Genomic DNA, 119,335 nt, shown 5'->3' with positions numbered 1-119,335 from the left:
TAATGAACAATCTGTAGCCATAGATTATTTTCAGTCTTTCTGATTCTAATAAAACAAATACCTTATTCAGTCTCAGCCTTACAAGGGCTATTTGTCTACGGTTGCTGTTCTTCTGTGGGGTGTATTTTTCTATAAATCTATTGCCCACACTCTCTGCACTTGGTCAGGAGTTTTTATCATTTCCTATGTATGCAGTGTACATCAATTTTAAATTTGTCTTAGTGATTTTAACACCACTCATAGTCTTGGGAGGGAATCTGTGATGGAACTGAAGTGGCTCGATGATGGATTTGCATTTGAAAGTGGAAGGACCCAAATGAGCAAAATTGGGCTCTCAGATATTTTATATTTCATAGAGACTGAAGAATGCAGTAGAACTTTCCCACAGGGCAGAAATAGTTTCTGTTTAGTTGGAACACACCTAGATCATTAAAGATTCCTTCAAAATATTAGTAATAGTACTGAAGAAACACACGTATTCCAGTTAATTTCTTAATGAATATGCCAATTAGCTATAAAAAAGATTACATAATTTTTTTTTTTTTTGAGACAATCTCACTCACCGAGGCTGTAGTGCAGGGGCACCATCTCGGCTCACTGCATCCTCCGCCTCGCAGGTTCAAGCAGTTCTCCCTGCCTCAGCCTCCCCAGTAGCAGGGATTAAAGGTGCCCACCACCACGCCCGGCTAATTTTGTATTTTTAGTAGAGACCGGGTTTCACCATGTTGACCAAGCTGGTTTCGGACTCCTGACCTCAGGTGATCTTCCGACCTCCACCTCCCAAAGTGCTGGGATTACAGGCGTGAGCCACCGCACCCAGCAGAGATTATGTAATTCTTAAAAGGTAAAGATTGTAGGTTGAATGCTAGGATGTTTCCTAATAGCATTAAAAATAAGATAACCTATTTTAAATGTCACAAAAATAAAGTTTTTATTAATGAAAAAAGCCATTGTTTCACACTATAAAACAGTCTTACATAATCGTTAGGCTAACTTCATTTCATTTATATAATTTTGAAAGTCAAGTTTTTGAGGCAGAGTCTGATTTCATTTCAGAATTTGGTGCAGCTTCATAATGAAGTGTCATCAATGAACTCGGGAAATGAGCTGTCATTGTGTATCCATTTTTGTCATACAGTAAAATCTATGGATTAAGTTAGAAATCCCGTAAATTTTGTGGTCACGTGGCTTCAAGTGTACATTAAACAGCCAGCACAAGACCAGCCTGGCCAACATGCTGAATCCCCGTCTCTACAAAAAAAAAAAAAAAAAAAAAAAAAAAAAAATTAGCTGGGCGTGGTGGCACCTGTCTGTAGTCCCAACTACTGGGTTGGCTGAGGTGGAAGGATAGTTTGGGAGGATTGCTTGAGTCCAGGAGGTCGAGGCTACAGTGAGCTGAGACTCTGCCACTGCACTCCAGCCTGAGCGACAGAGTGAGATACTATCTCAAAAACAACAACAACAAAAAACCAGCACATCAGCCTGTCCTGATGGTGTGCCGCTGTAGTCCCTTGCTACTTGGGAGGCTGAAGCAGGAGGATCGTTTGACAGTCGGAATTTGAGGCTGCAGTGAGCCCTGATTGCGCACTTGAGCCTGGGCAACTTCCTTCCCACGGCAATGTGATTTTGCAATTACTACAAGGAAAGAGGAGAGATGCTAATTTCTCATTTTGTACCTCCCTGGATCCCGTGTCCATGCCGGCAGAACGCCACCATAAAGCTAGACCCTTTTTTTTTTTTTTTAAGAGATGCGACTGAGAAATATGCCAGATTAGAGTGAAGCTCCAATGCTTTCTGTTTCTCTGGAAGAAGGAGCAAAGGGAAGACTCCTGCTGCACTGAGAAACTAGAGCTAACGTTAAAATGTTGCCTGTGTTTCAGGAGCTTCATTTACTTCAGTCCTGTGGTCCTTATACTCCTAGAGTATTATCACCCCGTCAGTGCTCTGTAAGCCACCAAGCCAACAGTTCAGTAATTAGGTTCTTAGCACTACACGCTCCTACCCTAAAAGTTCAATTTAATGTTGCTACCATTTGAGAGAGTGTGGCTTGATAAGACAGGATAAAAACTCGTAGTATTCGGCTAACATTACGGGCCACTGAGTTAACCTGCACCGGCTCTCCCAGTTCTATCGAGAGTGGAGGTCTTCCTCGAGGAGGTGGAGTCCGGCCCTCAGGCACGCCCTTTTGCCCCGCCCTTCCGGGCTTTGCTTCCGGGGCGGTAAGGGCAGCCACGTCATCCCCCGGCTCCGCTCGCCAGCCGGGCAGTGGCTCGTGGGAGCCAAGATGGCGTCGGCGGCGGCAGCGACAGCAGCAGCAGCCAGTATTCGGGAAAGGCAGACAGGTACTGACTTACTCTCTTCTTGAAGCTTCGTGACTGCCCCGACGACATTCTTCTCCTGTGCTTGTCGCCCTCACTCGGTCGTGGTGCGTGCAGCTCAGAGAGCGATCTCCGGGAGTTTAATCCAGTCCCTAGAACATCAAGAGCCCCTCCCCTTTGAGTTTTTGGGGAGAAGATGCCATTAGCTTGACTCGGTTCCTCCTGTGGTGCAGGAGAAGGAGCTTTAGCGGTGGGCAGATTGCTACGGCCTTGCTCTTGTCTCCTTCCTAGTGGGCATCAGAAGGCCATCACAACAAGATCTAGCAGCAGATAGCTTCTTATCTATGTTGCCACCTATGAGGTCTCCGAGTTTGTTTCTGTGCGTGGTTCAGTTCTGGTTTTGATTTTTGAGAGAACTCCCATTTTCTGGCACTTCCACCACAATTACAGAATTTAGGTATTTTCACAGCGGCCTGCTTTGCGCCACTTCTCTACTTCGGACCAGCCTTTTGGGGGTACCTGCAGAAAAATGCCTGGTGATAAAAGATTTTCTCCTTCACCTTGCTGGAAGGCATTGAAGAATTGAATTAATAGCTTTCTCATTTTAATTGTTTGACAGATTATTGTTTTAAAATAATATTTTATCTTCAATAGAGCATGTTTATATAGCTTGTATTTATGCAGAGAAATGTAAGAAGCTACATATTCTTGAGTTTTGGGGTTTTTTCCCTCTTAGAAATTAGTTTTGCCTTATTTGAAAACTTACGACAACTTGGTTTATACCTGTGAGCTACAAACTAAAGGTTGAACTAGTTGTCTTAAAAGTTTTCAAGCCATTTATTCTGAGGAGCTAATAGAAATAAGGCATCAAGCATGTGCATACTTGGAATTCTGTTTGCTGAAATTATGCCCTGTTGGATATAAATATGAATAGAAAAATGAATTTATAATTCATATGACCTACAGAAGGAATTTGGGCTGTACTTGATTCCTTTCTTTGGCATTTAAAGAAATTAAAGAAAAATGTTAGACTTCAATCTAGTAATGACACACAAAAGATGCTGAGTTGCGTTCTGCTTTTCCCAGTAAATAATTTAGTGTAACCTATCAGGTGAAGTCAGGCATAATCAAATATAGGGAAGTTCAAATAAGATTTGGGGCATACCTGCCATTCATTGTATCTGTTTAAGTAAATAGAAGCTCCATTTGTTTTAATGCTGTGTTTCTGATCACTATACTACATATTAAAATAACGTGTCAGTGAAACTACCAATACAAGAGAGCTTTTTGAAAAATAAATTTGCATGGCAGTAAACTTGTATGCAGAAACTTTGTAGATCATTAAAATCTAATCGTTTGTATTTCTGCAGAAATAAACATAGTTGAGATTTTACAGAATTACTAGATAGATTGTGCTAGATCTATTCTTTATCATATTTTTACTGTCATTGAATTCTGCCTCATTTTCAGAGGAAGGTAAATCCTTGTGTATATATTGTAATACAGAATTAGCTATTTCCCTCATGCCTATTGAGAATGTTTTGGGAAATAACTCACAATCCTCAAATATTCTCGATACTGAAATATTTGGGTGGATGAGATAATTGTTAGCATTTATTGAGCATTTACTATGGTTAGGCATTGCTTTAGGTGATTATGTATTATTATCTCCATTTTACAGGTGAGGAAAGTAAGATAGAGGTAAACTAACATGCCTGTTTCTTGCTTTGCCTGCCTGAAAAATCTTTATTGGTCTTTTGAATGTCATCCCACAAGCTCACAAGCTATCTCCTTTCTTCCAGGTTTACTGTCCTCTCTATCCATACCTTCAGTTCAACAGGTAGAATCAGTTGCCTCCTGCTTTGTGTTACTGTTGTTCTTCATTGAATGCGTCTTCGTTACAAGTTCTTGCACATCTTCCCTGCTTCTCAACGTTGCTGGGTCCCATTAGTGTTAGCATCTAGCAACTTAGCTTTCAGTATTGTCTCTATGTTGATGATTCCCAGGTTTATATCCCTAGTCTGGCCCTCCCATCTGAACTCAGTCTGCTCCATATCAGTTAATGGCAGTTCCATCCTTTTAGTTGCAGGTCAAAAACCTTGAAGTTTTCTTGACTTGTCTCTTTCATGTCTCATGTAAGATCTTTCAGTAAATCTTGTCAGTTCTACTCTGAAAATACATCCAGGATCTGACTGTTGTCATTGCTATTTCCAGATCCTATCCACTATGAATTTCTGCAATAACCTATTTGGTCTCCTTGCTTTTACAATCCTGTTCTCCTTCGTTATTTTTCACACAGTACCCAAACTGATCATGCCATATGTTTGCTCAAAATCTTCCAGCTTCTTCCCATTTCAACCATGATAAAAGCCAAAGTGATCTTACAGTGTTCTACAAGGCCTTACTTATATGATCTGGTTCCCATGTAGCTTTTGGACCTCATTCCCTATTTCTCTTCCCTCTCCTTGAACCCACCAGGAATGCTCCCACCTTCGAGCCTTTGTATTTGTTTCTTCTTTGTGGAATACTGTTTCAGAGAGAATCTCCATGGCTCACTCCCTCATTTCCTTTAGGTCTTTACTCAAATGTTACCTTCTCAGGAGTCCTTCCCCAATTACTCTGTTTAAAATTACAGCCCAACTCCATCTTCCCCTTTCCCAATCTTACCTTTCTTCGTAGCACTTACCATGATCTACATTCCATGTGTTTTACTTATTATTATTATTTTTTTTATTTTCCCTATCCCCCAATTAGAATGAAAGCTACTTGAGGACAGACGATTTTATTCACTGTTTTCTTCAGTTGCTAGGTCCCCAATGACTACAGTGCCTGTGGTGAGCACTCATTAAACATGTTGAATGAATGAATAGTAAGTATAGTTGACAGCATTTGTTCAGTGCATGTGTGAAGAAAACATTCCAGGTAAACGTGAAATGACATTAACCAAGTCTAGGAATATGGATACAAGTTGAGTGTCCCTTATCCAAAATGCTCGGGACCAGGAGTGTTTTGGATTTTGGAATATTTGCATTATTACTGGTTGAGCATCCCAAATTTGAAAATTTGAGCACCGGCTTAAAACATTTTGATTTTGGAGCATTTCAGGTTTCAGATATTAAGAGTTGGGATGCTCAACATGTAGTATGTTTAGAGCCAGTAAGGAAAATGGTTTGTCATTTCAGTTAAAAGTCATGGTTTAAGCCTTGGGTAAACTCTGATAAAAGTAAAATTACGTTCTTGTAAACTCTGAACATAGGCCGTGTACTCCATTAACAAATCCACTGTATCAAAATACCTTTTAATAAGTTAGCCAAGGTTCAGAGTTGGAGAAAATCTCAGATTGGGCTGAGAAGGCAAGTGTAGGATTATCTTATTTGCTGCTACTGGCCTCTTTCAGTTAGCTAAGGCCTAACTCTGCAGCATACTAAACACCTGAGGCTTGCATGGCAGCCCAGGCTTTCGTTCTTCCAAATTACCAGGCTTCAAGAGTGTGAACAGCTGTTCCAAGAAACAGGGTTTCCTCCCTCGTGGGCCTGAGTGCCAGGGTGATGGTGTCTTTATTGCCTGGAGGTGGAGGAAGAGCTCTGCAAATGCGCAGTGGGAGAGTTAATCCTGGAACCTCTTCCATGCCTACTGTGTTATTTCAGTTTTAAGTGTTAAGCTGTTTTTTTGTTTACATTATATTAAATATATTTAATATATTATTATAATAAATACATTAAATGAAATACATTTTATTTAATATAACACCTGTGGGCCTCTGAAGTAGGTATTAATTATTGGTAATGTGTATTATTGGCTGGACATTAGGTAATAACATTTGACCAAAAATTATGTCTGTAGGTGTATGGTAAATATGCCTGATAGCAATAACTTAAGCATGCCCTGAGAATGACCCTGTGTTGCAGACACACCTGGATATGTGTTCCAAGCTAGGAAATCAGAAAATGGCCCACCTGGAGATTCATTCCTTGGCTACGAGAAACATCTGAGCCTCCAACCCATCCGGTGAAACATAGGCTATGCAGTGGATCAAGGCCCCGAGTTTTGGGTTGAATGAAGGTTGCCAGGTGGAAGTTGTTAGGGAAATGTTAAGTGAAAATGCTGTATAAACCACATTCTTGCTATATAAACCGCTTTTTGTGTGCGGTTATGGTTCTCCTGCCCAGCGCATCGCCACTGAGTTCTTACAGTTCTCCTATCCAGCCCACTGTCACTGGACTCCCCTCTGTGTGTTGCCCCCAGTAAAACCCCATGTCTCATTTCCTGGCTCCAGGTCTCTTCTTAGGCCTCTCAAACATGGTATCATCCCCATTGGAGGCAATAAGGGTTCAGCACAACAGTATGTACACACACATAAGTATGCAAATGTATCACTGAAGTCCAGTCTCTTCAGTGATAGCAGTTTTAACAGCATTATACCTACCTCAGCAAACAAGCATTTAATAGAAGTTTTTTCTTGTGAGTGAATGAATATGCTGTAAATTGATATTCAGGTGATTTTAGTATTATATAGGTCTCTCGTAGGACTTTGGAGTATAGGTTATTCTGTATTACTTAAAGCCTGATGCAAATGTTTTTAACAATCAACCAAGTGGATATTAAGGTTGTCAGTTTTATAAAAATTAAATCAAGATATTATAACTAGTATACTCTCTTGAATATTTGGCCATCTCAGTTTCACAAAGAAGTATATTAAGGGATTTTCATTTGCTGTAACACTGTTACAGATGAGTGATAAATAGCACAAAATACTGTAACAGACATAACTGATTTTTGATGTTGTATATTTGCTCAGCTGGAATTATCAGTTACCTACTATATGGGAAAGTCTGTTTTCCCTAGGGACATAGAATTTTAAGCAACTTTTTAGTGAATCTGACAGGATAAATTGGTTGTAAGATATACTCTTACATAACTGTAGAGAGATCTGCTGTATGAAGGTTTTGTATATGAACCAATTGAATATGCCATGGATAATTTTGTTTTGAGAGACTGATCCAGGCCGGGCACGGTGGCTCACACCTATAATCCCAGCACTTTGGGAGGCTAAGGCAGGCAGATCACCTAAGGTCGGGAGTTCTAGACCAGCATGACCAACATGGAGAAACCTCATCTCTACTAAAAATACAAAATTAGCCAGGCCTGGCAGCGCATGCCTGTAATCCCAACTGCTCAGGAGGCTGAAGCAGGAGAACTGCTTAAACCGGGGAGGCAGAAGTTGCAGTGAGCCGAGATTGCGCCATTGCAATCCAGCCTGAGCGACAGGAGCGAAACTCTGTCTCAGAAGAAAAAAAGAAAAGAAAGAAAGGACTGATCCTTCTCACTAGACCACTCAGACTAAAAAAAAGGACTTATCTTAATCTATGCTTTCAGCCAGACAATACACAGGCAACAGCATCAGTGTATTGAGGCCATTGCAAGTTCTTCCTGAACATTTCCCACGATTTCATCTGGGGACAGATGCTTATTGTATTTTGGGAAATATCCTAAAATGCCAATTAGCTGTCGATGGAATAGTCTTATAAGATCTGACCCCTAGTTCTACACATATAGTCATTTGGTTAATCAGTTTTGCTAGATTTGATTAGTATATTTTGTTTTGGGCTAGTAAATAATAAATGATGGAGGAAAAATAAAATCCTAAAAAACAATGACAATATTTGATAAAACTTTTTATTTTCAGTGGCTTTGAAGCGTATGTTGAATTTCAATGTGCCTCATATTAAAAACAGCACAGGAGAACCAGTATGGAAGGTAAGAGTTTATCTTGATGGGAACTGATTTCTGTTTTTCTCAGCCCTTATTGGTGGTAATTGGAGGGAATTTATTATAATATGGAAGAAGTAACACATATTAGTTATCATGAATGTTTTATCCTTATTTAACATGATCTCTTAATATGAATCTTTTTGACAGACATTCTATGGAGTGAGACAGGTGATAAAATAGGAATTTTCATCTAGTGAGTCCATTTGATCTCTTTGGTAGGATGTCACTGATAGGTCTTTACCCTGGTTGATATTTTGTTCCTTAGCTTTTCAAGTCCAGACTTCAGATTTTATAAGTTTGCTTGGGGTTAGTCACATTCAGAGGGCCTGGATTATTTTAACAAACTCATGAGAAAATGATCTGTAAACTGTAATACCAGTTTATTAATTTATGAGATATGAAACTGTTAATTGAATCAGAAAGCAATCTACAAACTTTTCCTTTGGGAAATAATGGAGAGCCTTTAAAAATTCCCGTTCTTTAGGCTTCTTCATTTTAAACTTCATGCAGACTCTCTTTCTTCAGATGTTATAATACAGTTGATTGGGTTTAAACTTACTGGTTAACAGTCTCTTTATATTTCTCTCTTGCTAAAAATTAAGAACGAATCAACATGTTTAGAATTTAGGGTGTTTTGAAAACTCTTTTGAGTCTTTATAAGTCCTTTGGGTTAACTCTAAAAGTTGTTAAAGTTGTCTGTATTGATTTCATAGCTTAAGCTCCAGAGTATTCCCTAATTTTTCTCCTTCTTGTTCCTTTGTGGGCATCTTCCTGTTGCCTCTTGCATAAACTATACTTGTTTGTTTCTAAGACCAATATTGAGCTTTTGGTTGAAATAGTTTGAGAATTTCTTGGGTACAAATTTTTGTCAGATACTTTTCCTACCCATCACTTTTTATATCATTAAAATTAATAATACACATGTATTGAGATTAAAAGAGGGAAGATTTTTGAAAGATGCAACATGAACCTTTTATAACCAGAGCAGAAAGATTTTTAGTCTCTCTAAAGGAAATTCTGGCATTCAAGAAAACATGTTTTCATAACAACATGTTTCATTCTCTCATTAGCAATTTCTTACTCCATAAATAATTATTGAGGTAGTTGTAGAGAACGATTACCAGTTGAGGATCTCTTTTATTTGCCTTAACCGTGAAACTAATTTTGAGTTAAAAAGCCTAGTTGGAGATCTTACCACTCCTCAAAACTATCTGTTTTAATACTTTGAGAATGTGAGGAAGTGTTTTAGGGACTTAATTGTTTATTTATTTATTTTTTTGAGATGGAGTCTCGCTCTGTCGCCAGGCTGGAGTGCAGTGGCGCAATCTTGGCTCACTGCAACCTCCACCTCCCAGGTTCAAGCAATTCTGCTTCCTCAGCCTCCTGAGTAGCTGGGATTACAGGTGCGTGCCACCACGCCCAGCTAAGTTTTATATTTTTAGTAGGGAAAGGGTTTCACCATGTTGGCCAGGATGGTCTCGATCTCTTCACCTCATGATCTGCCCACCTCGGCCTCCCAAAGTGCTGAGATTACAGGCATGAGCCACTGCGCCACAGCCAGGGACTTAATTTTTTTTAATGAGTATCTTTTTAACCTGAGATGCTTAAAATACTAAATTTTTTATTGTAGTCCTGGAACTCGTTATATATTAGTTTTCAAAGTGGCTAATTTTTACATATCTGTTTTTAGAAAAGATATGTGAACTAGAAAAAAAATAAGGGTATGAACGTGAATTGGCTTTAAGTTCAAAGTTGTTTATTATAGCTTAACGATTTTATAGTCTCTATTTTTTTAAAATCTAGAAAAAAGAATTTTGTAAGAAGAAATTGATATAACTGTTTATTTATTTTAGCCTGAGTAGTAATGCTTTAAGAATGTATTAATCCCTGGATGGACGTTTGGGTAAATAATGATGGAAAATATTAAATTGAGGAAAGGATAATAATTTAGTATCTATGATTTGTTAAAATAAAATTTGCTTCAACATTGTCTTAATATAGGTTCACTATTGGTTGTTCAATGATAATGATGACACATCGTTTTTTTAATAGGTACTCATTTATGACAGATTTGGCCAAGATATAATCTCTCCTCTGCTATCTGTGAAGGAGCTGAGAGACATGGGAATCACTCTGCATCTGTGAGTTTTTACATATTTCTAATAGTGGCATTCATTTTCAAATACATTCTTAAAAATTTCTTTGGCCACCCTGAAATCAAATTATTAAAGAACATTTATAGAGAAAAATAGTGTTAGGTTACAGTATTTATGTAGTGTTGAACATTTTTTCCCCATATCATCTTTTATTCAACCCCTTATTTCTGGGATTTAAAAAAATCCTCAGTCTGAGGCTTTATAATTTCAGAATTTAAATTTTCTCCCTTGTGTCTTTTCCTACCGACTTGGTTTACCCTCTACGTAAAGGAAAAGAACTAATAATCTTAAGGTCTCTTCCAGCTCTAAAAGTGATTTCTTCCTTTAAATACACAGATTCTCCTTGACCTACAATGGGGTTACATACTTATAAACCCATTGTAAGTTAAAAATTTTGTAAGTCAAAAAAATGCATTTAATACACCTAACCTAACACAAACATCATAGCTTAGCCTCTCCTACCTTCAGCATGCTCAGAACACTTACATTAGCCTACAGTTGGGCAAAGTCAGATCCAACACATAGCCTCCTTTATAATAAACTGTCGAGGCTGGGCACTGTGGCTCACGTCTGTAATCCCAGTGCTTTGGGAGGCCAAGGTGGGCGAATCACAAGGTCAGGAGTTCAAGACCAGCCTGGCCATGTGGTGAAACACCATCTTTACTAAAAAAAAAAAAATACAAAAAATTAGCCAGGCATGGTGGCAGGCACCTGTAATCCCAGCTACTCAGGAGGCTGAGGCAGGAGAATCACTTGAACCCGGGAGGCTGAGATTGCAGTGAGCCGAGACTGCCACTGCACTCTAGCCTGGGCAACAGAGCAAGACTCTGTCTCAAAAAAAATAATTAATTAATTAAATAAAATAAACTTGAATATCTCATGTAATTTATTGACTACAGTGCTGAAAGTTGAAAACAGAATGTTTTTATAGGTGCTTAAGGTATGATTTCTACTGAATATGCACCATCATAAAGTCAAAAAATCCTAAGTTGAACCATTGTAAGTCAGGGACTCTCTATACTTTTTTTTTAAAAAGGAATATCTCATTAATCATTAATATGAAAAATTTAAGTGACTATGAAGTAATGACTGTTAATCACCATAGGAGGCTATCTATGTTGTCTTAACTGTTAAGTTTGTGTGATTATATTGCTTCTGATATGTTTAATAAAAATAAAACAAATTGCAGTACTTCATGGACTTGCCTAGTAGAACATTTGGAGAAGGGGCCAGGCGCAGTGGCTCATGCCAGTAATCCCAGCACTTCTGGAGGCCGGGGTGGGCGGATCACTTGAGCTCAGGAGTTCGAGACCAGCCTGGCCAACATGGTGAAACTGTGTCTCTACTAAAAATACAAAAATTAGCTGGATGTGGTGGCATACCCGCCTGTAATCCTAGCTACTTGGGAGGCTGAGGAAGGACAATTGCTTGAACCCAGGAGGCAGAGGTTGTAGTGAACCGAGATCGTGACACAACACTCTGACCTGGGCAGCTGAGCAAGATTCTGTAAAAAAAAAAAAAAAAAAAAAAAAAAAAAAAAAAATTTGGAGAAGGACTGTGTTCATGGATAGATAGTAATACTTTTGTATACTACAAGAGTCCAATTTTATGGTGTTCTAAGCTATTTGCATTTTGTTGTATTTATGATGTTATAACCAGTTTTTATGATATTATATATTGAATTGAAATGTATTATTGGGAATATGGTTTTAGATTTTTGGTAAGTAACTTACCAGAATCTGGTTTGATCAGCTCAAATTCTTTAGTTGTATAATCAGCATTTGTTAAAATTAATAGATTATTATATTTTGTCAAATCCAAATGTCCTTTTTTATATTTCTGAAATTAGGATCTATCTTATCACTGATGATATGTCATAACTGGCAGCATTTTTATTTCTCAGTAGTATATAAAATATATTTTTAAATTGATGTTTTAAAATTGTTACCACCTTGGGTTTCATAAAATACGGTATTTGATGAGTTTTCCTTTCATTTTTATGTCAGACTGAAATAAGCATATTTGCTTTGATAGCGTGTTAATTCTTATGGACTGAAGTAAAGTTTAACTTGATGCTATCCTTGGAAATTGTGGTTTATTAATAAACATTGAGTGCCATTGTCTCTGTACTAAGTGTTTAACTCCTTTATTTACTAATGGAAAGACTAAAGTTTAGAAGGCTTAAGTGATTGTCTCACATTTGTACAACCACTTAATAACAGAGCCATGGCCACATTGCTTGACCACTAATTCTGTGCTGTTTATCTACTGAACTGTAATGGCTTAGTAGCAGTAACTAACAGAAGTGAGGCCTTACTCAGTACTTCGTTCAGGGGTAATAGTATAGTCTACCAGTTTGAGAGTCTGGTAATCTCTGCCTAACTTGCTACTTGCCACCAGAGCATGGAAATATTACACAGCTACCATGGTGAACTCTTTTGTACTTTGCCTCCAACCATTCTCCTCTATTTGCTGGAGAATACTATATCAGTTACTTTATACTCTGCAAACTGGTTTAGGCTGATTTGTAGGAAACAGTAATTACACGTTTCCAGAATATGAAATGGTGGTTTTAGCCCATTAGGCAGTTGGACAAGCAGTGTAAAAAAAAGACAACAACCTATGGCAACTATCACATTATCCTTCTTGATATCAATGGCAACAGTTATTAAACACAGACCAACTGGCAGCATGTGCTTCTTTCCTCTCCTTGATTATAAAAGGATGACTAGAGAGAGGTGAATATTCCTCATATAAGCATAGTTTGATGTTGGGATATTTGCATGGAAATTGTTTCTAAATTGTAAAAGGAGAAAACTGTAAAATGACTCAATCTGTAAGATGCTTACATTCTCTTATGAAACAACAAATAGGCAAAAATAGATTGTCTTTAAGGAGACATTTATATACCTTTCATTTAAAAAATATATTTGATTTCATGTTTGATTAAATTTTTTTATAGCTTCTAAAGAATTGCTTCTAAAAATTTTTTCATTGCATCCCCTAGCTTTCTGATTTTCCCCTCAGAGAGCCACACTTTCCTCACACTCACCATTCCCCTCTGACCACCACCATATTTCTATGAAAAGTGGGAATAAGATTGGTTTTGACTATGTTTTAGTTCTCATTCAAGGAGAGTGTTGGTAGAAAAGAGTGTCTGACCATTGGCAGTACTAAAAGTGTGAGCAGAATAGGACAAATGAGGACTAACAAGAAATTAGGGTCTTCTTAATACTAATAAATAATATCAACACTGACATGGGAGAAAGCTAAGTTAACTCACTGATTAATTGCAACAAGAGCTTTTAGAGCACTGGTTACTGTCCTTGAGCTAGTGAACTCCCATTTTGAGGAATATTGTTTTAAACTATCTTTTTAGATAAGTGACTAAGAAAAAATAAGTTTTAGTTCCTTATGTCTTCTAGGCTTTTGCACTCTGATCGAGATCCTATTCCAGATGTTCCTGCAGTATACTTTGTAATGCCAACTGAAGAAAATATTGACAGAATGTGTCAGGTAATACGGGTTCTTATTTTCTGGACTCCTGAATTTGGAAACAGATTTTTTTTTCAAGAAAAATTCTTAGATGTCCAGGGCGACAAATCAGAAATTCCTATGCCTACTTTCTCACCCTGATTTTTGAGACTATCTTTGAATTCCAAAGAGCCTGAAAGACTTAAAACTTTTGGCTGAAGAAGTATTATACAGTAGTCCTCCCATATCCACAGTTTCACTTTCCACAGTTTCAGTTATCCACAGTTAACCAGGTACTGAATATATTACAGTAGTGAACATATTACAGTATTTTGAGAGAGACCACATTCATATAACTTTCGTTGCAGAATATATTTTATAATTGCTCTATTTTATTTCTGACTATTGTTGCTAATCTGTTACTGTGCCCAATTTATAAACTATAAATTAAGTTTTGTCATAAATATGTATGTATAAGAAAAAACATACAGTTCAGTACTATCTGGTTTCAGGCATCCACTGGAGTCTTGGAAAATAACCCCTGCAAATAAGGGGAACCACTGTACTGGTAAAGTCTGAGTCTGGCTTTAACAAACAGAAAGCCTAAGTATATTGCCTTTCTAACTTATAAAGCATTTTCCTTTTCTAAAATAATGGTGAGATTAGGAAGTCCACGCTGGTGCAGAAGCACTATAAGGTAATCAAAGACCCAGGCTCCTTCTATCACTGATCATCTTTAGTTTGTTGGTTTTCCTTGTCTTGCTTGTTGCTGCTCCCGTAGGCATCAAATCTATGTTCACATCAAGAAGAAGAGGGAAATGGACTGTGCCAGCCCTGACTGTTGATTTTGATCAGGAAAGCTAAGCCTTTCCAGAAACTCTCAGAAGACCTTTATATATTTCTCACTGGGTAGAATCAATTACAAGGGTGACTGCAAAATCAGTATTTAGATGAGTATATTGTCACCCAAAGAAAATCTAGCAAGATTCTTTTAGCAAGGAAAAGGAGAAAAATAGATGTTGGATAGGTAAGTAATAGTGTCTTCCACAGGTCACAGCATCTTTGTTATTGACTGTTGAATCAAATTGCTGTTTAAATTGTTATGAAGTTTGCAAATTTTGTGTTCTGTGTAGCTTTATGATGCCCAGGTTTCTCTTTTACCCTGCGTAAACTCAAGTGTACTATTCATGAGAGAGGTACCACTTACAATCTCTTCTTCCGTTTTTTTAATAACACCTTGATTGAAATTATAATTCACATACCATGCAATTCACCCATTTAAGAAGCACAAGTGTATGATTCATTGGTTTTTAATATAGTCACAGAGTTTTGCAACCATCACCACAGTCAATTTTAGAACATTGTCATTACCTCAAAAAGAAACCTGGTACCATTTATCATATCCTCACGCCTCCCCCATCCCCTTCCATCCCTAAGCTACCTTATGTTTCTGTATATTTGCCTACTCTGACCATTACATATGAATGAACTCCTATATTATGTGGTCTTTTGTACATGGCTGATTTCTCTTAGCATAATGTTTCCAAGGTGCATCCATATTGTAGCATGAATTGGTACCTTATTCCTTTTCATGGCTGAATGTATTTCATTGTGTGGATGTACCAAATTTTGTTCATCCATTTACCACTTGATGAACATTTGGATTGTTTCTACCTTTTGGCTATTAATAATAATGTTGCCATAAATATTCATGTACAGATTTCTTTGTGGACATGTTTTCAATTCTCTTGTGGCCATAAACACATAGGAATAGAATTGCATGGTCAAATGATAACTCTCTGTTTACCTTTTTAGAAACAGACTGTTTTCCAAAGTGTGGTTGCACCATTTTATAGTCCCACCAGTAGTGTATGAAGGTTCTGATTTCTCCAGATCCTTGCTGAACACTTACTATCCGATATTTTTATTGTAGCCATCCTAATAGGTTTGCGTGCCATCGCAGTAGTTTTGATTTGCATTTCTATAATTGATATTAAGCATCTTTTAACATGCTTATTGGCCATTTGTATGTCTTTCGAGAAATATCTATTCAGATCATTCACCCAGTTTTTAATTGGGTTGTCTTTTTATTGTTGAGTTGATAGAATTCTTTTTATATCTTGGATTCTAGACATTCACAAGTTTATGATCTGTAAATATTTTCTCCCAGTCTATGGATTATCTTTTCGTTCTCTTGATAATTTCCTTTGAAGCACAAACATTTTCAATTTTGATAAAGCCCAGTTTATCGTTTTTTTTTTTTTTCTTGAGTTGCTTATGCTTTTGGTGTCATATTTAGGAAACCATTCCAGATTCTTGTGTTTTCTTCTAAGAATTTTATAGTTTCAGCTCATACATATAGGTCTTGATTCCACTTTGCATTATTTTTATATATGGTGGGATGTAGGTGTCCAACTTTATTCTTTTGCATGTGGCTATCCAGTAGTCCCAGCATAATTTATTAAAGAAAGTATTCTTTCCCTAGTGGATGGTCTTGGCAACCTTGTCAAAAATCAGCTGACCATAGATACATTGTTTTATTTCTGAACTGTCGGTTCTATTGCATTGATATCTGTGTCTGTCCTTATGCCTGTACCACACAGTGTTGACATCTTTCACTTGATAGCAAGTTTTCAAATTGAGTAATTGTGTCCTCCAACTTTGTACTTTTTTACAGATTGTTTTAGCTTTTCTTGAATTTCCAAATTAAGATTAGCTTGTCATAAGTTTTGTGCTTTTGTTAAATTTTTTCTTTCATGTGTTTAATGCTTATTATGAATGGAATTCTTACTCCATTTTTAGGATTGTTCATTGCAATTGTATAAAAATTCAATTGATTTTTATATATTTGTCTTGTATCCTGCAACTTTGCTGAACTTATATGTCCTTTTGAAATGTATGCATCATTCTTTGACCACTTCCTTACCTTCTGGCACAATAATATATTCCAATATAGCCTAGGATTTTACTTTCTCTGTCTCAGCCCAGGATTCGGACATTTTTCTCAAGAGCTCTGGTTGCTTTCTGTAAAGAATGGTAGTTAGGAATCAGGATCTAGGCATTAGGTATACTCATTGTGACTACAGTGTCACTGTTCTTAGGTCCTCTCAATGGAAAAAGTTAGGAAATTATGTATTTATACATACACTTTTATATCTATATTTATTTCTACAATTCTCCCTCTCTTCTCCTCACCTATCCAGATTAATAGATAACCTCCAAAAGTGTTTCAGCTTAGCAACACAGGATTCACTCTAGCGTTTCCCTTTTCTCTTTACATATTTGTAACTCCTTTCTCAGAGTGAAAAAACATGGTTCCCAGTATCGTGAACATATTACTTATTTCTCAATCCTCATACATAAATAATCTCTTGACCTTGATTGAACCACTACCCTGATCACCTTCCTCACAAAGGCTCCAACCCCTCAATTTTTCACATTTTCACATCGCTGAAATCAGGTACATCTTAAAATTGATCATGTCACAAAATTTTATTGGCATCATTAATTCTTAGTGTTACTTAAAATGATGGTTCCGGTTACAGTCAGTGACATCTTAGATTTGAGGAAATACAGTTATTTCAGTATCTATTTGCTAAAAGTATAAGAAGATAAGTAAGTTTGACTTAAGAATTTGCATAACTTAAATTGCACTACTTTTGAGCAACTGAGAAGAAATACTTCTAGAATTGGTCATTGGAATTATAACTTGTCTGTGTGCAATGAAGGATTTGTTGTGTCATCACATGTCCAAAACAGTTGAAGATCGTGTCTGCCAAATATAACAAGCATTTGTTATATTATTGAGCCATATTTGGATATTTTAAGAAGAATGCAGATAGGCTATATGAGAGCAGTTTGTACTGTATTGTAATTAATGAGATTTTGTTGATAATATAATTTTATTACTTTATTAAGATACATTTTAGTTACATCTGATAACCAGATAACCAGTACTACTTCAAAGCTTTTTTCTCTTGGGATACTTTTTTGGATTGTCATTTAAATATCTTGTCTTTTAAATACAACTTTGCTCTTATGGTATTTGAAACATGTATTCATGGTCTTCTTTATCATGTAAGAATGAAGTTTTCATTGTATTGATAGGATCTTCGAAATCAACTATATGAATCATATTATTTAAATTTTATATCTGCTATTTCAAGAAGTAAACTGGAAGATATTGCAAATGCAGCATTAGCAGCTAGTGCAGTAACACAGGTAGCCAAGGTAAGAGAGTTTGGTTGGTTGATGACATTTTGTCAATGTAAAATTTAACACTGTTCTGAAACCTGTAGTTGGCGTAGGTATCTATTTGACAGATGACCAGAACGACAGAAATGTTTAGGCTCAATACTTTTAGAAAGAGTTCTAATAATATAAATTATCTTCAAGTTGAACTAGGCAAAATAAGCCAAACTAAAGGAACCTATTATTTAATGAATTTGAAAGACAGAAATAAAAAGCAGAATGAGTTTTGCTTTAGTCTGTCATTTGTATCATCTTTTTAGGTCAACTCAGAAATCATTTGACAGTTGTATTGTCATAAACTGTATTGAAAGTATGTTGACATTGTTTTATCTGTAATCATTATAATCATCATACTATTTCCAGATCTTTTTTTACTTAGGAAAGAGGATCCAAAGTGCCCGTGTTGCATATTGAGATCCAAAGTGCCTCTGTTGCATATTAAGAGAAAAAGAATCCATGACAGGCCAGCAATTCTACATCATAGTGACATTTTAGTCACGTTCAGCTTCAGTTATAAATCAATTTGTAAAATATATTTCAGGTTATAATCCTGTTATGCTCTGTGTTTCTTGAATTTGGACAAGATATGCATTAAAGTTCCAGACAACTATCTAGTGCAAGTAAAAGACTAAACAACCATGCATATACTTTCTATTCTTTTTCTACTGATAGATTTTTCATTCTTAGATTTAAATAGACCACCAATATTTCTGATTAGTTTTTGAGGCTTATGCCTTTAATCTTTGTGCTCAAAATTTATTAACTTCACATAAAATAATGGGAACAACTTTTGTTTTCTTTCTTGTTTTGTTTTGAGACAGTGTCTCACTCGCCCAGGCTGGAATGCAGTGGTGCAATCTCTGCTTGCTGCAACTTTCACCTCCTGGGCTCGTACCACCCCATCCAGCTATTTTTTTTTTTTTTTATGTTGCGTAGGTCGCAAACTTCTGGCCTCAAACAGTCCTCCCACCTCAGCCTGCCAAAGCTCTGGGATTACAGGTCCAAGCCGCCTCACTCAGCCTTAATTTGGTTAACTAAATTCAGTGTATTTCAAATAGTTCTCTTAATTTTTCTTCTACTTTGCACTTCCAAAGAACTGGCATAACTTTTTCCCACTTTATTATAAAAGTTGTTGGTGTAAAACAATTACTGTGATTTTCTTAGGAAAATGTGATGAAAATGATTGTTAAAATTGTATGTTTTCTTCAAAATTAATATCCATTCCCATCACAACCACAATTTAAGTTCTCGTATCTGCTTAAATTTTGTTTTCTCAAAATGTTACTCTCCTCCTCCATATTTATTGCCCAAAGGCTTGTTTTTATTGCCTTAACTTATTCTTTACTCCTCATTCTTGTTCAATTAGGCTATTACACAGTACGATTTCTAGTTATTGAATGTAATTGCAATTTTTTTTTTCATTTCTACCATTGGTAGGTTAGAGCAAACTAAATTTACTTTCAATATGGCTATATTGTAATATTGATTTGTAAACCTTTTCTTTTGTTTCTAGGTTTTTGACCAATATCTCAATTTTATTACTTTGGAAGATGATATGTTTGTGTTATGTAATCAAAATAAGGAGCTTGTTTCATATCGTGGTATGTAAAAATAGAAATGTTGCAATTCTTTGTTAACAAAATGAATGGTACACTGTAAGAAAAAAAGTGAATATGTTTAATGGACTTCAAAACTAGCTCGTTTACAGCAGTACAGCTATAGAAACTTTTTAAAAGCACACAGAGAAAACAAGGCTCAGACTGAATTTTATTACATTTAAACGTTTAATAAACCTGTTTTATAAACTCAAGGAAGTACCAATTCTCTGACCTTTTCTGTACCCCCACAGCAACTTGCATGAATGGTTCACTCATGGCAAGTAAGACAATATTTTAATAGCAGAATTCAAATTTATCATCTAGTACTTTGGTCTTGGACAAGAACAAGTTAGCTTACTTCTCTGTGCTTACAAAACACTGGAACCAGATGGTAAGTTCCCTGAGAGAAGAGAATGAATCTTTTGGTTTCATTGAGCTCTAGAGCATCCGTTCTTGTGGAAATTCCTGAAAGGATACAAGTATTTGCTGAATGTTCATGTGAGAGATTTTTGACAGTGGTTATTATTCACAGAAATCTATTACAGTTGCATTTTAAATGAATTAGCAAGTTATTTAAGTTACATATTTTAAAACCTAGTTTTCCTGAAGCCTTTAAATTGAATATGAATTGTGTTACATTGTTTCTAAATCTGGTAAAGTGAAATGAAGCATCTTTATTTTTGATGGATTAACTCATATTGAACAGACTAAATTTTCCTAATCAGTCCCCTTTAACAAGCTTAATCGGAAAACCTGGTGTGTTGAATTCTCTTAAACATTTTAAATTTTATTAATAAATTCAGAATATTAAGTGGGTTTTTTTTAGGTACTGTACTTCATATACCAGACCAGACAAGTTTATAATTCTAACAAGCAAAATCTGCCCAAGTGTTTAAATAATTATTTAAAAATAATTAAATTTGTAATGAGTGTAAAATTTGTTAAATATTCGTATACTTATAAGTTTAATTACATTTTTTGTACCTGCCAGCTTTTTTAAAAGATCACGTTTGAGGTGAATTGCGAATTTTAAAGTATAATCACATGGCTAATCACCCAGATTCTCAATAATGATAATAGTAATAGCTCACTCTATGCCTATCAGTGTTTTCAGTGTGTTACAATGTAAGCTAATTTAATCCTCAGAATAACTTTATGAAGCAGAAATTATTTCCATTTTCAAGAATGGAAAACAGAGACATAGCTATTAAGTAACTTGATGAGGAAATGGTAGAGCCAGTTTACTAAACACAAGCAGTCTCACTCCAGAGATAACATTCTTTATCATTATGTAATCACATACCTAATTGTCTCAAATGTTACAATGCTTTAAAAATTTTAAACAAATATTCCTAAATATGATTATATTAATATCATGGTATTGATTTGCAAATCTTTTTCATTCTAAACTTTCCATGGATTGGGAGCAAGCAGATTTATTACCTCAGTCAAACTAAGACTACTATCTTAGACAAAGCAAGCCATTACCTCAAGTTGAGGTGAGGTTATTGATTAGCAGTTTATGACTGTTAGGGTTACTTTTCATTCAGAAATGTGGAACTAGGGTGTAGGACTCAAGGGCTGGATGCTTCCATGTAGATTTTTCTAGTGCCAGTAATTAACAAAAATGTACTAGTGATTTAACTAAAAGGTTTGAAGTGTCTACAGATCACTTGTGCCACTGATTAATAAAATGAATTGGGTGTGTTTCCTTGAATTGCTATCCCCTGAATGTACATAATGCAAATTGTATCCTTTATGATATTTATTTCATCTGATTGAAATAGATGGTATTTGCAACACCTGAGTAAGGGCCCATTTCCTTCTTTTAGATTCTGTGTTGCTTGATTGAATTATTTTGTGCGTTGTCTGATTGAATTCTTTTATGTGTTGTCTGGGTGGGCCAGGCTTTCTATAGATAATTGGAGTTATCCAGTTGAAGTCTGCTTTCCTCTTATGGTAACCACAAGTGGTATTAAATTTTATATGTGTTTTCACTTTCAGGATATTGGGACATTAAAAATACTTTGTAAATAATAGTTTAGACAATCTTTCAACATATAGTTATTGATCTACTTCATCAGATGCTGGGCCTTGATATTGTGAGAGGAAGATAAGTCAGTCAAGGTCTTTGTCAAAGACAGTCTACACAGCAATGTTTCTTAAAGCCTAGCCCCAAGGCCTATTTGCATTAGAATTGCCTAAGGTGCTTGTCAACATTATAGGTGGTTCCCCCCACCCCCAAACAGAGTCTTGCTCTGTCGCCTAGGCTGGAGTGCAGTGGTGTGATCTCAGCTCACTGCAACCTCTGTCTCCCAGGTTCGAGTGATCCTCCTGCCTCAGCCTCCCAAGTAGCTGGGATTACAGGCGTGTGCCACCACACCTGGCTAATTTTTGTGTTTTTAGTAGAGACAGTTTCACCATGTTAGTCAGGCTAGTCTCAAACTCCTTACCTTAGATGATCTGCCCACCTCAGCCTCCCAGAGTACTGGGATTACAGGTGTGAGCCACCATGCCCAGCCTCAAAATTACAGGTTTTTTAGAATTATTCATATCCATACAGAATCCCTAAAGGAAAGGGATAAGAATCTTTAATTTTTAAAAACTTCCGGAGAGTTTTTCCCCATATTCCCTGAGTGATTCTTAGTAAAGTTTGGGAACTACTTATGTATACTCTTGTAGATCAGAAGAGAAATTTGTATAACTTAATATAAAGAAAATGATATGCGATGTTGGTTGTGCCATAATTTACTTGCATTTCCTTTTCTGGCTGTAGTTGGGTAACAGAATCAGTAGTTTCTTGAGGCAATCTGGTGTTTATGAATAAAACTATGGAATATGATATTTATTTTCCTGTTTGCTCTGGCAAAAATTTTGTTAGTTTACATCGTGGGGTTGTTTTTCTTATTAGTGGTCTCCTGATCTCTGATATTAAGGTAGTTTGTTGTGGTTATTTATTTTTCTCTTTGAGGTGGTATAATTTTTAACAGATATTTGTTCACTTAAAAGAAGTTTAAAGCAGCAGGGTGTGGTGGCTCATGCCTATAATCCCAGCCCTTTGGGAGGCCAAGGTAGGAGGGTCGCTTGAGCCCAGGAGTTCAAGACCAGCCTGGGCAACATAGGGAGACCCATCTCTACAAAAAAAATTGTTTAATTAGCAGGGCGTGGTGGCATGTGCCTGTGGTCCCAGCTACTCTGAAGGCTGAGATGGGAAGATCACTTGAGCCCAGGAGGCTACAGTAAGCCATGATCATGCCTCTGCACTCCCTCCTGGGTGATAGAGCAAGATCCCGTCTCAAAAAAAAAAAAAAAAAAAAAAAAAAGGTTTAAACCAAAAAGATTTCGCTAACTGAGTTTTATTGTGTATCACTTAAGAGTTTAGTAATAATTTTAGGAGTTTCATAAAGATGAGGCATAAGTTTGGCTCAATGTTTTCTCCTTTTCCTATGTCATTTTAGCCATTAACAGGCCAGATATCACAGACACGGAAATGGAAACTGTTATGGACACTATAGTTGACAGCCTCTTCTGCTTTTTTGTTACTCTGGGTAAGTTTTCCAGTCTTTATGGTTATTTTTCAAAGTAAATTGTTTAACAAGTAATTTTAATGTGTTACACTGTAATGTGATTCTTTCTCACTTACCTGGATCTCTAGAGGTTCTCGAGTGGAGTAAAATATATATTCAATAGTATATAAAAACATACTTCCAATAACTTGATGTGGTTCTCTTAACATTTAGCAGATCTTTTGAGTTGTCATTTTAGATGTCTTTGGTAATTATAATTTTCTGCTATATTTGAATGCCTTGGTGGTGACTTCACCACCTATGTGCCTGTTAATTTTCTTTTAATATTTCATTATTAAAAATTTCAAACACATTTCTAAATAGAGAAATAAATGTTTGTTAACTGTTAAGTTCAGATGCCCAAGGCTCCAGAAAACTTTATGTATATAATACTAATCTACCTACACCTTCAAAATTTATTTTTAATTTTTTTTTCTTATTTTCAACTTTTAGGTTTGGGAGATACATGTGCAAGTTTGTTACAGGGGTAAATTGCATATCACTAGGGTTTGGTGTACAAATGAATTTGTCACCCAGGCTATGGGTATGGTACCTGATAGGGAGTTTTTTGACCCTCATCCTCCCTGCTCAGGTTGACCCCAATATCTGTTATTGTCATCTTTGTGTCTTTTCTTTTTGTTTAGCTCCCACTTACAAGTGAGAACATGGGGTGTTTTGTTTTCTGTTTCTGTTAATTCCCTTAGAATAATGGCCTCTAGTTATATCTATGTTGCTGCTAAGCATATGATTTCACTCTTTTTTATGACTCTGTAGTATTCCATGATGTATATGTATCACAAATTCTTTATCCAGTCCACCCTTGATAGGCATCTAGGTTGATTCCATGTCTTTGCTATTGTGAATATTACTGCAATGAACATATGGGTAGATGTGTCTTTTTCATAGAATGATTTATGTTCTTTTGGCTGTATACCCAGTAATGGGATTGCTGAGTCAAATGGTAGTTCTAAGTTCTTTGAGAAGCCTTCAAATTGCTTTCCTCAGTGGCTCAACTAATTTACATTCCCACCAACAGTGTATAAGTGTTCCCTTTCCTCTGTAACCTCACCAACATCTATTATTTTTTGACTTTTAATAATAGACCTTCTGACTGATGTGAGATGGTAACTCATTGTGGTTTTAATTTTCATTTCTCTAATGATTAGTGATATTGAGCTTTTTTTCATATGCTTGCTGGCCACGTATGTCCTTTTTTTTTTTTTTTTTTCCTTGAGAAGTGTCTGTTCATGTCCTTTGGCCATTTTTTGATGGGGTTGTTTGTTTTTGCTTGTCAATTTGTTTAAGTTCCTTATAAATTCTGTTGGATGCATAGTTCGCAAATATTTTCTCCCATTCTGTAGGTTGTCCATTCACTTTGCTGATAGTTTCTTTTGCTCTGCAGAAGCTCTTTAGTTTAATTAGGTCCAATTTGTCTGTTTTGGTTTTCTGGTTGTTTTTGGAGACTTCAACATGAAGTCTTTGCCAAGGCCTGTGTTCAGAATGGTGTCTAGGTTTTCTTCTAGGATTTTTATAGTTTGAGGTCTTACATTTAAGTCTTTAGTCCATTTTGAGTTTATTTTTGTATATGGTGAAAGGAAGGGGTTCAGTTTTAATCTCCTGCATACAGGTAGCACCACTTACTGAATAGGGAGTTATCCCAGCACCACTTACTGAGTAGGGAGTTCTTTCCCTATTGCTTGTTATTATCAACATTGTCGAAGATCAAATGGTTGTAGGTGTGGGGCTTTATTTCTGGGTTCTTTAACCTGTCCCACTGGTCTGTGTGTGTGTTTTTGTACCATGCTGTTTTGGTTACTACAGTAAAAACCGTGTAGTAGTATACTTTGAAGTCAGGATGTGTAATGCTCCCAGCTTTGTTCTTTTTGCTTAGATTTGCTTTGGCTCTTCAGGCTCTTTTTTGGTTCTGTATGACTTTTAGAAAAATTTTTTCTAATTCTGTGAAAACTGACATTGGTAGTTTGGTAGGAATAGCACTGAATTTGTAAATTGCTTTGGCAGTATGGCCATTTTAATATTGAGTCTTCTTATCCATGAACATGGAATATTTTTCCATTTGTTTGTGTCATCTCTGATTTCTTTTCGTTTTGTAATTCTTGTTGTAGAGCTCTTTCACCTTCCTAATTAGCTGTATTCCTAGGTATTTTATTCTTTTCGTGGCTATTGTGAATGGGATTGCATTTTTGATTTGGCTGTCAGCTTGGATATTGTTGGTGTATAGAAATGCTCCTAGTGTTTGTACATTGACTTTTGCATCCTGAAACTTTACTGAAGCTGCTTATTAGTTGTGGGAGCCTTTGGGCAGAGAATATGGAATTTGTGGGGTATAAGGTAACATAGCCTGCAAAGAGATAGTATGACTTCCTCTCTTTCTATTAGAATGTCTTTTGTTTCTTTCTCTTGCCTGATTGCTTTGGCTACGACTTCCAGTACTATGTTAAATGGGAGTGGGTGTCCTTGTCTTATTCAAGTTCTCAGGGGGAATGCTTACAGCTTTTGCCCATTTATTATGACGTTGGCTGTGTGTTTGTCATAGATTGCTCCTATTATTTTGAGGTATATTTCTTCATTGCCTGATTTGTTGAGGGTGGTTTTTTTGTTTGTTTGTTTGTTTGTTTTAGATGAAGTCTCGCTCTGTTGCTAGGCTGCAATGCAGTGGCACAACCTTGGCTCACTGCAACCTCCGCCTCCTGGGTTCAGTCGGTTCTCCTGCCTCAGCCTCCCGAGTAACTGGGACTACAGGCACACGCCACCACGCCCAGCTAATTTTTGTATTTTTAGTAGAGACGAGCTTTCACCATGTTGGTCAGGATGGTCTCAATCTCTTGACCTCGTGTTCCACCTGCCTCGGCCTCCCCAAGTGCTGGGATTACAGACGTGAGCCACCACGCCCAGCTGGGGGTTTTTTAAATAAAGTGATGGTGAATTTTTTCAAAAGCCTTTTCCGTGTCTATTAAGGTGATCATATGGTTTTTGTTTTTAGTTCTTTTTATGTAGTGAAGCACATTTACTGATTTGCATGTATTGAATCAACCTTGCATCTGGGAATAAAGCCTACTTGATCATGGTGGATTCATTTTTTTTGGATTCAGTTTGCTAATATTCTGTTGAAGGTTGTTGCACCTGGATTCATCAGGGGTATCAGAGTGAAGTTTTATTTTTTTGTTTAGTCTCTGCTAGGTTTTGGTATGAGAATGATACTGGCCTCATTGAATGAGTTAGGGAAGAGTCCCTCCTCCTCGATTTTTTGGAATAATAGTAGTATTGGTACCAGCTCTTCTTTGTATATCTGTTAGAATTTGACTGTGAATCCATCTGGTCCAGGGCTTTTTCTGGTTCGTAGGTTTTTTCTTACTGATTCAGTTTTGGAATTTGTTATTCCAGAACTTCAGTTTCTTCCTTGTTAAATCTTGGCAGGTTGTATGTTTCCAGAAATTTATACATTTCTGTTAGGTTTTCTAGTTTGTGTTCATAGAGGTGTTTGTAATAGTCTCTGAGGGTTTTTTATATTTCTGTGGGGTTGTTGATAATGTTGCCCTTGTCATTTCTCATTGTGTTTATTTGGATTGTCTCTCTTTTTTTCTTTGTTGACCTAACTAGTGGTCTACCTATCTTGTTTATCCTTTCAAAGAAACAACTTCTGGTTTTCTTGATTCAAAATGTAAAGCACTGATGTAGATTGTCTAAAATTACTTGTGTTTAGTATCTAATATATGACTTTGTGCTTTACTATCACTAATGGATCAGTTTAAAAGCCTAATTGCAATTTTAATTTTTTAGACACTTGAAACCCTTTTGTTAAAATGATCCTCTCACTAGATTAATAAAATCTCTATGTCACCAAAAAAAAAAAAAAAAAAACGAGCTACCATGTATATTCTTAAGATTTAGACAATATTTAGACATGTAGAGAATTTATATGCAAATTGTATGACTCCCTCTTCTCAGGGATTTTTTTTTCCCTTAATTTCCAGCCCTGAGCTCCAGTCTTTGATTCTTCAGCTCAGTAATTTTCCTGTTTTCTGCTAGAGTTCTTTCTCCTGTGTGCCGTGTAATGTGTCAAGTACCCTCAGGAGAAAAGCTGGTTAAAAATATATATTACTTTATGTGATTCTCTTCTTTCAAGAGTTAACCCCTCCGGTTTCTGCCTGCTTTGAACTGCCTTCATTGCCCTCACATGGGTTGTTGTTGTTGTTGTTTATATTATATAAAGAAAGCACATGTATACAACTTTTAGTGTTAAACAGACATAATTTTATTTCTATTTTGTCACCCTACAGAGTCTGTAAAATTTTGCCAAATGCTAGGGAGGTTGTACTGCAACCTTCACCCCCCGGGTTCAAGCGATTCCCCTGCCTCAGCCTCCCGAGTAGCTGGGATTATAGGCATGCTTCACCATGCCTGGATAATTTTTGTATTTTTAGCAGAGACGGGGTTTCACCATGTTGGCCAGGCTGGTCTCGAACTCCTGACCTCAGGTGATCTGCCCGCCTCAGCCTCCCAAAGTTCTGGGATTACAGGCATATGCCACCATGCCTAGCCAGTGATTTATTTTTCAAAGGAGAAATTGAAATTATTGCCAATCTGACATAGAAGGATGTCAACACTAAATTGTTACATGGGGAAAAACAAGTTTTAGAACAGTATATATACTATCTTATTTTTGTTTTTTTACATATATACATGCACTTATTAGTCTATATGTAGAAAACAACATGGAGGCATCCATTTCTAATTCTAATGGGGGTTATTTGTGAGGGCTGGAATCAAGAGGGTTAAGTTTATACATTTCTAATGTTATTTAAATTTTTTATTACAAACATAACTTTTGCTGTCAAAAGAAAACACAGTTTTGAAAAATTTGCTATTTTGTGTTTTTACTTTTGCAATTGACTGATATTTCCTATAGAATCTAAAATGGACAATTTCAGCATATAAATATTACAGTGTTCTCAGTTTGTCTTATGAGACTTTCAGTGCAATTGAACTTTATATTTAGGATTTCAACCTATATGAAGAATGTATTTTCTATTATTTAAATTGGTATTTATAAAAAAACTACAGTATTTTATTGTCAATTCGTAAAATAAACAAAAACTAGCAGTCCCCAAATTGCTAAATTAGCTAAGCTCTTTTCATTCTTATCTTTTAAGTCAAATTAATGTGAGTCCTGTGAGTAGAGTAAGCTTATGTGTTGAAACTGCCTAGGCCAGGTGCAGAGGCTCACACCTATTATTCCAGCATTTTAGGTGGTTGAGGTAGCAGGATCACTTAAACTCAGACCAGCCTGGACAGCATAGAGAAAAAAAATTTCTGACATAGAGTCTCACTCTGATGCCCAGGCCGGAGTACAGTGGTGTGATCATGACTCACTGCAGCCTCAGATTTTCCAGGCTCAGGTGATTCTCCCACCTCAACCTTTCCAGTTGCTGGGACCACAGGCACACACCACCATGCCCAGAAAGTTCTTATTAGTGAAATCAGGCCTGACTCACAGTAGAAAAGGCACTGAGCTTTTGCAATTTTTGTAGGGACAGAGTTTTGCCAAAGTAGCCAGGCTTGGTGGCCTGTGCCTGCAGTCCCAACTACTCAGGAGGCTGAGGGGGAGGATGGTTTGAGCCCAGCAGGTCAAGGCTAGCCATGATTGCACCACCACACTCCAGCCTCCTAGCCTGGGTGACAGAGTGACACCCCATCTCAAAAAAAAAAGAAAGAAAAAAGAAAAGAAACGAAACTGCCTGTGGGAGATGAAAATACTGATTTAGTCAATCCATTGGAAAAAATGCAGTCACACTGATGGGTCAGCTCCATGTAGTTTTCTTCTGACTCCCTGTTGTTTTCTTTATTAATGGGAAGGTTCATTTCTGAAACTTGCTTTTACCCTTAAAATTATAAATCTGTTATGTGAGCTTGTAGGGGAAATTATAAATCCTTTTATGTGTGCTTGTTGGGGGGAGGGTTGAAAAATTACCTTTTGAGTACATTGTTCATTATTCGGATGATGGGTGCACTAAAAGCCCAGACTTCACCACTATGCAATATATGCATGTAAGAAACCTGTACTTGTACCCCCTAAATATATTTTTTAATTTTTTTAAATTAAAAAAAAGTGGAAAAATAAATACATAAAATCATGTATATAACGTGAAATTGTATGTATCTATCACATCTGTTATTTTTATATTTTATAAGTATCTATTTTAATTAAGAGCCAAGATCATTTCTAACATTTGTTGTTTAAATAGGTGCTGTTCCTATAATCAGATGTTCAAGAGGAACAGCAGCAGAAATGGTAGCAGTGGTAAGTTCATGCATATATCACGTGGAGATAAATAACATTGTGTGAATTGTTTTTCCACAAGTAACACAAGTGTTTTGTTAATATTTAAATATGTGATTGCTTGGTTGTAAGTACCAATAGCAAATATTTTTATCTTATTACATTGAGATTCCACCAAAGATAAAAAGTAATTGTTTACTTCCACGTGAGAAAGTAAAATTATTTACTCCAGTGTGCTATTCCAGTCCTATTTCTTTTTTTAAACCTAAAATGTATATTCCTCATTTAACCAAGCAGGATTTTACACTTATTTGATCCCCCAGATTATTTAATATTTAACTTCATTTAGCAAATATTTATTACTAATCATAACCATTTTTAAAATGGTGAAGTGCTTTTTGCTATCCCACTGTATTGAAGTAAAATATTAAGTATAAAGTAAGTGTTCATAAATTTGCTTTAAATATTAAGAAATGAGTAAGGGATTAGAGAAATTATAGAATTACTGAAAAAGAGGGAGGTATTTTGGAACTTTATTAGCCCAAGTGAATTACTGACTGGTGGAAGACTGCCTTCTTCCATACGTTCCATTTCTCTTCTGAGGCTTCTTGTACTCACCACTACTTTGTTCACTCCTACCCACCCAAGTCAACATTTTCTCCATATAGACACATTCCTTGATAAAACAGTCATGCTTGGGAAAAGAGTGTGGGTTGTCACTGCAAAGCATTTCCCATAGCCAAAGTAAAATTAGTCAATGTAAAGTTCTTATTAGTGAAATCAGGCCTGACTCACAGTAGAAAAGGCACTGATCTTTGTAAGTCCAAGTTACGATGATATTGAAGTGGTGAGAAGGAGCTAAAATATTTAGATTTTAGATTTGCTGTTTGTAAAGAAATTCCAAGTTTCTTGGTAATCAAACTAAAAACACATTATGAATTAACCTCCATAAAGTTACATGAAACTGTTAAGAGTTAATCTACAATTTTATTTTTCAGAAACTAGACAAGAAACTTCGAGAAAATCTAAGAGATGCAAGAAACAGTCTTTTTACAGGTGATACACTTGGAGCTGGCCAATTCAGGTATTACTGTTATTAAATATACTTATATAAGCTTAAAAATATTTGTAGAGTTTTTTTGTTACTGTTCTTTTATCATCTATAAGAAATTTTTCTGTGTATAAGACTTTGAAGGTCAGAAGCCGTTTTCTTTCAATTATTAAACTGCTTGGTAGTTTTTCACAGAATGAAAAACTTCTGATACTTGTATCTGTTTCTACCTTTATTAATCTAATTTCCATTTTATACTTAAATACTAATAGTCTAAACTTGCAAAACTTTTTATCATTGTTAGCATTTCTAGCATGAGTAAGTAATGCCAATGTTTTTGGCTGCTTATTATTCAATAGAAATGCTAAAAACCTTATACATTATAGTATATTTAACTTTTGATTGTTAATAGTAATGGAGTAAAGAAGTAAAGAAACACACTCAAATGGCTGAGAATTATTTAAAGAAGAGATTAGCCGGGCGTGGTGGCTCAAGCCTGTAATCCCAGCACTTTGGGAGGCTGAGACGGGCGGATCACAAGGTCAGGAGATCGAGACCATCCTGGCTAACACGGTGAAACCCCGTCTCTACTAAAAAATACAAAAAACTAGCCGGGCGAGGTGGCGGGCGCCTGTGGTCCCAGCTACTCCGGAGGCTGAGGCAGGAGAATGGCGTAAACCCGGGAGGCGGAGCTTGCAGTGAGCTGAGATCTGGCCACTGCACTCCAGCCAGGGCGACGGAGCAAGACTCAGTCTCAAAAAAAATAAAATAAAATAAATAAATAAATAAGAGATTATATTCTGGAAAATTAATTCTTAACCCCAGTTTAGATGAATTAATAAATAAAGCCTGTGAGAATAAATAGATGCCCAGAGAAATAACTGCCCACTAGAAATAATAATTTCATAATAACCTTCTGTAGACTTCATTTCAAGTCAGTCTGGTGTCTCCTACAGCTTTACAAACTACTTGTGTAATACAGAGTTCACACTAACACTGTGTTTCAATTGTTTGGTTAACTGTCTCAGTTTCCACGTTATTTTAAATGGTTCTATGATTTCATTGCTGGTTTTAAATATTCTTCAAAATGTTTCTCATTAGGTAGAAGAAAAACACCAATTTCTCATCTGATTTTTTTTTTTTTTAAACAGAACCTACCACTGTGTCATACCTTACTTAATAGTTCCCTTTTTATAGCTCTCTGGTATAGGCCTTAGAAACCAGTATAAAGGCACTGTTTTATTTGGATAATTTTTTAAAATTTATTCACATTATCATAATATGGGCATCTTGTTTCTCAACTTGTTGGATGTATTTCTTAATCATTTTCATTAGTGGTCACAACCTTGCTGGACTATTGTTAAATACATTTGAATCCAACCGTAGGCTGGTGATTTTCAACTAAGAGCAGTTTTTGCCCACCCATAGCCATTTGGTAATGTCTGGAGACATGTTTGGTTGTCATAACTGGTAGGTGTTACTAGAATCTTGTAGTATACATTGTAGGATGCTGCTAAACATCCTATAATGCACACCACAACCCCCTATAACAAGAAATTATCCAGCCCCAAATGTCAGTACTGCTAGGGTTAAGAAACCCTGCGGTAGGCCATCCTCCCTTACCTTCCGTCTAGCTCTGATGTAATAAATCATAGTAGATTGCGAGGGTGCCACTCTGACTTTTTATCCCAGAGTCAATGCAGTTAGGAAAGTCCACTGTCCTATACCCAGAACAGTGTAATGAGTCACTAAAATAATGAGGAGTCTATGGCAAAAGGAAACATGTAAACAGATAGTGATGCCTTTTGAAAAGTGGTGTGCACTCTTGATATGATAGTGCCTCCAAAGCAGATCTCTAAAACTAATGTAGACACATGGTAACCAGATGACTGTGCCTCAGTTTGCTTTTGGTAGTAGTTTATTTCACATCTAAATTGTAATAATGGAGTAACAGTACACGAGGTGTCATATGCCTTCTCTGTTAAGGGGATGATAATATAATTAGGTACCATTATGGCATTATGTTTTCATTTTGTATATTATAGTGGTATAGAGTTTTTTGAGGCTCTACTCCAGGGTCTGCTTTTTTGAGTTTGTGTTTATAGGGAAAAAATTATAATTTATGAAACTGTCAAACATTTGTGTAAATTTATAAGCTCCTACTCTCTTTGTTTTCCCTGAAGCTGACAATAACTATTCCTTACTGCCTTTTTTACAAAAATGTCAAAAACATCTAAATAGAAGCAGCTTATTGTTTTGCTAACTACACAATTTATTCTATAGAAATATTTACATAGAGTTTTTTCCTTAAAGTTTCCTGGCAGGGCATGATAACTCACGCCTGTAATCCTAGTACTTTGGGAGGCCAAGGTGGGAGGATCACTTGAGCCTAGGAGTTCAAGACCAACCTAGTCAATGCGGTTAGGTGCCCCCACCTCTAAAAAAAGATTTTTAAATTAGCCAAGAGTGGTGGTGTACACCTGGAGTCTCAACTAATTGGGAGGCTCAGGTGGGAGGATTACTTGAGCCTGGGAGGTCAAGGCTGCAGTGACCTGTGATTGTGCCACTACAGTTCAACCTGGGTGACAGAGTCTCAAAAAAAAAAATAAAGTTTCCTAAGTAAAATTTGTAATCTGGCATCGTACACAAGCTGTAAGTAGTCCAAAGCATCACTGTAATTGTGTGACAATGTTAAATTTGTTTTTTAAAAGCCAGCCTCCCCCATCTCTATAAAAATGTTTAAAAATAGCCAGGTGTGTGGTGGTGCACGCCTGTAGTCCCAGCTACTCCAGAAGCCGAGGCAGGAGGATTGCTTGAGCCCAGGAGTTCAAGGCTGCAGTTAGCTATGATTGCACCACTGCACTCCAGCCTAGGTGACAGAGCAAGACCCTGTCTCAACAAAAAGCAAAGTATTGTGGTGCTTGCTTCAGCAGCACATATACTAAAAAACAAAGTATTATGAATTGTCAATATTAGCATACTATTATTCATATCAAAATGGCATATACTGGAAAGTAGTAGAATATTTTAAATGTATACACTGGTATCAAGAGTTATGTAATTGTTTTTTTTAATATATATTTACAGCTTCCAAAGGCCCTTATTAGTCCTTGTTGACAGAAACATAGATTTGGCAACTCCTTTACATCATACTTGGACATATCAAGCATTGGTGCATGATGTACTGGTAAGAGACTAAATACAGCACTTATTACTGAAATGTAGTAACATGCAGTATTCCCCTTAATTTAAAATTAACATCATGGCTACAGAAACAAAAATGAGAAGGATGGAACTGAGACCTATGAACAAAACAAGTGATGGGATTTGGTATTACGGGGCATGGATGCTGGAAAATAGTGAACCATTGAAGTTTAAAGTTTCAAATTTATGATCTTTATAGGGTAAAGTAGTGTTTTTGTTGGCCATGGAAAAGAAGGAAAAGAAAACAATTGAAGAAAATGGACTATCATGTTTTATTTTTAATTTTCAAACTGAATAAGTAAATAAATGTGTTCTCCCTTAAGAGAAAAGCTACAATTTCTCCCTTTTCTGTGGCAATCAGTTAAACCTCATTTTATGTTAAAAAAAACAAATAGTATTTTTTATGTTATACCATATGTTTTCTGAAGTAATCCCACGTATCTGATTTTATGTTTATAGCAAAAATTTGTATTTATGCATATGTAAATTTAGCTGGTAAATGTTGTGTTTAGCATGTGACATACACAGGTGAATAAAACACAGCTTCAGTCTTCAAAGGCAATGGAAAGAAAATAGCTACATGAATGATTTCTCTATGAGACACTATGTAATAGGGCCAGAATAGTCTCTATTTGATAGATAGACATTAAAGAATTTGAACTCAAATCATTGGCTTTGTTAAAACTAATACTGTAGTTTACTAACTCCTAGCTCAGGACTCTAGGGATTATACTATATAATCATATCATGATTGTAAAGATTGCCCAAAATGTCATATAAACAGGAAATGAAATACTGAGTGTAGTGGCTCATGCCTATAATCCCAGCACTTTGGGAGGCCAAGGCAGGTGGATCACATGAGACCAGGAGCTAAAGACCAGCCTGGCCAGCGTGGCGAAACCCTGTCTCTATTGAAAATACAAAAATTAGCCAAGCGTGGTGGCACATGTGTGTAATCCCAACTATTTGGGTGGCTGAGGCTTGAGAATTGCTTGAACCGAGGAGGTGGAGGTTGCAATGAGCCAAGATTGTGCCACTGCACTCCTGCCTGGGTGACAGAGCAAGACCTAGTCTTAAAAAAGAAAAAGGAAATGAAAGACATGCAGTAGATGATTTGGTTTATTTCTTTAAAACCTGGCTATTGGCTCAAAAGTGTTTATTTAAATAAATCAGATTTAGGATTACTGATGGAAATTGGCAGTTCTCCTATGCCATGACTCTAGGATGAGTGTCAAAGAAATAGCAGTCAGCTTTAGTTCAGTAGAGAGGGCAGGAAGAATCAAAGGGACTCTTGGATTAAACCCTAAGTAGTAGAACATGGAAGCTGGCTTTAGGAGGTCAAGTAAGAGGTGGGAGAGGAGGAATTCAATTCTACCAATATTTGAGTGCCTACTCTTTAACACACTTTCTAAACCCCGGCTTCAGTAGTAACAAAAACAATAGCTTTTCTGTCTTTCTAGAGCTTACATTCTAGTAGGGGAAACAGGCAATAAATAAAAAAAACTTGCAGCATTTCAGAAGGTGGAAGATACCCTGAAGGACAGTAAAGCAGATAATGGTGAACAGGAGTGAAATTTTAAAACAGGGGAAACCTCACTGATAAAGTGACATTTGAGTAAAGATCTAAAGGAGGTAAGGTAGTGAATTATATAGCTATGTGGGAAAAGAACATAAGCAGAAGGATACCTGATATGTTTGGAAAGTGGCAAGGCAGCCAGATGGCTACAATGAAGTGAGGCAGGGGGAGAAGAGAAGGAGAAAAGGTTGAATAGGACCCAGGAAGCAATATAATACAGAACTCTAGGGATTATAGTATGTAATTGTATCATTATTGTAAAGGCCATTGAAAGGACATTGATTTTAATTTGATGGAAATGGGGAACCACATAGGATTCTGGTATACATTTTAAGACTGTCACTCTAGCTGTTATATTGAAAATGGACTCCTTGGGGGCACAGGAAGAGCAAGGAGATCAGTTAGGAGGCTGTTGCAGTTATCTTAGCTGAGATGATAGTGGCTTATACCATAACAGAAATGGTAAGTGCTGTGATTTTGATACTGACTGTAAAGTATAGGATTTGCTGATGAGTTAGATGTGGGAGGTAGATGTAGAGAGAGAGAGAACTCAAAGATGACTCCAAGGTTTTAGCCTTTGCAAATGGCAAGACATTGTTGTTTAGTGGGATGAAAAAGGCAGTTTCCCCAGGGAAGATCAGATGTTTAGTTTTGGATATGTTAAATATGAGATGCCAGCCAGGCATGGTGGCTCATACCCGTACTCTTAGCACTTTGGGAGGCCAAGGCAGGAGGATCACTTGGGCCCAGGAGTTCAAGACCAGCCTGGCAACATAAGGAAGCACCATCTTTACAAAAAATAAAAATTAATGAGTTGTGGTGGCACACCTACTCAAGAGACTGAGGTGGGAGGATCAGTTGATCCCCAGCAGGTTGAGGCTACTACAGTGAACTGTGATCACACCACTGTGCTTCCGCCTGGGTGACAGAGTAAAGACCCTGTCTCGAAGAGTGAGATGCCCATTAAGATATCAAAATGTAAATGTTGAGTAGGTAGTTACATGAGTCTGGAGTTCAGGAAAAAAGTCTGGTCCTCAGCCTCCCAAAATGCTGAGATTACAAGCATGAGCCACTGCGCCCGGACGGAAATATTTTTAAATGAGGGAAATTACAATATGTTTGTATACTAATGGGAATGATCCAAAGAGCAAAGTTAATGATGCAGGAGATAAGAGTGTCCTGCAGGTGGCATTAGTGAGCAGGGTAGGCCAGGATTTCTCAACCTTGGCATTATTGACATTGTGAACCTGATCATTCTTTGTTGGGGGGCAGGGGGAGCTGTCCTGTGCATAGTAGGATGCTTAGCATCATTCCTGGCCTTGACTCTCTAGGTTCCGGTGGAACTTCCTCAGTTGTGACAACCAAAACGTCTTCACACATCGCCAATTATACCCCAGGTGGCAGAAAGAGGCAAAATTGCCCAATTGAGAGCCATGGTTACAGTAAGCTGATGATACGAGTTTCAGGGCTAGAGTAGTTTTAGGAAAGAGGGCAAGTAAAGAGTCTGGGAGTAGCAAGGAAGACACCTAATTCCAGTCTCAGATCCAGTGGTATGAGCTGTGAGAGGTTAAACAAACAAACAAAAAAATCATGTTCCCATTTGAGAAGGCTGCAGGGGTTAGCCAGTTGGAGTTCAATTAGAGCAAGAAAGAATGGGGAAAGTTTAGAGAGGATGTTCAGAATAGGAGATTTTGCTGATGACTGAGTGTGGGTTCCAGAAGTGATGACAGTATTTCAAGAGTAGGGTAAGAATAGGAGATGGGGTCTCAGTGGGCTTGGGAGTTAAAGAGTTGTACAGGGATTAATGGGCATTAATAGGATAGTATTGGTAGTCTCAAATCATATTTGGTTGGTGGGGCCCTTACTGTTGGGTGGGAGCAAGGGGCAAGCGTCTTAATAAGAGCATAGCATACAGATTCCGGGTACCTCATCACACCTGCCAGTGGTGGTGTTAAGGCAATCTAAAAACACTGAGTTGTCTAGGGATCCTTTCCAATTCCTGAATTTTAAGAGTCCCAGGGCTCCCTCTTCACTCCCCTGGATGGAGGAATTTAGCGTACAGGGTGCTTTGAGTACAGGAGATAAGACACATGTACAAATAATTGCAACATGAAAAGAGTAGACTCAGTCTCCATTGTCAGAAGAGGAAATTGGGAAATAAAACTTAGGGCAGAGACTCCCTAAAACCAAACAAGGATAATACTGGTCCTTGATGAGGTTTTCACTATTTCAGAATGAGATGAGAATAAAAAAGACTATGAAATGTGTTTTTATACTGGCCTTTATACTAATTTTTATTTCCTACTATTTGAAGTGAAAAATATCCTTTTAAAAATGAAAGGTGGTGAAACTAGATGGTAGAGTTGTTTTTGTTTAATCTTCACATAAAAAGTTGGGAATCTTTGAAGAGGTTGGTTATAATTAACTGTACAACTTAACGTGACTTAATTCTGTTCATTAATCCTAATGTAGTTTCTGGATGTGAACAAACTATAACTGAGATGTCATAAATTATAATCACACACATTTTTGTTGATTGTTAAACCTGCTACTTTTGAAGGTCCTCAGAGCTTTTAAAACACTTAATAATTATACCCTTTGCCTCCACAAGATGGAGTAACTAGATAGTAAATGTTAACTTACAATTGCAGTTTACTTTTTGTATTAAATGTCTTTGCCTGAAAATCTGCACCGTTGATAATTGTTTATATGTTAGACCTTAGAAACAACTATGAAAATTCACACAGCTTCCCTCTGTGTCAGAAAGATAAGTTTTCTCATTTTAAACGGGAAGTGCACTCTTCTGGTAAAAAAAAAAAAAAAAAAAAACAAAAAAAACACAAAACAACAACAACAACAAAAAACTTTGCAGTACCCATCTCTTTTTATTGGGATATAAGAAGCAAAATTAGTAATTAGAAGCCCTGATTCTTTTTTATTATATCTTGGTTGCAGGAGGGGTAAATTTGATTGTTCAGCTGGAGAACTGTTGACTTCAGTCAAAGGGATGGACATTATTTTATCTCTGTGTTTTACTTGGCCTTTGTTTTTTCAAATCTTAGATTCTCTTTTTGAACCTTTTACCCTCTGCCACTGACTCTTATTATTTGAAACATTAAATCGGAAGTTATACTAATATACATAGGGACTTTAATTAAAGTTTACCTTTTTTTCCGGTCAAGAATTAAAAAAAAGAAGTGTTTTCCAAATACATATTTTTTTAAAAGATTGTAAGAAAAGCATTTTATTTTTTATTTTATTTATTTTTTTTTTTTTTTGAGATGGAATCTCACCCTGTCACCCTAGCTAGAGTGCAGTGGTACGATCTCGGCTCACTGCAACCTTCGCCTCCCAGGTTCAAGTGATTCTCCTGCCTCAGCCTCCTGAGTAGCTGGGACTACAGGAGTGTGTAACCGTGCCCGGCTAGTTTTCGTATGTTTAATAGAGATGGGGTTTCCCCATGTTAACCAGGCTGCTCTAGAACTCCTGACCTCAGGTGATCCACACGCCTCAGCCTTCCAAAGTGCTGGGATTACAGGCATGAGCTAATGCACCTAGCTAAGGTTATAAGAGAAGCATTTCAGGAACACCTATTTCCTTAAAGATGTATAATTGTGGTGTAACAGATGCCTAGATATAGTTCAAGATTGATGCTTTGAGTCCAGGGTTAACATTCTATTGATCCTCTAATCTTTATTAACACAAAACCTCTTGGTCAGCACTATGTAGCCTAATTTCAAGCATTTGCCTAAAAGTCAAAAGTGTAATGTAAACTTTTACTCATTTAATCCAAGCAAATACATATTTTACTGTACTTGATAGGAAGTATCTACTGAAGGTCTGTAGGCTATGTAAAAGCCCAGAAGATATCCCTGATTTCATTCACTTTTTAAAAATAGCACTGTTTCAGTATATCTCCATATTTGTTGATGTGTCTGAACTTGGACTGAATTTTTATTTAATCTAAGGGAGAAAAAGTATGTACTATTTGCTGATCTAACTTTAGCTGCTATAGTTTTTATTTTTTTGCCTTATATTCTAGTTGCATAACATTTGTGTATATTTATGATGGAACATTTTACAAAGATTTAATACTATATTTTATATAATCAAATATATTCAAAATATTTGCATTTCAGCATAATATAGGATCATATAATCAATTAATAATTATATAATCAATTTAAGATATTAGATGTTTTTTCTTTTTATATTTAAGTCTTATAAATTATATATTTTACATTTACATCGCATCTCAATTCAGACTAACCACATTGAAGGTACTCAGTAGCCACCTGTGACTACTGGCAACTGTATTGGACAGTGCAATTCTAAATCATAAGGCCCAAATTCTTTACTACTTTTAGAGATTGAATGAATTGCTTATGAGCTGAAATTATCACATGAAGACTGGTAGAAATGTTTGCATATTGCCAGCAGTGTATCTGGTGGGTGGAAGGGTTCCAGCTTATGAGTCCTAGGGTTGTAAACAGCTCTGCTTTAATAAAAATGAACAAGCTTCCCAAATATATTGCTGATGCTGTAAAGAATACCTTGGCCTCTGAATTAAGATAGGTTAGGTTGTGCTACTTAGTCTAACCCTCTAACCTCAGTGGCATAAAATAATAAAGATTTTTTTTTCTTGGTCATAGTATTTATTGTTCCTTATCCAGTATGGATGAGCAAAACAATTGTGGGTTGTACTTCATTTTTTTGGTACTGTTATGAATGAAATTTTTAAAACTTTTACTAGGGAATATTTCAAATAACACAAATACAGAGAATACTGTAATGAACTCATATTTACATTGTTCAGCTTCACTGGTATTATATGATCTAAGGATGAATACTTCAGCATGTATCTATTTTTTAAAGTTATAATCTTACCCGACAAAATTAATGATAATTTCCTGGTAAAATACCCGCTCTGTATTCATTGTTTCAAAGATGCTTCTTTACAATTGGCTTGTTCAAATAAGGATCCAGAAATACATCTATACATGGCATTAGTTGATACATCTCTTAAATCTCTCAGTTCCTCCCTCCTCGCTTCTTTTTAATTGCCATTTTTTGATCGAAAGAATTAGGTCCTTTTTCTATAGAATTTTCTACATTTTGGCATTTGGCTGATTATATCCTTTTGTATTCCCAATACTTCCTTTAAACTAATTGATTGTGGAAATTGATTAGATCTCATTCAATTCTTTGTCAAGGCCACTTTACTAGCAGTGTTCTTTAGTTTCTGTTTTATTCTTTAGTTTCTGTTTTATTACATCAGGTGGTACATAATGTCTGTTTGTCCTAATGTTAGTGAACAGATTGATCAGTAGGTTCAGGTATTGTCAGCATGATCCATCCATTAAGGGTTCTCCATAAATCTTTTACCTAAAGGTTTAAATGTCACTGATAATTATTCCCTCTTTGTTTTAATTACTGATGGCAAATGGTGATTTTCTGATACTGTTATTCCTCCTCCATTTTTTTAGCCAACATGCTTATATAAAGAAGTTTTTTTTTTTTTTTATCACCTACTTAGGACAAATGCTTGATTGTCTTCATTTGTCAATTTTCAGAATTAGTGAGTACCCTAGTAATTTGCAGAGGCAATCAATGAAGTCATTTGTTTTAGTATCATTTTATGAACTAACAGATTTTTATATTTGAGATGTTTTTACACTGTTACAGTCATTTATTTTGATGCTTGAATTATCTCATTTTTGGCCTGTCATGTTGGTCTTGATACCTTCTTGACATAACCCCATCAGTCTTTGATAGTTTCTTTGCTTCCTGGTGTGAAAAATATCCTAAGCTAATCATGTTCATTTACTGCCTCAGACCTGGATGCATCCATTTCTCAAAAAGCCTTTGGTTACTTTGAGTGACAAACAGTGGGTACCACAGTCTGGGCTATTAGGGCTGTTTATTTCTACTGGGATACTTTTGCTTCCAGACATTTTCCATGGTGAAATTCTCTGAGGTTAAAGAACCCTTTTTTTAAAATAACAAGTTGTAGTATTGTGAAATTGTAAAATTATATTAGTGACTGTTGACTTTGCACACAATTTGAAAGCATCAGTGGAAGGCTGAGTCTTCCTGTTTCTTCCTAACAAACATGTTTTAATCCTTGCTCTACTTATGTTTCATTTGAGAGACTGATTTATGTGAACCAAAGAAACCAGATGACTGTAAAGCAGAAAATATTTGGATTTAAATTGTTAGATGGATTTAAACCACATATCATCACCATGACTGGGAATTTTGTTTCTTCAGCCACTCAGGAGAGCTGTGCCATTATAAATACACATTTACATCATTTTAGCTACAAGCCCATCTTCATATATATGTATCTGTTGTAGAGGGATGGATGTCAAATAACATCTGATGTGTAACTTGTTCTCTAGAGTAAAGCTTCTGATCTCTTCTCATTGAGTTCCATAGTTATCCATGCTCTTTGAGGGTAGAAAATTGTTAATTGTTGTGTATAATTGATTTCTCTGTAAGAAATAGAATTACAGTCTCTAGGAGCTTCTGTAAATTGTCATTAGAGGCATTATCACCACTTTATCAAATGTTGAACAGAAACTGGTTTTGAAGCATTTAGGAAAAGTAAAAATAAGTTTTAAATTCCCTTTTGCTTAGGTACCTAGTCTTTAACATTTTCTCTTACAGAAATTAGTTTTAGGAATGAGCTTTGAAAAATAAATTTTTCTCATAATGCTTTAATTTTCCCTAAATCCAATTGAAACTATTATAGATATTGAAACCCTGATATATTAGTCTGTTGATCTATCTTATGAAGACAATGATCCTTATTCCTGTCTTAGAATTCTGTCTTCTATTTAATATATTATCATATTTTGTCTTTTACCTGCCTTTGGCAAAAGGTGATGAAACTCATAGCTTTTGTTTTACAATTAAAATCTTAAGTATGAAAGAAATAATTGTGATTTATAGGAGGAATATTTGCCTGCTCTAGAGAAAATACACACAAATGTATTTGTGTGCATTAAACATTTTCTTTATCATTTCTTCTCTCATTGGTGTCAACCCTATTCCCAAACTATTTAACTCCTAAGATGAAGATTTTCTCCAAAGAAAATACTTCTTTTTGGAGATGAGAATCCTCCCTAAGATTGTGTGCAAGGATGAGACAATATAGGTGCTCATCTTCAAATGACTGATGGGACATTGCTTTAATGTGGAGAAAGGATAGTAGCCAAAGCCGTGGAAGATGTTGGTGGAGCCAGTGGGTAGTTTCCTTTCCTCTTCGTCACATCCCTTAGTTCTGTTCAATTCCGTCGTTATCAGGAAGTATTTATATGTGTTCCCAGTTTTAAATAGATTCTCCCTTGTATTTTATTTCTCTTGTTGGTTAATTTGATTGTTGGTTAAATTCTTGCCAAAATAAAAGATATTTTTATTTTGCTTTGCCTGTGAACTACAAGTCGGCATAAATAGGTATTGCCTATATTATCCAGAGATTATTTTGTTAACATTAACTCTCTCTGCTCTACTGATGTGCTCTTAACTTGGGAAAGGAAAACAAGACTGCCCAAGGCTTCTCAATGTTTTTAGCATTTCCTGATGGGATTTATTTATATGTAGTGATTTGGGGCACCTTTGTCCTATCTTCTAAGTTAGCAAAATGTGACTGTCAATGGAAACAGATTAGACTTTACCATGTTAAAACTAATTCTGTTGTCTTTTATTTGTGTATAAATGTTCAGTTGCTTTAACATGATTGAGTACAGCACAGAATGTTTTAATTTCCTAACTTCAAAGATTGAAATTACCTTTATTTGCCTTGCTATTACGCAAACAATGGAAATATCCTTGCTATTAAATTATTTCTCAGAATTCTTAACATCTTTTATTCCTTTATTATTTTGTGTTTTAAGTATTCCATCAATACTTCAGTAATAACATGCTTTCCTACTTTTAAAGCAGGAATTTCGCTAGCAAGTTAACTTTTATTTTGAATGAGCTGTGTCATCACCATGGAAATAGTACTTCACTAGAAATTCTAGTTAATAAAACTTAAGTGTTTAAAGATGTTTCTCTTCAATATCTTTTATTTTGTTAGAGTTTTTTAAATCTAGGCTTCTTCCCAGATGTAGCTGTTATTGTTTAAAATAGTTTTCCACAGTTGTGCTATTTTTACTTTCTTCCTATATAGATGATTTTTGTGCAAAGTGAAGTTTAGATACGAGGATGGGAAACTGAGAGGATGAAGTAAAGTCACTTTCTTGCCCTATTATAATATGAGGGGTCTGTAGGAAAAACAGTAATAGAGTGAAATATACTATACTTTTGTCATTCCAACCATTTATTGTAACTCTCTAGTCTTTAAATTGCCTATTTATCACCTGAGGCTACCCATGTTCTGCACTACAGGGAATTTCAAGTGATAGAATCTAGTTCCACTCACTCTCTTCTCGCTGTGATACAATTAAAACATATTGCTTAAAAGCACTGCCTCTGAAGTCAGACTGCTTAGTTTTAATCTTGGTTCTGCCACATATTTATGTATAACTTTGGACAATTAACTTTTTTATACCTCCATTTTTTCTTCTTGAATGGGAATTTTATTACTGCTTCTACAGGTTATTGTAAGGATCAAATGACTTAATATAAGGTGCTAAGAATAGTGCCTCGCAAATGAAAGATAGCTATGCTTCTGAACAAAAGGCAGCAGAAACTTCTGCAGACTTAAACGTCCCTGTCTGACAGCTCTGAAGAGAGCAGTGGTTCTCCTAGCATGGTGTTTGAGCTCTGAGAACGGACAGACTGCCTCCTCAAGTGGGTCCCTGACCCCCGTGTAGCCTAACTTGGAGACAACTCCCAGTAGGGGCTAACTGACACGTCATACACCCAGGTGCCCCTCTGAGACAAAGCTTCCAGAGGAATGATTAGGCAGCAATATTTGTTGTTCTGCAATATTTGCTGTTCTTTTGCCTCTGCTGGTGATACTCAGGCAAACAGGGTCTGGAGTGGACCTCCAGCAAACTTCAACAGACCTGTTAGACCTGAGGGACCTGTTAGAAGGAAAACTAACGAACAGAAAGGAATAGCATCAACATCAACAAAAAGGACATCCACACCAAAACTACATCTATAGGTCACCATCATCAAAGACTGAAGGTAGATAAAACCACAAAGATGGGGAGAAAACAGAGCAGAAAAGCTGAAAATTCTAAGAACCAGAGCACTCTTTCTCCTCCAAAGGATTGCAGCTCCTGCCAGCAACGGAACAAAGCTGGACAGACAATGACTTTGACGAGTTGACAGAAGTAGGCTTCAGAAAGTCGGTAATAAGAAGCTTCTCCGAGCTAAAGGAGGATGTTTGAACCCGCTGCAAGGAAGCTAAAAGCCTCGAAAAAAGATGAGACGAATGGCTAACTAGAATAAACAGTGTAGAGAAGACCTTAAATGACCTGATGGAGCTGAAAACCATGGCACGAGAACTACGTGATGCATGCACAACCTTCAGTAGCCATTTCGATCAAGTGGAAGAAAGAGTATCAGTGATTAAAGATCAAATGAATGAAATGAAGCGAGAAGAGAAGTTTAGAGAAAAAAGTAAAAAGAAACAAAGAAAGCCTCCAAGAAATATGGGACGATGTGAAAAGACCAAATCTATGTTTGATTGGTGTACCTGAAAGTGATGGGGAGAATGGGAACCAAGTTGGAAAACACTCTTCAGGATATTATCCAGGAGAACTTCCCTAACCTAGCAAGGCAGGCCAACATTCAAATTCAGGAAATACAGAGAACACCACAAAGATACTCCTCGAGAAGAGCAACCCCAAGACACATAATTGTCAGATTCACCAAGGTTGAAATGAAGGAAAAAATCTTAAGGGCAGCCAGAGAGAAAGGTCAGGTTACCCACAAAGGGAAGCCCATCAGACTAACAGTGGATCTCTCAGCAGAAACTCTACAAGCCAGAAGAGAGTGGGGGCCAATATTCAACATTCTTAAAGAACAGAATTTTCAACTCAGTATTTCATATCCAGCCAAACTAAGCTTTGTAAGTGAAGGAGAAATAAAATCCTTTACAGACAAGCAAATGCTGAGAGATTTTGTCATTACCAGACCTGCCTTACAAGAGCTCCTGAAGGAAGCACTAAACATGGAAAGGAACCACTGGTAACAGCCACTGCAAAAGCATGCCAAATTGTAAAGACCATTGATGCTAGGAAGAAACTGCATCAACTAACGGGCAAAATAGCCAGCTAACATCATAATGACAGGATCAAATTCATGCATAACAATATTAACCTTAAAATGTAAATGGGCTAAATGCCCCGATTAAAATACACAGACTGGCAAACTGGATAAAGAGTCAAGACCCATCAGTGTGCTGTATTCAGGAGACCCATCTCATGTGCAGAGACACACATAGGCTCAAAATAAAGGGATGGAGGAAGATCTACCAAGCAAATCGAAAGCAGAAAAAAAAAAAAGCAGGGGTTGCAATCCTAGTATCTGATAAAACAGACTTTAAACCAACAAAGATCAAAAGAGACAAGGCCATTACATAATGCTAAAGGAATCAATTCATCAAGAAGAGCTATCCTGAATATATATGACCCAATACAGGGGCACCCAGATAAATAAAGCAACTCCTTAGAGACTTACAAAGAGACTTAGACTCCCATACAATAATAATGGGAGACTTTAACACCCCACTGTCAACATTGGACAGATCAACGAGACAGAAAGTTAACAAGGATATCCAGGAATTGAACTCAGCTCTGCCCTAAGTGGACCTAACAGACATCTACAGAACTCTCCACCACAAAGCAACAGAATATACATTCTTCAATAGTTCAATAAACTGTTCAGAGGTTTTAGCATGAAGGGCTGTTGAATTTTGTCGAAGGTCTTTTCTGCGTCTGTTGAGGAAATGCACTCACTGGTTATCAGAGAAATGCAAATCAAAACCACAATGAGATACCATCTCACACCAGTTAGAATGGTGATCATTAAAAAGTCAGGAAACAACAAATGCTGGAGAGGATGTGGAGAAATAGGAAGGCTTTTACACTGTTGGTGGGAGTGGAAACTAGTTCAACCATTGTGGAAGACAGTGTGGCAATCCCTCAAGGATCTAGAACTAGAAATACCATTTGACCCAGCAATCCCATTACTGGGTATGTACCCAAAGGATTATAAATCATGCTGCTATAAAGACACATGCACACGTATGTTTATTGGGACACTATTCACAATAGCAAAGACTTGGAACCAATCCAGATGTCCATCAATGATAGACTGGATTAAGAAAATGTGGCACATATACAGCATGGAATACTGTGCAGCCATAAAAAAGGATGAGTTCATGTCCTTTGTAGTGACATGGATGAAGCTGGAAACCATCATTCTGAGCAAACTATCACAAGGACAGAAAACCAAACACCGCATGTTTTCAATCATAGCTGGGAATTGAACAGTGAGAACACTTGGACACAGGGTGGGGAACATCACACACCGGGGCCTGTCGGGGGATGGGGGGCTCGGTGGAGGGATAGCTTTAGGAGAAATACCTAATGTAAATGATGAGTTAATGGATGCGGCAAACCAACACGGCCCATGTATACATATGTCACAAACCTGCACACTGTGCACATGTACCCTAGAACTTAAAGTATAATTAAGAAAAAAAGGATAGCTATGCTTTTTGTGATTTTTCTTTTTGATGGACTCCACATACAAGTAAAAGAAGGCTGCCTCATTGCTTCTGTAACTTACTAGATAGAAAATAGACATGTTAGGCCAGACACAGTGGCTCACGCCTGTAAGCCCAGCACTTTGGGAGGCCAAGGCGGGCAGATCCCAAGGTCAAGAGATCGAGACCATCCTGGCCAACATGGTGAAACCCTGTCTCTACTAAAAATACAAAAAGTAGCTGGGCGTGGTGGCGTGTGCCTGTGGTCCCAACTACTCGAGAGGCTGAGGCAGGAGACTTGCTTGAACCAGGAGGCGGAGGTTGCAGTGAGCCGAGATCACACCACTGCTCTCCAGTCTGGCGACAGAGTGAGACTCCATCTCAAAAAAAAAAAAAAAAAAAAAAAAAAAGAAAATAGACATGTTACTCCACCATGACAATTGGACATCTGTAATTTTTCAAATCCTGTTTTTTATGTCAAAAAGAAAAATGGCAAGGAAATAAACTGTTATAAAACATTTATTTCAGAAAGTTACAAGGTTTATGTTAAGGACCTAGAGTCAGTATTGATAACCTTGTTTTATCTAAAGGAGATTGAATTGCATTCAGTATATTTTATTTGCTAAGACCTAGAATAGTCATTAATTTAAAATATATACAGATACCTTAGAACTAAGATAATTATATTTCAGTCATGCTGGATAATTTCTGCGTACTGTATCTTCCTTCTTAATCATTTACTTGTTGATAACCATGTTTTATTTCTCACTATTCTTTAGTTGGCATTGAACCATAAAATGCTGCTATTTGTGAGGGAACCCATAGATGTAATGCAAGAAGTTGGGGGAAAGATAAAAAAGATACTTACTTTTATTTTACTTTTATATACAAAAAACTAATGGTTTTTTGTGGGTTTGGTTTGGTTGGGTTTGGGGTTTTGGGGTTTTTTTTGTATTTTACAGAAAGGGTACAAAAGCCATGAATAAAATTAGTCCTAGGCAAGAAAGTTTAGCAACTACTGGCCTGACTTAAAGTTTATGTGAAAGAGGTGCATCACTTCTTATTATAGCATCTATTGTAATTTTTAAAATTGCAATTCATCACTCAAGTGACACATCAGAATATTGACTAAGAGTTTAAAAATATTTACGATAACGTTTGTTACTGGAAATGACCAAGCATCAGGAGGCCTGGTTACATAAGTTGATTTAGCCAAACATTGGACTACTATGTAGTTATGATAAAAGTGAAGTAGACCTATGTATACAGATACAGAAAGAGCTGTAAAATGCATTATTAAATGAAAAAAGATATATGTACACTGTAATCCCATTTTAAAAAAGATTAAGAGGATATACATGTGCTATTATATGCATCAGTATTTTTCTAGAAGGATACACAAGCATATTAACATGTTTTTCTGTTTCTTGTTTGAAATTTTAATCATATACATCTAATACTTTCATTAAAATACACAAAATTACATTTGTATGTAACAAAAGATTGGGAGGAGGTCTTTTAAATTTCAGATCTGTATTTTGTCTTTGGAAACATTAGAAAGGGCAACAAGATTCTATTTTGATGAGACTTAGAAAACAGTTATTTAACATAAGATTACTTTTTCCTAGGATTTCCATTTAAACAGGGTTAATTTGGAAGAATCTTCAGGAGTGGAAAACTCTCCAGCTGGTGCTAGACCAAAGAGAAAAAACAAGAAGTCTTATGATTTAACTCCGGTTGATAAATTTTGGCAAAAACATAAAGGAAGGTAAGCAAAATATCAATAAGTAAAAGATCCATTTTTTTAAAGAGAAATTAAGGTGTCATCCACCTTAATGAATTTGAGAAAAAATTCAAAAGGGTCCTGTAGGTTCATTCACCCAATGAGTGGAAGCTATAATTATAATGTCCGTAGACATTTGTCTTTATTTCTCCATTTCTCACTGATTCCTAGGTTGTTTTTTGTTAATTATTGTTTTATAGGGACCACTTCTCCTTTCAATGAGATCATCCCATGTGATTTTGAAGCTATTACAGATAGTCTTTTTCAGTTTTGTTGCTGTCTCCACTGGCACCATTTCTGCCTTTCACTGAAATTGGTTTTTGTGATTTTGGGGATGATTTTTTTCCTTTTTGTTCCATGTTGCCCTCTTGTAAAACTTGTTTTAGATACTTGTGGAGAGAGTATCTAAGCCTGAAGCCTAGAAATGTATTCAAAGTACATTAGAAACAATGAGTGATAAAACTGCATTAATTTGCTGTGTGGTTTACTGTGGGCAGATATACATATCCCATGTGATGCTATGCCCCCTTAAAGTTTAGGGTACTTCATAGGCTCAGTTACTGCTGTAAAAGTTATCTAGTGATCATTATGGCTAGAGCAATCACTCTAAACAAACAAAAATATTATTCCTCAGATAAAAAGAATACTGTTCATCAACAATTATGAAAATACGATTTTTAAAAAATATTTCAAAATGTGTGTGTGTCCTTGATACAGCTGTTCTTTTTGGCCTTATATTTATTGTTTAAAGAGAAGTAGAATATAGACTTGGTTCAACATGCTGGGTTTTCAATGTGTTTTATCTTTTTTTTACTTACAACTTTTTTTAAAGCTGGAAAATCAAATCGCCATAACAAAGATTTGACTTTCTCTGCGGAGAAAAGTCCCTATCTTTCTCTTTCTCACTATGGAAGTTTTAGGTACTATTTTAATTAATTTTAATTATTTTAAATAATACTCTTCCCTTTGGGATTCCATAATCTACATTTCCCTCCAGAATGGTGAAGGACAAGAAATTACTTTTATTAGAGAGGCATTATTTATAGAGAATACAGAATATTTTGAAGTTGGCATTCCCTAATAGAGAAAAGCTTAAGAAAAAAATCTCTTTATTCAAATATGGAAATTTTGAATTTTTTTTTAGAACATATGTTTAAGAACAATCTAAGAGGTCAGTTGAATAGTAAGAATTTTAACCTCATATTCATTAAGTAGGAGTAGTTCTGTTCTTTTGCTCTGCATCTTACTACAGTAGTAACATGGACACAAAGACACTTGGAGATAGCATAAACAAGTGACGTAAACCTCTCTGAGCTTCACTTTCCTCATGAGTAAAATAGGGAGATAATAATTCTACCTATTACCCTATTTCAGAAGGTTTTTAAGAAGATTGAGATAATGAATTTAAAGGAGTAATTTGCCCAAGTCATCCAGCTTTCGTTAGTAAAGCCAAGGATGAAACCCGGGTCTTGCAGACCATAAAGCACCCGGTCTTAACCATGAATGGTTAAGTTATGATAGTTACCTCAACAGATTCATCAGGACTAAATGAGGTTGCAGTGAGCCGAGATCATGACATTGCACTCCAGCCTGGGCTATAAGAGTGAAACTCCGTCTTAAAAAAAAAAAAGAGAAAAGATAAATTCTTAGCATGGTGTTTGATGTACAGTAAAATTGCTCAATAAATGTGAGCAATTATTCTCTATTAACTCTGAGACCTAAAGATATCAGAGATTTTGAGTATTATCCAGTTAAACTCGCACATTTTACAGATAAAGCTAGGGCCCTGAGAGGGTGAGAGCTTGCCTATAAAGGAAGTGTCCATTATAATTGGATGGAACAAGGGTTTCTGACTCCCCAGTGCAATGCTGAGGCCTCAGTGCTATTTTGCCAACATAAACTCAGCTGGAACTGGAGTAAATGCCTGTGGTTGTGAGGTGAAATTGAACTATGTTCCTCAGAATCCTTTCTGAACTCCTGTTTCTGCTAGTCTCCGTTGGATAAAATGTGCTCATTATTAGTGAGGTATTTTCAGATGTCAGAGCTGAGGAAGAGGGGAAAGGTTCTTGTTCCATTGTTAATGAGACATGACCTCTTCTTTCTTAAAGGAGAAAAGGCTTCTGGCCTCCCCCTAGGCTGTAGATGAAAAATATTCATTTTAAGAAACATTTCATGATCAACATGTATTCACCTACAGTTTGTCAAGATTAGTACAGTGTTTTCTACATGAGCTGCTCATGATTGCAGATCACTTCTGCCTAAAGTCTGTGTAAGTTACTGCTAAACCACAGTGTCCTAGAAGAAGACATCAGGTATTAGGCCACCGAAGCTGTGGCCCAAATGCTATTTTCACCAGTAGTGTTCTGGGAGATTATGAGTTCTGACTTACAAGAATTTTTTCACAGTTACTTGCAGGTGATATTTTTAAATGGTATCTTTGTAGTTGTATGGACCCTTTGACATTATGTATTAATTTGGGTAGGAATATTTAATGGATATTTGATATACCATGACTTGTCTTCCATTGATTTTCAGTCATGTAAATATTTTACCTTTTCTTTTAAAAACATATAGGTGAAGAGAATGTATGATGATGTTAATGAAAAATAGAAATGAAATTTAAATTTTAGATGTAAAGTATTATATGCATTTTAAAGAAATAGTATTTATAGATATCAGAAAGATATGTAGTTGTATTTATGCTGAATGTTTTCTGCCTTTGTTATATATAACATTCAAATCCAAATAAGTATATTTAAAATAGTAAATCTTCATTGTGTGTATTTTAGAATTCACACAAAAATCCGTCTTTTAATGTCATACTCATAGTTCTTGTGGAATACTGTTTTAGTCCATTCCCAGAAGTTGCAGAATCAGTTCAGCAAGAACTAGAATCTTACAGAGCACAGGAAGATGAGGTCAAACGACTTAAAAGCATTATGGTAAGAATCTGTTTGCTTTCTAAGAATTGTAGGAAAGAGGAGGGTTATCTGTCTAAAGAGATTTGGGTTTTTTCCTTATAAAAATTCAAGGCCATTTAATGCTTTTATAACAAAAATATTTTCAACTTGCATAAGTGATCAAAAAGAAATCTAAATATTGAGAAGAGAAGAAAATTAAATATTAATATAAATATGATTTGAAAAAATATATAATGTAGCTTCATTTTAGAGATATATATTCCAGTGCTGCTCATTCTACCATACTTCAATGTAACTTCAGATTTCAGCTCTATTATTTATTGCTATGTGACCTGTGGCATGTCTCTGGGCCTCTCTCCTTATCCAAAAAATGCCAGCTGATCACTTAGTCATCTAACCATTAGACTGGCCATTACTAGAACTTTTATGTAACTGTCATAAATATGTATGCTTGCACCTCAGAGGAGGAGAATTGCTATTCTAGGTGACTTTAAAATCTTACTGTATATCAATAATCTTAGGAATGTGTTGATTTTTATGGTTGGGCCTGGGATTTTTGAGTAGCTATTGGGACCTTTTTTCTTTACAAGGGACTAGAAGGTGAAGATGAAGGAGCCATAAGTATGCTTTCTGACAATACTGCTAAGCTAACATCAGCTGTTAGGTAAGTGAACAATATATCCTCTTTGAAGTCTTTCTGTTGATAGGATTTTATTTATTTATTTTATTTAACTAAAATATTGTTAATGTTTTTACCTAGTAGGAAACTGTAGGCAATAGCAAATATAACTTTGAATTTAAAGAACTAAGTTATATTTAACTAAATGTTTAAGCTGATTTTAGTTCCCACTTAGATATAGGAGATCATTCATTCTTTCACCAGTTAGAACTGTGTAATAGGGGTAATTTTATAAGGAAAATACTATTAATGATAAAGTAGGCCAAGTGATTATTAATTTTATTATCGATACTCTTTTCTTCACTAAAAGTTAAGCAGTGTTTTTCTGTACTTTGAATGCCATTAAGGAGGGAGGAGGCTGGGTGCGGTGGCTCATGCCTGTAATCCCAGTACTTTGGGAGGCCAAGGCAGGCAGATCACAAGATCAAGAGATTAAGACCATCCTGGCCAGCATGGTGAAACTCCATCTCTACTAAAAAAAATTTGAAAATTAGCCGGGAATGGTGGCGCATGCCTGTAGTCCCACCTACTCAGGAGGCTAAAGCGAGAGAATCACTTGAACCCAGGAGGCAGAGGTTGCAGTGACTCGAGATCGTGCCATTGCACTCCAGCCCAGGCGACAGATAGAGACTCTGTCTCAAAAAAAAGAAGGAGGGAGGAAATGTGTTTTAGAAATACAGATAAAACATATTTCCATTAATTTGATTTTGTTTATACCGCCAAAATTTGGAATCAGAAAGTAAAATGGTAGAAATAATATTTGGGAGCCAGATTTTTAAAAATAAGAAGCATTTCACTTGTATTAATAAATACTGTAGGTATTCAAGCCTAGAGATTAAATTAGTTGATAGTTTAACTTGTCATCTTGTCACTGTTTCAATGTTCTGCGTTTCCACAGAGTAAACACCAGACATGGGATAAAGTCTGCATCATTTTAGAAAATTTATTGGTTAATATTTAATTTTTTGATACTTGCAGTTCTTTGCCAGAACTCCTTGAGAAAAAAAGACTTATTGATCTCCATACAAATGTTGCCACTGCTGTTTTAGAACATATAAAGGTAAATTTAACTTTTTCTCCCCGCAATATGACTTGGGTTTACATAGGGTTTTATGCTTTGTAAGATGCTTTTATATTCATTATCTTACTGAGCCCCCACTGTAACATGAAGTATAATTATGGAAGACAGCAGTATTGTAGTTTTTTTTTTTTTTTTTTTTTTTTTTTTTTTGCAAATAAGGAAACCTAGGAATCTAGAAAGATAAGTGATTTCCAAGGTCACATGTTTAGTAAATAGAAGTGGGAATCTATGATATTTTCAATATATTGCACTGCCTCAATATCACTGCTGTACGTACTGCTGTATTAATAGTAGACTTGTGTCTCGGCATCAGTAATACAGATTTGGAAATCTCTTACCAGAGTTCTATCTAAAATATCCGTTAATAACATCACTTTTATTTATGTGACTTTGTTCTGAACCTTTTAAATTTAGATAGCATCAAAGCTTAGTTAGCATCAAAGCTTCTTACTGTGTATCATTGAATTGTGATTTTGAAACAAATATGTTGGGAGTTCTATATATTGTTTTAGTTCTTTTTCTCACTACCATGTTATGACTACCCCATTTTCAGCTTAATCAGTCCTCCAGTATTCTGCTGTTACTTATTCTCCACACTTGGAGCTGAATTTCCATGGCAAATTGACCATATGCTAAAACTTGGCTAATATTGACCCCTACTTTCCATTTTATATGATGCATTTGAAACTGCTTAAAAAGCTGAATGTAATTGCTGGCTGTCAGAGATGTTGATAACACCTGGGATTTATTGAGAAGGGACTTAAAGGCATTATTTAAATAATTTTAAAAGCCATAAAAGCATTAGAAAGGCATTAACATAGATAATGGGCATCCTGCAGCATGCAGTTTAAACCTGCATGATTTCTATTATGCCAACAACCTAATTTTTTTCTTTGTTTCACATCTTGGTACTTGATATTTTTCAGGTTCATACAGAAATAGAAGCATAACTGCAGTCTGTAGGTGATTCTGCTGATGTTTTCACTTCTCTATGTAGCGTCTCTGTGAAATGGCAAAAGAGTGTTCACATCTGTTTACCTAAGGTCATTGTCTCTTGTGGAGGTGATACAGATACAGATATAGATATATAGATATATCATCAGGTGAAATACAACAGAGAGCTATATTGAGAATTTCCTTCAGATCGGAGACTAGAGCTTACAGTTTGAGAAAATTTTGGTTAATTTACTTATCCAATCATGTTTATTGAATGGCTCTATGTATATTGTACTAGGCCCTGAAGATACTGTAGTAAACAAGACAGACAAGTTCTCTGTTCTCTTGGAGCTTATATTGTAGTGACAGTAAATGGAGTAAGCAAATTAGAAAACAAGATAACTTCAGGCATTTCAGTGATATGAGAACAACAAAACCTGGGTAGGGTGATGTGAGGCAATGGGATGTGAGAATGGCTGAGAGGTCTACTCTGGAGTAAGTGGTGAGCGAAATCACCTTTGATGAGGTGATGTTTGAGTTGAGACAGGAATCACAGGAAGGAGCCAATTAGTGAAGATCTCAGGGCCAACCATGCCAGGCAGAGGGAATAAGAAGTGCAAAGGCCCTACAACAAACAAATTTGGTGTGTTTGAGAACGTAGAAGACAAATGTGCTTTATTGAGGAGGGAAAGAGTGGTGGGTAGGATATGGGATCAAAAAAAAGTAGAAATGTAAGTATGATAACTCATTAGAGGTTAATGACATGATCTGATTTATGTTTTAAAATAAAGAAGACTGTGGAGGATAAGGGACGATGAGTTCTGGAAATAAAAGTGGAACTGTAAGAAAACTATTATAGATGTCTAGGTGAAAAATGATTTATAAGACATAATTTACTTGTGAAATTTTTTATGATGCTTATTTATAATTTTACACTAATGATTTTAGATGACTTTTTCAGATCAGTTTTTGCTACCAGAGGCCATCTGTCTGAGATAGTTTAATATGCTGCCGTGCCTGACCTAAACAATTCTACTTGAAGACTGCTTGGTCTTATAAAAGAAAGTGTTTCCTTTAGGGTTGCTGGTTCTCTGGCAGAGCATCTTATGCCGAGAAACTAATTTGTCATTCAAGATATTGAGTGCTTTTATGTAAAAGATAGATTTTATTTATTTATTTATTTTCGACAGGATCTCTCCCTGTCACCCAGGCTAGAATACGGTGGCACGATCATAGCTCACTGCAGCCTTAACCTCCTGGGCTCAAGGATCCTCCTGCCTTGCCTCCCTAGTAACTAAGACTATTGGTGCATTCCACCACACCCAGCCAGAAAAATAGATATTATTGAATCATATCTTGCTAAAGATCCTTTTTTTTTTTTTTTTTTTTTTTTTTTTTTTTTTTTGAGACGAAGTCTCGCTCTATCGCCCAAACTGGAGTGTAGTGACCGGATCTCAGCTCACTGCAAGCTCCGCCTCCTGGGTTCACGCCATTCTCCTGCCTCAGCCTCCCGAGTAGCTGGGACTACAGGCACCTGCCACCTCGCCCAGCTAGTTTTTTTTTTTTTGTATTTTTTAGTGGAGATGGGGTTTCACCGGGTTAACCAGGATGGTCTCGATCTCCTGACCTTGTGATCCGCCCGTCTCAGCCTCCCAAAGTGCTGGGATTACAGGCTTGAGCCACCGCGCCCTGTCAAGATCCTTTTCATCACAAGATCTGATTTAAACAAAGTGTGCTATTGAGGGCATTCGCTTTACAGAGGGAAAATATTGTCATCTGTGGAACACACTACTCCTAGTTGGGTCATTCTAAGAAGTCCAATTAAAAATCAGAAGTTTGCCGGGCACGGTGGCTCATGCCTGTAATCCCAGCACTTTGGGAGGCCGAGGCGGGTGGATCACAAGGTCAGGAGATCGAGACCATCCTGGCTAACCCCCATGTTGACATGGTAACTCTGTCACCATGCTGGAGTGCAGTGGCGCGCTCTCAGCTCACTGCAACCTCCAACTCCTGAGATCAAGCAATTCTTCTGCCTCAGCCTCCTGAGTAGCTGGGACTACAGGCATGCGCCACCACGCCCAGCTAATTTTTGTATTTTTAGTTGAGACAGGATTTCACCATGTTGGGCAGGATGGGCTCCATCTCTTGACCCCGTGATCCGCCCGCCTCAGCCCCACAAAGTGCTAGGATTATGGGTGTGAGCCACTGCGCCCGGCTGTAAATATTTTTTATTAGCTAGAAGATTGTGTCATGCAGAGGTCTCATCATTTCTCTTCGTATTTGACTGTATTAGTTTTACATATTTCTTCTTTTGTTAAGAGTATAGCGGCCTCTTACATTTCCTTCAATCGTTTTCTAAGGAAGAAATTAATCTTTTTAGAAGTCCTGGCAGTTACCCTGCAATTGATGTTTGGGTGGAAAATTAGAGCACACCAGTTTGTCATAACTTTAAGAAACATTTTCACTTTATTGATATTCTGAGGATTTTAGTGATTTGGGTAATTTGGGTCTGATAAAGAGTAAATTGTTGAATACTCATTTGTTTTGAGTAATCTGTATTTTTAAACCCTTTCTTTAGTTGTTTTTTCATCCTTAATAGAAATGCAACTTTCCCACTTGCTGGTGGTTAAAGAATGGCTTCTGGGATTACTTACATAATTTGTAGACAGCCTATTTTAATTATTCTTAGCTCACCTATGTAGCTAACCTGAATAAAGTACTCTTTAGCTCCAGATACCTAAAGAAAAGTAACCTACTTGTAAGGCATAGTTGATGAGATGAGAGAGGAAATGGTATCATGTGTTCTTTCCCCCAGTGTTCCCACCTTACAGGAAGAGCACCCACATCTAAATGCTCCAACCAACTGGATATAGCTGGTAAAGAATAAGGTATCAATAAACTTTGTGAGGCAAGGCTTAATTGTTACTGGATCCTCATTTTTGTTTTACTGGTTCTTATAGACAGTCTTATAGGGACTGAATTAGATCTAAGACATCATCTGATTAGGTGATGTCTGTACTCTAAAGAAGGCTTAACCCTTGTTGGCAATGCTAGCTTTTCACTAGTGTTCCTTCTGAGGACTGATTTTTTATTTTTATTTTTTGGTTCAACTGCCTTATATTTTTATGGGGAAGATAAGCTTTCAAAATAAAGTAGAAACTCTCTTAACTGATCTCTACTTAGTCAACACACCAAATTAACTGTTGCCCTCTGTAAACCATAGTGTCCAGTAGCCACATTATTAACATGTTGATAACTCATAACAATTTCCTTATTATCCTGTGCCTTTTTCTGCTCTCATGATTGGATTTTTTTTTTTTTTTTTTTTTTTGCTTACTAATGAGTTATTTGTGTTTTAATGCATTTGTGTCAATTGTATGAGTATGAAAAGAAGATTGTTTCTATAAAACTAAGTTGCATATCTTAGACTCAGTGAACATGAGTCTTTAAATATTGTTTGAATTAGGTGTAGGTAAAAAACCTTCACCATGAAAGATTGGAAAACCTCAGAAAATACTATAGTGTACTGAAATTATTTTGCAATGTCTCTGAAATTTTTTATTCCACTCCAAAAGAAGCAAACCTGGAAATCATAGGTGATTTCCAATAGGTGCGCTTTATGCAAGAAAGAAAAAAAAATGTCAGTCAGTGAATCTCTATACTCAAAGAGGAAATCTTGGACATAGATCAGTGATTGACAGACTGTATATTTTGGGTCTTAAAACATACAGCATAGATCCTGTTTTATTCTTCACATAAACTGACTTTTTTTTTTTTTTTTTTAACATTAACTGACTTTGATTCACTGATCACTATTGCTCCTGATCACATTAGAGGTCTTTTACTATACTAGAAGTCAGAACATTTCTCTGGCTGGATTTTGTGCTGATTTGTTTAAAATGATCTCTTGTCCAGTGTACATATCAAGTGAAAGTTCTTTTTACCTTGGTGTCTTCAAGACAGAGGAAAAATATATTCTGTATCAGAAAGGTCACAGTGGATGAGCTATCACTTGTCTTTTATCTCTTCCCATCTCAAAATAAGATTAATTACTATGAGAATCTGAAGTGTTTTGTTTTTTATTGCAAGTATGACAAAAGATAGCTCTCCAGTGAGTGGAATATCCTTCAACTCCTTACTGTGAATTTCTGGAACTACTTCTACATCTCAAAAAAAAAAAAAAAAAGGAGTATGAAATCAACTTTCTCTTGCTCTTGGCTCTCACTTCCCTAATACCTGCTTTTGTGAGGATGAAGCATTGTCATTTAGCAAGACCCAGTTTAATAGATTCATAAAGATTAAATTCAGAGGAATAAAGACATCTCAAAACTCAATAATGAGAAAGCAAACTACCTGTATAAGCCAAGGTTCCCCAGAGAAACAGAACTAATCCTTGGCTGAAAATACGAACATAAGATGTGGGGTGTTTTTTTTTCTTTTAAAAGGAGAATAAACTTTTTTTTTTTTCACTGTTATGTTAGATATTTAACATAATAGGTATATTCCCACATTATACAGAGGAATTGAATCTCAAAAATACTGAATACTTGGCTTAAGACCATCTACTAAAGCCTGAATTTTAACTTGGGTTTTTAAGTCCCATGTTCTCTCTACCATGCTGTAGTTCCGTAAAACATACCTACTAAAATTCAATGAGAATTGCTTGCTCTTTTGTAATCCCTTTGGAGTAACCATAGGATTAAGAATAATTTAAACTGAAAAAATAACAACCAAGCAAGGTGTGATGGCATGCACCTGTAATCCCAGCCACTCAGGCTGAGGTGGAAGGATCACTTGAGCCCAGGAGTTCAAGTCCAGTTGACCAACATGGCAAGACCCCCATCTCATAAAAGATAAAAATAACAAAAAATAGAGAGTAGTAGGGAACCTCTATAGTCTGTGATTTTTCTCTGTTGATTTCCCTCTGTTGATTTCCTGTTTTTAATTTCACTGGTTCTGCTCTAATTTTTATTACTCATTTTCTTCTGCCTATTTTGGATTTAACTTGCTGTTCTTTTTCTAAGTATATATTTTAAGAGTTCAACATTCAGCTGGGCGCGGTGGCTTACGCCTGTAATCCCAGCACTTTGGGAGGCCAAGGCAGGCAGATCACTTCAGGCCAGGAGTTCGAGACCAGCCTGGCCGACATGGCAAAACTGCATCTCTACTAAAAATACAAAACTTAGCCGAATGTGGTGGCACATGCCTGTAGTCACTCAGGAGGCTGAGGCATGAGAATTACTTGAACCCAGGAGGCAGAGGTTGCAGTGAGCTGAGATGGTGCCACTGCACTCCAGCCTGAATGACAGAGTGAGACTCTGTCTCAAAAAAAAAAAAAAAAAGCGCTCAACATACTGGTTGAATAAATTAAAACGAAATGATTTCTGAGAGCCATAGAAAACAAGACAACACTTTACAAATGTCACAGAAATATCATAAAGCAGTTTTCACTATTTCATGATAATAAGGTCACTTCTGTTTATATTTTTTATACTTGCCATTATAAAGATCACTTTGTGTACATTTTAAATTTTTTATTATATAGATCATTTTAGTCTGAATTTAAATATTTTTAGCACAAGTCAATACATAGGATAAACTTACAGATTAAATATTGTGTTCATATTCTAAAATAGATTTAAGGCAGCTCCCTCAAATAGCACATAGAATGAAAACAATCCAATAAAAGCTCAAAAATAATTCAGTAAAAGCTCAATAGTTATAATGTTAATTCTCAAATTTGGCTTTGAATTTTCTCACAGCCAAGATAAAAAAGAGAGAGATGATTAAGATTTAAAAAAAAAAAAAAAACCTTCTGTCAGAAAGATTTTCTGTTTTTTATTCTAAGCAAACCATTTCTTAGCATCACATTATGAAAGACATTGCTCAGATTGGGCATTATCTAGAATAAATTAAGTGATGTGATGATGTAGTATTCAATATCAGTTACCCTTATAGATTTCATGTGACTGTTTCATATAGCAGCTTTCATGAAAGCCAGGGATATAATATTAAATACAATTCAATGAGAGCAGTTCTATGAGTTACTGACGTAGCAAAGTCTAAGTTTATTGCCCTCTAATGGTTCCTCTGTATACGTCCTGTTGTTAAACTAAGAATAGAATTTTTAGTATCTGGAGTGGAAAGATTGCATATTCTTTGAATAATCTGTAATATCATTTTTTCATTTTGACTTTTGATAGGAGTGAGATAACAAGTTGAGGTTTTTACATTCTGATTTAGGCCTGGAATGCTAGAAATTCGATGCTCTTGGTTGAGAGAAAAAATGCATATATTTGGAAATGAGATAACCAACTAGTAAGATTGATAATCTGTTGTGGAAATTGAAGATATAACCAGGTTTCTCACTTTGATAGTATACTGTCCTATCTGTGCACAGAAGAGAGGTAGAAGTAAAAAGAGGAATTTTATTCAAGATTCCTAAGTCACTATGGCACATGAGCTAAGTTCATTGTAGCTTGGGAACCCAACAAGTAAATATTTTCAGCCACTTGTATCATAGAACACCTTTAAATAAATTTTATGGACCATCTTGGTTTTTTGTAACGTAATTTTTCACATTGACAAACCCATGCATATAGTGGCAAGCCCACCAGTATGAATTGCAGCAAAATGCACACCTGAATAACTGAAAATAAATTAAAAACGGCTATTTTGTTATATTATACAAAGCAACAGATGGTTATAATACAGCATTACTGGTGCTACCCACCTGGATATCCAAATACAGCCCTGAAAGATGGCAGAAATGAAACATGTGAAGAAGTAAGAAAAAAACAGGAATGGCTAGAATATAAACAGTCTTCTACTTAGGTGTAGGTTATATCCTGAAAGTCTGGTTCTAGGTTCATTGTAGCTTGGGATATACTTTTTTTAATGACCAAAATGTATTTATTTAATATACATCACAAGGACTCAGCTGAGGCTTAATTTAAAAGACAAAAACAAAAATAATACCACAGCTGGTGATACAGAGTCTATACAGAAATCACAAAAAAAGACCATCTAAGGAAAAGTTAAAAAGACAACACAAGGACAGGCTGGGCAGCCTGGGTCAGGGCTCCTGACTGGTGACCTGCTTTGAGTAGGTTTCTTGCAGATACTTCTTAAAAGCTGTGGAGTTTTTCCAGAATTTGGCAGCATGCGTGTTTAAGGGGCTATCAATGTTGGGTTCTCCTAGTAGGCTGGAGATGGAGAGTGTTCTAGATGGAGAGCAGAATGGTCCTGATGTCATACAGGGCAGACCACTTATCCTTCAGGATGTCCAGGCATATGCATATGTTACCCTGGGTGTCCACACTGGGGTAGTAGCAGGGCGTGAGGAACTTCACTGTGGAAGCATTGTAAGGGTAGCCACTGGGGAACTCTAGCGAGTGCTTATACCTCAGGTCTTCATAGACTGTGCCAGCTGCTCCATGGATGGCTACCCATGTGAAAAGGTGGTCTGCTTCAGGGAAGGCAGAAATGCCTTTGTCACCACACATCATGAGTCATGAGTTCCTGCTGTTTTGCCCATGGGACCCTGCGTGGCACCCCAGCTTGGCTCGGCTCCTTTATAGGAGGCTGCGATGCTAGTGGTGGCTGGTTCGCAATTTGGGGAGGCCATCCAGGCGATGCTGGCAGAGAGACAGGAATTCGGAGAGCTCACGACTGCAACTGTGGGGGTACACTTTCCTATAGATATTACGTGGTAGGTAGGTTTCTGTCTCACAAACCCTATCTAATTCGTAATCTGGAATATTCCTAATGTAGCATTGCAACAGAGAAAGGTTTATCATTCCCTCTACCTCCTGAGAAGTAGGGAGAAAGGAGGTATAACTCCTTATTCCCTTCTGTCTTTCTTTTCACTGCTGAATGGTAATTGGGGATAGAATTGGGGTCTGAAGAACAGGGAAGGCCAAGAAGGATCACTCTAGACTTGGTCATCAACCCAGTCATTAGACTGAGGTAAGAAATGAGAATTATCCACGTATGTTTATTGCGGCACTATTCACAATAGCAAAGACTTGGAATCAGCCCAGATGTCCATCAGTGACAGACTGGATTAAGAAAATGTGGCACATATACACCATGGAATACTATGCAGCCATAAAAAAGGATGAGTTCATGTCCTTTGTAGGGACATGGATGCAGCTGGAAACCATCATTCTCAGCAAACTATCGCAAGAACAGAAAACCAAACACCGCGTGTTCTCACTTACAGGTGGGAATTGAACAATGAGATCACTTGGACACGGGAAGGGGAGCATCACACACCGGGTCCTATTATGGGGAGGGGGGAGGGGGGAGTGATAGCATTGGGAGTTATACCTGATGTAAATGACGAGTTGATGGGTGCTGATGAGTTGGTGGGTACAGCATACCAACATGGCACAAGTATACATATGTAACAAACCTGCACGTTGTGCACATGTACCGTAGAACTTAAAGTATAATTAAAAAAAAAAAAATTATGTCATCTACAAAGACAAAAAAAAAAAAAATGGGAATTATCGCTAGCGGTGAATAGAGTTCTAGAACAGTAGTGTCTGTAGCTAGACTGGGGAGAGAAATAGTAAACAGAAGGAAAAATCCCTGCAATTAATTATATGAAGGAAAAGGGAATTTGTTTTGTATCCTTTCTTGGTCATCTGGCAAATGTCCCAGGTTATGGATTTTCAAAAAGCAAACCATGTGTACTACCTGTACTTCTCAGATAAGAGTTTTTTAGAGACAAGTCTCACTATGTTGCCCAGGCTTCTGTTGAATTCCTGTGCTCAAGTGATCCTCCTGCCTCAGCTTCCTGAATAGCTGGGATTACAGGTGCATGCCACGGTGTCCAGCTTTAGCGTCAGATAAGTTTTAAGATTATTCCTTTTTGGTGAGAAGGGACAAGCTAGTTTTAGAAAGGGCTCCCTTCCTTTGTTCTTTCCAAACCCTGTGGGCCGTGGCCAGTCAAATGTCTAACACAATCTGTATATGTGTGTATGTGTGCACAGCATGTTAATGTTCATTTGATATAATATAAATTGAGGCAGTGTACTGAAAAAATGAATGTAAAATCAGTCTGATTGTTTACCTAATGACCAAAATTTGGAGAAAAGCACTAGAATTTATTTTAATGAGATTCCTCCCATAGAATGTCCTTGTAAAAGGATTTTTGAGAAATGCATGGCTCTCAGAGTTTATATTCATTATATATAATCTGTATTCCATGCTTTTGATTGTCTAGAATGTTCCCCTTTTACTCACTTATTCTTAATATTTATTGAAGCTACCAAAGAATCTCAGTTTATCTTGACCTTGTTATTTTGTTTTATATTTTTAATTTGTTCATTTTTTATGTCACTCTTATTACCCAAACTGTACTCTTTTGAGCCCATGTTATATAAGAAGAATTAATCTTTGGAATTACAGAATTTGTTTCTCTTAGTGTTTTTCCTCATTTCAAGAATTTGAGAAAAGGCCCATAGAAGGAAGCAATAAGTTGTTCTTGAGGGTAGTGTAATTTTCCCTATTATCTATGGTATACATTAGAGTATGACCTGGATTTGAATCTCAACTCTGTACTACTTCTACTCTGGTAATCTTGAAGAAATACATGTTTATGTCTGTTTCTTCATCTTTAAGTGAGATTAATAATTCCTAGCTCATAGTTTTATTTGGAGAATTAAATGAGATCATGTAAGTTAGTAATTTTTGAACCCTGTTCTCTGGTACCCTAGAGCTGTATGGAGACATTTAATGGATCACTTGTATCTATTTTGTGTTTAGGGTTCTGCAGAAGATTTGGTGTGAGAAAGAGGGTCCTGAGGCTCTCTTTTTAAAAACACTTGAAAGCCGTAGTTGTAAGTAAAGTGCCTTACACATGGTAGGTGCCGAAGAGATACTAGTTCTCTTATGCAGGTTAGAAAATCTGTATAGCACGTCACTCCGTTTCCTCTTAGATGGTGCTCCCTCATAATCAGTATATTAAAGGGCTGTTACTTTTAACAGCTTTATTGAGATGTAACTTACATACTTTGCAATTCATCAATTTAAAACATATCATTCAATAGGTTTTAGAATATTTACAGAGTGGTTGCAACCACAATCTAATTTTAAAGCATTTTTGTCATCTCAAAAAGAAACCCCCTACCTAGTGGCAATCACATTAAGTTGTTTTTGGACCCTATTTCCATTGTTCGTTAGAAGTTGATGTTATAAGTAAGTTACTACATCTCAAAAGGAGCAAAGTGAACCAATTGCCTGTACTTAACATAAGTCAGTGAGCCATGTTCTTTTTACTGATTTATATAGTTACAGAAATTAGATTCTGCTATGGCATTTAGCATATTTAGATTATTTATTTATTTATTTATTTAGAGACAGGGTCTCACTGTGTTTCCCAGGCTAGTCTCAAACTCCCAAGGCTCAAGCGATCCTCTCACCTCAGCCTCCCACGTACCTGGGACTACAGGCATGTGCCATCACACCTTAGCATACTGAGTTTTATATATTTAGTCACAAAAGACTAGATTATTTATGTTTTCCACTTCCAGAAGTTCATTCATCTACTTTCATGACTTTTAAAAATGATTGCTTGGTCTGTGTACGTCCTGTTCTTGGTTTCGAAATTCAACAAATGCAAGTGCTTGTTATAAGCCAGGTGCTGTGTTAGACTCCTAGGGTTAAACAGTTAATTAGATATGCTCTAAGGAGTTTACAGTTTTAGACACATAAGTAAAGGACAGTAATATACTGTGATCTTTGTTATTATGATGAGGTGTGTAAAGTGCTGTTGATACACAGATAAAGGAGTAATGAGTTATTTTGGCCAAGGAGGACACTGGGAGAGGGTCAGAAAGGGGAGAGAGCAGGGATTGAAGGAAGAGTTGCAGAAAAGCTACAGAGAAGGTAGATCTTGCATGAATAGAATTCACTGAGTAGATGGTAGAAGAGCAATATATTCTGCAAAAGCTAAGAGAATAACTTGAGCCTAAGACTAGAGAATTAAAAGCGAACACAGTATTTAATGAAAAGTTAAAAGTTTAATGAAATAACTATTTGATGTGACTAGAGGAAACGGAATTTAGTGAGTAGTGATAAAATAGAAAAGGTTAGCTGGATCAGAGGGCCTGAAAGTTGGTTTAACATCTTATTTTAGCACCTTTCCCCTTCCATTCCTGACTTCACTCTGCAGATAACAGCTTTTCCCAAGCTAATATTCACATTATAGTTTCTAGTATCATTGTTGTTCCCCAAAGTTTTCTTTTTCTTCTTTCACTGCTTTGTATCCCATATCCTTTCTCTCATGTAAAGTATTAAATACTCATCTTGTCCTTTCTATTCCCACAGCTACTACTGTGGTCTTTTTCCTAGAATCTCTTATATTTCTTTTGTTCGTTTTTAATATTATTGGTGGGACTTTCTCATTTCTAGGACTTTACTTTTTCTCTGTTTTAGTATTCAAAGTAACTTTATAGAGTAGCTAAAATAGTTCCTATATCAGAGAGTCTGAAGAATATGAAGGGCTGGAGATTTCATAGATAAGAGCTCACTGATAGGGAATCCTCTACATGCTGATGTAGAATATATTGTTCAGTGAAAGAAAAGGGCGGAAAAGTACAGTATCATACTTCTTGTGTCAGGAAGGAGACAGATATTAGAATACAGACCCTTTGCTTATATTTGCACAAAGAAACTCTAAAAACCTAGAAGAAATAATAATAATAATAAATACCTATAGAAGCAGGTAGAAATGGGGTGGAAGAGGACAGGGATGAAAAATAAGACTTCTCAGTATATGTCTTTTTATGTTGTATTCATTTTTGAACTGTCTGGATATTTAATCTATTAAATTTTGGCCTTGCGTGCCACTCCAAGGGAGTGGGAGTGAGAGGACTCTGATTTCTTCTTGCTCCATATATGAAATTCACTCCTTAGTCTACTATTGAGATGTTTCTACCTTGTTGTGCCTTGGCATGATCTGTTTAACTGAAATGAACTATATCTGTGTCCCTAAGTCACTTTCAGACTTCAACTCAGAATGTATCACTTCCTCCTCAATTGGCTATTTATTTCATTCTGCCTTTTAGCATAATGTATTTATGTTGTATATTTGTATATTGGTTCTATGTTGGTATTACTATAAATCCTAATTTATTTCATGAATGGTTTCTACTCCCACTTTGTTTACACCTTTAATTATAAAAATTGATTTTTATAATTTCATGAATGGTTTCTACTCCCACTTGATTATTAACACCCTCAATAATATCTGATTTATCTGAAGCATAACTTAAGAGATATTTGATCATTTTTATTTGCTTTTGAGGATCTTAATATGTTAACTTTTTTTGGATAATTTTAATCAACAAAATTTTCAATTAGGAAAGGTCTCACACAGCCAAGTTTTACTAGTTTCCATTATCTTAAACTTCAAGATATTAAACAGGAAAACTAATAAGGAAAGTTTTAATTTTTTTAAAAAAAACAAAAAGGACAATAATTTAGTTAAGGTAACTTTCCATTCAGTTAATGTGAATGTGTGTGGATTTGCACACTAAAGTAGTAAACATAACTTGACCACCTGACATGAATTTTGCATGGAGTACAATATGATTTGTATGCCAGTAACCAATACAATAAGTAAGAATTGTGTTTTTATCTTTGCTAATATATGTATGGTATGCAGAATTACTGCTGAATTTATCCATCAAATATGGTAAACAAAATAATCTATTTTTTTCCTATATTAAATATATATTCAAAAGTATTCAAAAGTAAGGCACTTTAAATTCTGTTAAGAAATGAAGGCCGGGCACAGTAGCTCACACCTATAATCCCAACATTTAGGGAGGCCGAGACAGGCAGATTGCTTGAGCTCAGGAGTTCAAGACCAGCCTGCACAACATGGCAAAACCCCATCTCTATAAAAAATACAGAAAAATTAGCCAGGTGTGGTGGCACATACCTGTGGTCCCAGCTACTCGGGAGACTGAGGTGTGAAGATCACATGAGCCTGGGAAGTTGAGATTGCACCACTGTACTTCAGCCTGGTACTTCTGAACTGTACTTTTGACCTGTCTCAAAGAACATGTCTTAAAATTGATCATAGAAAATAGAAACTTGTAAGTAGACCAGCATGTATTTTAATGACTTAATATATTCTCATATTTATTTTGAAACAGGCAAGAAAATTGGATGTATATTTTGAATATGAAGAAAAAATAATGAGCAAAACTACTCTGGATAAATCTCTTCTAGATATAATATCAGACCCTGATGGTAGGTACCAAAAATTTGAGGCTAATGTAAGTTTCATATCTGATGAAACCAGCATTTTCAATTGAGTAAACTGAATAGAATTGTTGTTTTTCTGACAATCAATGCTAATATCAAGATAATTAAATGAGCTATTTTCTGGGAAAATTTTACAACTTAGCAGTTCCTATAGTGGAAAAATGATTTGCATTTCATTTCATTGAACTTTTATTTGATAGTATTTAAGCACTTTTTATATTCATTTGTTTAAGGCTATTCATATGTAAAGCTTAATTTCTACTGGTCCCAGGAAGATTTGAAGGTATAACATTCAAAGCAGGTGTCTCTAAGTGATTCGCTTCCTAATTACTTTGGTCTACCCTCAGTTTCCTGAAAAGATGAATCTAAAACTAAATTCTGTTTTACATGTTTAGGGAATTTACTTTTAAAGAAACTCTATGGCCAATCACTTTAAATATTTGTATGTTAGATTTTCTTAAAATATAACTATTTGTACTTAGAAAATATGATCTATGGAGGCCAATATGTTAAGTGAAATAAGCCAGGCACAGAAAGACAAATATCACATGTTCTCACTCATTTGGAAGCTTAAAAAGTAGATCTTATGATGATAGAGTTACCAGAGGCCAGGAAAGGGAGAGAGGTGGAGGCATGAAGGGAACAAAAAAATATAAAACTTTTTTTTTACCACTGAACTGTGCACTTAAAAATGGTAAAGACTGGCCAGGCACAGTGGCTCATGCCTGTAATCCCAGTACTTTGGGAGCTTGAGGCAGGAGGATCGCTTGAGCCCAGAAGTTTGAGACCAGCCTAGGCAATAAAGCAAGACCCCGTATACACACAAAAAAATGAAAAAAGTTAGCCAGGCAGGACGGCATGCCTCTGTAGTCCCAGCTACTTGGGAGGCTGAGGATCCCTTGAGCCTAGGAGTACAATGTTGCAGTAAGCAGTGATCGCACAACTATACTCCAGCCTGGGTGGCAGAGCAAGACCTTGTCTCAAAAAAAAAAACCACAGGCAAAAATAGTCAAAAACATTTTAATGTAATCCAATTGTGGCTTTTAATTATAAAGATTGTGGGATCTACATAGCGTCTTAGCCTCTGAAATTCCCTAAACTTTAGAGACCTATAGATCATTTCAGAATAGTTTTGAATTCAAATCTCCGCTTTTTCCAAAACAAATGGAAAGCCTAGGACCCATTTTGCATATAAGCTATTTAAGCTGCATAATGATGGTTTTTGAGTTGTCGTTTTGGTATGAAATTTAGACTGTAATCCAAATTAGAAAATAATTTAAAAGTGCAGACTATTTTATGATTAAAGATTCTATTTATACAAACATCTGAGAAGCCATAAGTATTGCTCACACTTTTAGAAAGCTAGATTTGTGGTGAGAACATAGCATTTTAAAGGTATATGCATTTTACAGTGAAATTCAAAAAGTTATATGAAGTCCATCATTTCTGAGCTATTCCTTGTTATTTACAGTAACTTTCAAGTAAAGTTGAAACAAAAAAGCATGTTGACAGAAAGGCAATCAGTCCTGCTTTTTCCTTTCCCCTTTCTCAAACGATTTATCCCTAAAGATACTAAGTAGGATAGAGCAAGGTAGGCATTCATGCAAAGTAGCAGTCTAGTGCCACTTTGGTCCAGAATAAGATGTTGGAACCTGAGCAAGATGGCTAAGGGCATCCACTCATGGGATAAAGGGAGTATTAGTAATCTGGCATTAGATGTCAAAGTTCAGTAAAGGAAAGCAGAGTGTCCACATGTGGGAGTAGTCTAGTAAGGTGTGTGAGAACCCTAACAGATTGAGGAGGGTGACCCCCACGCAGGAACAAACCAGCTTGGGCCTAGGTGAGTTGAGAAGTATGTCTAGGTATGTGGATGGGTCCACTGCAGGAAATCAGAGCTCAAGTGAAGTAAGAAGGGCATCCATGCAGCAAGGGGATGGAAACAGAGATGGGATATTTGTTATACACAGGGGACTGGCTAGATAAATATATTGGATAATATAAAGAAAGCCCAATTTCCCATTGTCAGAGAGGGAATTTATAAATATATAAAGGGAAAAAATTAGAATGAACCCTGTAGTGTTGAATTGAAATTAGAGGTGTTGGTGTGTGTGGTTTTCACTATATATCTGTTCAGATACAGAAATAAATATAGATTGTATGTGGGAGCGGGGGTGGTGTGTACACTCATGTATTCCCTAGCTCTGCTAACTGAAAGGGCCTGCAGTACCCAACTAGTAAAGATGCTGGCTTATAAATACGGTTTCCACTAGGACTCCTTGGAGAGGTGGCTGATTCCAGAGGTGGGGCAGGGAGCAAAAGTACAAAATGAGTCTGGAACATTTTTGTTGTATCAGAAGGCAGGGATGGTACTCCAAAAATAATAGAACTTGTCAAAAGAACACAGAAGTCAACTTGAAGATGACAATTTGAGCATCAAAATAAATAATAACAGATTATAACCCACTGATAAAAGAGGATGCCAAGAGTCCATGTGGACATAATAAATGAATAAATTGAAATTTCATAGGATATTTATGCAGTTTCAGAATACCTCCCCACAAAATACTTATTAGCCGTAAGGGAGAAAAAGTAACCGTGCAGTGGAGAAGCCTGATAAATATCTTATTAGGTAACCACAGTGAACATCGTCAGTAAAGAGACATAAAATAGTGGGAAAGTACTAAGCAGATTGTGGAGAGGAAGGAGCTCAGGAAAGACTGAGAGGTAAAGGTCTAGTAGGATTCAGTGCAAAGAACACAGCATCACTGTTGTGATATTCTTGCCTTGGTATAACCTAAATCTAATCATGAAGAAATATTAGACAAAATTTAATTGTGTGATATTCTAGGAAGAAACCAGCCTATAGTCTTAAAAAGTAACCAAGGCCATGCAAGTCAAGGAAAAATGGAGGAACTGTTTCATACAGAAGAAGACTAAAGAGGCATGACAACTGTATGTGGCACGTGATTCTGAAATTGATCCTTTTTCCATAAAATATACTGTAGACGTAATTGGTAAAACTTGAAATAGGATCTGAGGATTAAATGGTAATGAATGTATCATGTAGTATATCACATCAATGTAATGTGTCAGTGTTAATATCACATTTTGCTAATTGTTTTACTGAGGCTGTGTTAGAGAATGTCTTTGACATTTGGGGGTGATGGGACAGCAGGTCAGCATCTTACTCTCAGAATTTCAGGGAGAACAAAAGCTCTCCAAACTGTACTTAAAACTTTTCTCTAAAATACACCAGATTACTCAGTAAGGGAATTCTGACTTTAAAGTAGCAGTCAAAGGAGAGAGGTACGTGTGACAAGAGGTTCCAGGCTGTAGCTATAGGCTTTAGAATAATCATAGTTGTAAAGGACACATGCTAACATTTTCAGTTTGGTTTCCCTGTGGTTATGTCATTATAACCATCAGTATGCTCCGCAGCCCTTACCATCAGCAGCCCTTACCATCAGATTGGTCTTTAAAACCTTAGCAGAGGCCGGGCGCGGTGGCTCAAGCCTGTAATCCCAGCACTTTGGGAGGCCGAGACGGGCGGATCACGAGGTCAGGAGATCGAGACCATCCTGGCTAACACGGTGAAACCCCGTCTTACTAAAAAAAATACAAAAAACTAGCCGGGCGCGGTGGCGGGCGCCTGTAGTCCCAGCTCCCGGGAGAATGGCGTGCTACTGAGATCCGCCACTGCACTCCAGCTGGAGGCGGGAGAATGGCGTGAACCCGGGAGGCGGAGCTTGCAGTGAGCTGAGATCCGGCCACTGCACTCCAGCCTGGGCGGCAGAGCGAGACTTCTCAAAAAAAAAAAAAAAAAAAAAAAAAAAAAAAACCTTAGCAGATGTTCTAAGGCAGTTATTAACACTGTAGCAGTTTTAAAGTATGTTTCCCCTTGAAGAAGAGTGGGAGCTGTTCCTTCTTTAAGCGAAGTAAGTATCTGCTATTAGAAAAAGCTATGCTAGATGCTGAAGATACTTAAAGCAAACTCAGGGACCCACAGGCCCTGAAAACTGAGGGAGGGGAACCTTCCTCTTGTATATTAGGATCTGTGGTCCCAAGTGGGTAGGACAAGCCTCATTACTCTTGTGCCCTTTGTCCTCTAGCTGGTCGATCATAGTTGCAGCAGTTATGGCAGGAAGTGCTCAGTGAAGCAGGGTGACCAAAGCCAAAGCTTTCTAGCTGGGGCACCAAAAAGGGAAGGCCAAGGAAATGGGAAAGTACCAGGGAGATTGTGGAGAGGAAGGAGCTCAGTAAAGTAACCTCGTAAAGTTGTTCATGAATTCCTGGGTTCACCCCTGAACTGCACATGTATGAAGCTGATCCTAAACAGCATTTCAAAGACTGAGAGGGGAAGAGTTAGACGACTACCTCCCAGTCCCCGGACTGACCACTGGTTGGTGGGACAGATCCCAATAGCACTGCGAAAGGTTTTGAAAATAGAATCGATGATGGAAGAATAACCTACGGAAGGCTGGTAAGAACATTAGCCCGTACTGAATCAGGCTAATTACCTGCTAAAACAAAAATATCAGTATTGTCCTAGGATTTAACAGTCCCTGGAGTCTCATAATCTAATATTCAAAATGCCCCAAATACAGTATTTATTTGTAGACATGAGAACTTTAGAGAACTTGATCTTTATTTTACCATTCTTTGTCATATTCAGGGAGTACAGATAATTAGAGAATGAGTGTTAGTGTTCCAAATCATATAAAAAATAAGTGTCCTGTCAGTCATTATGTTTTGAAAAAAATCAACTAGTTTTTATTCTATAATAAAATACAACAATTCTGAGTTCTTGCATCTTAGGATACACTTTAAAGTGAAACTGAATATGGTTATTTGTCAAGACCAGTGCTTCATCACATTTCCACCAAAGTGCACGTGATAGAAGAACAGACAATAAATGAGTTTCTCTGGACAGTCTTGGACTTTCGGTAGTAAGAGTAGTAACTCAGAGCACTGCAAGCAAGATATTTGTTTGAAATCTTATGTTTTGTCTTAAAATTTGAGGCAGATATATTCTATGTGATATAAAAATTTTTTAAATAAAAATATATGGTTTTCCCATTCTTATAGTAATATAAAAGCCTTCAGAAACACGTGTATTTAGGGGCCCCCAGTTTGAGAAATACGGCTTTAGGCTCAGCTAGTTGATTTTGTTTAGCCAGCAAAGTTTCATAACCCAATTCCTAGGGTGACCATACATCTGGTTTCCCAGGATAGTCCCACTTTCATACCAGTTGTCCTTATGTAATGGTTAGTGGCACCCCTTTTGCCACCTCAAAAGTATCTGTTTTGGAATTGTATGATTACCCTGCTTATATCCTTTCCTTTCATTATGAGTTTATATCTAAAAGGGAAATCTCAACATTATACACAATTTGGAAAATACAATAGAGATGCTGTCATAATCACAGCCCTCTCATCCCACCTCATTTAATCTTTTCCATATCTGTATTTTACATGGTTGTGATTATAGTACCTGTCACCTTAGCTCAGTTAAATCAAGAGCCATGTTTTGTTTTTGTCACATTTATATATGCCTTGAAATGTAACATACTTGCGTTGACTATAATACATAATAACCACAATTATGAAAATCTTTTTTTAACCTCTTTTCCCCTATGCAGCAGGAACTCCAGAAGATAAAATGAGGTTGTTTCTTATCTATTATATAAGCACACAGCAAGCACCTTCTGAGGTATGTCCTTTATTCAGTTATTGGGAGGAAGGGGAATGCTTATTTGTAGACTACTACAATTCAGATTTTAAAAATACAAGTAAAAGTCACTGCAGCTAAATATCTACTTTATTCCTTTAAAAGAAAAATGGCCAGGCATGGTGACTCACACCTGTAATCCCAACACTTTGGGAGGCCGAGGCAGGCAGATCACTTTGAGCTCAGGAGTTTGAGACCAGTCTGGGCAACATGGCAAAATCCCGTCTCTATTAAAAATACAAAAATTAGCCAAGTGTGGTGGCATGCACCTGTAATCCCAGCTACTGGGGAGGCTAAGGCAGGAGAATAGCTTGAACTTGGGAGGCAGAGGTTGCAGTGAGCCGAGATCACGCCACTGCACTCCAGCCTGGGTGAGAGCAATAATCCATCTCAAATAAAAGAAAAGAAAAGAAATAAAAACAATTTGTTAAGGCTGCTTCTATGTACTGCTGTATTTTATAGCAACTTTTATTGTTACCAGGGGAAACTACCCGTGAAACATCTACTTTTAAGTTGTTGGAATGTGAACTGAATTTAAGTGGCCAAAATTCTTATTTTTGGAAAATAACTATTCTAAACTAAGTTAATCAGATTTGCTGTGCTTTTTGAAAGGTTAACCTTATTTTAAGATTGTTTTAAAACTAATGTCCAATATAGAAAATATAGTCTATTCTATAAAAGAAAGTGGTGATTTTGGTATCAGACTTCTTACTGGGTTAGAGACTGTTGACTCTAATGTTAACTGTATAGTTTTACTGGATGAGCAAGAAGCATAAGAACCTCAAGATGACATTTAGAATGTGGTTGTTCTAAACTCCATTCCTTTGCCAGCAGCAATTTTTTTTTTAGTATCTGGTAAATTGATAGGGTTTCTGTTGGTCAAAAATCTTTGGCATATTAAAATAGCAAAACTAAACCTGCTATTTGCTCTCAGCCATTCTACTTTACCTTGGGAACACAAAGCTTCACTTCTAATTTTTTAAGAAAGTATGGTTTTCTTTTTATAAGTATCTCTTTCAGGCCAAAGTGGGAAGATTACCTGAGGTCAGGGGTTTGAGACCAGCCTGGCCAACATGGTGAAACCCCATCTCTACTAAAAATACAAAAATTAGCTGGATGTGGTGGCGCATACCTGTAATCTCAGCTACTCAGGAGGCTGAGGCAGGAGAATGCCTTGAACCTGGAAGGCAGAGGTTGCAGTGAGCCAAGATTGCGCCACTGCACTCTAGCCTGGACAATAAGAGTGGAACTCTATCTCAAAAAAAAAAGTATCTCTCTCATCAACAGAGTTTTACCTATATATCTCAGGGGATTCTGATAGCTTAATTACAATATTTTTCTTAAGAATATATGATTCTAAAACTTAATTCAGTATTCCCTTAATTTAACCACATTATTTTTATTTACTTTTGGTAAGGATTATGTCTTTTCATAAATGTAAGTGATCATTAAGATAGGCTCCTTTAAATTACACAAATTCAGCCAGACTTACCAGGAAATGAGTAAGGAAGAGTTGGAAAAAAAATTTTTTTTTAAAGTGCAGGACACCTGCTGTCCAGTTAATGAATCTGGACCCCTAGAATGAAAATGAGATGAGAAACCCAAATCTGCAGCTCCCCTGAGTTGGTGTCATTCCCCTTGTGTTTCTGTTTAGAAATATTCTGGTTTAGAATTAAACCAAATCATTTAGTGCGTGTCCCAAAGAAAAGCAGTCTATCCCAGCAGTAAAGGAAAAAAATAACATTGTTGGACTTATTGAGAAATTTTAAAATACTGTACTTTTATAGGTGATTTGGGAGCCTCTTAAAGGTAATTTTCATTATATGCGATTTTCTTGTCTTGGGTGGTCACATGGGTACTCATTTAAGACGTGACTCCACTCTACTTGGGTGCCAAGAATTTAAACTCATGCCTTTGGTCTTACTTTTAATTAATCAAATAACATCTTTCATGAAAGTAAAATTTTTTGTCATATAGTTCTTTTCTTATTTCAGGCTGATTTGGAGCAATATAAAAAAGCTTTAACTGATGCAGGATGCAACCTTAATCCTTTACAATATATCAAACAGTGGAAGTAAGTTTTATTTTCTTCTTTAATTCCTGTCATTTAAAGGAGTAAAATTGAGGCTTCATTCCCAAGAAAATGGGAATGCTAATAAGAAAACTGAACAATGCCTTGATGGTTTTATATATCCAGTGGCATAAATATTGCCTTATCTGGCCCACCCTGTTTACAGCTTAAAATTATGTAAAACAGTTATGCCTTTCTTTCCTGGGCAAGCTTTATAGTTTCTTTACTGATAAGGTGAGAAAGTCAAAGACTGAAATGTCTGGAGTCAAATGTCTCCAGGGCATTAAGAGGAAATTTTAATTTGACTAGCAATCCAAGAAAGGCAAATTAACATAATGCAAACATTTAGAAAATACCATGCCAAGGATACAGGAAAATTCATGTGTGCATTTTATACTCTGCTATTAGGAATATAAATTGTCAAAAATTTTCTGGATGGTATAAAGAGTTCTTTAAAAATAACTCTGACCACTAGTAATTGAAGCTAAGATTTTAGATACAATTGTAATAATGAAATTTTTAAAAGCAATCTGAATGTCTAGCAGTAGTATTAGTAAGTGAATTGTGGCATTTCTGTAAGATAAATACAGTCGAGTCATTAAAAATCAGAAGACTTACTTAGTGACATTGGGAAGTGCTCATGTTATATTGTAAAGTCAAAAAAAAAATTATAACACTCTTTATTGATTTGTTTGATAAATATTTCCTAATAGCGAGCATGATAAACAAGGCCCCAACTGTCAGTGAATTTACATTTGTGTTGAGGAAACAATTAACAAATAAGCAAATAAATGAACAGAATAATGTTAAAACTGTGTTAAATGACATAGGAAATAAAACTTAAGTGATAAGATTTTAACCTGCTGGGGGTGATAGCTAAATTTGCTTAGCAGATCAGGGAAAGCATCTAGTAGGTAGTCACATTTGAGCCAAAACTTAAATGACATTTTTTACAGTATGATCCCTGTTTATCCATTTTTTCATCCATATGTATGTGTTCATATAAGCATATACATACAAACATGTAATTACAGAGTTGAAATGGCATACAACTAAATGTTAATAGTAGATAATTCCAAGTAGTAGAATTTTTTTTCCTTTTGGGTGCTTTTCTTTATTTTCCAAATTTTCTACAAAAAGTATTGCCTTCAAAATAGTTTTTAAAATAATTTTTTAAGATGAAAGGATTAAATATGCTTTCTGATCACAATTATATAAAAAAAAATAAGCATAGCAAGAGAATTATACCAAATTGTTAACAGTAGTTATCTCTTGAGTGGTGAGATTACGAGTGTTTTTATTATCTATACTTTTGAAACTTACTTTTGTCTGTGTTCTTGTAATAAGAAAAAAACACACAACAAACCTTTGTTTAAAAGGAAAACTGAAAACTGTCTTTCTCAATTTTTATAATACAGGTTGAGTCCCCCTTATCCAAAATGCTTGCAACCAGAAGTGTTTTGGATTTTGGATTTTTTCAGATTTTGGAATATTTGCATATATATAAAATGAGATATTTGGGGATGGGACCCAAGTCTAAACAAAAAAAATCGATTATTGTCTCATATACATAGCCTAAAGGTAATTTTATCAATATTCTTAAGTTGTGCATTTGAACTGCAACCTGACATGAGGTCAGATGTGGAATTTTCTACTTGTGGCATCGTGTCTGCAGTACAAGTAAACATTAGTGTATATTCTTTCATTCTTTATACATATGACAGATTTTTTTTCTAGAGACGAGGTATTGCTCTGCCACCCAGGCTGGAGTGCAGTGATACAATCATAGCTCACTGTAACCTCACACTCCTGGGCTCATGATCCTTCCATTTCAGCCTCCTTAGTAGCTAGGACTACAGGTGTGCACCACTGCACCCAGCCAGATATTTTTTAAAACTGGGAAATCATTTTTAGAGATACAGTTTTGTATTCTAGTTCTTAATAGCTTTCGTCATACCAGTTCATGGAAGTATTTACTGTTTGCCTAATATTAAACCATATAAATGTACTGTTATTTATTTAACCCTTCTTTGTTGTTCAGATATTGTTTCTAGTGGAAAACTGTTTTTGTTGTTGTTGTTAATGCAGAAATTCTAATCCACTGCTGATTCACATCCTCCTTTCTGAACTGAAATTTTTGTTTGAGATTTCTCTGTTGTTGGCAGATTTTGTCAAGATTGAAACTGAGTATTTTTAGCATTTCTACTACCACATCTTAGTGATTTACATTTTTTTCCCTTATAAAATTTTCTTTAGGTACTCTTTTTTTCCCAGTTACAAAGCATTTAAAATAAGAATCATTATGAAAGAATATTGATTGGCATAAAATGTTTATGGTGTGCTACTAAAATGTGTTATAAAACAGTATATACAATATGATGCTAACTTTGGTTTTTAAATCATATATGTTAAATAGGCATGTGTCCTAAGATTAGAAGACTACACCAACATCTTAACAGGGGTTACCTCAGAGTGGCAGGATTCTTCTGGGAGCATTTTATATTTTCTGGATTCTCTACAATGAAAATACTCTCAGAATAAAAATATTTCTAAAGCACATCTAAATGCCATCTTTCTGCCCATCCTTCATCGTATTGTTTAGTTACAGAGATTCTGGACATTTAGAAAGAGTTGAAAATAATATATGCAATTAAGTATAAAAGTCTGGTGTAGAATATAACTAAAGGGAAAAATCATTGAGTGGTAGAGTTAGAAGTGTTAACAAAGAAAGTGGTTTTGAACTTAGCCTTAGAAGGAAATATACAGTTTCTATTGAATAAGGTAGTGAATGTATACTCCTAAAGGACAGCATGAGCAAAGGCATGTACCTGGAAACAAGGGAGCATAGAATGTAGGAAACAGTAAAAAGACTAAATTATTATATGATTGTTGTTTTAAGCTATCAAGTCTCTATATCAGTTCTTTTTATTTAAATGATCACATAGAAATGAAGAAAAATACGAAGTTTGGAAAACTAATGCATTTGGGCCATGATGGCAACACTGCATTCCAGCCTGGGTGACAGAGTGAGATCTTGTCTCAAAAAATAATAATTCAGTGTTTTAGTACTAATAGTAGTACAGTTATATTAGTTTAAAAATTCTCTTTTCAGAAAATGTCTGCATCATAGAAGTTAGTCAATAGATATTTTAATGCCATGACACCCAGAGTTAGCTCTAATAATTAGCTTTTAAGTACAACTTCCTTCTTTTATAGGGCTTTTACCAAGATGGCCTCAGCTCCTGCCAGCTATGGCAGCACTACCACTAAACCAATGGGGTAAGTATTTTTAATAATTCTGTTGCATCTTTGTACTCAAAACCTTAGACTTTCATGCCTTAAAAACACAATGTCTGACACTTTGAATGTGGAAAATGTCACCATACCTTTGGTGACATTTAGATGGCTGAAGTTCTCCTTTTTCTTTTCTATTTTTTTAAATTATTTTTCATTGGCATGTAATAATTGTTCATATTTATGAGGTACAGTGTGCTAATACATACCATGTGTAATTATCCAATCAGGGTAATTAGTATAGTGATATACTATTATCAAACATCATTTTTTAGTGTTGGGCACATTCAAATTCTCACTTTAAAATGTAAGTTAATGTCTTTTACATGGTATAAGCTGAAACTTAGATGACATTTTTTACAGTATCATCCCTATATGTCCATTTATCCATCTGTGTGTATCTGTGTGGATGAGTATACACATACATACATTTAATTGCATAGCTGAAATGATACACACCTAAATGTTAATAGTGGGTAATTCTAAGGGGTATAGTTTTTTTCTTTTGGGTACTTTTCTTTATTTTCCAAATTTTCTACAACAAATATTGTCTTCTAAATGGTTTTTATTCATATACTTGTTTGTTGTTATAACATATTTTTCATTTTCAGAAAACATTTGAAGGTTAAAACTATTTTAATATCAATGTTGATAACTAATATAGACTTGCAGCTAGGCCTAGCTTCAGGATAGATTCAAGCAGTGCTGAATGATAGGAAGTCCTCAGGGCTAGGTATGACATCTTACTCCAGAGACCCCAGTGGAGTATGTGTGATTTTCAGAGAAACTGAACAGGGTAATTCTGACTACTCTTTTTGGTACCATACAGTTTCCAATTCCTACCTTACTTCTTAGAGCTAAAACAAAAGCAGGAAGCCAGAGGAGAACAGGTTTATCCTAGCCCCACACTGAGTAACTGGTTTTAATGAAACAATTTCCAAAAACAAAAGCACTCCGCCTTGTAAGTACTTGACAAAAGGAATCCAGCTGGCCTGGATTTTCAGGCCAGTTCAGACAGTGCTGCTCAGGTTAGCACACCCCCTCAGAGTTGCCTGGTGACAGGAATCACCCAGGGCCATTCATTACAAGGATTTCTCTTGCTTCTGTGAATGAAAAGATTTCCATCCTGTCCATCTCTTCATTTCAGAGTGGAGTAAGGCAAGACGAGGAAAAGGAAAAGATTTTTGGAAAATTACTTCCATGTATTTAATAAAATAGAGTTTTCAGTTTCATCCCTTAAAAATCTTATTGAACATTAAAGCCTATTAGATTTCTTATGATTTTGCAGTTGGGATTTTGATAAATATGTTGTAAGAAACTCTTGGGTGATCTGAAAGCTGTCCCTAGCCTTCTGAGATTTTAATGCAGGATTACTATTCTGTCTCACAAAACATCTTTTAATTCCATGTGAGAGACCGTTTGAACCACAGATATAAACCCAGTATGGCAAGCCACTTACTGGTGCTTTGTTGTTGTTTAAAATGTAGACAACATTCTTCAGAGTTGAGGCAAAATTCAGTAAGTCTGTTCTGTTTCACATTTTTATATGATAGATTTTATGTATAGGGAGGAGAGACAATATACAATGTAGGATTGGATCCACCTGCTGATATAAAAGAATACAGTAATGTTTGACTTACTCATAGTACTTACTGGCATATATATTTTCAATATGTTCTTGTGGTTTGAACTCCTAAAGCAAGTTGTCCAAGTTACTAGCTTTAAATTGTTTTTCTTTTTTTAGCATTGGACAATCAGGAAGGCAAGGAATTCTCTTCAAATTATAACTTGCAAAAAAAACTATAGCTAAGACTAGGAAATTAATATGTATATTTTGAGGGCAGCTCTTTATTTTTATATTTTTTAATAATTGACTAATCAGAGTATTTTAATTACTATTTTATTGTTAAATAAAATTGCAGCAGTGACACCCATGGCAGCAGAAATTCTCAAGACCTTTCTGTTTAGTGAAAACAAAGGTGGTAGGTACAGCAAGCATCATCAGCATGTGGTGTGTAATCAGGTAAATATTTATCTGTGACCGATTGGAGAGGCACTTTGTACTTAGAATGGTCCTTCTCTTTTGCCCCCACCTAGTCTCTTATCACGAGTCATGAATACAGGATCACAGTTTGTGATGGAAGGAGTGAAGAACCTGGTTTTGAAACAGCAAGTAAGTACACTTGTTAGAAAACATACTGGTAACTTTTAAACATAAATGTTGACAGGCTAACTGCTCAGGTAAAGCAACTTCTGGATTTATTCAGGTAATAAATAGGAATCATAAAATCAAGGAGTTCTTTTTAAGTTCTGGGGTACATGTGCAGGATGTGCAGGTGTGTTACATAGGTAAACGTGTGGCATGGTGGTTTGCTGCACAGATCAACCCATCACCTAGGTATTAAGCCCAGCATCCATTAGCTCTCTTCCCTGTTGCTCTTCCCCCACCCTTGACAGGCCCCGGTGTGTGTTGTTCCTCTCCCTGTGTCCATGTGTTCTCATTGTTGAGCTCCCATGCGGTATTTGGTTTTCTGTTCCAAGGAGTTCTTTATTAGTGTATTTAAGACTCTGAGGTATTTTTGCATGTGTAGCTCAGAGCTCTGTAATTTTATACCTTTTAAAAAATTTTGGATTTGGATTTGGACTTCACTTACATTTTGATTTGTCTTTACCATCAGGTTGTTGAAAGTACGTTAATTGAAAGAATGAACCTAACCTATTTAGAATAGTGAACTGCTACATAATGAGTATCGTTTATTTTAACATATAATCAGAATATTAATAAGCTAATGAACTTAACATCTAAAGTCCTATGTAAATTGGACTAAACAAAGTATTTTAAATAGAATTTATATTTGGGGATAATAAAATTGTACCTCGATTTCACATTTTCTTTCTTTTAGTCCTTCGTTTTGTATATAGGACACTTTTAAATGACTTTTTTGTTTTTGTGATTTTTCTATTGTAATATATAGATATTCTGCTTCAGTCATTCATTTGGTGTCTTTTCAAAAGATTTGTTTTTTACTTTTAATTTTGGAAATTTTCAAATATGCATTATCAAATTCTGAATCCTTCAATTAAGTAAGTATCCATTCTTGTTTCATCTATCCCATTTGTGTTTTTTATTTACTTTTACTGGAATATTTTAAGGCAAAACTGAGATAATGTTTTACACAGAAACTCAGTTTGCAATGAGAAGGGTTTTAAAGGCCAAATCAAAAGAATCAGTTATTCAGATCTGAATATTGTTTATTTACCTGTATTCAGAAAACAAAACCTTTTCTTTCCTCCACACGTTTCTTTCTTAAAATGTTTACTTCTGGTATTTTACATACATAATCTTTATTTGTGGTTTAATAAGTTATTTTTTTCTTTTTCTTTTTTTATGAGACAAGGTCTTGCTCTCTTGCCCAGGCTGGAGTGCAGTGGTGCTAGCTGGGACTACAGGCACGCACCACCACACCTGGCTAACCTTTGTATATTTTGTAGAGATGGGGTTTCGCTATGTCACCCAGGCAGGTCTTGAACTCCTGGGGCTCAAGTGATCCTCACACCTCAGCCTCTCAAGTGCTGGGATTACAGGTACAAGCCACTGTGTCTGGCCTCATTATCCCTTTTAGAAATTATTGTCAGTCCCTCTCATTCTACCTCCTGGTAAGGAGCTACTACCAAATACTTAATCTACTTTTTCTTAATCGTTCACAGTACTGCCTAGAATCACCTTATCTTCACCCTCTTAGACTGTATGTGAAAAGGCACAATAGGAAGTTTGGGCACATTAGAGACAACTGTGCTATACTTTATGGCTTAGCCTGGGCCCGTTCTTATTTATCGTCAACTGTGGACAAAATGATTTTGTTTTATGAGACAAAGGGGACCTCCAACTTCTATGGTAATGTCTGCCTTTTGCTGGATAGACTGGCTATTACATTACCATGTGTAGTTTATTTTTAAGGAGACTTACATATTTTTCTTCACGTCACTGTTAGAAGTAAATCCCAATAGTAAGATTTCTCTAAACAAAGTATTTCTTATAACATATAACTCATAGTATTTAGAAGTTACAGACTTTAAGCTTTAGAATAATCATGGTTTTTGAACTTATTACCTTAGAGTCACATGGTATATATCCCCTATGATACCTGTAAAAGACATCTAAATTGGTCAATTCTTAAATATTTTATTGTGCTAACACAAAAGTTTATTTGGAGTGCATAAAATATAAAAACAATTCTTTGTGATCTTATATCTCTGTTTTTTTTTAATATTGCAAATAACATAGCGCTTTGACATAGGCAGTTTCTCACTTGCAAAAGTAAAATTTGAAATGATCAGTGGTCACCCCATCTCTGTATTTTTGCCACCACTACCAGAAGAGCTATGCCATTAAAAAAAAAAAAAAAAAAGTTCAGAATTAGAGGAAATAGGTATTGACAGGGGGTAGGAATGGTTCTTTTTATATTATCTTCAAGTAAAAATAATAGTCATACAATATAGTCTTTTTTTGTTGCTCTTTAAAAAGAGAAAAAATAGATGGCACTGAAAGACAAATACTTAGGCTTATCTAAGCTTTAAATGTTAGTTTTTTTCTGGGTACATCGTCATCTCTGGTTACTTCTGCCCACATGACAAATTGCTAAGATTGAAATCTAGAATCAAGAGTGTAGACATTTCTAATTGTTCTTAATAAATATTACCAAATTATCCTCGAGTAAGGAGTCTCTAGAAAGATGTAAACTCAGAGAAGTCCATGTTAAAGCTCTATTACCCTTATATTCTAAAATTTAGAGGTGCTGTGGTGGGAGGTCTTGGGCAGTTTGGGAACTGAGAGGTAAGAGGTATCAAAGAAGACACTGCTGAAGATCAGTTCTGTTTCACTCTTGGAATATTATGAGTAATTTATGCCTCTTAAATCTCTAAATATTGTTTTGGATCTTTGAATAAACAGTTTAAACTGTAAATAAATTAGACAGAATAGGATTAGCTACATCCAGTTTTCTAGGTCACTTATAAGAGCTTTTTATACCTTGTTTTATGGGCAGCATAAGTTTTGTGCATCACAAGTATCAACTATCACATACACCCAGTTGAATGTTATTCACAGATTTGGAATCTGTTTGTGTGAGGATAATTGTACAAGAATGTGAAGATGAATAATGTAGCATACAGTTGCATAATTTTAGACTTCTGTTTTACTTTATTTGGCCTATTTGCAAAAATAATCCCTCCTTTAAAAATGAACAACACATAAATTACAAGCAGTGAAAATCCATAGATTAAAAAAAGATTTAAAATACACATTTGCAATGTTTGGCCCTTAAGATTATGATTTGAACAAGAAAACTATAAAACATGATTTTATATGTCGGGCACGGTGGCTCACACCTGTAATCCCAGCACTTTGGGAGGCCAAGGCAGGCAGATTGCTTGAGCCCAGGCATTCAAGACCATCCTGGGTAACATGGCAAAAGTCCATCTCTACAAAAAATACAAAAAAATTACCTGGGCATGGTGGCACATGCTTGGGAGGTTGAGGTGGGAGGATCACTTGAGCCCGGGAGATGGATGATATTTTATACAACAGTGACTGGATATCAAGTTGTGTAGTAATTATTTCATAACAAATGCATATATCAAAACATCATATTGTACACCCAAAATATATACAATTTGTCAGTCATACCTCAATAAATCTGCAGAAGAGAATAAATCACTACTAATTATATAATATTATAAATTATAAATTAATAATTACTTTATTATTTTAGGAGTGGTAATAGTGTTATGGGGTTTTTAAGAGTTTTTATATTTTGGATATGTGTACTGAAATATTTATGGCTAAAATGATTGTACATTGGAGACTTTAAAACAACCTAGGGGAATGGGTAGTAGGTGACAGTATAGGTGAAATAAGATTTGCCACAAGTTAATAATTGTGGAAACTGGGTGATAGAGGGATAGATGTGTCTTAGTGAGTTCACATAATCTCATTTTATTTATTTTATTGCCATGGACATGAGATGATTTTGTAAACTCATCTGTAAGATAAGGGTGTTAGATACACTCTGTAGATCCCAGTCTGGTTTATAATTTTAAATTTTGGAGACAGCCCATCTTATTTCCTCTCCTTCTAGCTTCACTTCACTGGCAACTTTCCACCCTTCTATCATTGATACATCTCTCATCTCCAGTGTTTCCAGTGTCCACACACGCCATCTAATTCTTTACTTGGCTGATAACTGCCTTCAAGATAAGCGTCCTCTTACAGGAGGTTCACATAGGGCTTTTTCATTCTCCAGGGCTCTAGTAGTCAAGACAGTAGCAACTCTTGTCCCATCCCCACTGCCAGCTTCAACATCAGAGCATCATCTGAAGCCGAGGGCTGCAAGGGGAAAGTTAGAAATAGTCACCATAGATCAGTTGTCAGTATAGGTCAACAAGTGGCTAATTCTAGGAGAACCCAAAGGAAAAAAAACTTCCTTATTTTGGTTATAGAACTATATTATATTTCTTAGTTGTCTTTGAGTTTCTGTGCATATTTTATTTTGTTTTGTAATACACCATCAGAAATAAAGTTAACATTGTTTTTACCTAAGCTTTTCCAGTGACTAAAATCATAAAACATGACTAAAGTCATAAAATGACTTAGGATTTTTGGAAATAGATTTCTCACTATGTTTTTTCAGATAGTTTCTAGTTCATGTATTTCAAATTTGAAGAACTTTAATTTAGGATATTCCTGTGTATAGGACTCTGTCTCTCAAATCTATATCTATAATAGCTTTCTAATAAAAATTTAGTTGCAAACTATACAATAATGTTTTCCATTTTATTTCTAAACAACAATTTCTAAGAACAAAATATGCTTGGGAATTCTTAAAACAATTGAGTTTTTCATTTGATAAAATTTTGTTTATACCCCTTTTACTGAAGCACACAGACTTTTTATGTTTGTAAAGACACATAAGATAACACACTATTTGTTGAGCAAAGAATATTGTATGGTTTTGTTTGGATGTTTTCCATATGCTGGTATGTTAGCTGCTAAAATCTGGTTTTCTTAACCAGTAAAACTTGATTAACCTGGAATGTAAGTTATTCTAAATATATAATTGATTTTTGTTAATGATTAAGTCAATTCAGGCCTTTAGGCAAAGAATGGAGGCTAGCTAGAGCATTAGCTGGTGACAGATCTCAAAAGTTGTTTCCTGAAGTACTCTTTCCATTTTAAAGACATTATATATTTTTTAAAACCATTCTCTGTACCTGAAGCTTCCTTTAATATATGGGAGTATGTGAATATTGTATTGTATAGGAGTAGTAGATGATTTTGGTGTGTTATTTGGTTGTAAAAACCAGACAAAAACATAAGAAAGACTTGTCTCTGGGCTCTTTAATTTTTGAACAACTTTGCTGGAAAGAAATTTTTCTTATGTTACTTAATGACCTACTTGGCAGACTTGTCTTCAGATACAGCAGAACTATAAAACATAAAGTAAAATTTAATTGTATCCTTAGGAAAATCTCATTTTATACTAATTAAAGATTTACCATGGAATATTGGTATGAATATTCAAACTTCCAATTATTTTCACAAATATAATAAAAATAATATGACCCTTATGGTTTATTATTACATATAATCTTTTCTAAATTTTCCTCCATTGTATATATCTAAGAGTACAATGCAGGAAGCTAAACACAGAATTCAGTGTAAATAGAGAAATTGATATAAAGTTGTCAAGTTTAGTAAAATTTTACAAAACAATTTATAATGTTTTGTTCTAGAATTTTTTAATTATTCTTGTTAGGTTGCAAAGTACTTCATATCTGTTGTTGGTATTACTTGGAATACATAACTATAGTTTTTCTCCTTTGGATAAAGCATTTTAAAATCTTTCTTTAAAGCACATTTAAATCTGCACCCATTTACTCTTTAGAGAAATTGGTTTAGACTCACTCTTAAGTGAACAGACTCAATTTTATTTGAAACAAAACTTAAAAGGTAAAATTTTGAGCCACCTTTTTTTTTAAAAAAAAAAAAATCTAAATAGTATTCAGGAAGTATGTTCAGACAGCTTGAACATTTGATGCTTGTATTTATATTTGAAAGTACCTAGCCAACATAAATATCAGAGAGTAACGAAATAGCTTTAATTTTAATTTTACTTGCCTGAGACCATCTTAAAAGGTTTTTACTTTACCAGTCTAGGGAAGGTAGCAGTATCCTTAGTGACAGTCCATTTTAATTACAATAAAATGTTTTATGATCTAAGAAAACAGAAAATCCTTATATAATAGTAATGTGTTATCTATAGATTTTAGTCTGATCTATAAACAATCAGATTGAATGTTTTTGGCATACAAAGTCTCTGAAATACATAAAGTACAATAGATACAAGACTGTTCTCTTCAGAACATCATATACAATTCACAAAGGAAATATCAGTTCAAAATGAACAGAATAACACTTCATTAGGAATGCACTTTGAATAAACTTAATAGTCACCTACTAAATTTTCTAAATTTGACTTATGTTCAAAATAATAAAACTTGTCAGACTGAAATGTAACAGTATTTCTTATGCCACAGCCTGTAAACAAGTCAGGAGACAGCCTTTTGCCAGCACCTGTGTTGTACATTTCATGTTCAAAGTGGAATCTGTTCTGTAAGATGATGCAGTACTACATTGAAAACTTGGAATTTATCCCAGGCAAAATAAAAATGGTCAATAAAGTTGTTTGTGTATCCATATCCCCATTTTCCAAAGTACAAAAAAATACCTTTTTATTAGAAATGAATGAACTCTTACATCATTTAATATCATACATTTGCACGAACTTTAAAAGTTACTTTATTTGTAAAGAAAACTTTTATAATCCACAGAGAGGAAATGAAAAAAATACAGTGGGATTCTGGCCATGCATGGTGGATCACACCTATAATCCCAGCATTTTAGGAAGCTGAGGTGGGTGGATCACCTAAGGTCAGGAGTTTGAGACCAGCGTGGCCAACATGGTGAAACCCTATCTCTACTAAAAATATAAAAATTAGCCAGGCAAGGTGGCATGAGCCTGTATTCCCAGCTACTTGGGAGGCTGAGGCAGGCAGATCGCTTGAACCAAGGAGGCAGAGGCTGCAGTGAGCCGAGATTGTGCTACTGCACTCCAGCCTGGGTGACAGCTAGGCTCCATCTCAAAAATTTTAAAAAAAGTGGGGGGGGATTCTTCTTTGATCAAAACAAAAGCTTGCAGTTACTAGTATTAAAAGCAAACACCCAACAAAGTAAAAAGCCCAAACATGTATTTGTACTAAAACCTGAATACACCTACACACTTAAAGAAGCATTTTTACTTAGAATTATATTTTCCTATGGAAACTTGAGTAGTGCCAAGAGTATTTACATCTTTGACATCACCTTTACCCTTCACAGACTACTTAATCTTAGAATGTGTTTAATTGAAAGGTAAGCATACTTAACTGTAGAATGATCAGATGGTTTTGGTTTGACGTTCTAATATTTAACAAAATACTTTTCCACAGAATCTACCTGTTACTCGTATTTTGGACAGTCTTATGGAGATGAAGTCAAACCCTGTGAGTACCATATAACATACTTTGTGTAAATTCCTGAATGTGTCAAACTGACTAGTATGAAAGAGGATAAAATCAGATTGAGTTCCTTGTGAGCCTAATCACAGCAGAATACATGAGAGAAAGGAAGAGTCCATGTTCTCAAGAAGCCTTTTTTAGCCATTATCACAGATTCTGGGAATTGGTTTTCTCAGCTGCTATACCCATTCTGGCCAGCTCTCATTCAAATGTCATGTAGATTATATTCTATTTGTATAATTAAATGTGAAATATATCCTAAGGAACAAATTTATGTAAATGAAAAAAGAACCAGTGAGCATTTGTTGGTGTAGTATAAAGAGTACCAAACCAATTTAATTTTATAAAAGTTAAATTAGGAAAGCAGTGCATAGTAAAAATGTTAAGTGCATATGTTTATAGGGCACTAAATTATTTTGGACTGAATAAGTAAACTGACAATGAAATCATTGGGTGAATAGACAAATGGGTCAATATCGTTAGTATTGACTTAAAGAATGGGTTTCTAAGCTATCTGTAATTCGAAAAAGAATGTAAAAATCATCACAATCTGTTTCATAAAACATCCCGTCCTGTTACTGTCACAACCAAAAGGTGGTTATTACCACAAGAATCTGGAATCAAAAACAGGCAGCATGATCCTACCCACTTCAAAACCCTGGTTTGAGTTGATCTAAATCCCTATAGACTTGGCAGTGAGGCTTAGGATTCCAGTCCTAAGAAAAAATGAGAACAGAATCTTCAGACGAGTGTGACATTTTTTGTAATTGTCAGAACATGACTGTAATAACAGAAAAAAATAACAAAAACAAATTTTAAAATTCACTGGTGTGAGAACAAAGATACAGTGTAATAAAACATCTCAAAAGGGCAGTTAGTATTATGAAAGGAATGGGAGAGTCGTTTATAGTAAGCTAAAAAGGATTGGATTCTTCCATCTGGGAATCAATACAGATAAAGTGGTATACAATGAAATAATAATAGACTTTGTCACTACATTCTAGAATACATGAAGAAAAGGTTCTTCCTGAAAAGCCTAAGAGAGGTATACATTTATGACTGATTTAGAGAATACTGCTTCCTAATAGGCAATAAACTTCCACAAGATATTATGCCAAGCAACTATAAAGATTAAAAATATAAGTAAATGCAAAAATTTAGACAGGTGCCAAATACACAGGGGGGTTAAGAAATTTTGATAATGGGTTAAGAAATTTTGATACTGTCCAGGCGTGGTTGCTTATGCCTGTAATACCAGCACTTTAGGTGGCCAAGGCTGGCGGATCACTTGAGCTCAGAAGTTTGAGACCAGCCTGGGCCACATGGTGAAACCCCGTCTCTACAAAACATACAAAAAATTAGCCTGGTGTGGTGATGTGCACCTGTAGTCCCAGCTACTCGGAAGGCTGAGGTAAGAGGATCACTTGAGCTCAGGAGGTTGAGGCTGCATTGTGCCAAGATTGTGCCACTGCACTCCATCCTGGGTGACAGAGTGAGACCCTGTCTCAAAAAAAAGAAAAAAAAATTGTGATATTTTGTTACTGTCCCTAATCTTGAAGTTGAGATGAAAAATAATGACAGTAATAATAATAATAATAGCTAACATTTATTGAGTACTTATCATGTTCCAGAAATCATTCAAAGCATTTTTTGGTGGCTCACACCTGTAATCCTAGGACTTTGGGAGGCCGAAGCAGGCGGCTCACTTGAGGTCAGGAGTTCAAAACCAGCCTGGCCAACATGGTGAAACCCCGTCTCTACAAAATATTAGTGGGGCATGGTGGCACACTCCTGTAATCCCAGCTACTCTTGAGGCTGAGGCAGGAGAATTGCTTGAACCCTGGAGGCAGAGTTTGCAGTAAGCCGAGATCACACCACTGCACTCCAGCCTGGGTGACAGAGCAACACTCTGCCTCAAAAAAAAAAAAAAAAAAAAAAAAAAAAAAAAAAAAAAAACACATTTTTCACCTATTATCTCACCTAATCCTCATTAGAACTTTCTAAGTACTAGTATTATCGTTCTCATTTTATAGATGAAGACACTGTAGTGTAATGAAGTCAATTAACTTGCCCAAGGACACACAGCTAGTAAATGGCAGACTTAAGATTTTAACTAAAGGCCAAGTTTTTTACCATTATGCTGTATCAATTAGGGCAAGAATCATTCCCTTCATGGAATCCCAGAACTTAGAGCGTTAAAGAAACGTAAGTCATCTTAACAGTGGAGGAGAGGCAACCAAGAAATGTTGTGACTTCCCAAGTTACACTACTTTTAGTAGCAGAACTGGAACCAGAAACCTACTACTGCTATGTACCTGCCTGGTGCTCATTCCAGCATACACATTCCTTCCAGATTTCTCTGTCATGAACACATGGATGGCTACCTTGTGGATCTTACTGAAATGTTTCTCCAAGCTATGAAAGTTCATTGATGAGTTCCCTTGACTTTGACTTTATAACTCAAGGCATATTATTGCAGATGGATATTTTTTCACTTAACTAAGAAAAAGTAACTTTTTCTGTTTTGAAAGCATTTCTTCATCTGCTAGGTGAGGCGGTTGCCTGCATTCTCATCCTTCTCCTCTTCCCAGATGGACAAAGTGATTTGGAAGCAATGAAGAGATTAGCAAAATGCAAAAGAGATTAGCAAAGTATACTAAGTTAGACCTGACAGATAATCGATTGTATCCATTTAAAATGCTGTAACCTAATTCTAGATGCATTTTTATCAGTTCATTTATTAAATGTTTTCCTTTCATTTCTTAATTAAATAAATTAAAATTAAGGCAAGATATCAGATAGGTTATCATGCCTTGTAAGTCGGGCTGGTTGTGGTTTCTTGAAGCAAAGTGTTGAAGGATCCTTACACTGTATTTGGGTTTACTGAGAGTGCTATGATTGATTAGCAATGTCCACCATTGGGTACAGGACTAAATAGTAGCAGCATGTGTAGCGGATTTGTCATGAATCAGGTTTTGATAGGACTGTCAACACTCTAGAAGAGAATTAGTTTCTCTGGCATGGTAATTAAGAACTTGGGCATTGAAACTAGACTGCCTGGGTTCAAATCCTGTAGTTCCCATACTTACTAATCATGTAACTTTATAAAGTTACATAACTTTTCTGTACCCTAAACTGCCAATCTGAAAAACAAGAGTAACAGTAACGACCTGATAGACCATTATTGGGATTGAGTAATTTCATCTAAAGCACTTAGAATAAAGGTTAGCACATAGTAAGTGTTCATTAAGTATTAGGGGTGGTTGTTATACATTCTACAAAATGGATAGATTCATTAAAATAGGATACTCTAAGCCAAACTGACCTTCTAAAGAGAAATTCCACAGTCATGGTAAAGTTCTATTTTTTTTAATAGGAAACTGATGACTATAGATATTTTGATCCCAAAATGCTACGGGGCAATGACAGGTAAGCAGCTTTGGTCTTGTTTAACTTGTTATGGATTTTTTCCCCTCAAGAATGGAAATAATTGATTTTTTTATTATATAGTACTGCTTATTATTAAAAATCCAAACTATATGGAAAACTCATAAGGAAACAGTATGTATAATCTCATTATCCAGAGATATCTCTAGTAATGATACTTAGCATTTAGATGTTTTTCCTTCCACATTTACACACACACAAATCCATTCAGATGTTTACTGGTGTTTTTATGAAATGGTGGCGGTATTAGAAACTAATTGTGGGTGAGGGAAATTTGGATAACATGTGTTTTTAAATGAATATTCTTATTGGACCAATTGAAAAAAATAGGAGCTTTATATTGGATAGCAGTTGTTTGGTTGTTTTTTATTTAACTGGTCCATAAAATTAAAGTCTCTGGGAACTGTTGCTATATAACACCTTGTGTCAATGAAGCATTCTATAAATAAACTCTGCATTTTATCACAGACATTGGATGGTAAGATATCCTTATGGATATTATTTTTCATGATTTAATTAGCGGTGGTATGACAAATAGCCTACAAGATACAGAAAAAGAATAGGCAGAATTGGGGGTGGGGAGCCAGGAATAACTGCCTTGGAATGATTTGTCTGTAGATGAAGCTAGTGAAGCTAGTTTCTTGCCTCTTCCTTATGTTTGGGATCTTCAGAACTTTACATTCGCTCTATCCCAAGCTTTCACATCTTTGTAGATGGTGTGAAAATAATCTAGTCACTAGATTAAATTGCTTGATAACTTGAAATCTTATTCCCTTTTCTGAATTTACCAGAAATAACAAGCAAAATTGCATAAGAACTGCCAACAGCAGCTGCTGTTGGCAAGAGAGAATTTGACAAAGAATGGATTACGGAAAGGGGGATGAGGATTGACTACTAATGGGTACAGGACTTCTTCTAGGGGTGATAAAAATGTTCTGAAATTAGACAGTGATGGTTGTACAACTCTAAATATACTAAAAACCACTGATTGTACACTTTACAACAATAGATTAGCAACTTTTTCCTATATTGATGATTCTCTAGCTTACATTTTTTCCTTCCTTGCATTTAGCTATCAAGTAGATACACAGTTAGTCCTCAATATGCATGGGTTCCTCATCCATGGATTCAACTAACCAGGGTTCGAAAATATTTGGGGGGAAAAATGGATGGTTGTATCTATACTGAGCATGTACAGACTTTTTTTTTCTTGTGTTTATTCTCTAAGCAATACCTAATATAATGTAAACTATATAGTTTGTTATACTGTTTACATAGCATTTACATTGTATTAGGTATTATAAGTAATCTGGAGATTATTTAAAGTATATGGGAAGATGTGCATAGGTTATATGCAAACACTACACCATTTTACATAAGGTACTTGAGCATCTGTGGACTTTGGTGTCTATGGGGGTTCCTGGAACCAGTCCTTCATGGATATTAAGGGATACTTGGCTTCTTGAAAATTTACTGAGAAATGTTTAATCCTTAATGTAGTTTATGCATGGTAATGAGGAAGAATATTAGCATTGATAAGACAGATAAGCTTAGAGTTTCATTTTTAACAGAGCCTTCTCCTGAGCTATCCCATCACAGTTAAATCTTGGTGATTAATAACTAGTAATACTATTCTATAAGTCTTACCTGTCCTCATCCATGTCTACTCTTTAAGGAACTGAAACACTGAAGAGGCATTTCAGTCAGGTGGACTTGTAGCTTCTTCTTTGAATATTCAGACAGGCCATAGAAATGAGGAAAAGATATAGAACTGTGTCATCAGCCTCTGAACAATTAAGGAAAGTTATAATAGCCCCCTTTTCTCAGTTGAGATTTTCAGAAATTACTTTTGGGGAAAATCTAAGTTGTCCTTTTAAGTCATATTGTACAACCTGTTTTAGCACTCAAATATAAGTCTAGACTCGCACAAGCTTTGAAAAATGTCTTTATTATGTATATTTTTATAATACTTTGGTGTCTAAGAGATCTTTAATAAATAAGCTACAGCAAAATTCAGATCCCTCCTTCCCTTCCCCATTTGCTTCCTGAGTTGTTATTCTTCCCACAGATGTATTTATACAGTTTTTCCACAAATGTAGATATCTACAAACTATATATAATATTGAGTGTGGTAAAAATTTACCACATAAAATATATGCCTTATCCATTCACCACATACCCAGACTTATACTCCTCCTCATGGGAGCTGCTGCTCATCTAGAATTTTTTTTTTTTTTTTTTGAGACGGAGTCTCGCTCTGTTGCCCAGGCTGGAGTGCAGTGGCAGGATCTCAGCTCACTGCAAGCTCCGCCTCCCGGATTTACACCATTCTCCTGCCTCAGCCTCCCAAGTAGGTGGGATTACAGGCGCCCGCCACCTTGCCCGGCTAGTTTTTTTTTGTATTTTTTAGTAGAGACGGGGTTTCACCGGGTTAGCCAGGATGGTCTCGATCTCCTGACTTCGTGATCTGCCCGTCTCGGCCTCCCAAAGTGCTGGGATTACAGGCTTGAGCCACTGCGCCCGGCCTAGAATTTTATTTTAAAATAATAGGTTGACCCATTTCCTTTTAGACTCTGAGATATCTCCCTCTTCTAGCTTCTTCCTATGAAACCCAGTTCACTACCTGGCTCTGCAAAATTAAAGGACCCACCTCTCTAAGGAAGTGAAGGAGGTAGAATGGTAAATACTTATCTAATAGTGCATGTGTGTGTATTTCCCATACCTATTTTATTCATAATAAAAGCCATGGGTGAAATTTTCAGTACGGTTTTTCTTTATTACAGCTCAGTTCCCAGAAATAAGAATCCATTCCAAGAGGTAAGTTTCATATAAAAATTCTCTGTTCCTAGAAAGGAAAGATGAAAGGTGACCAATCTTGAAGACTGTCCGTCCCAAATGTGGCTTTATGATGACTAGTGTATGGTAATTTTGATCAATCCAGTTGTGTATACCCAAGATTCTTGTCAAAAAATTTGGCCTAGCAATTGTATTTTTCTAATTTATAAAGCTGCTTGTATTTATAATATTTTAAGCTTAAAAATAACTGACAAATAATTCACAGGCAATGAAGTCTTTCAGATTGCAGTGAGAGTTTTTTACATGTGTGGAACCTTTTACTGAAATTGGATTCCAAACATTTGTGAAGATATCATGACTGTTTTCATTTGAAATACAAAGAAGCTTCTCCATAAAAAATACAGTAAATAACATATACTGGAAATTATAGTTATTTTCCTCTAAATTGTTTCTGAAAAATCTCTTCATACTACTCAAGAGACATTAGAAATTTATAGAAATTTATATGACTTTTTAGAAACATTTCCTAATAATTAAAATAGCATCAGGTGCTTAGAATATGACTTTTGGCTAGCATTTTTTAACCTTAATTTTAGAATAGGTTTCAGACTAAAAACCGTGTTGCTTTTTTTTATCTGTTTGCATTTTAGGCCATTGTTTTTGTGGTGGGAGGAGGCAACTACATTGAATATCAAAATCTTGTTGACTACATAAAGGTACATTTTATTTAGACTTTTTATTCTGTTGTTAGATGGTTTCATAGGTAGAACACTAGCATTCTCTGATGGCTATCCTGATCCTTTTATAACTTCTAAAAGGTAGTTTCAAAAATCATGCATATATGATTTTTAAATGTTTATTGTTTTCCTATTCCTATCACATTCATTTCTGGCCTAAAATTGCACTTAATCTAGAAAACAATGTATCTTATTGATAAATGCACTTTGCAGCTACCTGTCTTAATATAACATCAAATGCTTAGAGACCTCAAGCAAGCTCTTCAAACAAAAAAAAAAAACAAAACTCTCATGAAATGATTTACAAAACTCATTTATCTGAATAATATGCACTTTACTCCTATTAACTTAAATCAGCAACATACTTCTAACATGTTTTTTGTTTTGTTTTGTTTTTTCAGCAAACAGGAGCTATAGAGGTAGCAAATGAAGGGGAGTGCAGGGAGTGGCAGACAACTAAGCAAAAAGGAAGGAAGGAAGGAACATACTTTGAAAAGGAAAAACTATTTAAAATTCAGGGGCAACAGAATTAGCTATTTTTAGAATGTCATTTTGTAATCTTCATTTATTCACTTAACATTAAATAATGATCATTCTTTGTGTCCTTATGCCTTAATGATGGTAGAGGGTTATGGTACAATGAAGACAAAATCACACAGGCAGATGCCACAGAGCTCCAAAACAAATAACTATACTTGGGATTCTATCTTAGTTTCATAGGACACGCTTCATCTTTGCATCGTGAACCACCAAGATATATGTGTGAGATACATTAGTTTCAGAAGAGCCCTAGTCTTGTACAAAGGTTATTTTTATTTTTTTAACTTTTAAGTTCAGGGGTACGTGCAGTTTTGTTATATAAGTAAACTTGTGTCATGGGGTTTGTTGTACAGATTATTTCATCACTCAGGTATTAAGCCTAGTACCCATTTTTATTTTTCCCAATCCTCTCCCTCTTACCACCCTCCACCAGACCTCAGTATGTGGTGTTCCCCTCCGATGTGTCCATGTGTTCTCATCATTTAGCTCTCACTTAGATATCGTGCAGTATTTGGTTTTCTGTTCCTGAGTGAGTTTGCTAATGATAATGGCCTGCAGCCCCATCCATGTCCCTGCAAAGAACATGATCTTATTATTTTTTATGCCTGCGTGGTATTCCATGGTGTATATGTACCACATTTTCTTTATCTAGTCTAACATCATTGGACATTTAGGTTGATTCCATGTCTTTGCTATCGTGAATAGTGCTGCAAGTGAACATATCTGTGCGTGCATCTTTAGAATAGAATGATTATATCATTTGGGGTATATACCCCAAATCCCAGTAATGGGATTGCAGGGTCGAATGGTATTTCTGTCTTTAGGTCTTTGAGGAATCGCCACACTGCCTTCCACAATGGCTAAATTTACAGTTGCATCAACATTCCAAAAAGGGATGTGTATAAGTGTTCCTTTTTCTCCAAAACCTCACCAGCATCTTAAAAAAAAAAAAAAAAAACATGCTGACTGGTGTAAGATGGTATCTCATTGTGGTTTTGATTTGCGTTTCTCTAATGATCAGTGGTGATGAGCTTTTTTTCATATGTTTTTGGCCACATGTATGTCTTCTTTTGAAAGTGTTCATGTCCTTTTGCCCACTTTTTTATGGGTTTTTTTTTTATTTTTATTTATTTATTTTTTTTGAGACAGAGTCTTACTCCATTGCCCAGGTTGGAGTGCAGTGGTGCCATCTCGGCTCACAGCAACCTCTGTCTCCTAGATTCAAGTGATTGTCCTGCCTCAGCCTCTCAAGTAGCTGGGATTACAGGCACGCCCTTCCACACCCAGCTAATTTTTGTATTTTTAATAGACACGGAGTTACACCATGTTGGCCAGATTGGTCTCGAACTCCTGACCTCAAGTGATCCGCCCACCTCAGCCTCCTAAAGTGCTGGGATTACAGGTGTGAGCCACCGCATCTGGGCTGGGGTAGTTTTTTCTTGTAAAGCTCCTTATAGATGCTGGATATTAGACCTTTCCTGGATGCACAGTTTGCACAAACTTTCTACCATCCTATAGGTTTTCTGTTGATAATTTCTTTCGCTATGTAGAAGCTCTTTAGTTTAATTGGATCCCATTTGGCAATTTTTGCTTTTGTTGCAGTTGCTTTTGGTGTCTTTGTCATGAAATCTTTGCCCGTTCCTATGTCCAATATGATATTGCCTAGGTTGTCTTCCAGGGTTTTGATAGTTTTGGGTTTAACATTTAAGTCTTTAATCCATCTTGAGTTGATTTTTGTATATGGGTGTAAGGAAGAAGTCCGGTTTGAGTTTTCTGCATATGGCTAGCCAGTTATCCTAGCACCATTTATTGACCAGGGAGTCCTTTCTCCATTGCTTGTTTTTGTCAGGTTTGTGGAAGATCAGATGGTTGTAGGTATGCAGTCTTATTTCTCGGTTCTCTGTTCTGTTTGATTGGTCCGTAGGTCTGTTTTTGTACCAGTACCATGCTGTTTTGGCTACTGTATAGCTCTATAGTATAGTTTGAAGTCGGATAGCATGATGCCTCCAGCTTTGTTCTTTTTCCTTATGATTGCCCTGGCTATTTTGGCTCTTTTTTGGTTCCATGTGAATTTTAAAATACTTTTCTCTAGTTCTGTGAAGAATGTCAGTGGCAATTTAATAGGAATAGCATTTAATCTATCAATTGTTTTGGGCAGTATGGCCATTTTAATGGTATTTCTTCTTCCTATCCATGAGCGTGGAATGTTTTTCCATTTGTTTGTGTCATCTCTGATTTATTTGAGCAGTGGTTTGTAGTTCTCCTTGTAGAGATCTTTCACCTCCCTAGTTAGCTGTATTCTTGGGTGTTTTATTCTTTTTGTGGCAATTGTGAATGGGAGCTTCTTCCTGATTTGGCTCTCAGCTTGACTGTTACTGTTGTATAGGAATGCTTGTGATTTTTGCACATTGATTTTGTTTCCTAGACCTTACTGAAGTTGTTTATCAGCTTAAGAAGTTTTTGAGCTGAGACTGTGTGGGCTTTTCTAAATATAGGATCATGTCATCTGCATACAGAGGCAGTTTGACTTCTTGTCTTCCTATTTGGATATCCTTTTCTTTCTCTTGCCTGATTGCCCTGGCCAGAACTTCCAATACTATGTTGAATAGCAGTGGTCAGAGAGGGCATCCTTATCTTGTGCCAGTTTTCAAGCGGGAATGGTTAATACTCTTCTAGTTTCATAGCAGAAATTAAGTTGCATGACCAGGCTCAAAAGCAGAAACCAAGGGACCATGACAGAAACCAGATGCAAACCATCTCTATAAACAGTGCTGACAAGCTAGTACAAGTTGCCCCCTAGTCTTGACCCTAGCACAGGACTATATTCATCACTACTGAGAACATTTCATTCAGGTTTGGCCAATAGTTAGCAATATGACTGGTTCCAGGTGTTCCTAGGGATAAACACATGGTTGCAATAGACGCTTATGCATTCCACACGCTCTTTACCCTTAGTTAAGCTTTTTAAATCACTTGTCATCATTCTTCTTTTGGCATCTTTTACCTTATATAACAGAAAAACAAGAAGATAAACACCAAATTACTAATCATTTGTAGTGACTGAAGTAGATTTATAACTTTTTAAAAAATTGCAGTTTACCATAGTCCAGTGAAAACTTGTTCTTAATCATGTACAAGCTTGACAGTTTTACCTCTTTCTACCACAGAAAGTTGAATTTTGTGAAATTTTATAACCATTATTAGTCTAGTTCTTTCTCTGATAATCTGGCCTTTTACCAGAAGACCATCTTGTAGGGGTTTTAATTCAATTTCCTTATACATTTGCTCATTCATTTGGTCATAGGATTTGTTCTTAGGAACCTCACCAATGATACCAGTATTGCACCACATAGCAATTATGTTATGATTTAGATTGCTTAGAACCTCACCAATGATACCATTTGCACCAAGTAGCAATTACATTATGATTTAGATTGCTTACTAAATGTTTTCTCATCTTTCTCAACAAAATCAACTCTTGCTTATATACCAAAATGTTATAATTGACTGAGGCACTGTAAGTTTCCCATAAATTCATTCTTTTTGCTCACTCTGCCAAGATACCAGGCCATTTTCCTTGCCCTGCTTCAGCTTTTAATTGAGGAGCATACTTAATCCTTCTTGAGTCTGGGTGCATGTGTCTTCCCATCTTTATGTAACTGTTGAGTTTGTTTTATCATTTTTCCAGACTGCTTGCCACCATTTCCCTTCCTCCTGAAATAACATTTCTTGTAAACAACCAATAGGTCATTAAGTCATCTTCCTCAGTATGTCTCTTTTCATTAAAGGCAAATTGGGCTTAGCATGGGACTCATAGAACTGTGCCAGTGTTTCTGCCCAAATTGGTTTAACCACCAAATATGTTGTTGCCATTGAGTTTTTATAGCTTGAATATCGTTTGAATATATCTTTTGGATCCAAAATCTTTCAGGAACCTTTTGAGAGATGGCGGGGGAGGGGAGACAAAAGTTTTCCGTTCCCCGAGACAGTGTCATATGAGTAGTAATTATTCTCAGCGAAAGAGCAGGGCTATCAATGGTAAGTGGGGAAGCCCACCTAGTTACCCCTTACTTGGTTTCAGTACCAAGAATTTTTTAACCTCAGTGCCTTCCACCCACAGAAACAAGGTCCATAGGCATTAGAGCACATGACACTATGACTAGTTGGAAATGCAGCAGTTATTTTATGTCTGTGTTTCTGGACACCTTTGTTAACAAATCATAACTGTGTTTAATAGTTACATGGTGGTCTGTGACTTCGTTGTTCAACAAAATCGTTTGTGTGCATTTCAGAGACAACAGTGTCCTAATTTTGCCTCCCCAAAGCAGTTCTGTACAATAGATAAAACCAACAGGAGCCAAAAGGCAAGCATTAGAATTATTCTGTGTTTATCCTCAAGATGTTATTAGCATCATCAAGATTCAGATAAAATTCTGCAGATTAAATTATTAAATCTTCTGCAACCTTAGCAGCTTCAAGTAAAGGAGACAATTTCATCAGGTCTTACGGGCATCTCTAAATAGAGCTGAGAGCAGTTTCTTGCGCCCAGGCTTTTACAAGATACCAAAATAATGTTAACTTTCTCTTTTGCGTTATTTACTTATTGGCTCCCTTTCTGAGAGTAAAGACTTTTCCTCCTTTCTCCTGTCGTTAGTTTTTTACCCAGACCTCGACCCCTGAGTTAGGAACCGTCAGATTCGGCAAGAGGACTTACCTGTGGGGCGGACGGCAATGTGAGACTGGCCAGTGCTTTTCCCCTTCGTCCATTCCCAGTCACATGAAGTTGGGGTGAATAACTACAAGTTTATAGGACTGTCTTGCCCACATGTGAGGAAAGATGCAAAAAACCATTAATTCCAAGCTTAGATTGGTGAAAATAAAAACAGTCCATTCCATCATTCCTCAGACAGTTATATTTAGAGGTATTATCTTCATGTCATGTTTGCAACTGATCCTTCTTTCTGAGCTTGTAAATGTAATCCATATCCCTACTTGATCAGTCAGAGGAAAAGGAAAATGTTCAGAAATATGGAGGAAATTGTTATCAGTTCCTGTGTTATTATTCTACCCTCCCTTATTTTTCCTGAAGTATCTCTATAATCTATTTAGTGTTGATTCCCCCTTTAATTCCATGCCCTTTATGTTTTGACACACATTCCATCATGCAAGTAACTCTGTCTCTCGTTAGCAATTTGAAAAGTGTTTCAGACATTTGCTCCAATACTTTGTGTTTGGTGAGGTAGATAAGTTAGTGTATGGTAGATAATGGTGGTTAGCACATTGTTGAACTGCACCTGCAGTAAAGTGAGTTTCTTTATCAGATCATACCTAAGTAGGAGGTCTAAATTGAAATGGTTTCTGCTGTGGCCTCTAATAATGTTAAAGGTGATTTCTGCAGCTACCAGGTATACACATCCAAATGAGTGTCTATTCTAGACAAGACCTGTTGCTGTGCACATGGAACCATAGATAATGGCCACCATAATTCTGTGTGAATGTATGTTTTCACTTCTTTTAAGTGTATCCCTAAGAGTGGAATTGTTGGGTCACTTAGTAACTCTGTAATCATTTGAAGAACTACAGACTATCTTCCAAAGCAGCTGCACAGTTTTACATTCCCCCCAGCAGTGTATGAGGGTTCTCACTTCTCCACTTCATTACTAACACTTGCTTTGTTATCTATATTTTCCTGATGACTTACGAAGTCAAGAATATTTTCACGTGTGTATTGGCCATTTGTATATCTTTGGAGAAATGTCTGTTTAGATCCTTTGTGGTTTTTTTTTTTTTTTTTTTTTTTTGAGATGGAGTCTCGTTCTGTCGTCCAGGCTGGAGTGCAGTGGTGCAATCTCGGCTCACTGCAACCTCTGCCTCCGGGGTTCAAGCAATTCTCCTGCCTCAGCCTCCCAAGTAACTGGGATTATAGGCACGTGCCACCACCACCCACCTTGGCCTCCCAAAGTGTTGGGATTACAGGCTTGAACCACCACGCCGGACCCCTCTGTCCATTTTTATTTGGGTTATTTTGCCTTTTTATTATTGAGTTGTAAGAATTCTCTATGTAATCTTGATACAATTCCCGTATCAGAGATATGATTTCCAGATCTTTTTCCCCCATTCTCTGGGTTGTCTTTTCTCCTTTTGTGATGGTGTCTTTTAAAGCGCAAAAGTTTATTTCAGCGAAGTCCAGTGTATCTCTTTTTTTCTTTTGTTGCCTGGGCTTTTTGTGGCATATCTAAGAATCCTTTGCCAAATCTAAGGTCATAAAGATTTGACCCTGAGTTTTCTTCTAAGAATTATATAATTTTTTAATATGGTATGAAGATCCAGCTTCATCTTTTTGCATATGGCTATCCAGTTGTTTCACTGCCTTTTGTTGAAAAGTCCATTATTTCCCCCATATAATGGTTTTGGCAACCTTGCTGAAAATCACTTGATGTGTATGAGTTTATTTCTGAACTCTCAGTTCCATTCTTCAGATCTATAGGTCTGTTCTTGCACCAGTATTATACTGTGTTGATCATCATGGCTTTTTTAGTACTTTTTGAAATCAGGACACATGTGAGTCCTCCTACTTTATTGTTTCAGCTTTTCTGGGTCTTTTGCAATTTTTTAATGAATTTTAGAATTTGTGAATGTCTACAAAGACTTTCTTATAGGGAGCATACTTAAATCTGTAGATGAGTTTGGGGAGTATTTTCATCTTAATTAAGGCTTCTGATCCATGAATATGGGATGTTTTTCCATTTATATCTGTAATTTCTTTCAATATTTTGTAGTCTTCAGAGTATATTTTTATGCTGTTATAAAAGACATTTTCTTAAGTTCATTTTTGGATTCTTCATTTGAAGTGCTTAAAAATCCAACTGATTTTTATATGTTGATCTTACGTTTCACAGCCTTGCTGAGTTTATTCTAATTGTTTTTAATGGATTTTTAGAAATTTCTATATACAAGATCATGTTATATATAAATAGATATAGTATTGCTTCTTTTCTGTCTTCTGCAACTGCCCTGGCTAGAACCTTCAATTCATCGTTGAATAGAAGAGGCAAGAGCAGACATCCTTGTCTTCTTTCTGATCATAGGGGCAAAGCATCTAGTCTTTGACCATTATATTATATATTTTATTATATTATTCATAGATGCCCTTTAGATCCATTAAATTTTTAGTAGCTACTAAGCCCCCCAGTTTAATTGTCCTGAGAGGATTTTTAAATCCCTTCGTTTTTTGTCCTGAATAATCCTAATCTTTTCCCTACCATTCAGCCCTATTAAGAAGGAACTGAGCTAGTAGGTCTATGACAGCCTTCCTCACATCATTAGAAACCTCTGTCAGTACAGTCTTGGAGTATGAAACTAAACATGCGACTATGCCTACATGAGACGTGCAATACAGAATTAATTAACATGACCCTTGGTTTATAATAGTCCATGACATAAGGGGCAAGTGCCAGAAAATACTGCTGTAATTCTGATTTATTTAGTAATGTTGTTAATCTAACCCATAATGTAAATGCTATTTGGCATAACTTTGGTATAATTGGTAAAAAATAATTTGACTGATTTTATCAAAACATTTGATAATACTGATATTGGCGAATTGGGAACTTGACTTAAAACCACAAGGTATTATCTTGATAGAAGGTGATTGGTTAGAGAAAGAACTACATTGAGTTAATTTTACATTGAATCAATATATTGGTACGTTTTATAAAGTTCAATTTCTTTTTCTTTTTTTGAGACAGAGTCTCATTCTTGTCACCCTGGCTGGAGTATAGTGGCGTGATCTCAGCTCACTGCAACCTCCGCTTCCCAGCAATTCTCCTGCCTCAGCTTCCTGGGTAGCTGGAATTACAGGCACGCACCACCGCGCCTGGCTAATTTTTGTATTTTTAGTAGAGACGGGGTTTCACCATGCTGGCCAGGCTGGTCTCAAACTTCTGACCTTGTGAACCACTTGCATTGGCCTCCCACAGTGCTGGGATTACAGGCATGAGCCACTGCACCCAGCCCATAAAGTTCAATTTTTAACTGAGAGAGGAAGTAAAGGGGTCATCAAGCTTGTACATGATTAAGAACAAGTCTGCACTGGAATGTTTGGTAAACTCAGTTTCTTTAAAATTACACCTACACTTCATTGGATGGCTAAAAACAATTGAAAAGAATGATGATGAGTAATTTGGTTAAGAAAGCTTGGCCCAGGGTGGGGACTGTACAAGTCAGGATTAATCTCAACTGGGCTACTATACCCTTGTGCTTATCTCCAGGAATACTGGGATCCATGGTGCTGATGTTCGTTTAGCCAAACCTGAATGAAGTACTAACTAGTGATGAATTCTAGTCCGGGACTAGAGACTACGATAAACCAGGGGGCAACCTTGCACTGGCTTGCCAGCATTGTTTAGTAGGAAATGTAAAGATTGATTTTACATTTTGCACCTGGTTTCTGTCATGTTCCCTTGGTTTCTGCAGTTGAGTCTGGTCATGCAGCCCAGTGTTGCCTACCTGACCAGAGAGGCATAAAAGACCTCTCCTTGAACAAGAATCAGGTTCTCCTGGGAGCTATGCCTAGAAGTTCTGGACCCCTCTAATGTTTCCCTGTGCCTGCTTTCTCCTTGTAGACTGTGACCTCTACCTTTAATTAATGCCTGTTAGCCACAAGAATCCCAATTATATGACCTATATACCATCTCATTTTGAAAAAAATCTGAGTTGCGGCTTTTTATTTATTCTCAGAGATGACCATCTAGGACATGTACTCAGCCACTAATGTTTGCTCAGCTTATACATCACAGAGTTGTGTGACAAAGCCATCATTCCTCTGTTCTTTGATGAATCATCAAATTACTTTGTGCTAGAATAAACTTTTTTTATATTACAAAAGAAATCTCATGAATTTACCTTCAGGTTCACAATACATACAAGAAATTAGCAAATCCCCAGTAGAGAAGTTTTGGCTGTTGTGATTGGGTTCCAGCATTGTAACTATTACTTTTATTCCCGATTTTGACAACATGGAATGAGATATATTAACTTATAAATACTGTGTTGCTCAAGTGGGACTAAAAGCACAATCCATGCTACCTGCACCGTAGTCCACTTTCAGCATAAAGAAACTCGAATGTATTCAAGTAGTAGACATCCTACATTGAAAGAATGTTGTTCTAAGATTTTATAGGTAACTGTTGCTCCTGTGAAATTTGACAGTGAGATTCCTTCTATTTTTAGTGTAACAGGAAATGGCACCAATAGTATGCCATAATATATATTTTGGGGGACAAAAATACTATGCTCATTTCACCACTTTATTCTTCTTCATTTCATGCAATTTTTAAGTAGATGTGGACACTAAAATCCAACACTATCCCAAAGAAAGACTGTTAACAACAACAACAAAAAACTTGCATATTAATCTCTTTTCTTGGGAATATTGAGTATATTTCTTGTTACTTGTATCTAAGTTCTGACTCTGATTTTTACAGGGGAAACAAGGCAAACACATTTTATATGGCTGCAGTGAGCTTTTTAATGCTACACAGTTCATAAAACAGGTAAAGTATATACCTTTGTTGTTTGTTTCTGTTAACATACCCTAGTTGCTATTGGTATTTTTCAAAAGAGAGAAAGAAAACCTCTTACTCACCTGAACCAGCTGCAACCAAAGCCATCCAGCTATACCAAGATAAGGTGTTGTCATGGGCGACTAAGAAAACCTTGATAAGTAATAACGTTTCCAGTAGGAGTTTGCTCATCCTTCCAGAACTGAAAGCCTTTCTTTGGCTTTTAATGATCCTTTAGAAATACAAAAATATATGAGACCTGTCAGTAGTGTTTCACTCATGACATTTCTCTTTACATTTTCACGAAGTTAGCACTAATTTTTTTAATTCCCAGGGTTTTTGTTTTCCATCAGTTGAACGTTAACTAATAATGTTTACATTTTTTTTTGCTATGACAATGTTTATTGCAATTCCATTTCCTTTTCTTTTTCTTGGTAGAGACAGTCTCTTGCTATGTTGCCCAGGCTGGTCTCAAACTCCTGGCCTCAAGTGATCCTCCTGCCTCAGCCTCCCAAGTAGCTAGGAGTACAGGCGTGAGCCACCATGCCCAGCCTTCAGTTTTTAAATATCTACAAATGTTTAACATTTGAGTTAGTGGTGAACATTAAGATTTATTATTCTAGGAATGTAGTGAATAAAATAGGAAGTGTAATTTATTAAGGGGTTTACAAATATGTTTGAATGTTTCTTTTGTGATCTTTTTTAAAAGTTTTATGTATGATTTTGTGTTTTGTTTCAGTTGTCACAACTTGGACAAAAGTAACACACAAAAACCTTACTATGATATAATCTACTTGGAATGTGGATAAATGTGAAAATAAAAGTTAGAAGAGCAGCATAACAGTGTCCTAACAGTGAAAATCAGTTATTTGTTAATTTTTAAGGAAATTCTATACTTAATATGTATTGATTAAAAGAAGAATAAAACATTTCAGAAATAAAATTTCAGCGTTGTTCATTTTTCTGTTTGAGAAAGTACTTTGGAAGTAAGGCAAGCTCCATCTGAGTATAATATTAAAATACTAATAACTGATAGGTTATGATTGAAGCTGTTGACATTTTAAGGTTATCATAATACAAATTTTATTTGATTGGTTCATGAATCCCCTATTTGTATACATTTTAATTGTACAACTACTTTTTCATATTTTGTAGGGTATCCATGTTGCTTCTAGATTTTAGATGGAGATTTTAAGCCACTTTAATGTCTCTACTTCTGGCACACCTATGTACATTTTATCACATAAAGTCCCTCCTTCATATAATGGTGATCAAGGCAACACTAACATGAGTTGGAATGGACATATATACAAAACATTCATCTCAAAGTTCTAAATAATATGTAAAAGTTAGTGTTAAACTTGATTCCAAGCTTCTTTTTGGTATGCAGTACTGACAAAGAGTATTGATCAGTCATACCGTTCAGCACGATGGTCTGAGTATCGTCATACCGTTCAGTACGTCCATAAGATAAAAAGCCAATTGCTTGAAAGGAATAAAAATAAACGCTTCGTATTTTAAAGGCCAGGGAGCTTTCCCTTCTAATGAGCCACATATCAACAGGAATCTCTAATGTTACAAACAATATACTGACAATACATGCAGATTCACAGGTCAAGAAAAATAATTCTAGATAGGTAAGGGTCTGTTAATCTGACTTATTCCTGAGACAAAATGTAAAGTGTGTGGAGGAATGGAAGGACTGAGTATACATCAAGCAGTTTTTGTTAAGTAACATAAATAACATTTATCCTATGCAGCTAGCTAAAGTCATATCCCTAAAAAAGGAGCCTAGAAAGTACACAATCCCAAAACGGTAAGCCTCTACCTCACTGGGGTATGAGCTAAACAAAAGAATCTCTAGTCAGGGTCCAGATTATATTTTTTTAACTTAATTCAGATACAAATAAGTAATCAGGGTACTGAAGTTTGATAACACCAGTAATTATAGCCTAGAAAAAAATGTTATAGCAAATGTTATCAAATACTAACCTTGGCTGTTTAAAAAAAAAAAAAAAAAAAAAGCTCACACCAAATATGGTATTTCCTCTCTTAGTGCCAGCAATGTGCATCACACGTTTATTTCAGTGTTCATCAAGCTTGCAAAACTTCCACACTGCTCCTGACAGTGTACTAATAGTATTTGAAATGTAAGTTCAGACTTTTCCTGCACATTAATTTGTTTAAATGTTATACTGAGTCTTTGAGACATAAATATAAATTTTCCATATATTAACATGTATAAATTGTATATTAACATGTCAAAAATATCTATTTTCCAGAAATAAAGTATGACATAGGGCTAGAGAGGAAAAAAAAAATGAAATTTAGGTATAAAAAGTCAAGATCCTTTCTGTAAAGAAAACATTGGGCCGGGCACGATGGCTCATGCCTGTAATCCCAGCACTTTGGATGGCCAAGGTGGACGGATTGCCTGAGGTCAGGAGTTCGAAACCAGCCTGGCCAACGTGGTGAAACCCTGTCTCCACTAAAAATACAAAAATTAACTGGGCGTGGTGGTGGGTGCCTATAATCCCACCTTACTCAGGAGGCTGAGACAGGAGAATCTGTTGACCTGGGAGGCAGAGGTTGCAGTGAGCCAAGATCACACCACTGCACTCCAGCCTGGGCCACAAGAGCAAAACTCCACCTCAAAAAAAAAAAAAAAATTAACTGGAGAAAGATTTTGTGAGTGTACAGATATAAAAGATGTTAGAAAATACCTAAAGGATAGAAAAATATAAAAGCATATTTGAAAAAACCTAGAAGTTAAAAATAAAATACCTAAAATTTAGCTCAGTGGATGGGTTTAGCAGCAGATGAAATGTGACTAAGAAGAAAATCTGAATCAGAAGATGGAGCAAAAGAAATTATCCACAATGTAACACAAAGATAATGGGAGCAAAGGAAAATAAAATAGATGAATAATAGGAAGGTCAACCAGGCTAGGCAGCAAAGGAAGCCCCCCACCGCCTACAAAAAATAAAATTACCTGGGCTTGGTGGCATGTGCCTGTGGTCCCACCACTCCAGCCTGGGAAACAGCAAGACCTTATCTAAAGATTGGGAAGGTCTAACAGTCATCTGGAGTTCCCAAAGGAGAAAAGAGGTAAAATGTGGCAGTGATAACACTTGAGGAGATGATACCTCATAATTTTTCAAAATAGACACCTCCTAGCAGGATAAAAAATAAAAAATTCACCCCTTGATATCATGAAACTGCAGAATACCAAAAATAACTCTTACAAAAACAGTACAAGAAAAATAAGATTCACTTTTAAGGAGGGAGGAGGAAGGGAAGGGGGCGGGAGGAGGAGGAGAGCTGACTTCTCAGGTGTAACCGTGAGACATAAAATTGTGGAATGGCATCTTTGATGGAAGTAAACTGCCAGCGTATATGTTAATGTCTAGCCAAATGCTCTTAAGAGGACAAAGTACACACAGACCAAAAAAAAAGTTTGCCACCAGCAGAATCTCACCAAGGAATGTCTAAAGTATGTACTTCACGTGGGAGAAAAGTGATTCCAGGTGTGAAAAGGAATGAAAATAAAACTTATGTAAAACTAAAAGAACATTGTTGTTTGAAACAACTTATGGTTTTTTTAAAAAAGAATTTACATACATCACAACCCAAACTGGAAGAACTCTTAATGATCCGAAACTAGGGTCTCCCAAATCCCAATTTTTCTTTGCCCTGACACACGACACACAAAATGCCTTGACCACTGTGTAACCTGGCTAGCTTCATGTTTTCCCCTGCAAGCTGCGACATTCCCAGGCACTGATAAGTTTGTTTATATTGCTGCCCAAAACACTGCAAGATAAAATGTAGACGCTAGCCCTGGCTCTCAGCTGTATTCCTTAAACCCCACATAAACTTCATATCCCAATCTCCTTGTTGCAGACATAGTAGAACATCTGTTTTTCTTACTCCATCACAAGTACCACTCTAGCACCCTGTAAGTTGCCTAATACATATTTTGGACTGATTTTGGAATCCCAACCAGCACCATCTCAGAACAGTTGGGGGTAGTCACTTGCAGGAACTTAACTGCCACTACTTTTGGGGTAACCAACCACAGGTTTGGCCAGACAGTGTCATAAGGTCCTTGATTGGATAAAATGTGGCAGTGATAACACTGGGATGATACCTAATAATTTTGTAAAACAGATAAACCCATTTTGCCATCTCTTAAGTACTCATTAACTTTATGTGTTTGTATATTTGTACATATGTATGTATGTATGAGACAGGGGCTTGCTCTGTTGCCCAGGCTGGAGTACAGCGGCGTGATTACACCTCACTGCAGCCTTAACCTCCCGGGCTATGGGAGGTATACGGGAAGGGGTGTGGAGCTTCTATGCCCCGTGTGGGGCACCACCCTTCCAGCTACCTCCCCATGTTCAGCAACCCAGAAGCTCTTCAAACTCTGTACTTGTGGGTTTTTAACGGAGGCTTCCCTGATTAAATCACTGGCCACTGCTGATCAACTCAACCTTTAGTCTCTCTTCTATCCTTGGAGATCAAGGGATGGGGCTGAAAGTTCCAACCCTCTAATCACACGGTGAGTTCCCCCAGCAACCAGCCCCTGTCCAGTGGCTACCAAGGAGCTCCCAGCTATCAGGCATCTCAGAACCTTACAAAAAGACGTTACTTTGGCTATGACAAGGGTTTCTGGATCAGTGTGCCAGGAAATGGGAACAAAGACCAAATCTATATTTCTTATTACAAATCACAATATCACACTGTATGACCCAGCAATTCTATTGCTAGATATCTTCTCAAAACAACTGAAAATGACTGTTTGAACAAAACTTGTACACCAATGTATTATGCACAATAGCCAAAAGGTGGAAACAACCCAAATATCCATCATTGAATAAGATGTGATATATTCATTCAATGGAATATTTTTCAGCCATAGAAAAGAGTGAAGTACTGATACATGCTACAACATAGTTGAATCTTGAAAGCATTATGCGAAGTGAAAGAAACTAGACATAAAAGCTACATATCGTATTATTCCCTTTATATGAAATGTCCAGAGCAGGCAAACGCATAAAGACAGAAAGCAGATTTGTGGTTGCAGCGGTTAGGGGAATAGAGAGTGGAGAGCGACTGCTTAATGGGTACGATGTTTCATTTGGGGTGATGAAAAAGTTCTGGAATTAGATAGTGGTGATGGTTCCACATTGTGAATATATGTAATGAACTGAATTGTAAACTTTAAAATGCATTTTATGTGTATTTTACATCAATAACTTTATAATTATACTGGGAGATTCTTACATGGCATTCACAAACATGAAAAAAAAGTAAAGATGTAAAATACTTGAAAGTACAATTAACAAACCTTGCTAATTGACTACAATGAACCTGTACTCACCAATTAGAGAACATATAATCTTCTGAAGCAGGTATGGAATATTTTTAAAATCTGATCTTACCATGAAGCAAGCCAAACGACTAAAATAATTTTGAGCATATCTGAATCACAATGTAAGTTAGAAATCAATAACAGACTTTCAATTCAAAAGCCCACATTGGGCTTAGTTGAGACACAGTTCTAATTAACCCAATAAGTTATAAATCAGGAAATATTTTAAAATGAGTAAGTTGAACCACCACAAAAATATTACATATTAAAATGTGTTGATACAACTACAGAATTTTAAGGCCCATTTAGAGTTCAAAAACAAATTATAAAAATTAAGGTTGAAATTGATAAACTAAGCATCCATCACAAGAAGTTGGAAAAATAATAAAATCAACACGAAAAAGGAAGCAGAAATTAATGAGTCAGAATCCAACGTGATAGAGAATGTTAAGGACTAAATTGTGTTGCCACCCCCACCCCGTGGCATATTCACATGCTGAAGCTTTAATCTCCAATGTGACTACATTTACTTACAGATAGGGCTTTAGGAGGTAATTAAGGTTAAGCGAGGTCATAAAGATGAGGCACTAATCCAATAGGACTGGTGTCCTTGTAAGAGGAGAAGGAGACACCAGACACGTCTCCCTCTCTCCACATGTGCACAGAAGAAAAGTGTGAGGACCCAGCAAGAAGGTGGATATCTGCAAGCCACCAAGAGACTTCACTGGGAATCAGCCCTGAGGGCACCTTGATCTTAGACTTCCAGCCTCTGAACTGTGAGAAAATAAATGTCTGTTCTTTCAGCAACTGAGTCTGCAGTATCTTGTCATGGCAGCCCAAGCTGATATAGAGAAGAACAAACTTCTGGCAAAACAGATAAAAAGAAAAAGAAAATGAAAAGACACAAAACTCCAACACTAGGAATGAAAAAAGGGACATTACTACTCATCTTGTAGACATCGTATAAGTAAAATGAAACCACTTCATATTAAAAAATGAAACCACTGCTTTCTTCCAGGATGGAGTCATATGTACCAGGTTTAACCTCCCATCAGAACCAACTTTAAAACTGGACAAAATACAGTGACAGTTCTTAACACATTGGACATCAACAACAAGGACTGTGATTCCTGAGAGACAGGAAATAAATGGGAGCGTCCTTAGATTGCCTCAGCTTATTGCCTGGAGAAAGTTTCTGGACTGTGGTGCCAGAAGGGCGAACCCAGGTGGAGACCCCTTGTCTCCTTTAGTTGAGGCGGCAGTTCTGGGAGTCCAAGGTGACCAAGAGGGCTATAGTTTTCAAGGTGGAGTACCAGAAAGGAGAGCCCTACATAGCGAACTCAAGCTCAGCAGAGGGTTCTCCTGTACTGTTAAGTGGACAGCTTGACATGTGCAAGTGAGGAAGATACCTGAGACTGGGAGAAAAACCACCCAAAAGCATTAGAAGGAATAGTCCTCAGATGGACCAGGAACCAACCAGAATATAAAAATGCGTAATTCACAGAGAATCGCATTTAAAAACTCACAAATATTTTGCCTTAGTAGCAAGGAAAAAATAACCTTAGTCTAAGCACTGTTCTGGTCCTACCTAACAAAGCTTGAAAGCAATGCCCAAAAGCATCAAACTGTTTCCAAGTAACTTAACTATATCCCAGACCAAAGTTCAAGAATAACTATAGGAATACAAAAATATCCAGCACCCAACAACGTAAAATTTGCGTTTAAAATCTAATCAAAACTTACCAGGAATGCAAAGCAACAGGCAAACACAAAACATAATGAGGGTTAAAAAAATCCATTTAAACTTAACCAAAAACATCACAGATGCTATAATTAGTAGATGAGGATAGTAAAGTATTATAGCTATTTCATATGTTCAAGAAGTTAGGGGAAGACTGACCTTTTTGAGTAGAGGCATGAAAGATATAACAAAGACCCAAATCAAACTTCTAAAGACAAAACCTACCATGTCTGTATTAGTCTTCTGTTGGTGTTATAATAAATTATCGCAAATGTCGTGGCTTAAAATACCACAAATATATTATCTTACAGTTCTAGGAGTAAGAAGTCCAAAATGGTTCTCACTGGGCCAAAATCCAGGAAGGGCAGCATTTTGCATTCCTGGGAAGTATTGATTAGATTTTAAATGCAAATTTTACCTTGTTGGGTGCTGGATATTTTCATATTCCTATAGTTATTCTCAAGCATGGGTCTGGGATGTAGTTTAGTTACTTGGAAACAGTTTGATGCTTGCCTTCTCCATGTTGTGAGCTAGTCAAGTCTTTCTCACAATGATATTGTTTGGCTGTGTCCCCACCCAAATCTCATCTTGAATTGTAGCTCCTGTAATGCCCACATGTCATGGGAGGTACCTGGTGGGAGGTAATTGAATCATGGGGGTGGGGTTTTCCCATGCTATTCCCATGGTAGTGAATAAGCCTCATGAGATCTGATGGTTTTATAAATAGGAGTTCCCCTGCACAAGCTCTCTTGCCTGCCACCATGTAAGGCATGCCTTTGTTCTTCCTTTGCCTTCCACCATGATTGTGAGGCCTCCCCAGTCATGTGGAACTGTGAGTCCATTAAACCTCTTTCCTTTATAAATTACCCAGTCTTGGGTATATCTTTATTAGCAGCATGAGAATGGACTAATACACACAGGTAGAACTCTGACAACAATTTTTCTGCCTGCCTCTTCCACGTTTAAAGGACCCTCATGGTTACATTTCCGTCCACCTAAATAATCCAGGATAATGTCTTTATAACACTCCACCCCCAAAACAGCAGAATACACACCCTTTTCAAGTACATTCAGAACATTTACTAAAGTATACCATATTCTGAACCTTTAAAAATGTCTTAATAAATTTTAAATTTACTTAAATTTTAAAATAAATCAATAACAGAAATCTGGAAAGTAGTTGTCACAGGTTAGCCCCCCAGAAGGCAGACTCAGACCACATTTAGCATGCAGGAAGGTTATTTATTAGGGAAGGTTATTGGCATGAGGAAGATGATCGGGACTAACACGCATGGCAGAAGGGATAGAAGCAGGAGTGGGCAGCAAAGGCCCAGCCCCCCAACAGGAAGCTTCAGAGCTAAGATGGCCTGACTCATCGTGAATTGGAGTGAAGAGGTCAGTCCTTCATACTCCTTGCCAAGCAGTCACTGATACAGGCTGTCCCCAGGAAGCAGGTGTGTCTTTGGGCCAGGAGACTGCTTCTGGCCAGGCATATTCCCTGAGGAAGAGGAATGTGGCCAGTGCTGCGCCCACTTTAGCTGAATGAAACAGGGAAAGGAAAAGAAGGGAAGGAGCTACCTTAAAGTGGAAAGAAGGGTTAGGTGTCACATACACCCGACCTTGCCTAGCAAAGCAGAGGCCACATCATCTGCCGAAGCCATCAAAGCAGTTGGTGCCTAGGACTCCAGGAGAGAATGTTATGTGAAGACGAGGTTGAGAAGTTAAGCTACAAAGGAGAAAATGTCCCTCTGTTTCCTTAGAAATGGAGAAGTCCTACTTGAACTATTTAACATTTGTTCAGAAATATTTTATCAGGTAGAAACTATACAAAAACCATACAAAGAAGATGGTCTCTTTTCACGTAGTCTTTGCATTTAAAAATCAGTTGGAAAGAAACAGCCTTATTAATGGGCTGGGCGTGGTGGCTCACATCTGTAATCCCAGCACTTTGGGAGGCCAAGGCAGGCAGGTCACTTGAGGTCAGGAGTTTGAGACCAGCCTGACCAACATGGAGAAACCCCATCTCTACTAAAAATACAAAAATCAGCCAGGCGTGGTGGTACCTGCCTGTAATCCCAGCTACTCAGGAGGCTGAGGCAGGAGAATTGCTTGAACCCAGCAGCTAGAGATTACAGTGAGTCAAGATGGCACCACTGCACTCTAGCCTGGACGACAGACGAGCCTCTATCTCAAGAAAGAAAGAAAGCGCCTTATAAATGAAAGTATAGGATTTTTTGCAAGGTTGTCTTAAATTCACATAAACACTTTGTCTTGTAGATATAAAGAAGGTCATTGCCAAGGTTCTGAGAGCAAAACTTTTTCATGGGACCTATAAAAATTCTTGATCTGGGCAACAGCGTGAGACTCCGTCTCAAAAAAAAAAAAAAAAAAATTCTTGATCCTTAAAATATCTTTATAGGGAAGCCCTGGATTTTTTGTTTGTTTTGTTTTGTTTTTGAGATGGAGTCTCACTCGGTCACCCAACCTGGAGTACAATGGTGCGATCTTGGCTCACTGCAACCTCCGCCTCCCGGGTTCAAGTGATTCTCCTGCCTCAGCCTCCCAAGTAGCTGGGATTACAGGTGCCTGCCATCATGCCCAGCTAATTTTTGTATTTCTAGTGGAGACAGGGTTTCACCAGTTTGATCAGGCTGGTCTCGAACTCCTGACCCCGGGTGATCCACCTGCCTCAGCCTCCCAAAGTGCTGGGATTACAGGCGTGAGCCACTGTGCCCAGCCGCCCTATCCTTTCTCAAACTGTCTGCAGCTGAGCCCTGTCTGTCCTGGCGTGGGTCATCCGGCGTGGCCATCCACAACACTGCCTGCTCGCTCAGGCTGGGCAGCTCAGCAGTCCTGTACCAACAAGCCCACAGTTTGGCTAATTCAGAAGCCAGTTTGATCTGCCTTCCAAAGGGTGACTCTCCTCAGAGGAACTGATCCCTCCCCTGAGAACACTCAGAGCAGGGTGGAGAGCAGTAAGAAAGAGAACTCCTCCACCAGCAGATTCCCAAAATTACATCAATTAATCCTCAGACAGCACTGCCATGTAGGTGGTACAGCTCCAATTCTAGAGATGGAAACAAGCTCAGAGAGGATAAGTACCGTGCTCAAGGTCATGGCTGGTACATGGTGGAGCCAAAGAGCAAATGCGCATCTGTCTGCTCCAAATCCATCCCCTTTCCACTGCTCAGAATTCCCTGGCTGGGGAGGCAGGAGGCTGAGAGCCTTGACGGGCCTCTGCTCACCAATCAACCCGAGCCAGTCACTTTACCCCTCTGCTTCCTCCTGTATGCAACAACAGTTACACAGAGAGGAGCATCTGACAGGGCCCTGGACGCAATGCAGCCCACCTGAACCAGCCGGCTCAGGATGTTCAACAACATGAGCGCCTTGTCTAATGAGCTCTCCCACAGGGACTAGCAAGCTTAGACCCTGCTGGGGAAAATGTGAGTACTTTTGGCACAAACATGAGAAAGATCAATTCACTCAGCATGAAATGGGGCCGTATGGTGGGGAAAAAGGTAAAGAAAAGGCCGGGCGCGGTGGCTCGTGCCTATAATCCCAGCACTTTGGGAGGCCGAGGTGGGTGGATCACGAGGTCAGGAGCTCAAGACCATCCTGGCTAACACGGTGAAACCCCATCTCTACTAAAAATACAGAAAAATTAGCCAGGCATGGTGGCGGGCGCCTGTAGTCCCAGGTACTCGGGAGGCTGAGGCAGGAGAATGGCATGAAGCTGGGAGGCAGAGCTTGCAGTGAGCCAAGATTGTGCCACTGCACTCCAGCCTGGGCGACAGAGCAAGACTCCGTCTCAAGAAAAAAAAAAAAAAAAAAAGTAAAGAAAAAAGGGCTGAGAGGAAATACAAGTCAAAACATAAGTTTGCCTTAAAACAGAAACACCCGTTTCATTACCGATCAGGTAGTTTTACATAGTGACAACCTGCAAGTCAGACTCACATCCTGATGTATTCAAAATTGTGAATTTTCAACTAATACCTTTAAAGTTTGCAATCTTTCAGTACTAGTCAAAAGAAGCTTGAAGCAGGATGTAAAGATTTGAATTCACTTAAATGCATCCAGATCAGACTGTGGACACTTGGTGAATTTTTTTGAGGTTTTTTTGTTTTTGTTGTTTGTTTGTTTTAATCACAAGGCATGGGACAACCTGACTTCAGGGGCTGAGGAGACTGTACTAATATGCTATGTGTATCAAGAAAATTAGAAACTGGATTTCTGATTTCTTCAAGCAACCACATCAAAATAAACACGCATTAAGCAGAGACAACTAGGGACTGTTCAACTTGAATTTGTTGAATTGCTCCAGGCTCAACAGAATTGTGGGATTTCAAAAACTGATATCCGAAGAGATTCCTGGATGTTGGTGAATATGTATCAGTCTTTAAATATCTGTAGATGCTTTTACAGTGGAAACCTCAGGATGTTTTTAGATTCTCAAGCATCAGCCCATCAATGTGGCTCAACTTCAAAAGGAACAGCTGATCGCACTAAGCTGATTGCAAGCTGTATGTAGGAAGATGGCATGGTACCCTAAGAATCCAGAGACAGTGATGTGAACTCTGGGACCTCCTGGGATGATGGCTGACTGTAATAACAGTATGTGGATTTACCTGCCAGCATCATTTTCCCTGATTTTTGTCATCCCGATCTTTCTTTCCCCACTTTCATCCACTTGTCTCAGGTGGAGCTGATGCCATTCCTGACAACAGTAATTGGTTAGGGGATATGTAACCAAACCCAGCGAATAAGATGTAATTAGGCTCCTGCTGAGGTCATTGCTTCTGAGGCACAAGAAGGCCACTCTGTCTTCTGCTAAACTTAAACTGGAGGGCCTTAAACATGAGGCTGTGGATATCAGCCCAAGAAGCCTGAGAATGTGGAGCCCAGAGGTGTCCTAGTGACATCATTTGAACACCTGGGTCTATCCATCAGTGTAAAAAACTAACGTGAGAGTTGCAGCCACAGAGGCAAAGAAAACCTTGAGACAGATGCAAAATCCAATAGATGATTTAAATATCCTAAAAGAGCCAAAGACATGCAAGCAAATATAAGAAACAATGGTTTTTAGACAATGGGCATCTGGATGCATAGGACGGTGAGCCCCCAGAGAGGAGAAACAAAGTGAGCCCTGTGATTTCCCCAGCTCACTTCCTGGAGAGGTTTTTCAGGCTGCAGCAAAGGCAAGGCTAGCCCAGAGTCTCCCTGAATGGAGGGGAGAGAGTGGGGCATCCAGGGAGGTGAAGGAAGCTAGAATTCACAGGCAGAGTACCAGAGAGAAGAGAGGGACCCCAGGAGAGAGCTCCAGAGATGTGTAGAAAGTCCCCCTTGGGTATTCAGCTCATCAGTGCCTGTGTGTGAGGAAACTACCAAAGGCCAAAGAAAGAACCCCACAAAAGGATGAAAGAGAAGCGAACAACCCTCTGTGGTCATGTGGGGCCAGGAACAGCGTCTGCTCCCACCAGCCAGAGTGGAAAGCCTCTCAGCTCACAAGGGTATCCGGCAGAGGACTCACTCAAAGGAGTTTTGCCTAAGTAATGGGAAAAATTAGCCCTAAACTAAATACTATTCTAGTCCCATCTAACAACCTTGAAAGCAAGACACAAAAAGATCAAACTGTTTCCAAGTAACTTAACCATGTCCCAGAAAGCTCAAGAATACAGGAGGCCGGGCGCGGTGGCTCAAGCCTGTAATCCCAGCACTTTGGGAGGCCGAGACGGGCGGATCACGAGGTCAGGAGATCGAGACCATCCTGGCGAACACGGTGAAACCCCGTCTCTACTAAAAAAATACAAAAAACTAGCCGGGCGAGGTGGCGGGCGCCTGTAGTCCCAGCTACACAGGAGGCTGAGGCAGGAGAATGGCGTAAACCCGGGAGGCGGAGCTTGCAGTGAGCTGAGATCCGGCCACTGCGCTCCAGCCCCGGCGACAGAGCGAGACTCCGTCTCAAAAAAAAAAAAAAAAGAATAGAGGAATACAAAAATATCTTATTGCCCAACAAGGTAAACGTCACAATGTCTGGAACCAAATTAAAACTTACCAAATAAGAAACAGGACAATCAAACCCATAGTAAAGGGAAAAATTATCAATAGAGACAGTTCCAGAAAAGTCACAGATGTTAGAATTACTTGTCAATAAGGACTTTAAGTAGTATAAATAGATTCCATTTATTCAAGGCAGAAAAATGTGAGCATTTTAAAATAGAAATGTAGAAGATATAAGACCCAGATTGAACTCCTAGAAATTGAAAAATTTAATGTCTAAGATTTAAAATTTGCTAAGTATATTAATAGAATGTTTATAAATTGAACTTTGCCTATGAAGAACTGAGTTTTTTCATTTAGTTTTAATGAACCAAAAGTCAGCTTTTTAAACAAAAACAGCTCCTACATATTTTTTGTCACTAAAAACTTACACTGACCTACAGCTCTCTCTTTCAATTACCTAAGTCAATAAATTCCCTTTTTGGATTAAGAAAGTTTGAAAGGATTTTCATTTGCAAAACAAGTCATGAGATAATTGCCAAATTCTGGCCAATAATCGGTCTAACTGGTTCTTTCACAGAGCCACTATCTGGTGCCCAAACACATTAGTGACACAGACATGGGTTCAGAATTGAGATGTGCCCACAGAATAAAAACCACAGTTCAAGAACTCCCTAGTCTGTTAGACACCAGAAGTCTCTTTGATTTTTATTATATTTGACCAATTACTTACACTAGGCCTACAACTATGAACCTTCCTCAGGTAAAAATTGATTAAGTTGGTTTTGTACTACCTTTTGTATCATG

General features: G+C 36.7%; 1 protein-coding gene and 1 pseudogene across 2 annotated transcripts; one reads left to right on the top strand and one right to left on the bottom strand.

Annotated features, from left to right (window-relative positions):
• Positions 1 to 2,062: 2,062 nt before the first annotated feature.
• Positions 2,063 to 106,366, top strand: SCFD1 (sec1 family domain containing 1). Of its 2 annotated transcripts, XM_050797843.1 has the most exons (25): positions 2,063 to 2,342; positions 8,005 to 8,075; positions 10,143 to 10,231; positions 13,672 to 13,762; positions 17,828 to 17,950; positions 19,485 to 19,572; positions 23,028 to 23,117; positions 29,399 to 29,454; positions 30,432 to 30,517; positions 33,572 to 33,671; positions 48,564 to 48,703; positions 51,570 to 51,660; positions 52,230 to 52,303; positions 53,297 to 53,378; positions 67,508 to 67,604; positions 73,259 to 73,329; positions 75,342 to 75,421; positions 78,635 to 78,697; positions 80,810 to 80,885; positions 88,259 to 88,312; positions 91,704 to 91,756; positions 94,558 to 94,591; positions 95,221 to 95,286; positions 105,333 to 105,401; positions 106,150 to 106,366. In XM_050797843.1, the coding sequence occupies exons 1-25, from the start codon at positions 2,285 to 2,287 to the stop codon at positions 106,171 to 106,173; spliced, it is 1,926 nt and encodes a 641-aa protein (XP_050653800.1). In that variant the 5' UTR covers positions 2,063 to 2,284; the 3' UTR covers positions 106,174 to 106,366. The 2 variants fall into 2 exon arrangements, with proteins under 2 accessions (XP_050653800.1, XP_050653801.1); XM_050797844.1 differs by lacking the exon at positions 8,005 to 8,075 and having other exon boundaries at positions 2,199 to 2,342.
• Positions 61,411 to 61,987, bottom strand: LOC126958995 (ubiquitin-conjugating enzyme E2 C-like; annotated as a pseudogene).
• Positions 106,367 to 119,335: the final 12,969 nt, after the last annotated feature.

The sequence above is a fragment of the Macaca thibetana genome, chromosome 7, assembly GCF_024542745.1.
Source record: "Macaca thibetana thibetana isolate TM-01 chromosome 7, ASM2454274v1, whole genome shotgun sequence".
Taxonomy (NCBI): Eukaryota; Metazoa; Chordata; class Mammalia; order Primates; family Cercopithecidae; genus Macaca; species Macaca thibetana.
This window is presented reverse-complemented; position numbering and strand designations above follow the sequence as displayed.

Excerpts from the sequence above, each read along its gene's own strand:
- SCFD1 (XM_050797843.1), top strand. The coding sequence starts at position 2,285 with ATGGCGTCGGCGGCGGCAGCGACAGCAGCAGCAGCCAGTATTCGGGAA. Across the intron at positions 29,455-30,431 it reads CAGCAGAAATGGTAGCAGTG|AAACTAGACAAGAAACTTCG; the intron begins GTAAGTTCATGC and ends TTTATTTTTCAG. Across the intron at positions 48,704-51,569 it reads TGGCAAAAACATAAAGGAAG|TCCATTCCCAGAAGTTGCAG; the intron begins GTAAGCAAAATA and ends ATACTGTTTTAG.